The 144,179-nt window shown below is 45.4% G+C and overlaps 1 protein-coding gene across 10 annotated transcripts; it reads right to left on the bottom strand.

Annotated features, from left to right (window-relative positions):
- Positions 1-58,006: 58,006 nt before the first annotated feature.
- On the bottom strand, positions 58,007-139,080 carry LOC138300195 (fibroblast growth factor receptor 2). Of its 10 annotated transcripts, none has more exons than XM_069239218.1 (18): positions 138,597-139,080; positions 124,164-124,411; positions 106,023-106,289; positions 100,278-100,352; positions 97,760-97,929; positions 95,983-96,106; positions 86,853-87,043; positions 83,478-83,622; positions 80,242-80,435; positions 76,148-76,299; positions 73,137-73,258; positions 71,635-71,745; positions 71,023-71,213; positions 66,003-66,125; positions 64,124-64,194; positions 62,475-62,612; positions 59,449-59,554; positions 58,007-58,687 (listed from the first exon to the last, which is right to left on the bottom strand). In XM_069239218.1, exons 2-18 carry the CDS (start codon positions 124,327-124,329, stop codon positions 58,523-58,525), a joined length of 2,511 nt encoding a protein of 836 aa, XP_069095319.1. In that variant the 5' UTR covers positions 124,330-124,411; positions 138,597-139,080; the 3' UTR covers positions 58,007-58,522. The 10 variants fall into 10 exon arrangements, with proteins under 10 accessions (XP_069095319.1, XP_069095318.1, XP_069095316.1 ...); XM_069239217.1 differs by having other exon boundaries at positions 80,236-80,435; positions 138,597-138,735; XM_069239215.1 differs by lacking the exon at positions 83,478-83,622 and adding an exon at positions 85,458-85,608 and having other exon boundaries at positions 58,385-58,687; positions 80,236-80,435; positions 138,597-138,735.
- Positions 139,081-144,179: the final 5,099 nt, after the last annotated feature.

Genomic DNA, 144,179 nt, shown 5'->3' with positions numbered 1-144,179 from the left:
ACCTCAGTCTTCTCCTGAAGGCACAGGCTCTCAGCTTGCCCTGCGGCAATCGTGATGCTGCTTAGAGCAGCATCAGGATTGGGCGCTCCCAGGCAGACTAGGAGCCTGTGGAGGCTCTCTCCAGCCCGGCAACTATGTTGCTGGGCTGGAGAGAGCCCTGTGTGCATGTGTGTTTAGACCAGCCCGAGAGGGCCGGCCAAACACACATGCGCTCTGAGGGGGAGTACTGAGCACTTCCCCTCAGTGCACGTCACCCCTGTGGCCCCGCCCCTTTCCCCAAAAAACGATCATAAACACAGTTTATGATCTTTTTTGGGTAAAGGTTTGCAGGTGCCGCTGCTGATGGAGCTCAGCGCTCCTCCGCACTTATGGAGGAGCCGCCCCTGGTCACTACATCGGTTTCATACCCATTATTTACCTGTTGGCCTTCCATTGTTTTTTTCTGTTAGATGCAGACAGGCCAGTGTGCATTGTGCTATATGTCTGTGATTCCTGTATACAACAAACCGATCCAATAGACTGAAGACGACTGTACATGGTTAACAGAAGAGGATGTCACTGCATCGTCATGTATTCTATAAAGGGCCCATCCAGTGAGTGATGTTACAATAATAGATCTCAAACCCCAAGCAGACATCATCAAACAAAGCAGCGCCCTGGGGAGCCAATTGCCCGTGATTGTTAGAGATGCAAGGCTGAGTAAAGAGAATTACATTTTTTTTCTCCACTGGATTGCCACTTTGATGAGGTGTCTTTTCAGCTCCCTTCTAAAATATAGCAGGTTTGGGGCAGTACAGAATGATGGCAGTTCATGGCCTGCTTATAAGTCTTTGTGTTCACTTCCTGTTGAGAGAGAAATGTTCAAGTGTCTAGTAAATTTCTTCACAATTAGCATGGTTTAATGTGGGAGTTGTATAAGTGGCCCCTATCGCACCAAGGGGCAGATTTATGGAGAGTCATGCTGCACCGAGTGCAGCGCCGCTTTACTTGCACCCCTTAGAACCCCCCTACTGCCACCATGTGTGCGCTGTATTTAAAATACGGTGCACCATGGCGCCATCTTTCATGACACTATTGATGTATTCTGCAGGAGTAGCTCCAAAATATTGGTGCTACTCCTGCAGAGTACATAGGGCCCCATTATAAAGAATGAAAGGCTCCTTTCAACGCCTGCTCTTGAGCAGGCATTAAAAGTGCCATAAAAAATGGTGTAAATCTCATAGATTTCCTTACACCATTTTTCCGGCTCCCCTAACCGGGGAATGCCCCCTTTGCATACATTATGCCTGGTGCAGACATAATGTAGCGCAAAGGGTTACAGAGTGGTGCAATGCATGCATTGGGCCAATCTGTAAATACGGTAAATACGGTAAATACGGTGCGGGGATTTTGGCCTCGTTGGGCCACATTAACGTCAAAATAAATGACGTTAATGTGGCGAAAGGTGGTGCTAGGGGCCTATAAATATGCCCCCGAATGCCCTCTCCTATTTAATATCCTACACTTAATATTGTTGCAAAACAATATTAAAAATTCAATATTGTGATAGGACACTTTGCTTCCCAAAGTCTTCCTAAACCTTCACCCTCTGCCCAGGCTCCCAAGCAGTCGTTTATAGGTCTCACAAAGACCGTGCATGCACTGTCTCTTTGAGACATTTTGTTTACTATTTGTGGGCTTACAAACCACCCGTTGCTTACCATTGGTTGGCTCCATTGTCAGTGTCATTTGGCTGCTTCTATTTGGTCAGCACTTGCCAGCTTGACTTCCTTTCACCTCGTGCACCCTCCCATGGAGCATGGTCCAGATACTTGTGTCCTTCCACTCAGTGCTTAATTTGTAAATAAAAACGTGCCAGTGCTAAAAGTCCTCCTCTTAAGCATGAGGCTGCTGCAATTAAATGTGTGAGCACAGGATACTAAGACATCGTAATCATGAAGTAATCTCGGGCCTCATCAATCCATTTACAGCCACTCCCTGCCCCTTCAGCTCACGCCTGAAGCTTTCTGCTCTCTCCCATTGTGAAGGTTTTTTGTTTTTCTCTTCCTCTGTCTTTCCTATATGTGTCTTTTGCATGCAGTAAATGATTGAGGCAGAAAAAAAAGTGCTGCCCCTCAAAAATAAGTGCCGGTACTCCGCACTGGAAATAAGAAGCACAAATTAAGCACTGCTTCCACCACTTCTCTTGTGGGAGGTACTTTTTTATTTTTCTTTAGAAACTACTTGCAGGTGCATATTTTTTTTTTACACCTGGTCACCTAATTAGTTTTATCTTTCTTTTCCACATTGCCCAGATACTTTGCACTTTCAGCTTTCGTTCTAAAGCCCATACTTAAGAAAAAGTGGTGCATCAGCTTTGATGTACCACTTTTCTTGTGCCACCCCCCACCAGCACCTAATGACACCATGGCTGTGCCATATTTACATTATGGCTCACCATAGTGGTCGTTAGCAAAATAGCGTCAAAATATTTGACGCTATTGTGGCGCTTTGCTACACTAGCATAACATTTTTTATGCTAGTGCAGCAAAGTGCAAGGAGGCCGATAGGTTACTATGGGAGAGTAATGTTAACGCCTGCTCTGAGCAGATGTGAAAAAAGACACCAAAAATGGCGCAGTGAAATTTTTTACATTTCAGAGCGCCATTTTTGTGGGCCTCCTAGCACCGGAACGCCCCCCCCCCCTTGCATACATTATGCCTGGCAAAGGCAATGGCACAGGCATAATGTGGTGCAAGGGGTCACAAAGTGGCGCAATGCATGCACTGTGCCACTTTGTAAATATGGTGTGGCAGAAAAGCCACCTTAGCGCCGCCTTAGCTTAAAAAAAATGATGCCATGGCGGTGCTAAGATGGCGCTAGGGGCTCTTAAATACGCCCCTATATTTTTCCATATCTGTTTTATTGAAGTGTGTGTGTGTGTACTTTTCTTTTTTGTCTTTTAATTGTTTTTATTGTTTTTCCTAGCATTTTTCACTCTTGTGTTACAGCACAAATAACTTTACTGTGCCACTAACAGACTTTCAAACTTTTGGTGTAGCTTGAGAAAGGCTAAGCATTTATTGTTGTCTCAATCACACATGCTCTTAAATTTGTGCGTGCAATAATTGCCTTGAATTCTGTGTTCATTATGTTTCTTTTTCTTACTATTAGACCTCTGTTTATACATGTCGTATAGGGACTCGAATATGGCTTTCTTGTTCCAAAGTCAGCAGGTTATTCGTAATGATAGCAACACAAAAGGATGATGGACGGAGTGCTGACAATGCAAACACTCACCCCCAGTCACAGATCTGGGTTTAATCCATAGTTCTTTCGCTCACCATGCCAACCCAGTTTGGACCTAGCCATATGCAAATCAGTCTTGACCCTGTTCCTCATGGGAACAGTCCAGCCCAAACTGCCAGGCCAGGTCCTCCCTGGACCAGAAACAAGCATCCTGGGACTGGTTTCGGGGTTTCACCCCTCATCAGCCAGGCTAGCTTGATTCCAGTGGCACAGTGAGCAAGGGACCCACGTCTGGGCATTCCCTTCCCACTTGGGGCAACTTTAGCAACACAAAAGGATGATGGACGGAGTGCTGACAATGCAAACACTCACACCCAGTCACAGATCTGGGTTTAATCCATTGTTTTGTTGCTCACCATGCCACCCCAGTTTGGATCCAGCCATATGCAAATTAGTCTTGACCCTGTTCCTCATGGGAACAGTCCAGCCCGAACTGCCAGGCCAGGTCCTCCCTGGACCGGAAACAAGCATCCTGTGACCGGTTTCGGGGGTTTCACCCCTCATCAGCCAGGCTAGCTTGACTGTTTGACAATGTTCAGCATTCCGTCCATCACTTGTTGTTTTTGTATTCGTAATGATACACATAACAAAAGCTTTACTTCTGGTTTGGAAAGTATATACTGCGAGTGCCTGCTTTGCCTTACAGCCACATGCAATCTCTGGATTATGTTAATTTAGGATGTTGCCCCTTTCCTTCCAAATGAGGATTTATTTCATTTAGTTTTTGAACATACTTTTCTTTAAAGTGTTTGAATGAACTTGGAAAAACCTAAGAATGTATTGTCTTAATCACACATGCTCTTAAGTTTGTGCACGCGATGACAGGAGTTGCCTTCATGTTCGTGTTCATGTTTCATTTTTTTTACCATTAATCTCCTTTATAAACATGGCGTACATACTTACATTTAAATGTTATGCAAGAGGTCAAATAAAATTTTAGGCACAAGCAGATTAGGACCCAAGGAATGACCACAAGATCTTCATATCGCAAGACTTCTCCAAATCAACAGTGGAGATTAGGAAAGGATTTCTTGCTCTCAGACCAAGACTTCTGAGACTTCAGTTCTCATTTATTGGCCCAGTTAAATTCAAAGTACTTTTAGAGGGGAAAGTCCACACCTTCAACGATCACAGACACCTTCAGTCTTTCCTTGATGACAAAGATGGATACCTGATGGACACGCAACAACCAGCTTCCATCAAATCGTAATGTTGTTGCCCTTGCTCTTGTTTGCAGCCCTAGGTCTAGTCTTGTTTACACCTCCTGTTCGGCATAGTGAACGCATATGTCAAAGGTTTTCCTACGTAAGCGTGGTCACACACTTTTTTGCAAATAGGACTAGGATACCCACAAGCTGTTTGCCAGTTAAATGTTTATATCTAACAAAATAGTGTTCTGAACCCCATGTCTGGATATGATCCCAAGTTAGTCCTATCCATCCTCTACTTTCCTACCTATGTGATGTGTATTAAATCACTTCCTCTTGGGTACGCAGGTCATTGTGATCCCAACTACGATGTACTATTAGCAACCGGGATCTGACTTTGCTGTTGTCTCCCCCGAACCTAACAAGTTGGGTGATATTTGTGGGGGAGGAAAGGAGCATTGAATTGGGGGTTTCTTTTTCAGTTGGTTGGTCTTCCTTTGTATTCTTTTATTTTACTGGGTATGCTTTGTGTCACACAACACATAAGACACAGGATTGCAGTCAGGTCACAGTTCCTATTGACGTTCACCAATAAAAAATCAATCCCTCACTACCGATGGGCTAAACTTTTTACTCCATATGTAAGACAGCTCCTCACCATGTCTTTATTATTGCCTTATGTCTGCTAACCCTGTGGATGTAAACTTAAAATAGTTTCCTTAAATGTCAAAGGGTTCAATCATCTAGTTAAGAGGAAAAAGATTGGAAATTATCTCTACAAACTTAAAGCCAACATACTTCTCCTACAGGAAATTAAAATCACTGAAAAAGAACTAGCCTAATTTGGAAGAAACTGGGTTAGTAGCACCCTATGTTTCCCCACCGTCAATAAAAAAGATGCCTAATTACTCTAATCATCAAAAACTCTGACCTCTTTGTTGACTCCCACTCAATAGATGAAGATGGGTGATGGATCATCCTAAAGCTTTCTAAAAATAAGAATTACTTCCATGTACTAATTGTATACAGCCCAAACATTGATGACATGAACTTCTGTAACTCACTGACAATCCCACTGAGCAAAATCCCATCTGACAAGCTGATTATCTTAGGCGGTGACTTAAATCTTCCCCTAGACCTTCCCAGTCAAGAACCATAATGCAGCCCTCCAAATCATAATAGCCCTGCACGAAATCTGCTCATGTTTTAACCTACTACACTCATGGAGAACCCAGCATCCAGACACCAGAGATTACACCTTCTTTTCTAGCCTGCACCAATTTTATTCAAGAATAGACTACCTTCTAATATCCAAATCATATGCACACCTAATTGACCAAACAGGCATCCTCCCAAGGTTGATCTCAGACCACTCGGCTGTTACTCTATCCCTCATGGGCACTTTGACCAACCACACTGTAAAATAAAAAAAATGTACGATGACTCGATCAAAGGTATACCACACAAAGAAACCATAACACAAAAAATCCTGAATTATACCAAAGACAATGCGCAAGCAGGGGTCTCTCCAGATATGTTATGGGATGCACTACAGGCCACAGACAGAGGCTCATTAATAGACATCCAATCTAAATTAAAAAAGAGACATAATAAAGACCTTCAGGACCTGGAGAATGAAGTCAAAACATTAGAATCTTTGCAAATATCCAACCCAAGTGACCAAACTTTATCCTGTCTCAACAACAAAAAAATTCGAAGATAATCACATCCGAAGCAAAAAAGCAGGAGTCTGGGTTAATAAATACAAACGTTTAAAGCTCTGTGAGTTGAATAAGGCTGGCAAACTGCTAGTGTCATACTTGAAACATAAACAATGTAATAGGATGAGCTCCACCCTGAAGGATAATCAAAATGTTACTCACATGAAGCCACAAAAGATTGTAGAGATATTTCATAACTTTCATAAATCTCTATATGAAGACGATACACACACTATGAAAGAAAAGTTTTAAAACTATTTAGATAAATTACAACTACCCATTATAAATGACTCTGAGAGAACATCCATAGAGTCACCGATAAAACTAGAAACAATTAATGGGGGTATCATGGCTCTCAAACCACATAAAGTCCCGGGCCCTGATGGCTTTTCAGCCAACTTCTAAAAATCTTTCAAATCCGTCCTCAGTCCCTCACTTCTTAATCTCTTCCACCATTTCTCAAACTATGGTGCCATTGAGGGCACGGCCAGTGAAGCCACTATAGTAGTAACCCTGAAAGAGAGCAAAGACCTAACATATGCTAAAAACTACCAGCTGTTCTCATTAATCAATCTGGACACCAAAATATATGCTAAAATACTCTACAAAGGCTAGAACCCCTTCTTCCACACCTGGTTTCCCATTCCCAGGTGGGCTTCAGGAGGAATCGCCTATCTAATGACAACACACGCTTACTCTGACAGATTATTGCTAAAGCCAAATCATGTAAATCTGACACAGCAGTAACAACTCTGGATGCTGAAAAAGCCTTCAACAGGGTCTCTTAGATGTTTCTTTAGGAAGTCCTCCACAAATTTAAACTAGGCAAAACATTAATCAAGAGGATAATGGTCCTCTACAGTGGTCCTTCAGCTAGGGTTAGAATTGGAGGCCTCCTCTCCACCGCTTCAACTTAGAAAGAGAAACCAGACATGGTTGTCCTGTTTCCCCCACTCTATTCATTCTAGAACTTGAACCCTTGCTATATAACATCCAAAACAACTCAGTGATCTCCGGTGTCACCTTCAACAAGAACCCAATCAAAGTAGCTGCGTATGCCGACAACATCTTACTAATAACAGAGAACGCCAGCCACTCTATCCCACCAATACTACAGACAATAGAGGAATATGCCTCAGTTGCAGGTTATAAATTAAACAAATACAAGTCTGAAGTTATGGGCCTTAATAACCTCTGCATTCCGTCCAATTTCAACTCCACCGGTCTCTCATGGCAGCCTCACTCCATCAAATACCTTGGATTAGAATTTACCCCTGACCTCTTAGAAACCCTCCACTACAACGAAAGGGTGACGCTGAAAAAAATTGAAATTCTACTAGAGGTTTGGAACCCGAAATTCATAACCTGGTGAGTTCATGAAGATGGTGACACTGATAGTGAACTACCTTATAAACATGCTGCCCCTAGTCCTGTCAGAAGATTTCCACAAAAACTAGATAAACTCCCATCAAAGTTTATTTGGCAGAATAAACGACAGAGAATTTCTATAGCAAAACATCATCTCCCCACTAATCTGGGAATGGTAAACCTAGCCAACTTTAAACTGCTTTCCTTGCCAGCCAAGGATCATCATGGTTCTCCTCTTCTAAGGACTATATCCCACAATGGGTAACGTTCAAAAAATAAATTCTAGCCGATATCCACCCCATTGCCCTTTTATCAGTCAAAGTAAACCCCCCCCCCCACCAAATACATCTCCAACAACACCAAAAAGCCCCTTTTGAGCATCGATAGGCAGATGGAAACACCGATCTCTCGATCCAACCTGACATATTTCTGGCACAATCCTAAAATCAAAATTCAGAACAAGACCATTTACTGGGAATCATTGGCTGCTAAGGGCATACACTTTCTTAAACTGTAAGACTCCTCTCAAAATTCCCTAACCTTCAGAGAGCTCCAACAACAGTATAACCTCCTAGATATAGATTTTTATGACTTCCTCAGGCTCAAATCGAGCATAGCCAAAATCAAGTACAGCAATAGAGACAGACCCCTCCCTCCTGAAAAATATTTCTCACTTTAAAAAAAAACGGTCACCAATCCTCTAAGTTCTACTATCTTCTAAAGCCAAACGCAACCTGCTTAACACCCAAGGTATTGAGAAAGTGGGATCCCCAGGAAACAATTTCTCCAAAAGCCTGGAACTCAATATGGAAGTCAGTAGTTTTGTACAAAATCACCCCCTCCTTATCTCAAATAAAATACTGGCTTCTACACAGAGCACTCTGGACTCCATCAAGCAATCCATAGTATGTCCCTTAGACCACCAGAACATGTTGAAATTGTAATGAAGAAATTGGTGACTTTCCACACCTGCTGTTCCAATGCAGATTTGACTCCTATTTTTGGAACTGTATCTTTAACTTCCTCTTCACTCTTTTCGGCTTCCATTTCAAAAAAAGACTTCCAATCACTCGTCACTGGATTTCTCCATCCACAAATCAAATCACACAACAACAGCCTCCTGATAGACATGCTTCTGACTTCAGTTGTAAGTTAGTCTTTAACAATGGGAAGAACACAGCAGCAACCTCATTTAAAACCTGGCTGAACTGGGTACCCTTTCTACGAGGTGCAGATAACATTTCACTTAACAATTCTCCCTGACGCCTACAGATCAGGTCCTTCTGGAGGACACTAGGGCCCATATTTATACTTTTTTAGAACCGCATTTGTGCCGCTGTTTGAGGCAAAAACAGCGCAAACTTACAAAATACAATTGTATTTTGCACGTTTGCTCCGTTTTTGTGTCAAAACTTGACGCAAATGCGGTGCAAAAAAAGTATAAATGTGGGCCTAGATAACTACTATGCCAACGCCAAACCACCATAAGAATGAGTTACCCAACGCTATACCCTGTGGCAGCCATTGGAGATATTCCACTATCTTCCCTCACCGAAATCCAGGCTGTTCTACCATTGTCCTGCCATCTCTATTTTTATGATTTACATAGAGACTTTGAATAGCTTTATTGACCATAGACCCTTTTTCTTTTATACTTTCCTCCTCCTTTTATTACTGCTTCTGTTCTTTTAGGTATTCATTTGTTGTGCTAATCTCATGTACAGAAACCTAAGAATCTTGTACTCCATTTTCATCCAACAGCTTAGATTGTGACATCAGGACATATCCTTGTTTGTATTGTTTTCTTTATTCTAAACATCTTCATTAAAACACTTTAAAATAGAAAAGCACCATACATGATGCAGCAAAACAGCTGACCATTTGCCAAGGTTAACTGCCACCTTAAAGCTCCTGTTTGCTGTATTTAGGTGTTAACCTGGTAGCAAAACTAAACTTTTGCTCAGGCGGTGTTAATGTGTGTTAAAGTGACAAAATCTCAAAATCATAGTACCACAGAATGTGCTGCATAATTTACCTTTTCTTGATGCATAATTTATCAACCCAGCCACATAATTTGGTATTCCGTTGCTGCATGCCATTGGCACTATCTAAGAATGAACGAGCGAAGCATGCTTGGAGCGTGCACAAGTCCTCTCTTTAACTAGAGGGATCAACTTCTTTGATCTTAAATAGCTTATTTTAAATAGTGTATGTGAGGTGAGAGGCTCTTTCACTTGTCAGTGACCTCCTTACATGAACTACACATTTATGAAGAATTTAGGCGAAGAAAAATTTACTTTTCCTATATTAGTAGTTTCCTAATGTCCATTTTCAACCTTGATTTTCAACACTGTTATTTCCAGAATTATGTCTAAATGTACGCTTTCACATCAGATTTGTTTTCACAGTCATTGCTTTCTTTTTATAGCTCTTTAAGCAATAGTCCTTTGATTCAATATCCCTATGTGCCAGTTATTCTCCTAGTTTTATCGTTTTGTATAGTTATTTAGGTTCAAAACTCAGTATTTTCCAAGTGCTGACACTCACTACAATGAAGTAAACAAAAGACTGTGGACTAAAGTGAGTGCTTGTTACGCACTGCATTAGCCACAATGGATATGGGTGAACTGTGTGCTGGTATGCCAGGTAGTGTACTCCCGCCTCCTTCTGTGATTGGCTCCTTGTTGCGTTGGTGAGCTAGTAAGCTCTGGAACGCACCTGCACTCTGGGAGTGGTATAGAAAGTTGAGAAGACCGTGAGCAAACATTGTCAGCACCTCCAAGTTTAACTTGTTACTCTTACTGAAGAAGAACAAATGTCCTGAAACACATCCCTATACTCACAGCACTAGCTGCATCAACAATAATGAAAAATAAAGAAATTCAACTAAAATGAGTGTTAATATGCACTGCATTTACCACAGTGCATCTGAGCGAATTTTGTGCTGGTATGCCAGGAAATGTGTTCCTTCTTTCATTTGTGTTTAGCTTGTTGCTGAGTTATTGTGATGACGAGGTCTGGGATGCACCTCTGCTCTGGGAGTGGTACTAAACCTGAGAAGACTGTGAGCAGCATTGCCGGACCCCTCTCCCCAAACTTAACTGATTACTCTCTACTGAAGAAGGACAACAATTGTAAAACACATGTCTAGAGATACACAGCACTGGCTTCACCAACTATGGTGAATGCTAAAGACTTTGAACAGAATTGAGTGTTATTATGCTATGCATTTACTGCAATGTATCTGGACAAACTCTGTGGTGGTATGCCAGGCAGTGTGCACACTCCCCCGTCTGTGAAAGCGAAATATGGACACCAGGGCTGGAAGACATGGTCATAGGGAAACAGTCAGTCCATGAAACAGGAAGGTGCTATTGGGCATATTTTTGATGCCCCTAAGACTACTTTACGCCACGTTTGTGCCACTTTCTTTATGCAAATGTGGAATTAAGGTGTAATTTCCCACACGCCATATTTATAAAGTGGCACAATGCAAGAATTGCCCCACTTTGTAAACCTTTGCGCTACATTATTCCTGCACCAGGCATGATGTATGCAAGAGGACGTTTCCGCGTAGGGAGGTCTAGAAAAATGGTGCACTGAAATTTGCTAGATTTCACTGTGCCATTTTTAGAGTCAGTATTAATGCCTGCCTAAGGCCGGCGTTAAGATGACGCTCCCATTGAAAACAGTGGGCCTCCCTGTGCTTTTCTGCATTAGCGCCATAATTCATGGCTCGAATCCAGCAAAGCGCCACATTGGCGACATAAATTATGACGCTAATGTGGACACGACCACCATGGTGCGCCATATTATAAGTACAGCACACACATGGTGTCATTAGGGGGACGCAATGGGACGCTAGAAAAGTGGCACATCATGAATGATGCACCACTTTTTCATAGATATGGCCCGTTGAGTGGTACAGTGAGACATGAACAGTTGGACAGAAAAATAAAATGACAGATAACAGAGTTATAGGAGAACCATACATTGGAAATGGCAACACTAGAAGACACACACTGTGTGTTTGTGTGTGCATACAGTCATTATTGTAGGGAGATAAAGACCCTGGGGAGGGAGGCGTATACACTAGAACAGAAAGCCAAGTACACCACAGTAAGAAGACACTGACACGAAGACAGAGAAACACAGGCATAGAAACTGCTGACAAGGAGACAGACATGGACACTGGTAGGGAGATACTGACATACGCAGCTAGTCAGGTACACAGAGCAGGCTGTCAGGGACAAGAAGACACTGTTATACACAAACTATATACTAAGAGAGCAAAACACTGAAATGCACACTTAAATGGGGAGGCAGAAGGGAAGTAGAAGACACTCACACATACATAGTGAAAAGGACACTATAATAGGGAGATACAGGCATTGTGAGAAGGAAATATTCCCACTTCTAATGAAAATGAATATTCTGCCTGACATCACCAAGGCACTACCACTTCCAGCTCTTTCGAGCCTAACCGCACTGTGCAAAATTAAGCAAGGCACGAGTGTATGAGTGCCACGATATGGTGTGTCTATCCCCAGAGCTATGAGGGAATGCCAAAGGAAGATATGGGTGGTATGTGCTAAACAATTACCCAAATAATATAGCATTACATACCCATATGCCAATGCTGGATTGACAAAAATAATTTGCCACCCGGCAATGTGACTGCCACCTGGTTAAAGCCCCACAGTGCAGAAGATATTGTAGAGAGTGGTAGGTCATTTGCCATTACCACACTGGTGTATTGGTTCCCGGTTGTCAGCTTTGGGCCTCTTTCAGTTTACAGAAAGAAATAATCATTAAAAAACTCAAGCTGTGATTCTCCATTTTTAGGTCAAGCGTGCATGCGCTTTGACCTGTTGTAAGTATTGTGGGCTTTTAACCATGCCCTCCTCACACCCATCACTTTCACTTGTTCGTGGGCTTACATTTCAAAACCCCTTGATGTAATTGGTAACTGCTTTACGTTTGTCCCACCTTAGGGTGGTTTTGATACCGCCTTGCAGACTGACCCTGTTACATAGATAATTGCACAATTGCCAATATACTTCTGCGTGGTGAACACATTTTCTCTTTAGTCTCTCCACTTTGTGCTCCATGGCAGCCATGGCCCTCACAGCGCAAACAGCGTAAACTCCATCAGCGGTATTCACACTGTTTCCTAACCAGATTAACTTCTTTTGGCTCTCCCCGTCACGCTCCATCGCTCTCCGACAACACTTATAATTGATAAATGCTTCACCAAAAAAAAACAGAAATCCCAAACGCGGCTCTCCTGGCACAGTGGGAGAGCTGATACTACAATAGTCACTGCACTCGGGAAAAGTCGCCCTATAATACATTCCATCCTTTTTTTAAAACATTTTTGCCTATAACTCAGCCTGTGGTGGACTAGGACAATGGGACTACCACCAAAACGTTCAACGTGATGCACTCTTTTTATTTAGGTCACCTCTGGGTCCCCACACTAGGTTAGTGGGGACCCCAAAATAATAACCTCTCATTCAGGTGCTTTTTAAGCTCTGTTATGGCTGGAATGTTTGTTTTACAGCTTGGACTAGTTAATGTTGTAAGGACCTTAGTATTGCAGTAGATCTGCTAGGCTTGAAAATGTGTAAAGCACTATGCCTTTTAGGGGCTAAATATATGGTTGTACTACATTTATTTGTGCCTTTCTATTTTCATGTAGTTTCTCTAGGAGTTAATTATATGGTTAAATGACCATAAGCCAGATGTATGTCCATTTCATTTTGGGACTCTCTAGTCGCAATTACAGACTCACAAAATGAAATGTACCAATGTGTCTCAGACACACTTAGCGATTCCCAATGGGGTTGCAAATACCTAACTCATCAATATTCCCGAGGTAGGTCGCAATGTGCGACCCCATTGGGAATGGTCACACTCACAGGAATGGTGGCCTGCTGGGCTCAGCAGACCACCATGTCTGTGACTGCTTTCAAATTAAGCAGTTTATATTTTTTTTAAAGGCATTGGAAAACGGGATGCATTTCAAACAAAAAAATGAAAAAAATGTTTTTCATTTTTTCAGAGTAGACAGTGATCCGTGGGGCCACTCCCTGCTCTTAACAAATATTTATGCTTCCGTTCACAAAGGGTAAGGGCTTACTACCAGTGCTTTAAATGGGAAAAAATAAGTGCAGGTACTCACCACATTAAGCCATAGACTGAGGGTGGGGTTTTGGGTGGAGTTTAAGGTGGAGCTAGGGGTGGGGCTAAGAGGAAAGGACTTATTAACAAAATTAAGACTTTCTCAGTACACGATTGTGCATGAGGATACAGAAACATGTCTACTATCTGTATTATTATTTTTGCATGTGCAAAAGGGTACATTTAGCACGGTTTTTAAAATTTCATATGCGTGCAGATTGTTTCTGCACTTATGGCTTCTGAACAACTTTTGAATTTTCACTTATCCACTATAATGGATACTGTTTGCAGTATGAGAAAGAAACCTAGGCAAGAACATACCATGATCCTGTTCTTGTTGACAGAATTTGCCTCTCCTTATCTAGATTGTTACTGTTTATTCAGCTTTGGTGCTGCCTTTAAAGAACCTTTTGTAATTCTCTTGAATTCATTAATAATGTTTATTCACCTAACGTGGTAGTTGTCATTTTAAACGTTACAAAATAATGATGCACATTGATGTAAAGTATTTAAAGAATAAAAAACTAAGGTTGTGGAACTCCATGTGGTGACTAAGAAAATAAGCATTGATGATTTATGTATTTTTTCATTTCTTTACTTACTTATTTATTTATTTATCTGTCCTATTATGTTGCAAGCCAATTGACTTCCTGGCAAAGTTGAAATTGTTCTCACAGTTCCTCCTGTGTGGTTTTATTTGTATTTAAAGGCCCCAAGAGCCTCTTTTGAATATTTAACATGAATAGACGTAACTGTTTCATTTTTCCTACATTTCAAGATGTAACTTTGAAAGAGGACAAATAGTATTTCAATAAATGTTGGTCCAAGCTACTTCTTCAGAAAGTGGTACCCCCTTAAAGGGATGCACTTTGATTCATTTTGAAATCAAAAACTGTAGGTTTCCCATCTCCTTTTCCCTCATTCTTCCTTTTCTTTCTGCTCTCTCATCCTTTCCATCAGTCCCTTCCATCCTCCTTTCTCTAAGTATATTTCTGTGGCTCCCTGTCTGAATCCTTCTGTCTTCTACTTAATAATGCTTGTCTTCACCCCTCATTATTTCTTCTATCACTTTTTCTCATCTGTATCTTTCTATTTCTTTAGTTCCTTCCCTTTTCACCTTCTCCAACCCTTATCTTCATTCCTGTTCCTCCATTTCACCTTATCTCCAGACTGTTTCTCCTCTCCTTTCTATCTTCATCTGCTTTCAAATGGTATAAATGTGCACGTGCAAAACTCGACTGACAATAATATATATCATATACCAGAAAGAGCTATCTGCCAGAGAATTAGTGGCAAACAGAATTAGCCTTGTCACAGAGGTCAAACCCCGGCACATGCATTTCAGGGCACTGGTTTGTAACCCTATTTTCAGGGACACTGGAATTATGGAATTCTGCAGCTCGGGTATTTTCCGCATAGTAATGGAATTGCTGCATTTGTCACATAAACCATTATCTTCTGCGTAATCTGCAGATTATACCCAAAATAATTGTTTCCAATTTAAAGTGTTCAGAAGTTGCTAAAAACATGGTGACAACTGCTCCTGTGCAGTGGAAGGCCCTTCGCAAAGGTTTGCTGATCATCTTTGAGTTTCTTATCGCTGTATCAGGGTAGTAAACTGGTACTAATAAGGTGAAATCCTTTCCCATACAGTGCTACTATATGTAAAAATATCAAATTGTGTAATAATACTATCATAAAATGTGCTGCATTAGCTCTCCTAATTTGCCTTTTCTTGCTGCATAATTTAGTCATTTCCGCCTCATAATTTGGTCCTACATTGCAGCATAATTCCAGTGGCCCGGGTTATAGTGCAAAAAATCCTTCTAAAAAACACTAGGGCTGGACACAGAATGAAATGCACCATGCTGCAGCAGAACCAATTTAAAGCATGACTATGGCTTAATTTGGGCACAAGTGCATCTCATGTATAACGTTTGAAATATCTGAAAATAAAAGAATGGTGCTGGAAGGGAGCTTAATTGATATTTCACAGAGAGTTACTGTTTGATTAAATCGTGCCTTATTAGGTGTTGATAAATTCCATCAATGTGGATTTGGTTATATCAATGTCTCTTGCTCTCCCTGTCTGCACTCTGCACACTTTTTATCTCTTTCTCCTTTCATGCTCTTCTCTCACATATTTCTCTCCCTCTCTTCCGGGGCGCTGAGGAAAACTAAATGCAGCTTCATTATTTGCCCTTGTAAAGTTGCGTCCACACAGAACTGGAATGTATTTTTCACCCTGTCTCTTACCTTCCAAACTCTACTGTGGCACAAACCACTTAGATCTGCTAAAAAACATAACATTGCACACGTTGGATTTAATGTGCTGTTTCACATGGGACAGGCAACAGGCCCTGCATCGCACATGTACAATAGGATTAACTGCACAGGATCAATGGTCCCTGCAGTGTGAATCACTTTACAATGAAAGCTGTCTGAACCGCATGGAGCCCTGACAATGCAAATGAGCTGCTGATGGTTCATCAGAAGCTCGGCTTTGAAAAACACTGATACGTAACTGTGGACTGTCACGCTCACGTTCTCACTGTTCCTCTGAGTACCGGTACTCTCCTTTGTGAAGGAGAAGTTCCAGTACTCAGAGGATGAAAACTGAAAAGTGCCGGTACTTAGTTCCGGTGAGTACCGGCCCATTTAAAGCACTGGTTACCACCAACTTGAATTTGGTGGTAACTGCGAATGTTTCGCAACCGCATTCCCTGTTGCAAAACTTTCCTACATGCCAGTGCGATTGGGTATTAGGAAGGGACACCCTAAACACGATCCTTCCTAATACTGATTCGCAAAAGCAAAATGCGATTTGGTAAACAAATTACCAAGTCACATTTTGCTTTGGTACATAGAAAAAAGCATTTTTCTGGTTGCATCGGCCAACATTGCCAATGGGCCGCTTGCGACCGGAAAAATATTTAGTGCATCTGGCCCTATGTTTCTTTCAAATTATATTTTTATTGTGGTGTCTTCTAGGGGCTGTTCTGAGCATTACAGTCAACATGATGCAATATGTGCTGCACTTGGTCGACCCATAATGCTTTGCAGGGCATTCTTTTATAAAACATTTTTGCTCATAACTCAGCCATTGATGGTTTTGGGACAATGGGACCACCTTCAAAATGTTCACCACAACCTGTTCTTCCTTTCTAGATCCTTGGGGTCCCCACATTAGGTTAGTGGGTTTCCCAAAATAATAACCCTCCCTCCATGCACTGTTTTTTTTTATTTTTATTTTTTTACTTTTCTCATGGCTGAAACTTTTGTTTTATAGTTGAGAGCACATTGTGTTTTAAGGGTTTTGTTTGTAATATCATTGCAGTAGGCCTGCTAGCCTTGAAAAGTTGTGATGTACTACAATTTCTAGGGGCTAAATATATGGTTACACTGTAATACTTTCAGTCATGTTTTTCATGTGGTAATGCTCTCTAGGGGCTAATTATATGGTAACATGATAATGTTTCTTACAAATGCCTTTTTTCATTGTGGCATCATCTAGAAGCTGTTGTGAGCACTACAGTCTAATGCCAAATGTCTGTTTCAGAAAAAAGTTTTTATTGGTTTTATATGATAATTGTATATGTTTTATTAATCTATGCCAACTTACCATCCTTGTTACACTATGACTGTTTAAACACTCTTGATATGTTTGGGTGACCCTTATAGTTTATTTCTCTTGTTACTCCCCCGTGGCTGTCTTGTTTTGGGAATTGTGTTAGCCAGCCAGAAACTCTGATGGTGGGTTGGTGAGAGTGGTATTCTATTGGAATAAGCATGGCAGATTTAAATTAGGATGCTAAATGGCAACATTTTCATTTTTGGCAGCAGATAGAAGAAGAAGGTAAATGGAAGTGCTTTAGTTATATGCACAGCCACTGGAATTATGTGGCAGGAAAATACCTAATTATGAGGCAGGGTTGACCAATTTATGTTGCAAGAAAAGTCCAGTTATGAATTTACGACGCCAATATCTGTAACTCAAGCAAATGTGAGACCCATTGCATTGCAAATGCTTGTTATTCTCTTCTCTGCCGCACACCATGCACACTCTTCCATCTCTACGTCGCTCTTCGCTTATACGTGATTGCCCACTGTGATGAGGCCCAGTTTAAGATTCTGCATGAGTGCGCAGTGTTTTTCCTTCATATTTAAAGAAAACTGTGCCCAAACTAGAAGATGCACTTTTGTTTCAGCTTTCTCCTCCGTGCATTGGCGCGTTGAGTTGGTGGGTAATCACTGCAACTCGCTGTTGGAAGGTCGCAGGCATGTGCGCATGCGCCTCATTCACAGTTACTTTTACTGTCCTGCCTGTCTCTTAGCGGATGTAGTGTTGTGGCCAAAGATGCTGTCTTTGGAGCTTGGGAGCCAGATTCAAGTTTCTGCGTCAGTTCAAGATCTCTGATTTTTGGCAAATCATGAATCTCTCCTTGCCAACAAAAAAAAAACTGATCACAGAAATATTCCCAGAACTAGTAAAGGGCTGTGTACACAGACCAACCACAAGAGCTGTATTGCACAAGCAATGATGTGTCTGGGTTGTACTCAGTGCTGTGGGGTGTATCCGGTGAGGCTCATTGGTCAGAGTGTGTACTATAAGCGTTTTTAGTAAGGTGTAGTGTGGGTAAAATGATGACGCTGGCATTCTGGGCCCTAGTACACACTGGGGTTCAAGGGACCCACCTTCACAGTGTTTCAGGGTTCTTCTACTTGCCCTGTGTGTGCTTGTGTTTAGTGAACACTGAACAGACTCACCCAAAGGGCTACATCAAGTTGTGCTGTTCCTGAAATGAGCTAGTACATTAAAAGCAAAAAGAACGCTGCTTGGAGGGAGAGAATCCTCGGCTGCTATAGTGCCTTGAAGTTTGATTCTTCTTGCCCCGCTTTATCATCGAGTTCTGAAGGTCATGTTTATACTATACAGCAGTGGTTCCCAACCTTTTGAATTCTGTGGACCCCCCTTTATAATTACTGGAACCCGGTGACCCCCACTGGATCATTATTTGAATCCAGGAATCCCCCACTGAGTCACTGCTGGAAGCAGGGGACGCCAGCCTAAACATTGTTGATGATTTGAACTGCAAAACAATACACAAAAAATACAGAAACAAGCATTCATAAAACATATACACAAATAATAACACTTTTAAATTCATTTCCAAACAAATATAAATAAATAAAATACAAATGTTAATTTGGAGCTTTTTTTAAAATTTAATTGAAGCCACACATCGTCCATGCTCTATAGTGTTTGATGCAACTGCACTGCTCCCACGCTTCAATCTCAGGATACTAATTTAATTTTTAATCTCCAAATTCAAATTGCTTGACATTTATAGTATGCTTTAAAATTCTCATTTGTACATTTAGCCACTTAATTAATATACACTTTATTAATCTGTTAATATTATTATTAATCTGTTAATATTATTTAATTTTCTAAGCACGCGGACCACAAGTTGGTCAGCACTGTATACAGGTCTCAGTGCCAATGGTAATCCATTTAGGGTGACGTGGGTGGAACCCAGGGGCGTAACTCCAGGAGGGTGTTACACCCCACTAAAAAATGTAGTATGCAATAAATTGTTGGCTACAAGTGCTTTGGAGTGTCTGTCGAATTTTACCTAGGAATTTTACATGCCCACACTGACGAAAAGCACACACACACACACACACACACACACACACACACTTTCTCGTCTATACTTTGAAGTTCTTGAAAATGTTGACTAATTTGAAAAATATTGTATATTAAGTACCCCTAACAATTTGCACTTCTCTCTTTTCCCTCTCTTTCCCCGTCCTTTAAGCCCCTCACATGTCTAGTTTCTCATATAATGTGCTTTAACAAGCTGTCCCTGTGTGATTATTGGGAAATCTGAATCTCACACCCAAATTCGGCAAACTCTTGACTGTTGAATGGAGGGCCGTTGTCTGCGCCACTTTGTAACCTTTTGCGCCAGGCATAATGTATGCAAAGGGGGCATTCCCATATTAGGTGGGCTGAAAAAATGCAGTGAGGAAATCTAAGAGATTTCCTTCCTTCATTTTTCTCTGCACTTTTAATACCTGCTCAGAGCAGGCGTTAAAAGGGGGCATACCATTGAATACAGTGGGCTCCTATTGGCACTACTCCTATAGAGTACATCAATAGCGTAAAAATTACGCTATTGCCCCCTACCCTGCGCCATGGTATGCCGTAATTTAAATATGGCACACACATCATGGTGATAGGGGGTTGCTTGGGGGCGAAAGGAAAGTGGTGCTGTACTGGGTGCCCCTCTGTCCGGTAGTTCGGCCATTTGCAACTGTGCAGGAGGTTCTTCTCGGCTAACCAGTTGACATTGTGGACAGTACTTTACTGTAGCTTCAACCATCATGTCCATGGAAGGGAACCAGACATGCTCCCGTAGGACTCTTTTGGTGGCTACTATGCCTCGATGTCCCTCATGGGGTAGGTTGACCACGCCTTGACGTAGATTCTTCGGAATTACATTTCTTTTTTATCTGAGCAGTAGACCATCCTCTGCAGTGGACAGTTCATCCTTTATGTGTCAAAATGATGTTAGCTCTTTGAGTCTGTGAGTTGGTTGTTTCTGGATTTTTCTATGTGGCCCCACCAATTTGTTCTTATGCTTTGCGTCATGTCTTGTAGTGTGGCGTCCGCTGCTGTGGCCTCAATGATGGCTTCAAGGGGGAATGCCAGTGGTCTTGCTTGAGCAATGACAAAGTGAAGGTACTCTTCTACTAGTTATGGGCTTGTTGTAGCGGATGCTCCAGGTTTATGTATGATGGTGTATGTGTATTGTTGCAGTAGAATTCTCCATCTCTCGATCCTGAGAGGCATCTTGGCTCTGGGATTTCTGAATATGGTTATCAACGCCTGATGGTCCATGATGAGTGTGAAGTGTTTCCCGTATATGAATATTTGGAAGTGCCCACAGGCCCAGACAATGGCCACACGTTCCTATTCCGGCTGCGAGTATGCTCTCACAGAATCAGTCAGGCCACGGCTGGCATATGCTACCATGTGACTTTGATTGCTATCTTTGTGATCCTGTCCTAAGATGGCACCGAGTCCCACCGGACTGGCATCTACAGTGATCTCGGTCTTCCTACGGGGATTGGAATACGCCAGATTGCTGGTTGACTCAACAGTGTCCTTGATTGTATTGAACGCTTGATCACATCTCGCCGACCTCTGAAATGGTTGACTTTTTTTGGTCAGCTCCCTGAAGGGATAGCTGATGGTAGCGTAGTCTTTGATGTACCATGCATAGTAACTGGCCATTCCCAGAAATGACCGAACATCCCCCACGTCCTGGGGATGAGGAGTGTCGGTGAGAGCCTTGACTTTCTCGGGATCTAGCCTCATCCTGTCACCTGACAATATATGCCCATAAAACTTCAGAGCGGACCTGTGAAATTCACACTTGTCCTTATTGAGAGTCAGGTTGGCCTCCAGAAGAGCCTGACATTCCTGATCCAGGGCTTTGTCATTTTCTTTGACCATGGCTCGAAATATAAGGATGTCATCGCTATATTTTAGGGTGTTGGGAATGTGTCAGATTACTCTCCTGATCACTTCTTGAAATATCTCAGCTGCCGATGAGATCCGAAGCTGAGCCGTTTGTACTGTAATAGCTCTTGATGTGTTGAAAACGTGGTGATGTAACGCAAACTTTCATGCAGTACGAACTGGTGATAGCCCTTTTTTAGATCCATCTTGGAGAATACTTTTGCCTCATTGAGTAGTGTGATCATGTTGCTGATGTGGGCTCCTGGATGTCTTTCTCATTCAATGGCAGTGTTTGGAGCTATCATGTCCACACATATATGCACTTTGCTGCCAGTTCCTTGTTTGGGCACCACCACCACCAGGGACACTCACAGGGTGGGTCCTGCAGTTCTCTCTATGATGTCGGCCCTGAGGAGGTCTCTTAGTTCGTCCTCGACCACCTGTTGAAGGTGAATGGTAACCTTTCTGTGATGCTGAGCCGCTAGTGTTATTTGTTCCTTTATGTGCAGGTGGACTTGGAAGTGAGCCAGCTTTCCTAGTCCCATGAATAGCTTTAAAAACCTATGTACAATGTGTGATTCGTCCTCCACTCAATATAGTATCTCCACCAGCCTCAGTCATTCCGCAGTGGGCAAGCTGAGGAGGAAATCTGCTTCAGACCCTTTGATCACGTGAATCTGTGCTTGTATGATCCTGTCTTTGTAAGTGAGAGGTGTTTGAAACTGTCCTAGACATGGCAAAGGAACTTTGGACATCCACGTGTAGACTTGCACAGTCGCTTTGTGTAGTTTGGGCTTCAGGTTCATCCTGTTGTACTCTGTGACACTGATATAGTTGAAGGATGCACAAATGTGGTAGAGTGTGTTCCCATTCGGAGATTCACCCTTGGCTATTTCTTTAGTCTTTTGTGGTTGGCGACCATGCAAATGTACTACTCGCTGTCTTGTGAGATTGGTGTGAGAGATCGTGACTCACGGGAGTCAGAGCATCTTGATTCATATGTGTCATGCGCGTAACAGCTTGATCTGGATGAGCTGATGAAACAGTCTCATCGGTCACACACAGCTTTCGTATGATGACGAAACATGTGTTCCGGGATTTTCATTGTATGCTCTTCTGTGAGGCCTGGCACACCTTTTTGAAGTGGTTTCCTTTGCCGCAGCAGCAACACTGCTGACCCATCCCTGGGCACGAATCAGTGTGCGGGAATTCTTGGCTGCATTGATATCATTTCAACTGGGACTCCATTTGGCCCCGTTTGTCGGGGCTGTGGCGACGTCCTGTTGGTCAGGGATAATTTGTGGATATGGCATCCTCTGGCGTTCTGGTGACTGGCATTTCTTCTGACGAGTTTGAAGCCTGAATGCCTATTCTCGTTTCTCTAGATTTCCTACTTCTATTTTCTTTGCATGTTCCTATGCTTGATTGTTAACTCTCATCATTTCCTCTATTTCGTCCAACAAGTATTGTTTCTTTAAGAGGCGTCTGTGCAGGGACGTGGATTGGCATCCTTTAATGAACTGCAGGCGAAGAGCGTCTTCAGTTGTGAACGTGTCAAACACACAGTATTGGGCTAAGCATTTTAGTCACAACATGGATTCATCCCTCTCCTGGGATGCTATGTTGAAACTGTAACGTTCATAGTCGATGGTCCTTTTGTAAAGAAATTTCCTGTTAGGTGCCTCGTGGACCCCTTGTTATGATGACACAGTGTCTGTCGGCATTTCCTTGATGATCTGCCCATCCTCTTTCCCAATGAGGTTATGTAGAGCAATGAGCTGTTGCACAGGGTCAGTGATTTGTGACCCTTTCATAAAGTCTTTGAAATCTTCCAGCTAGTCATGCTAGCGGAGGCCCTTTCCCCTCCTGAAGAAAAGGCGAGCGGTTCCGGTGGGCGTAGAAATGAAACCCCCAGTATGGCTGGTCTGAGCATGGCATGAGTAGGAGAGCTAGGCGCCACCATGACCCCATCGTGTTGTGGCTCGTGCGTCTCCTGGAATCGGATGACGTGAACATGGTGTGCACATTAGCGGTTGCGTCAGCCAGTTGCGGAGCAAGGTAGGTCATGTGGGAAGTTGCACGGGTGGCTTGAGACCTGCAGGCAGCGCAGTGATCGCAGTGGCACACTGGCAGTGTCGGGTTGGGCCTGCACGTTTGTATGCCTCTTTAGTGCCCTTCTGTGGGCATTGTATGGCATCTGTACATCCATCCAGAGGGTCTCCTCTGGGTTGCCGCCCTCTAGTTCTTGCAGCCGCCTGACTTCAACATGGCCACCGGGGAAAGCTGTGGTCATGTGGGAAGTTGCACGGGTGGCTTGAGACCTGCAGGCAGCGCAGTGATCGCAGTGGCACACTGGCAGTGTCGGGTTGGGCCTGCACGTTTGTATGCCTCTTTAGTGCCCTTCTGTGGGCATTGTATGGCATCTGTACATCCATCCAGAGGGTCTCCTCTGGGTTGCCGCCCTCTAGTTCTTGCAGCCGCCTGACTTCAACATGGCCACCGGGGAAAGCTGTAGTCTTGTGGGAGTTACTGGGAGATTTGCAGCATATTTGTCCGGGAGATGTGGAGGTCGGTCCTCTTACCTCCTGCTGGGCGATGCTGCCGTGGGCCGGATCCCAGTAAGTAGAGGTAGCTGGGGTGGGCTCCCGATGCCTCTTCCTGGAGCCTGTAGGAAAGCATCTTCAGCACGATCTAAGTGGGCTCCCGATTCTGTGCTATAGTCAGCAGTGTGAACGACAGACTGCGAGCCACGCCGTATGCAGATGTGACCGGGGTGGGCTCCAGAAGTCGCGGACTCCGTGTTAGTTTACCTTCGTAGCCAGCTGTCAAGTCGGCGAGAAACCACCGCACACGAAGGTAGGATAAATATTTCTTTATTCAGTGCTCAGACGCGCGCATGTGACCATCCCCAACCTTCTTGCTTTCCCCAAGTACTTCCCCTTTCTCTTCCTGCGCTTGGCCCTCATTGAACATATCCTGGTCCCCGAGGTCCTAGCGCACTCGTGTCGTCGCTTTCACCGCAACACTACACAAGCTACGCCCCTGGTGAAACCTTGGGTACAGCCCTCTCTGAGATGCAATGTGGCATTGATTCTCCAGGAAACAGACACTTTCAACAATAAAACCACCAGCTAAAAGCAGGCAGATTGAAAATGCACTCTCTCAGCTTTGTACAAGATTTTGCTTCTTCCGTAAATAGCCGGAAAGAGGATAATGTGAGGAAAGACTGCGGGGTCTTGGAGGCAGCGTCCATCGTTTCTACAAACATTATCCCCCCACGTTTTACTCCAACATACCTCAAATTTTGGAACATAAAAAACACCCATTTAGTGCAGCAGTGGATTGACTGAGATTGTGAGGAAAAACTGTGAATCCAAACTGTATTTTTCCTCGTATTCTCCATGTGTGTTCTGCAAAGGGTGTCAGTGTTTTCAGAATCTTCAATCATGATGAATCGTGCCTTCCTCCCATAAAGGCTCTACCAGTGCCTTCCCAGTACAGAAAGTACACCAGATCACTCCTGCCCCACCCTTTTAAATTAATTAAAATCTCTTCCAACACACCCATTCATGTTTGCAGTACAATAGAAAGTGTGTAGTTGGCATAGTAAATGAGACCGATTTTGCCAAAGTAAATACCTCTACTAAATAAAAATACTGGAATTAAAATTGTACACTTCACTGTACACCATATTGTTGAGAGCTCTGTATGAGTGAGGCAGACTTTGCCTCCCTTTTAGATATTGCCTACAGACAGCTTTAACTATATGTGGATTTACTAAGCCACGTACAGCCTCCTTGCCTGGCTCTGCGTGGATTTATTTGTCCTGAGTAACGCAAGGTAGCGCAAATCGCTGCAAACTCTGCACAAACTAATAGAAGAGGCAAACTGGGGTGACATTACCAAAAAGAACTACGACATTCTTAATAAATTGATTGATGAATATGAGGAAGACATAAGCCAATGTCAAAATAGAAAATTTAGAAGAGATTTTACAGATTATCAGCAGGGCAGAGTGTATACGTTTGGGAAGAAATATGATAATATTAAAATTTAGTTTATGATAACTTGACTTGGGTGGACTATTGCATGGGAGATATTAACGATTTATTGTTAGATTTGGACTATTTTTCTGATTTCTGACAGAATGTCAATGTTATTACCTACAGGGGATGGTGCTGCCAGCCTTGAGCACAATATTGTATTCTCCTTTATCTCTTGGGATTATTTCTTGCTTGTCCAATTCACTGTTCTGCTTGTTTATTTTATTCGCTAGCACCATCATTTTGAACTATATTGATTTTAAATTTGCAGCGGTGTTCCATTCGTTTAGTAATTTTTTATACTATTTTATGAGATGGCTTCTCACTAGTCAGACTTTTGGCAATTGTTTTTTTTCCTTTCTTCTTTTTTTTGTTGTCTGCACTTGGGTGATACTCTGTAATTTTCTCTCTTGCCTCTTGACAAGAAGAATGTTTCTTCTCAATTTGTTCTTGTATTCTTACAGCCTTGAGAAAGCCCCAGGTGTATATACCACTAGGGGGCAAAACACGTGTCGGCGTTTGTTCATCTCTTATGCACGTTATAATGACTCTTCATCATCTACGTACATCAAAATAAATTTTCATTGGATGTACCGACCTGGCTGGATATGTTAATTTAAACTGGAACTGTGAAAGTGAAGATATGAACTAATTAATTGATATATGGGTTCACCAATACTCTGTTGCTAAACTTTATATACTGAGGCCAACATAAGGGGTCCACACCTCTTTGATAGCCCATACCCCTCGAAATAGGGCATCTAGAAAGAGGGTGCAGGACCCTCCTTGAAGTATACATGTTACTCTGCATTGTGTAGGCGTTCCATGGATGGAGCGTGGGTGTTCCCATACCTCCACCCATGGTTCTTGGCTTTACTAAGACCAGAAAACCTGGGAATGAGTCAGAAAGGAATGCATCCCAATAGAAGCATAACAAGGAGAAATATCTTTAGAAAGAGAAAAATTCCACTGAGAAGTATTTTTGTGCAGACATTTCTTCCTGTAACTCAGGTACCCTTGCACCATGGCACAAGGGTACTTGTGTTGGCATAAGGCAGCACAGAGGGCGCCAACACCGAGAGAGCAGGAATGCACCATATCTTAGTAAATATGGCACATTTCTGCTCTCTCCCTTTGACGCAGTGCAGCAAGCTGTCTTGTTGCGCCGCATTGAGCCAAACCTTCAGAAATGTGGGCCTTATTCTCAACAATGGAATAGACATATAATAGGATTTTGGTCAGACATTTGCTCATGATTTCATGGCGTTCCTGTCTATTCCAGTTCCCTGATCCTTATTCAATGGCTTTCCTGCCTGTTCTTGTGCGACACCTGGAGCTTTACGTTGTTTCTGTTGGATCACTTACATCCTTCCACTCCTAATGTACGGGGACTACTTTGTATTTGTCTTTCAGCCCTCCATTGGAGTCCCTGATTTTCCTTTTGCCCTCCCCGTCCGTTCACTATCCCTTTGCCTCTATTGTCATCCCTTGCGCTTCCATCCCTCTTGTTCCCACACCTGCCTCATTATTTTATACTTTTTCACATTGCCTTTGTGAGGTGCTTCTGGGCCACTCGTTTACCTGCTCGCCCAATTCAGTGCTTCGTTCCCCTCCCTTTCCTGCCCCACTTAATGTTTGTTATCATTGTTAATATTTGTTTTTTGGAGTACCTGCACACTGCTTCAGAACAATGTCTTTTGGTTCTCAGCCGCACGGTTTTGTGGTTTTTCATTTACCATTTGATAATATGGTCAGCCATTTGCAACAATAAAATGCCAAAATTGCCACTAGTACAACACCAAGTAGATATAGGAGGTTATCTTGCTTTTCAATAATAAAAACATTAATGATGGCTACTAGTGTGTGAGCATACACAGTGATCAATGTTCCCTCTAACTTTATTTCCCCATGTGCAGCACAATACCGTCTGTGTGTGAATATCTCTTGTCCACGTACAAAACTGACTGAGGCGCAGTTTGGGTCACTATGTCAGCGACCTACTCCTCTTTGAGGAGGCTAGGTGTGCGGTTTGGAGAAAGATAAGAGGGGCAACTCAGAACTAATTTTTCCTTCTTTGTGCAAAACTGCAATTTTAAAGTATTGTTAGTTTGTCAAACCAGTATACTTTTTAAACAAATTCTTTGACATATCATAAAAGAGCATTCAGTTCTAATTGGTATGCCTTTTTGATTCACAAACATTGTTGGGGGTCCTCACCTCAAACATACAATTGCGATTTATTTTTTTAATTGTTTCAGCGCTGTTAGTATCTACCATTTGTGGTTTGCAGCATGTCAGCAATCGGCAATCATTACAGCGCGCTGACAATGCACCCAAGCCAGGGGATGCCTTCACTCTTCATTCAGACTCCTCTGAAACTGCAAGTCACTGACAGAGCCACCCTCAGTCTGCATTCACACAGCTCTGCGGGTGCTCCTCATTAGAGGTCCACCCTCTGCCGGTTCTCATACAGCTTTAATGATGCACCTCGTTCATGTCATTCGTGGAGCTACCCTTGATCTCCATTCGCACACACAAGGCCATTCATGTACCTTATTCACAGAAATGCCTCAGACAGTGTTCAGGTGATGCACCTTTCTCATAGAACTGCCATCAGTTGTCTCACTTGTTCCTGCCACTTTGACGCAAGCCAAGGTACATTGGTATATATCCTGTAGTCACAGAGCAGGGCTGCTCTAGTTTCATTGGTGTGTGGACCTTCACACCAGTTCATGATTTTGGGGCTTTGGGTGCCTGTAACCAGAGCAGGCCTGGGGGTAGTTTTACTGTCACCGCTGGATCATCTCTGAAGAGCATTTAAATCACTGCATTCATCATGTGCAAGGCATGCGCACTTAAGCAATTGACATGAAACACAATGATCCCTTGAACTGGCCTGACTGTGACTTGCAAAGTTTATAGAAGGGGGGAACATTCGAGCAGGACTGGCCTGAATTGACTTCCTCTGAAAGGAGATGGGAAACAAGCTAAATTGATCCTCTTCCCTTCTACCGTCAGTCATTCTTCATAATAATACTGTGTATTTTATACAGAGTTACATATCTCACTGGTGGCACCCTAAATAATAGATGTTAACTGTACCTATCTAATATTACTGGATTTACCTTTATGGGGATGTTCCCTTCTTAAAGGCACTCTTCTCGCCTTTATAACCAGCACTGAATGCAGTCAGTACCTTCTTTCTGAGCTTAACACAGTTAGGAAAGGGATGTAGGCGATGTGAAAGGTGTCCAAAGGGTTTGTTTTTATATTATCAATCAATTTTTGTGGATTCCTCCTGAAGAAAGTGAACTAAAAAGAGACTCCAATGTGGACAAATGTGACGTCACCCACAAATTATAGAGCAAAATGTACCTTTTCCCTTCTCCCACATACTGAACCCTCCCTTCTTTCTCTCTCGCTCTGCAACCTCAGTCCGTCCCTACCTTTTGTTGTACTTAGCTTAGACTTCATAGACTGTGTCACTTAACGTCACACTGGCACCGACCTTGAAAGTGCCTGGAGTTTGCAACACCTCTGGTGAACAGGAGCTGAGTAAATTTAGCAGCATTTTGGGAAGAAAGGGCTCTTGCTGCCTGCCAGAAATCTCTAGGTCTTTTATCCTGCTGTCAAACTACACTCCTCTATCTCCCTCCCAAATAAAATGAAAGGATTGCTAAATAGGAGAAAACTGATGTTTCTGCTGTTCTCCCCCTTCCCAAAACAGCAAGAATATTTTTTATTGCGTGGTTACGAGCTTTGGAGTGTGCACAATGATGTCATCAATTGTATCATTTCAGTGTCATTGGTGATATTATAAATGATGATGTAAAACATGTCATGATTGCTGTAATATGTGAGTTCATAAGCAGTGCATTGTGCTCCCCGGCGGGAGTAGTGGTGTAAAATGAGCAGCTACTCCAATCATTTTTTAAAAAGGTATTTTATATTTGGGTGCCCCGGTTCCAGTGAATGTTGGGCGCTGCAGGGTGGAGGCATATGACCCATAACCGGTGCACAGTGGGGCATGAGTTATAGCTACCTCAATTAACTATCATTGGTAAAGTTCAGAGTTATTATTTAGTGCTAAACGTTTTAGCCCAGAAGCAGCGTGCAGCTGACAGAACCTCACAAGAGCAATTGTGAACAAATATAAAATAATGAGGCAAGTGTGGGAACAAGAGGGGTGGAAGAGCACGGGGTGGCCAGAGGGGCAATGGGGTGTTACTATTTAGCTGACATTTTCACATAACTATAACGTTGCTTTATTCTTTGTTTTTGTCAGTGAATTTCTGATTCAACACCGTCAAAACTGAGGGGTCATGTCTTTCAGCAACTGACACAGAGCTCCTGGCATTGCTAATGCTTGCTTGACTTAGCAACACCTTAAGGCCCATATTTATACTTTTTGACGCTAAACTGCGCTAACGCAGTTTAGCGTCCAAAAATTTAGCGCCGTCTAACGCCATTCTGAAGCGCCATGCGGGCGCCGTATTTATGGAATGGCGTTAGCCGGCGCTAGCAGACCGGCGCTGCCTGGTGTGCGTGGAAAAAAACCACGTAGACCAGGCAGCGCCGGCGTAGGGGGAAAATGGCGTTAGGGCGTCTTAAAATGGGGCAAGTCAGGTTGAGGCAAAAAAATCGCCTCAACCCGATTTGCGCCATTTTTTTCGACGCCCAGACGCCATTTAAATGACTCCTGTCTTAGTAAAGACAGGAGTCATGCCCCCTTGCCCAATGGCCATGCCCAGGGGACGTATGTCCCCTGGGCATGGTCATTGGGCATAGTGGCATGTAGGGGGGCACAAATAAGGCCCCCCTATGCCACCAAAAAAAAATAAAAAATATAAAAAATTATACTTACCTGAATGTCCCTGGGGTGGGTCCCTCCATCCTTGGGTGTCCTCCTGGGGTGGGCAGGGGTGGCAGGGGTGTCCCCGGGGGCAGGGGAGGGCACCTGTGGGCTCATTTTGAGCCCACAGGCCCCTTAACCCCTACCCTGACCCAGGCGTTACATAGTGGCGCAAATGCGGGGTTTTTTGACCTGCCAACTCCCGGGCGTGATTTTTGCCCGGGAGTATAAATACGACGCATTTGCGTCGCCGTCATTTTTTTAGACGGGAACGCCTTCCTTGCATCTCATTAACGCAAGGAAGGCGTTCACGCAAAAAAATGACGCTATTTGCCCATACTTTGGCGCTAGACGCGTCTAACGCCAAAGTATAAATATGGCGTTAGTTTTGCGCCGAATATGCGTCGAAAAAAACGACGCTAATTCGGCGCAAACGGAGTATAAATACGGGCCTAAGTTTTAAAAGAAAGAATTCCAAAATGACCCCCACTTGCTGATGCTCATAAGGTCATTCTGCAAATCTTTTCCAGAAAAACCATTCCAAAATGGCCGCTGGGGCATCATCAACTATGTTCCAATTTCTTTACAGTCTGTGAACATCCTTGCATTACTTGTACCAAGGCCGCAGTACAAATAGTGCAGTGCTTCTAGGCGACGTGAATGTGTGGCTGCACTAGACGTGATCAATCCGAGCAGTGGGACCAATCCCCCGGACTGCACTAAGCACAGAGCACAAATGGATGTGTTTGAGCATCTTTTCTCGGACTGCTGTTGCTAGCTAAAGCCTCTCGATCTTCGGAACGTCTCCTTTTTTTGATGTTAGCCCATTTGTGTACCTCCTACACCACTAGGTCACTGACGGTGTTCCAGCACTCTCGCACTACAAAGCTGTTGACAAGTGCTGGAAAGCCGCACTTAGGCACCCCTCCCTTGTGTCTGTTTGTGGGTAGCTCGGGCCCTGCTGATCTCAGTCAGTCAAGCTAGGTTGCCCTGAAGTGAGGCGCAGGGCCTCCGTGAGCTATCCCTTTCTTCTGAGAAATGTCACCCTGGGCTTCTGGGCCCGGCAGATCCTATTCCCAGGAGGTTGCACCGGTTGGGGACAGGGTGCTCATTGTCTGCCGCCTTATGCAATATGTTCTCTTCCAAGTGAGCGCCCTCCTGACAGCGACCTTGAAGGGTTGGGGTGTTGGGCGGGGAGTAGGCGGAGCGGATTCCGGGAGAGGTTGGAGCGCACGTGTGTGCGCCTGGATCCGCAGTGGTGGAGGCAAGGCGCAGGGTTCAGCTAGAGATTGTACTCATTTGTATGAAGGCTCTTTTATTGCACAAATGCCTCCAGCGGGCCTTAGGATGCTAGAAAAGGCTGTGCTGAATTTTCCATCACTCCTACGTCTAGTGTAGTTACAGCATAGCGCCTTGAAGCGTCACATTCGTAGGCGACTGGCTATTTATTGGTTTCGCACTTTTACGACGTGAAAGTGTTAATTAATAGTGAGTGTGCACGGCATATCAGCAGCCTGTATGCAGTGCTGCTCCTTTGCTTGTCTCACGAACAGTAATAATAAGTGACCATTCATAGACGGCACAGCACAAAGTTTTCTCGTGGGACCAAATCAGGAAACAGATTTTTGTCAGCGGTATTCGCATTACTCGAATGGTATACTTACAAGTGAATGTAGAAAACAGGCGACTGTACTCGTATCACCGTTCGCCATCGGCATTTACTGTAGGCTTTCACAAGGATTAGAGACACTGAAGTATTTGTATAGTGTGATTAGTGTAACAAGGCGCACAAATTGTAAACACTGCATGCTTTGTATTATGCACTTAGTATAAACGGTCACAAATAAAAGCATGCACTTTGTGTATGCAAACAGAGAGCCTGCAAGCACTACTCTGCTCGTATAATAATTACAGCGTTGGCCAGAACTCTGATAGGCTGCAAAACCAGTACTGTTTGTATCATGCTTGATGTGCAGGGTTTTGTGGATGGATGCTTTGTAAACGTTGCCGCCCTGTGCACAAACTGCACTTTATGGTGCGGTTACTACAGTAGTACTACCCACGTATTACAAAGTGCTATTCACAAACCCACACATGGAGGTCTCTGCCTCCGCCTCTCATGACTTTTCAGTGTGGAGCCCCCGCAAACATGCACCTATGTGTTAGTAATAAATATGGGGGTACAGTGGAGTGTCTTGAAAATGGGAGTGCCTATTACTAAATACATGGGGTTAGGGAGGATTTAGATGGGGTTAAGGAAGGTCTAGAAGGAGTGTAGGGAGCTACACCCAAAAAAGAGGAAGCCCATTGCTGTTCACAAATCATACTAGTCAAAAACGACCCAGAACATAAGTACGTGTACTCCAGTTCAGACCTAGAGTAAGGCCAGCACCACACATGGTCAACCAATGGTACTGCAACACCCTTCCCTAGAAAACAAGCATTTGCAGTGCAATGGGTCTCACATTTGCTTGAGTTAGAGCTATTAGCATTGTAAATTCCTAACTGGACTTTTCTTGCCATTTAAATTGAAAATGAAAAGTAAAACAGTTGATGTAAGTGTGTCAATTCAAAGCGCCATGGCCACCATGAGTATGAGGCAAAGGAGGGATACAAAAGGAAAAAGAAGTTTGCTCACGGTCAAACACATTGGCAATTGACCAATTATCCATGTAACAGGGCAGCCTGCAAGGTGGTAACAAATCTGCCCCAAGGAGGGACAAACATAAAGCATTTAACAATAATAACAAAGGATTTTTGAAAGGCAAGTCCGGGAACGAGTGGAAATGATGGGCATGTGGTAGATAGACGTGGTTAAAAGCCCGCAATACTTACAACAGGTCGAAGCTATTAAGCGCTCGACCTAAAAATGGAGGCAAAGACTTCAAATAGAACCCCACAGGAACTAATGTCAAAATAAATCAATGTATTTAGGCTCCTTAAAAAAATATATACATTTAATTACATGTTAAAAAAAATGATATATAGAATGAAAACACTATTTCATTTTAAATTATTTTAATAACCCTTTATGATTTAAAAATGAATGTCTGTATTTTTTAAATTAAGTTAATTTAAAATAATTCTATATGTAACATTTAATAATGTTAATACATAGTAAATAATAACAAACATATTACTTTAGGTGTTTTTTGTTAATACATATTTAAAAAGATAATGTTAATTTAATTTAACATTTAATTCAAAATTAATTTAACGCCTAAAGTAGTAAATTTACTAAACAGTGTAAGAGTATACTTACACATGTAGATTTATTTATCTGCAAGTTTACCTTTGTCACTAGCCCCCTGCCTATTATGTCCTGTCACCCTAGTGTAGGTGAGTACACAGATTAACTTTAATCTGCACTATTCGCTTGTAGCTCTCAATTTGCTTGTGTCATGATGAGGGGGACATCCAGCCAGTACTGATAGACACATAAATACATCACTACATGTACTAGGAACATACAAAATGCAAAGTCTGAATGCTAGTACAATATGCAGAGTGTAGATAGACATACTGACATCATATAAACACTACAATTATCATGTGTTGGATATGTGCAGATACATGGATATTCTACAAATAAAGCTTCATTTCTATCTCATGAGTAGGGTAGGAAGGCTCATAGAATTGACCCTTGATGGAGTAAACACAGGTAAAACACTGCAGTTCTGTTGACTTTTTAGAGTATACAGAAACGTAAAATAAAAATACTTTGGGGCATATTTATACTCCGTTTGCACCGAATTTGCGTCGTTTTTTTCGACGCAAATTCGACGCAAAACTAACTCCATATTTATACTTTGGCGTTAGACGCGTCTAGCGCCAAAGTTCATGGAATTAGCATCATTTTTTTGCGTGAACACCTTCCTTGCGTTAATGATATGCAAGGTAGGCGTTCCCGTCTTAAAAAATGACTCCGATGCTATTGCGTCGGATTTATACTCCCGGGCAAAAATGACGCCCGGGAGGGGGCGGGTCTCAAAAACCCGAATTTGCGCCGGATTTTAGCGCCTGGGTCAGGGCAGGCGTTAAGGGACCTGTGGGCTCAGAATGAGCCCAGAGGTGCCCTCCCCTGCCCCCAGGGACACCCCCTGCCACCCTTGCCCACCCCAGGAGGACACCCAAGGGTGGAGGGACCCACCCCAGGGACATTAAGGTAAGTCCAGGTAAGTATTTTCTTTTATTTTTTTTTGTGGCATAGGGGGGCCTGATTTGTGCCCCCCTACATGCCACTATGCCCAACGACCATGCCCAGGGGACAGAAGTCCCCTGGGCATGGCCATTGGGCAAGGGGGCATGACTCCTGTCTTTGCTAAGACAGGAGTCATTGCAATGGGGGATGGGCGTCGTAAAAAAATGGCGCTAATCGGGTTAAGACGATTTTTTTGCCTCAGCCTGACTTGCCCCATTTTTGGACACCCAAACGCCATTTTTCCCTACGCCGGCGCTGCCTGGTGTACGTGGTTTTTTTTCACGCACACCAGGCAGCGCCGGTCGGCTAACGCCGGCTAACGCCATTCAATAAATACGACGCCCGCATGGTGCTTCAGAATGGCGTTAGCCGGCGCTAATTTTTTTGGCGCAAAACTGCGTTAGCGCAGTTTTGCGTCAAAAAGTATAAATATGGGCCTTTACTCTTTATCGCATGTGAATAATGTAATCAGGTGCATCAACAGACTTTTAAAAATCCAGTGTGTAACTCATGTGCACATGGTAGTATGATGAATGCAGCCTGATACAGACTTCATCCAATGTAATTGGAGTAAAGGCATTTCCATAGACAGACACAAAGACTAAAACACTTCACAGTGTGTATGATGTATTTAGTAGAACCAGGTACATACATATTTTAAAGACTGCACTTTTCCTAATATCTGCACCATGTAGGTAAACTCTCAGAGCCCTATTTACATATGTAAATCTACAGGCAGCAACATCCCCACATGTACATTTTTTATCTCGGCCTGGATGGAAATTTCTGCCTGCATGGTATTCTCCATTACCAGTTCAACTAATGTGCCCAGTAGGAGGACTTTTGAGTCTCAACCCCCTTACACTAGTAGCTTTATGATCAGATTTTAGATGTACATCTATAGGTGGAGACCCTAGGGAGAGGCTGAGATTTAGGCCTCTGCTATGGAAAAATTATAAAGGAAAAGTATAGAAGAACAGCATTCACCTTACTTAAATTACAGAAAATTGATAAACATGAACCCTGCAAGCACTTAAATGAAGCCTATGTCCGAGACTCTGACATCCACCCCATGGACTCCATTACTTTAATGACTTCAGAGACCTACTGCAGCCTCCATGATATAGCCTGCACCACTCTAGAGGAAGACGAATTTTAATAAGGAGAAGACAGACCTTGAAGTTACCTTTGTTGTTGATCACTATAAGCAACTACATGCTCTGTCTCCGTATTCTTTCTGTGGAGCAGAGAAAAGAGCCACATGGCAGGAGCTGACAGAGTCTGTAATTGCATTGTGGATGGGTTATGTACTATGGTGGACCTAAAAATAAGTGGCAAGATACAATAAGGGTGAAGGGCAAAGTGCAAAGGCTCTTCCTGGAAGCAGATCAGGATCTGTAGGAAAGTAGCCTCTTTCTAGCATGGTTACCCACACTTGTTGGCCTGTTTGTCAGTGTGTTTGACTGTGTTCACTGGGATCCTGCTAACCAAGACCCCAGTAATTATGCTCTCTCCTTTAAACCTGGTTGTTGGAACCCTTTCCCCCAACATTTGGCACACTGGGGCCCCCATGTAAGCCCCTAATATATGGTACTTAGGTGACCAGTGCGTTGGGGTACCAGGGGATCCCTATGGGCTGCAGCATGTATTATGCCACATATAGGAAGCCAATGCAAAGTGTTCTGCAGGCCTGCCATTGCAGCCTGCGTGAAAGGATACATGCACCTTTTCACCAACAGGTCAAGTCACCTCTATGGCAGGCCTTCCTAGCCCAGAGGGCAGGGTGCAAGTACCTGTGTGTGAGGGCACCCCTGCACTAGCAGAGGTGCCCCCACAAACTCCAGTGCCATTTTCCTGGACTTAGTGAGTGGGGGGACACCATTTTAATGTGTATACTGGACATAGGTCACTACCTATGTCCAGCTACATAATGGTAACTCCAAACCTAGGCATGTTTGGCATCAAACATGTCAGAGTCATGCACCAATACTGTTGCAAGTATTGGAAGAATGATTCCATGCACTCAGGAGGGTCCTTAGAGAACCCCCAGCATTGCTACCACCAGTCGTACAGGGTTTTCCAGACAGCCCAAGCTGCTGCCACCCCTCAGACAGGTGTCTGTCCTCCTGCCGCTTGATCTAATCAAGCCCAGGAAGGTAGAACAAAGGATTTCCTTTGGGAAAGGGAGATAACACCCTCTCCCTTTGGAAATAAGTGTGACTGGCTCCCCTAGTCTCCCCAAGTCACTGGAATGTTTTGAAGGGCACATTTGGTACCCTCTGTGCATAGACCAGTCTACACCAGTTCAGGGATCCCCCAGTCCCTGCTCTGGTGCAAAACTGGACAGTGGAAAGGGGAGTGGCCACTCCCCTGTCCATCACTGCCCCAGGGGTGGTACTCAGAGCTCTTCCAGAGTGTCCCTGGGTTTTGCCAGCTTGTTTCCAAGGTTGGCAGGAAACTCTGGGACCATCTGAGTGGCCAGGCCAGGCAGGTGACATCAGAGCCTCCTCCTGATAAGTGCTTCCCCGGCTAGGTGACCAATCCCCCTTTCAGGGCTATTTAGGGTCTCTCTCTTGGATGGGTCCTCAGATTCAACTTGCAAGATTCCAGCAGGACTCCTCTGCAACCTCCACTTCAACTTCTGGCCTCCGGAACTGCAATGGGAACCTCCAGGACCCAACAAGCTGCCTCCACGAAGAAGAACTCTTCTGCAACATTGTTTCCAGGGCTCCTGCCAATAATTGCAATATTTCCACTGGCTGTGCATCTACTGAGGGTGGCGTGTCTTCAGTCTTCACTAGAAGAAAGAAGGAATCTCCCTTGAAGTGAAGGAGTCACTCCCCTGCATCTGCAGGCACCTGCTGCAACGACGATCGGCTGCGTGGATCTCCTCTCATCCTGAGCTGCGTGGATCCTGCATTACAGGTGGGGTTCCGGAGTAGTCCTCTTGGTCCTCTCTACTAGCTATCCAATGGTGGTGGAGGTAAGCCCTTGCTTTCCCACGCAGGACAGTACCCCCATTCACTGCATCTCGTGCAGCTGCCAAGAGCTATTTGCATCTCCTCCAAGGGATCTTCAGGCGACATGTAGCTCCAGTCTCCAGCACTCTTTCCTGTGATGCACAGGCCTCTGCGTGGTTCTCCTGCAGCGTGGGATCCCTTTCTGTAGTGCTGCGTGAGCTCCTTCTGCAACCTCTGTGTCCCCGTCCTATGGGTGCTGCCTCTGCTCCTGTGGGCCATCTCTGCCGCTGAGGGCCCCCTCTGACTTCCCATCCTGGGTTGAGTCCTCCTGGGCCTTGCTGGTCCGTGGCAGCTCCACTTTCCACTAACCATGAATTTGCCTTTGCAAATTCATGGTTATTGGAAATGGGTGTTTCTGCGCCTACACCCATCTGCAATCTTCACTCCAGCATGGGACATCTTCTGCATCTATCAGGAACTCTTCTCCTGCTCCAGGGCTGCAGTGCTGACCTGTTCTTCCTCACCATTTACCAACTCCTGCAAGTACAGCTGGGTGGGTAGTAGCTCCTACTCCTCCTGGACTCCACTGACACTTTTGGACTTGGTCACCTCTCTCCACAGGTCTTCTTCTCCAGGAATCCACAGCTGGTTTCTTGCGGTCTTGCCTGGGTGTCTTCTTTTCCTTCCTTTTGGGTGGTTTGGGGAAATTCCAGTGATTTACTCTTGCTTTCCTGGTCGCTGGGGGGGGTACTGTGTTACTTACCTCTGTGGTTTTCTAGTACTTCCAGCTCCCCTCTATACATTCCACTTAACCTAGGCGGGAGTCCTGTGTTCGCATTCCATTTTTTTAGTATATGGTTTGGACTCCATTTGCACTATTTTCTAACCTTTTTAATGCGTATTTCTGTTTACTAGTGTATATAATTAGTGTATTACTTACCTCCTATTGGAGGTTTGCCCTTCTAATACTTTGTGGTATTGTGTAACCAAAATTAAAGTACCTTTATTTTTGTACAACTGAGTGTTTTCTTTCATGTGTGTAAGTGGTTTTGCATAAAATTTGCATGTTTCCTAGATAAGCCTTGCCTGCTCATCCAGAGCTACCTCTAGAGAGCCTGGCTTCTAGAAACTGCCTACACTTCACTAAGAGAGGATACCTGGGCCTGCTATAGGGTCTAAGTACCTTGGGTACCCACCACACACCAGGCCAGCGTCCTACAAGATCCCATCTCCATTACAACCTCCTTGACAAAATTATCTTCTCCACCATGCACTCTCACCTGCTGCATGGCCTGCTTGATCCAGGATATCCCAATGTCAGGTCAAATGAGAACCTAAACCCCTCTCTTTTCACTATATAACAACAATACACTCACGTCTCACTCTCCTCCCTCCTCACAGATAGTAACACATCTCACCCACATTCAGCCTTATCACCCTTTTAGAGTGACATTGATTGTAATTATTTTCATGCACTCCAATAACTTTGTTATATTCAGACTCATACCAAGTGCATTGGTAACAGCAACAGAAACAGGAGTATTCTCTAATTTGTCAGTGCGAGAATCAGGACCCACAACTAAATGCATCTCTAACACACTCATGTATGCCACACTGTTATCAATGTCACTAACATATTCTCCAGAATTGTATGACTTTGTTTGTTGTGCCACAGCGCTAACATTAATGTACTTTTTAAAAAATAAATGGTGACACAAAATGTACTCAACACAGACATATATTAGAACATAGTAAGACTGTGATATGTTCAAACATTTATGCCCATCCACAAGCTGCCACCGCCACCTCTTCTGCTCCAGCCAGTGAACCAACATGTGGACTGGCCACTGACAACAAACAGATGACAAAGCCTGATAAGTCTTCAGCAATATCAACTCAAATAGGTATAATCATATTTCTCTCTGCATAAGTGCTAGGATATTTAAAAATATTATTCGGTAACATAATCAGTATGTTCAGCAGCGTGCCTCTGAGGGTTACACTAAGGAGTGGTGCCCTTCACACCTATTTAAAGTTGGGCCATAGCACAAACAGGGACAATGCACCCTAAAAGCAATGAGGGTTGTGGTGTCCATTGTACATTCCACCAATCTAATAACATCAGGGGATGTCTGGCAAGTAGCAATTCAGCCCTCTACCGTCTGCATGTCAGGTAACTCTGTGACCACAATATATGTACTACTATCTAGGCCAATATCTAAATTATTTCCACTCTTATTTCTAAAATGTCTATTTACTGATCAATTTCTCTACCTAAAAATAATCTTTGATCTATGTACATATTTTCAGCCTTGATACCATTGTATCACTTATCATAGTTCTTATTGATCCCACTGTCATAATTCTGAAGTTCATGTTTAATTTTTTCATTAACAGCTGGATCTAGGGAAACCTCTCCAACACCTTCTTTGAAGACACCGGTTCAGCAGCTGACATCTATCATTAAGAAATATAGGATGTGCCATCCAAGTGCTCTGCAAATTTTTACGAGGTTGAGGAGATCTCTTGACTGTAATTCAGCAGTGAGTGCAAGGGCTGAAGACGTGTGAATTGGCTCTGAGGAAATGGGCAAAAGGCCTTGAGTGTTGGGAGGTGTTGTGCTCACTTGACAGGGTGGGCTGGATCCAGGAGCATGATTAACTTTAATGAAGCCCACCCTGTCACAAGCAGATGTAGCTAACACACAGGCCTGCCCTTTTTTGTCCCCCCAGACAGGCAAGCTCCAATTACACTGGGCATCTTTTTGATATTAATGTAAACTCCCACTGAAGTGTCAAAACCTGCTTGACAGGTCTGCCAGGGTTTTACATATTTGCAGATACCAGATGGGGTGCAATTCAAAAGGCAAGGATAGAATGTCAAAAATATTCTTGTATATTCCATGTCTGGTTGCTTTAAAATTCAGCCTTCTTCTACTAGACATTTGTCTCTGAGTTTCTTGGGAGGTACAGGGACTCCCTCAAACTGGATTATGATGTTTGATGTGAGAGGACACTAGGATTATCAAAGTGCACTCCCCACACACACACAACTAGCTCTCAGAGCCCATGTTTAGTGTGGCCATAGACTTTCACCATCTTTAAAAAGACCAACGTAGGTAGAGTTAGCCCTAGGAACCTTTATCTTATTGGTTACATCATGCCTGGGGTCATTCCCATCCATTAACGCATGCTAGGCATCAATGTGGCATTTCCAGGTACCCACTTCAGAACATTTCTGGACCTGTAGAAGAGGAGAAGAGGATTGGACCTGCTGTCTGAAACCTAAGAAGAGCCTATTAGACTGGAACTGATCCCCCTCTTGTACCCAGGACACATGAGTGGACTCAGGGTCCTTTTAAAGCTACAGGAACACAACAAGCTACAATAATTTTCCTGCCACCGCCAAGTTGACCAGTGGCAACTAGATACGGACTCCACCCTCCTGTTGGCCTCAGTCTGCCACCATGTGAGTTTCTAAGGGCCACCAATGAGGCCCTTAAGGGGCTTTACAACTGTACTCCTGTGATGGACTGGAACTTAAAGGACTAAGGTCTTGAGTTAAAATCTTTTCCTCAGGATTTCCATGGATGGTGTAGTCAATCCCGCTTCCATCTCAGTCAACCTCAAACTGCACCGATATCCTTTTCTGGTATAACCATTGACTATCATTGACACTTTGTGAGTTGTGGTACTATTGTTACATAAAAGTTTAAAGTTGAAATCATATCTCTGGTTCTCCTTATTGGAGTTTTGTTCTTTTTATGTCATTTTATTGAATACATTTCACTCTATTGCTCTAATTCCTTTTGGGAATTTAATTGTTTTGCATCTCAACTTGCTGTTATAGGGCTGCATAAAAACTTTACTCTAAGTTACGTCTGTCTGCACTGTGCCATAACTACCAAGGGGTTGAGCTTAGGTTTATTTACTGACTTTAGTGGTTTATACTGACAAGGACTGTGATTATTACCTGAGGCAGGCACTTACCCCTTCAACTAATAACCTAATTTCTTACACACACACATGATGCATTCTGGGAAAACCATAGACCGTGCTCAGACTCCACCCTTTCTTTTTACTTCTCTTGTTGTCTGTCCTCTATTTTACACAAAAAAACTGACAAACTAACTCAGCTGACACTACTTTAACCTTAGCTGTCTCTTACAAGTAAGCCATTGCCTCTAAAGTCATAAACATATCAATATACTTCTGCTGTGCCTTTTCATACAACCAAGGCTCTTTAGAAATATCACTGCAGAAAAACACAGAAGTCCTGATTTACACAACTGTCACACAAAGCGGTGCAGACCCAAAGTTGCTGTGCTACTTTGCATGACAAGGAGAGAGCAGGAAAGCACCATATCTACTAAGAAATAGCATTATCCAGCTCTCTGCTTTGTGTTGGCGACAACTAGGGTGCTGAGTGCCACCACACTCATTTGCGCCACAGTGCAAATGTGTCTGAACAAGTCTAGCATAAGTTTTGTACTAGAAAAATACCCTTCCAGTGCAAAATACTATGAAACTTTAAAACACATGCAAATTGGGAAAGCTTAGAAGAAATAAAAGCATTCTCCTTTTCACACCTGCTTTCAAGTGGTGCTATTGTTTGGTGCAAAACAATGTCCACAATTGTTTGTAGATAGGTTTTTGTGTCAAAAAACATGGGTGACTGCATGGCAGTGCCCATATATCACCCACAAAACACATATTACTGCAATGCAGTGATTTGCTCTGCTTTGTGTTACTTTCAGGCTACTTTCCAGAGTGAAAGTAGATTAAAAAACTTTGTGCAGGTTGAAAAAAATCACTTTGCACATTAAATCGCCAAGTATGGCAATGCATCACCAAAATAACCTCACCAGAAAACCTAGAGCATCAGGAGCTTCTTAGGCATCTTTGAACCCATTAACTTTCTTATTATTACACCACGACACATTACCTGAATTCACTCACTTGATCACAGCTGCGGGCAAAGGTGCTACTGATCTCCTTCACATTGATCTCCTTTATCCTGAACTCCTGTACACTATTACCTCTCTGTGAGGTTTTTGCACTGGAGATAAGGGAGCGATCATGCACCTCTGGTGTAGCTGCAAAGGCTACATGAAAACGATTCTTCTGGGTGGAGACAACCTCTTTTTCCAAACGCCAAATGTTGGTTATGTAGACCTATTCCTAGGTGAATTATCTGAGATTTTAGTTTCACAATGAAATCCCCTCATGGATTTTAAAAGCATCAGTAAATAGTATTTCTTGAGCAGCATGAGCCCAATATTTTTTTAAAATATTTGAGAGTTGATTAAAACCAATTACAATTAATTATTGCTAAACATTGCTAAACTTTAAACGAGATGGGAAGAATCACATTTGGGTTTTGTTGAGAGGGTTGCATTAGCCAGAATGATAACATTACCTAGTGTGTTACTTCTTTTTCAAAATGTACTCTTCCGCAGCAAACTATTTACAAATAGTCCTTTAGATTATCTGCTAGTGAACTAATGTGTTACAGGGAGAAATGGGATGGGATCCAAGAACATTACTATTTATTGCCATGGCTATTGGCGTTGCTGGACCTGTCCGCCACTTTTAATATGTTTCAAAATTAGATTTTGACGGACGTTTGAAGACAGCATTAGGGAAACCTGGTGGATTTCTGGGTTGGTTAGGCTTAGGTCATTTTTGAGACAAAGGTCAACCCTGGTCCATTGAGAGAGCACCAATGCATCACCAGTGAAATGTAATTGGGGTGCTTCCCTAGGCTCCCTGTGGTCACGGTGCTTTTCAAAATACATGTTGAACTGATGCGATCTAACAGGAGTAGGTGAAACCTGGTCTTTTATAGACTATTTATTTTCTGCCCAGGTTGCTAACCTGGATTGCGTTTCCATGTCTGCAGCATCCCTGCCTTTTAAAAGGTTCTTGGCCACTGCTCAAGTTGCAAGTTTTCATTTATGCCCATTTGCCATCTCTCTTCTCATTTGATGTATCTCTGCCTTGTTCATGTTGCCAAATAGATCACTGGGCCTTCTCTTATTACGCAACTGTTTGTGGACAGGCTCAAAACACCCTGCTGCCGCTTTACCTATGTTGCTACTATGTCGCTGCCTAGATATTCCATTTACCACCTCCTCCCCCACCAAACTGGAGCACCAATGCCTGTAACACAGGCCATCTCCTAGATTTCTGCCTCCTTCTGCTACCTCTTTCTCTTTTCTTCCTTCCTCCTCCTGTCCTCCTCTCAGACGCTCAGCACTGCACAGAGTGGCCGGCCACATTGGTGCAGTCAGAACGGGACATCAACTGAAAGCATCGTAGAAGCCATAAAGTATACCACAGGATCTGCAGCGTAAAATACATCAGCCAGCTAATTACAAATATAATTTGCACCCCTGTCTCACCTTTCCTTCTCCGTTGTGCTGCTATGCATTGCACCCCTAAACAAGCACCTCAACGATCACGTATTCATGGCACCAAGACTCTTCATACATAGATTCACAACAAATGAAATTTTACCAGCCATGGACTCCCCCACTGTGTAAAGTTCTTCCCGTCCGAAAATTACACACAGGGACAATGGGCTATGTGGTGCTATATAAATCCCATACTAAAGACCAATAGTTTATGACATTTTTTTCCTCATAAAAGAAAGTTACTTGATATCTGTAGTCAAATGTTGACTTACAGTACGTTTTCATACGGTTGTTTTTTTTTATGTACGATTATATAAAAATGGGAAATAAAAAAGACATAAAATCTGGGCACTGCTCCTTATTTCTTTAGTGACTTCAAGTGCAACGCGTGGTCCTCGCTCTCCTACCAAAGGGAGAGTGTTTCTTTTGGAGCTGAATTTATAAGTATGATTTCATCAGCCATTACATCACTCAATTTTGGCGGGACACCCAACCAGTTTATTACTAAAAACATGCTATCCTCTACTCTCATTTGAAATGAGGGATATTCTATTCCCAAATTAAGTTACTGAAAGTGTTGTGTTAGTTGCCAATTCCCACACAATACTGTACAACACATGCTTAGTGTACCCTTTGCACACGATAAGAGCATGGTTCACAATGGTGACTTTTGCCCCTTTTCCATTTCCTCTTACTGCCTCATGCATCCGATATCAACATTATGCACGTATGGGGTTTATAAAATGCAATAATTTAAATATTTGTACTTTACATGTTTTTTCTAAGAAAATTTCTTGCAGGGCTCTCCTTTCTACAAATATCCTGTATACATTCTTATTTATATAGCGCAGTTTTAGTTGAGAAAGAAGAGTGTTCTTTAGGAGAATATGGCCTGATTGAGCATCATGTATTTAAGACAGGACAACGGGCCTTGTAGGCGTGGCAGGACTGTCCTCTTACTTCAGAATAGGTGTGGAGGAACAAAAGGCAAAGGATCTGGAAATATAATCAACAGTGAATGTGGTACCGCCTTAAAAAGTGAGCTTTCAATTTATTAGGTCCAGCTTTAGTCCAGACCTTTTTGTTTTTACTAAAATTATATGTATATTATGCTTAGTTAGAAAGGTTTTCAGCCAGCCCTCTTCATCTATTGATCTCTTGTGTTATTCACATTTTCCTTCTGCCCACTACAGCATACAGCATGAGGCAAAGGGTCAGCCTATGCCAACCTCTGGTGAACTTCACTGAGAGTGAGGGCATTCTGCTCTTTTACAAGACCCACGTCTGCACGCAAAGTAGTTCCCTTTCTTGTCAGGGACTATTATGGTAATGTGTGCTTTTTACATCAAAAAATTATGTTTGCTTATAGACATTTTTTTTAAATAAATTGATGAGGCTTCGGCATCTCTCCTAACCAGTGTCACGTTTAGGATTTGTCAGGCCCTGGGTAAGATGTATTTTGGGGGCCCTTATAAGGCACAAAAACAGTGCAAATGTCTTATCTAGGACATCAAAAACCCTTAAGATGACACGGGTAAGAGAGACAGAGTCAAAGGTGGATATAGGGAAAGGGGTTTAGATAAAGAAATGGAATAGACGGAGGTCAAAGACTTTGTCCATGCCTTAAAATGTCTCTGCCTCCAACAACAAAAACTTTCACAAAACCACAAAACCTATGACAAAACAAAACAAGCTTTGATACAGATTGGCAGCCCACCCCACATCTATTAGCTTTGCCAGCGGTTGCAGGACTGATGGGGCAATCATTCTGAGTGCTCGGATGATGCTCTACATTCAGAGCACATAAGACATCCTTCATGTTTGCCATGGATATTTTAACTCTCATTATGGAGATGTGTATCATTATAAGTTCAGGAGCACAGACTATACACAATGTTTTTAGGGCTGTTTCAGTTGTTAAAAGTGTAGTTCATTTGGAGTTTGGCAGAGAGGACCTCTGTCCTAAATCAGCAGAGAGCGCACCCATCATGCTCACGAAGACTCCCCAATCTCAATTAGAGGTGGGGGAATCACTAGGGGGCATATTTATGAGCCCCGTGTGCAGCAGAGCATCACTTTTTCTGACGCTCCAGCAGAGCATACTACATAATCATATCTATGAAGCCACGCAAAGCCATAGGTATGGAGTAAGGCAAGGCAGTGCAAGCCACTGCCTTGCCTTACTCTGCACCAGGGAGGCATTCCATGGGCATTGCATTGGGTTTTCCCATGTAACACCCACGGACTTTGATGCTGCCCAGATTTACAAAATCATGTAAACCTAGAGAAGCGCCAAAATCTTATACCTCCGGAGTTGAGGTGTAACGAGGAGAAATATTTATATTTCTTCTCATTTTTCCATCTTGCCATGTGTCCTGCATTCTACAGCACACATAGACACAAGAAAACACATCATAGGATTGTTTTTGTGCAGAAAGGTGCCCCTTCCTGCACAAAAACAATCCTGCATGCAACAGAGGCACCCTTACACCATGGTGCCAGGGGGCCTGAATTGGCAATAAGCTGCCGAAACAGCACCAGCGCAGGGGGAAAGGACAGGAATGCACCATATTGCATAAACACGGTGCATTGCTGCCCTTTCACTTTGGCGTAGGGCAGCACAGCAAGATGACTTGCTGTGCTGCCCTGCGCCAAATCCCCATAAATATGTCCCCTGGTTTCCAATGTCAGATCCTTAGCATGCTCCATAATCAGAAACTCATGACCCAGTGGCCCGTCCACTGTAGGACTGCTCGGTCCATGCATTGGAAGGTCTACCATATTTAGGGTGAGTCTCCCAAAACATCTGTTTCCTGACCAGGGCTATCATGCGAGGCACGGCAGACCTGACAAGGAAAGATGATCAATGAACCCCACACATAGGAAAAACAACCCCTGCTTCCCAGGGCCATTGATTTGTTTGTATTTTCAAATCAAACCGCAGCTTGTGGGGTTTGTCTCTGAAATTCCAAAAAAGTGCCAACCAGCCAAAGCGGTGGCTGGAATTTGGGGGAGAGGGGTCGATGAAAGTGCTCCCTCCATGCTAGTGGAATCACTTTCAGATAAAACGATCGCTGACCTGCCAGAGGGGATCTCTAGATCGGGTGTGATGGTCAGCTTGGCAGGAGGGTGCAGGGCACCGGCGGACTGGCAGGTCACTGGCCAGTCAATAAATGACCTAAATAGGTACATGTTTATAATTCAAACTAAATCCCTCCTACTGCGGATCTGTAGTCACAAGGCAAGCCAAGAGGCACGATTCATCGAGAATACATAGAGCATGCAACTAACAAACGTGGCAGATATTTTTAAGTGACAGGTAGGAAGTAGAAAAATTATGGAAACCGTAAAAATGACAGGCAGAATGGATGAAGTGCTTCATCCTTTCCATGACGACTGCAGTGCTGGCCCAGACAGAGGATGAGTTATGCCCGCCATGCCCATCGCTGTAGCAACCCTGTTTCCAAAGAGAAAACATGGTCTGGCGAGAAGTCCTCACCGAGCGAGCAGAAAGTCAGTCAAGATGCACCCTGGCCAGCAAGGCTTCCGAAGAGCCAGTCGTCTCCCGCTCTCATTTTTGAGGCACTAGCTTTCAAACTAATCTTGTGCCAAAATCCTCATTGCCTTTTATGTGGCTGGCTTTGCACCAGCCCTTCTGACCTCTCAGGTGTACTGACCTGTGTGGAAATCTCACAAATTCCATGCACCCCGAGAAGTGTCAAAGCCTAACCCAGCGCTTCTGGAATTTTAGGCCCATATTTATACTTTTTTAGCCCCGCATTTGCGTCATTTTTTTACGCAAAAGTGGCGCAAACTTACAAAATACAATTGTATTTTGTAAGTTTGCTCCACTTTTGCGTCAAAATGCGGCGCTAAAAAGTATAAATATGGGCCTTAAAGTCTGCACCATGCATGGGCGAGCTTCCGTTAGTGCAGCAGGGGCAGGGGCACCGGAGCACAGAGGCATGAAGGCCCACTGAACTCTGATTATTGCTGTATGTCACAGTTCAAAGAGCGGCCGGAGAGGCTTGTCCTTCCTTGCACTAGGGCCCGTGACACGCTGGCTACATCACTGGCACCTTGTCTAAAAATGTTCCGAATTCCCTACATAGCAGTTCAAAGCTACCACACTTTGTTCCTGTTATTTGTTCCTATTGACAACTTTTTCCCTCAGACATAGGGGGTCATTACAAGCGCCGTGCGGCAGCCAATGCGGCCGCACTCCCGCGGACCCCATTACAACATCCCCACTGGGACGGCGGGCGCAAACCAAGTTTACGCCCGCCGGCCCAGCGGGGATGCGACCGCAACATAGGAGCCGGCTCCGGCGGTGTTGCGGCCATGCGACGGGTGCAGTAGCACCCGTTGCGCTTTTCACTGTCTGCTATGCAGACAGTGAAAAGCTGCACGGGGCCTTGTTTGGGGGCCCCTGCACTGCACATGCCAGTGGCATGGGCAGTGCAGGGGCCCCCAGGTGCCCCAGGACTCCACTTACCGCCAGCCTCTTCCTGGCAGTGCAAACCGCCAGAAACAGGCTGGCGGTAGGGGAGTCATAATCCCGAGGGCAGCGCTGCTTGCAGTGCTGCCCTGGCGGATTATCACCGCCGGGGCTAAAACGGCAGGAAACCGCCGGCCCCGGCGGTGCGACCGAGGCGCTACCGCCGCGGTCGTAATATGGGTCTCCGTACCGCCAGCCTGTTGGCGGTACGGATGCCACATTACCCCAGGCGGTCTCCGACCGCCAGGGTCGTAATGACCCCCATAGTCTTTTCATCGATCACTTGCAGTTGTTCAAAGTTTTTTAGCCGCATAACATGATGCCAGGATCCGACTGAGACAAAATTAGGCTCCAGCACCAAAATAAAAGTGGCCAACATTAACAAAGCCTTTAGTTTTAAAAAAGTGGCAATATTTAAGGGGAATCAACAGTGAAAAGCGGCCCATCTGTCTATAAAACCGGCCCAAAACTGCTAAAGAAAAAACAGCTCAGACACTCATCTGTCAGACCAGCCCTTCAGGCACTGCCTGATTGCCTTGTAGGCTAGTCCGTGCCCTGAACATGGCACATTGACTATACCAATGTCGGTGTATCTTAGATTGCATTTACTGGTGTTGTGTTCTCTAAAAGCACATTTCAAGACTTGTTAGCATCTAATGGACCTACATGCATATTTGGGATTCCTGTCATTTTGTATTGGGAGGTTTGGTTTAGGTGTGTCAATTCCTTTTGGATTTCCTTGAGGTATGTAGCGAATGCACGTGCATTGTGAAAATAAGTTTTCATTTTGCTTTCAAAGACGGGGTGCCATGTTCCTCTTGTCGATTGTTTTTTCACCCACAATCCTATTGTACCTGACTCTGTCTGGACTCCAGGTGGCCTCTCTTATTGGCAGCTTTATCCTGTAGCGTGGACACATCTCTCCCTGAATAGATGATGGTAGCCCACTACTCTCAAGAAATTAGGAAAATAGCACAAACCTTGCATTGAAATTTGGAAAAGATTCACCAGGGCTCTCTAAAACACAGTATGACCATATTGTTGAGGTTAAATTATGACATAAACGTGCCTTGTCTTTCCTGAAGCTCATTATAAACCCTGACAAGAGATTTCTGAGTTTGTAAGGTGTAGGTTATTATTCAAAGAAAGAAAAGACACAAAAATACTCCAACAATATTTCAGAACGGTCGACCCCGCTGTTTAAAAAAATGCAAAACTTTGACATTCGCCTCACTTAGCCGTCGAAGTGTTTTGTTCAAATCCTCTCTAAAATAGATCAGTGCACTTCCAGGTCTCCCAGGAAATTGACCGACATCGCCATGAAACTGACACCTTCGTTGGCAATAACAGCTTCCTCTGGAGATGAATTAATAGTGCGGTTCAGTGACTACCTCATAGTTACCATAATTATGGCGAAACAAGGCCCTAGTCTCGAGAAGCTGCATTCAACTTCCCGAACTCAAAGTTTACTCAATTTGCCTTAAAATGTTCCGATTTCCTGCTCCTGCTCGTGCACAGGACGGATATTTTGGAATATTTCCCCCATGTGGTTTCCATTTCCAGCACTGTAACAGGAGCCTGTGTGGGAGACCCCTCCACCCCGTGCTGTCTGCCCCCACTGCATGCTTTAGGAGAGGACATACTTTCTCCCAAACTGAGTGGTTTTGTGTGATCCTTTGAAGTCATGCAACAGGAAGGGTGGGTTGCCCGGGATAACGTGGGCACTGCTCGCCCATTCACCAGCTTCCAATGCAGACCCTTCAGCAGGATACTTCACCCGGAAACTAAACTCAAGGAGAGGGAGCGCGTGGGGAAGTTCTAGCCAGAGAAGCAATCCTAACTTCCTTTTTTATGTTTACATTTTAATCAAGTATTGGCCATTCCTTAGATGATGCGTGCCTCTTCATGGTACCAATGATTAAGTTTAAATTTAAAGAGAGTGCCCAGTAAAACAATCCCTGTGAGCCAAAGTCGGACGTCACTCAGAAGCTCAACAACCACAGTATTGTTTGTCCCATTTAAGTCTCATCAGCTCGAGACTTCTGTTGACAACTATTCTCCAGAGGGGTCTCCAACATTTTTTGTATACTTATGTTGGTGAAAAACATCCAGTGCTAAAGACATTATTAGAATTTTAATACTGACCACATCAAACAAGTTTACATGTTTGTTTTATACATAAACTTTTCAGTTTTAGTAGGCTGGGCTATACACAGGAGAGCTATTTATGGGTAGCTCAAGAGCTATTAGTAGCTCACAAGCTACTCGTTGGAGGCCTCCAAAACCCTTTCTGTCTCCAGATTGTCCACAACGCAGCAGCCAGTCTGGTTTAAGAATATTTCAGATATGAACATTTTACTCCAGTTCTCTGATCATGTAATTGATTACCTATTCACAGCCGAGGCTACGACTATGTTACACAAAACTATCAGAAATCCCCTGCAAGGTTAGCCTTTAAATGTTCATCGTATGCTCTCACCACCATATGTTTACACACAAAAGAGAACACTTGGTACATATTCCCAAATCCAAATGGGTCTTTTATGGAGACAAAGCCTTCTTAGCCACAGCACCAAGAATTTGGAACTCTATGTTGTTGCATTTCTGTTCCGACTTTTGCATTACCTCCTGCAAGAAACGTACGAGAACCTGTCTTTTTATACAATAGTTATTTTATTTCATTTCTGCTCTAGGCACCTGCAGCTCTTTATTGACCGAAGTTACAGCGCCAAGATGCCCATGTGTGCATGCACTTACAAATACACTTAAGAAAGAAAGGCATTGTTTGTGCTCTCCTTTTAGTAAGAAAAAGGTGCAGGTATACACCATACTTACTAGGGGTGATCTGATGAAGATGGATTGTAAGGCTGCTTTCAATAGAGGTGAAGCATGTAACGAGCTTACAGATTTTCTACTTGTACATGCTGGCTAACAAAATTACGTTTCTACTGCAGTACACTTGGGATCTATGCACAATAAATCATCTGCTTGTCAAGAAAGCATTTCCAAAATGGCTTTGTTATGTTTGTCAACCTTGTTGCCATTCATTTTGTTGAAAGTTTAGGTTGTTTTTTTGGTTATGGGGTAGAGATTTTCACATAATGTTGTGCACATGGAACTACCTTTGTGCACTTGCTTGTGCAGGGAACACCAATTAACTATTCCCTTTGCTCTGCTCAGCATAGACACACCCCTGCTCACCATTTCTTCAGAGTAGGAAAAAGCTGAGTGTTATATTAGTCTTTCATTTTTTTCTACCTTCGACTGGGGAGATCCCTTTCACCGTGTGTCCCTCAAAGGTCAGCATATGCTTGTTTTGTTAGATAGGATACAGGCAACACCCATTTTCCCATGCTCACAAGTGTGAGTCCTAAATCAAGGCATTTGGAGTGTTTTCTCAGATTGCCCTCTCTATTCTGTAGGCCTTCCTACTTAGGTCCTGATAGCTTTTGGCCTGGTCAATTAAGAAATGTGTGGTAACTCCTGTTTCCACACCCGGCACAATTACTAGTGATGAGATATGCACCGCACCCTCACATACATTTCGGAGGCCAAACCTGACCAAATTTCCTGGGCGAAAAATGCATAATAAATAATAGAACTTGTGTTTTTTGGCGCAGTAAGGCCTCAAGCCCACATTATTTGCCCCCATTTTGAGGTCAATATTTGTAATTGGGTGCTATTTATTGCACCAGAAAACCTGTGATCCCTCCAGTGTGGAAACAAAGCAGATGGGATAAATATTGCACCTTTTCGATGCCGACAATTATCAGAGCCAACATTTCTCTATTGCTATCGGTGCTGTATTGCAGTGAGCAGTTTTCTTTATTACTTTAATGCTGTTCATGTTCTTGATCTCATCTCGAAGTCCCGGGTCTCACAACAATGCCATTAGTGAACTAAGAGTCAAGTCAGTTGTCATGTGAAACTTACATATGCCCTACCTTCTTGTAATACATAGAGCAACCTTATAGTGTATTAAAGCACAGAGGGTTTTGTACAGCACACATCCTAAACCTGCGTATTTCGAGGTACTCTCATACGCAAAAATGAAGAAAAAGGAGAAACAGTGAAATAAAAATATTTGGCTAGGAACACATAAATTGATTACACAGTGACACTGGGACTGATTCCAGGTGGTTTTCTGGTATCACACTGTGGAACTCAGCCAGTCAAGGGGTTTCTCTTTCTCTCACCTTTTTTCCCGTCAAAGGTTAATGCTTTATCTTTAATTATTGGTGAATTATGTTTGAGCGTGGGTGGCAAGCAGAAGCCACATGAAAGCGCGATTCGTTTTGGGCTCAATGTTTCAAGAAGATACCGGGAGCCTGGCTAGAGTTTTCAGTGGCTTGTCCACCTCTAATTGAAGCATGAAGATTTACCTCTGGTGTACAGGCCTTAGTTGAAGAACCCTTGAAGTTGGAATCTTTGTTTCCTCATCTCCACCCACTCCTGATGCTTTTGCACATTGCATTTTTAACTATCTTCTGGTCAGTGTCATAAACTTGCATTTTATTGGTTATAGTCTGGAACTTCAAGAACTGATTATCAATTTACCAGAATATCACAAGCAAAATAATGGCAACCAAAATATTGATGATAGAGGAGTGAGATGTCAAGGGAGTGCATGGGAGCAGCGGTGAGGAGGGAGTAAAGCTTCATGAGAGTGCACAGGACCAGTGACGTGCATATAGATAAGTATAAATTTACTATTCCCCACTCAAAATCTATGGACCTATACTTAACTGTTGATATTTTGGTCCTCCATATTTTGGCAATTATTTTCTGCTAAAACAACATTCCCCACTCAGCCTACTTGAATTACATTTAGGGCAAATAAAATAAATAAAACTCCTTTAAGAAAGGTTTTGTTCGTTTTTGTAATTTTATCTCTACGTTCTTGACAGGAATTCTACTTCTCTAATAACTTGAATACATTGTGTGACTTTTTTATTATTTGTCATGTATTCTGATGCATTGGTTTGTTTCTTTGATATTTTTTTCAAGCGCCGTCAACGTGAATTCTGTTAAACTGTGGCATCTTACTAATAAACAAAATGTAAACAGCATTAAAAGCGCTTGACAACTTTGCATATTGCATGTCACAGCATATACATCATGCATTCATTAACAGGACAATTAATATAATTGTACGATGGAAGTCCCTTGCTTCATAATTGTGTTAAATCAAGTTAGCACTTTCTTTCACAATACTTCAATCAATCAAATGATTTTGACCCGTTTGTGGGAGTTATACGTCAATGAGTGATAAATGTTTCTAAATTAGATTTGGCAGAGTTTTCATTCAATTTCACAGACTTGAATAGGTTGTTATGGCCGCTCCTTAAATAAATGCTTTGATTCTGAGAGTGATGAGTTTCAATACTTTGTCACATCATTTTCTTCTGCACAGATTCAACACATATTCATTATAGATTGCACATTGCAATGCATACTCAAATAACTAGTCAGCTCCTGGATTTACACAATTAAGTTCACATTTACTAAAGATTTGTGCTGGCGCTCATCCTACACAATGCTATGCAAAAGGCTTTCAGGGTGATTTAGACTTTGGCAGAGAGAGAACTCAGTCACAATGGTGACAGAGTTCCCTCTCCACCAAACTGAAGGTCTGCCCACCTGACTTACAGTCAGGAGAATGTTAAGTATGTTAGTGACGGAGCCTACTCTACTTTTGTTGCGGACATAGTGCTCTGACAGCCTGACGAAGTAAGAGCCATGGTGGGTTCGGCCATTCGACCCCCGGCCCTATCTAGAGTGGGAAGTTGAGTGGCTAGTTTTCATTACTCTTTACCCTCATGAAGAAGCCTGGCAGCAATGGGCAGCAAAAATGTTTAAATGACCGACCCACCCACCCCCACACCATGAGACAAAACGTCAGTGGTATGGGATCACTCTCAATACAAAATACCACTTTCAGATTTTGTTTACTAAGAAATTAAAACAAATTAAAAGTTTAAAGGGCTGCAGTCGTGTTTGATGGAGACATCTGTCAAATTTTCAACTAGGTGACAGGAACCACCAAGACGGCTTTTCCTGTCAATGAGGTAAATAACGACCTCTAAACTCTAAATCAGGCACTTTGTCTATTTAATAACCATGTAAAGTCTAGCATTCTCAGTGTTAAACTGAGTTGCACTGCATTAGTACCCACTAAAGCTATAGTAAATATGGTCCTTACCTTCAGTGCAGTTTTTAGTCTACTCAAGAGTTTTGTGTGGCAGTGATATTTCTTGCCTGACTTGGCATTATTGTGATGGAAAGAGCTTTGGTTAGTAGTCAGATACAATCCTAGGTACATTTGTGCCACACACCACATATTTAGAGCACAATCCCTCACTGCCCACACATGCCACCTGTGCAGAACCAGTGGGAGAGATAAGCTGGACTTGATGTCAAAAAGTAATAGTCTGAGGCGTGAATATTCTTTCCATAGAAACAATTTTATTGCCAGTACAAAAGTTAACAGATTTTAATACTTTGTTGTTTTCATTTCCAAACAGCTGCCCTGAGCAGGGAGAAAGAGAGATCCACAAGGGAGAAGGAGAGTTACATGGACCCAGGTGAGCTCCCTTCGGAATGCATGAGACCCACTAAGAATGGGAAGGAGTGAAACTCCATAGAAGTGCATGAGATCTGTGTGGGTGAAAGATGGGAAGTGCAAGGAACCAGTGATGAATATGGAACTAAACTTTATGGGAGTGCATGGGAGCAGTGATGATGGGGGGGGGGGGCGGGGAAGGGCGAGACTTCATACAGGACAGTGATGATGGGGATGTGAGACATCATAGGAGTGCATGGGAGCAGTGGGGGGTGAAGCTTTGTGGGCATACACAGGATTAGTGATGAGGGGGAGCGAGGCTTCAGGCGGGACAGTAATGTGGGAGTGGGACGTCATGAAGTCCACAGGACCACTGATAAAGGGGAGTGAGATATCAAGGGAGTGCATGGGAGCAGTGATAATGGGGGGGCCGGGAAGGGTGAGACTTCATACAGGACAGTGATGATGGGGATGTGAGACATCATAGGAGTGCATGGGAGCAGTGGGGGGTGAAGCTTTGTGGGCATACACAGGATTAGTGATGAGGGGGAGCGAGGCTTCAGGCGGGACAGTAATGTGGGAGTGGGGCGTCATGAAGTCCACAAGACCACTGATAAAGGGGAGTGAGATGTCAAGGGAGTGCATGGGAACAGTGATAATGGGGGGGCCGGGAAGGGTGAGACTTCATACAGGACAGTGATGATGGGGATGTGAGACATCATAGGAGTGCATGGGAGCAGTGGGGGGGTGAAGCTTTGTGGGCATACACAGGATTAGTGATGAGGGGGAGCGAGGCTTCAGGCGGGACAGTAATGTGGGAGTGGGGCGTCATGAAGTCCACAAGACCACTGATAAAGGGGAGTGAGATGTCAAGGGAGTGCATGGGAACAGCGGTGAGGGGGGAGTAAAGCTTCATGAGAGTGCACAGGACCCGTGACGATGGGAGGGTGAGATGCCACAGAAGTGCATGCGAACAATGATGAGCGAGGAGTCGGACTTCATGGGGGTGCACAAGACTAGAGATGATGGGCAGGAGATGAGACTCAATTGGAGCGCACAAAACCAATGACCAGGTAGGAGCAAGGCCAGAGATGAGAAAAAAGTACTTTTCAAGTGCATGGGACCAGCAGAGAATGAACACGTGACAGCCAAGGAAGTGAAAGTGCTTCAATGTTCAAAGACTGCATGAACTTTGGGTTGATCTAAGAGGTTCCATTGACGTGTACGTGGTCAGCGACGGGGACAGGTTCAGAGTCACAGGATGTGGGACCTGCTGGCAGGTGTGACTCCGTGGATCAGAAGCCAAACGGCCTATGGGTAGAATTAGGTTTCTTGGGTGTCTTGTGCTTATGAAATTTTAGCAGACTGTGACCGCTGCGCTACCCCCCCCCCCCCTCCAGCTTACCACCCCTGAAACACTTACTACTCACAACATATGCTGGCAAAGATATTCTGGGGTGTCTGGGTGTAACCTGGGTTACTCACAATTAACCATAACTTAGTTTCACAACACTGCAGTCTCAAATGTGTGATAGATTACTTTTTTGGCAGTGATCGGGATAGGCCAGCTCTTCATTACATTTTATTCCAGAGATGTTTCAGCACCATTAGCTGTATAGTTGGGTGAATTTCCTGTAATTGTCACACTGTGTGAACCCCTTACAGGGGATCCCACACCTAGAAACGGAAAGGGCAGTCCCACCCAAGAAGGCGAATTTCCACTACCTGCCAACATTCCTCTTGAATTAAGTTACATTACTTATTTAGGAGTTACAGCTTGATTTGCTTACTAAAAAGTCATACATAGTTCTCTTATCAAACAAGTTATTTTCAACGTTAACAAAAAATGCAACATTTTTAAAACTCACAAATATCTTACCCAAGACGTTGCCAAACAAGTGTTTTTGCAGTTATATAAGTAATGTGTAGTTTCCGCACAAAAAAAGTCAAAAGATGCATAAACTTATTTATAACTTTTAACAAATCAACCCCATGGATTTTAAGTTTGTACGTGACGTTTATGCAAACAATTTCAACTTTTGAAAATCTCCAAAAAACGTTGATAACTTTATAAAAGTCAGTAGGGGTTAGTTAAAAAAAAGTACACATTTGTTTTATAAACGGTCCCCATGATAATATCAATCCTGCAGGAGGGAAGTAATCTATGGACAATCACATTTTCTCGAGCATGGATGGTCAACGTTCCCCATTATCGCTTTTGGGTGGAAAATTCACTCCCCAGGTTAGGGCATACACAAGCCATTCTTCACAGCTTCCACTGGCTTCCTTGATACCAAGAGAGGTGGCTCACATCACCTCCCAACTTCACAAGGAACAAGGCGCAGCCCTTAAAGCAGTCATCAAAGGTAGACCCTATCAGTCTGCGGCCGAACATTCTCATATGGTACAAGACATCATTCACTACATGAAGTACCCTTGTACCATCAGTAAGAGCACTCTGTCAATCAGCGCAAGATGACATTTGTTAGACCACAGAGATGTCACCCCCAGAAGCCTTTAACCTCCAGCCAACACAAGTCTAACAGAATAGGAGAGGTCAGCCGCCACCTACCACTGCAGCACATGGGATCGTTGATCACAATGAATTCAGAGGCCAGTGCCCCCTCCATACTGCACTTATGATACAAGTGCTCCTGGTACCTAACTATTTAAAGCAAGCATGGCTTTCGATGTTGCCAGTTTTGGTAGCTGAGGGTATGTGCAAAGAATCAACCACTGATCATTAACATTGAGTGCCTGAGTTTCCAAGCAAAGTGCCTCTTCCTGTGATGGGGTCAGAGGGCACCTGATGTCGTCTCTGCTGCCCCTCTGATGAAACGACACTTCAGGCTTTATGTGCAACATGGCAGTTTGAACACATTAGTAGGTCTCTCGGAAAGCGAAAAAGTAAGCTAGGTTCGCTGTCACCAGATATGACGAGAATGTCTTTCAAAAAACAGATAAGTCACTGTTAATCGTACCTTACTTAATAAATTAATTCGATACCGTTTTCCCTGAAACTAAAACCTGACATCTTTCCTTTCTTTCCAGAGAGGTCTAGGGAGGAGGGGTAGTTTGGGTGGGCGTGGAAAAATTTGCAAGGTGTTTGAGGAAGAAAGGGACTAAGTATGCCCCTCCCCACCCCATGTGCGCACTTAACACACTGGCTGTACTCCTCAAATGACTGTTAAAAAAGAATCTCCGAGATGCATTTTGAAATATCACTTTCTTTTAAATCAATACAAAAAATAATTCATTGTAAATATATAATATATATTTATACATATCTTGAGTATATTTACATACATCCAGCGCCATACTTTGCCTGTGCTCTGTGAGTGTGTGCTGGCATAGAATATCTCCCAAATCTTACATAATTCACAAGAAAGTCCCAGTTGTATCTGCCTCCGGTGCAGCAGGCCTGGGCAACGCCCCGCTAGCCAGGTCTTGGGGGCAAAGGCTGGAGCAGTCCGTCCGCCCTCTGAAGGGCGTCAGTCACCATCTTTTGGTGACGGTTAAGAGCTTGAAACAGTGGGGTGCAACCCACCAGTGGACTCTGTCCTCATCCCCCATATGTACAATCCAAGAAGCTGGGGGATCCATGGCAGAGGCTCCCACACTCCCTGGCTGTTGGAGGCACCACCAGGAAGTAAGAAGTTCCAAGTTAGTTTTCTTCTGTTTTTATATATTTTTTGGGCAAAAAATATATACGGTTCTTGGTGGGACGGGAAGTCTATGCTGGTTGTGTGGCCTCATGTTTTAATGGTGCCATTTGTGTGTTGGGATTTGGGAAGGCAAGGTTCATAGGACATTGGATCCGGGGAGAAGACAGAGTCGTCCCCAAAAGAGCAGGAACTTCTGGTGTCCGGATAGCTTGGCGAGTACGGCTCCAAGGGGTTGTTGAGGTCCAGGTACTCCTGTTGATGAGAATGAAAGAATGAGAAAAAATGAATGATTATTTCAGTCCCAATAAGACCAGTTGCTGCTTGCGCAGTCTGTGCTACAGCAGTGTGTGATGACTTCATAGAGGCAGGGTGATACAAAACAGGCCTAGTTAGCTTTTAATGATCTACTGAAAACCAACTGAAGAAAGGAAGTTTCCGAAAACACTGAAAAGAAAGCAAGTCAGATTCATGGAATGAAGGCTGCAAGAGAGGTGCCGATATCATAGAAAGTACTTGGGGATGGCCAATATGTGGTGTTCACCACACTTGTTCCAACGAAGCATGATAAGCGTGTCTCAGGGATAGTGTGACCCATCTGTCACACTCTTCACGAGAGGATGGTGTGCATCACAGGGACTTGAATAATTATGTTACTCATTTTAAAGTGATGCTTTGGTTTCACTTGTGTCTCAGCGATGATGCGTGTCACTCACATCCTATAGAAGATATACGTCAGCCAAGTCCACAGCACTGTATGTGTCACTTTTGCATCATTAGCATCTTAATGAATGTGTATGTGTCCCATGCTCTAGCTCAGGTGTGTGTGTGCTATTTTCCAGCCATAGTTTATGTTCATCAGTTACCACGGGTAGTGTGTCACTTTTGCCCCATGTAATGAGAGTGTAACTAGTGTCTCACATATTGTGTGTGCTGCTCTTGTATCATGGATGATGTGTGCCAGTGCTGCCACTCCGGGAGGTGGGTGACTTGTGTCCCAGGGAATGAACTCTCACCTCATTGGTCGTTTGTGTGAGGATTCGGTCTAGATCCTCAACAAGCTGTTTGAAAGTGGGTCTTTGCGAGGGCACAGCACGCCAGCAGTCCGTCATCATTGTGTACCTAGAAGAAAAGAAGAGCATAGAGTGACCCTTGGCTCAGCCTTCATATCTTCTTCCCCACGCCCGAGTGATCTATCACTACAACATGGACACGACTTCTATTTCCACATTGTTATATCGTCGGCCAAAAACCCTCATCTCAACCCTCCTCTTAACCAGCTCATTCCCCTTCCAAACTATCATCTGTCCATCCGCCACTTCCTTTCTGCCTCGTGTTTCACATATAAAATAGATCCCTTTTTTCCTCCCGGTCTACTGTCCCTGCACACCCCATCAATATCTTCAGTTCAGTCCCCTCTCGCTGCCACCTCAGAAGCAGAGCTCTCTTCCTTCCTGAAAGAGACCGCCACCTCTACAGCTCCTATGGACTCAATACCTACCTCTGTGATCACTGGGATATGTCCTCTCTTTCTAACATGGTTATGGCCATGATCTACAATTTTCTTGGTCGTCCTACTCTGAGCAGAGCATACATGCTACAATTCAACCTCTCACTAAAAAGTCTGTCCCTGCTAAGCCTGGTCCCTTCATCCTTCTTGACTCCCTAACTTATCAGCTATCATTGATGCCTGGTTTTAAATCTGTCATTTTTCAATTTCCGATCTGCGTTCTGTCCCACAGTGCATTACAAGATCGTCCATTGTAACCAGCCCCATCTCAAACTCGCCTCTTCATGCACAACCCTATCAGCTGGGCTTGGAACTGCTGGGAAGGTTATTGTCATAAAAACACAACTCTCTGGATGTTACCCTCTCTGCTCCCCTGTGCGAACCCCTCTACTCACTTCTACTCTGTGCCTTGGCCTGGTGAAACCTATCCATCACCTCCTTTACCCTTTGGTGTCCCTAGTGGTTGTTTTAAGTCCTTCTGCTTTTCCGTGTGCACCTCTCCTTGAGCTGCCATTGCCAAGTCTTTTGGATTCCTGACACTTCTTGGCTGATGATTCATAACTGTTTTTTTCCAGCTCTTCATGGTAAATCTTGAGGCATCTGGTACAATCGTAGATGTCTGCTCACTTCATACATCCAAACCCACATACCCCTGAAAACCTGTTCTTATGCTAAAAAATCTGTGACTTTCTGTGATACCCCTCTGCCCATCCACCCAGCACCAGATTTTGTAATGAGTTTTCACCCATTCCTGGTCTTTTACGTTCTCTTTTCTTCCACCTCCACACTCGACACCATCACTTTCACAATATTTTTAAGATTCATCCCCTCTTTCCCTTTCATGCTCCAAGATCTTCTTGTGCTTTGATTACTGCCCCTCTGATCTCACTCGGAGCTCCTGCCAGCTCCATGAGTCACTTCAAATCTAATCTTTAATACGGACTTCTTTTTCTTCTCAAGCTCCTATTCCCTCCAGTATCTTAGTGGCCCTGATTTTGCTTCATTTGCTCCACTTTCCCTATCGACAACAGTATTTCCACTGTATAATATTAAACTGTACTCAAGGCGTGGCTCTACCCTGCCATTCCTGATAACCATTGACTACGCGTTCAAAGTCCTACCAATAGACCCTACAACACCAGACCCCCTCTTCCAGGTCTATTACTTCTGCAATTGTGCCACTGGTATATGGAACCCAGTACCATGTACTCATTCGCATCCTATCAACCTTCTCTGAAATTTTATCACCTTCCAGTCACCTTTCTTGACCAAATTCCTCCTCTGATGTAATTCTTGCTTCTCTCCCCCTCCAATATTACATTTAAATTGTACTTACTCATGATATAAAATGTTTTATGTGAAAGTGATGTATAAATACTAATGAGTGAATACCCCTGACCTCCCACAGCTGTTACCTGCATCGCTGCATACCTATGCAGTGACATGTAAATTATCAAATCAAGGCAACCAATCAACTGCTCCGAGAGCCTGTACCAGCATGCGGCTGTGTATTAGGCTTTCTTCCCACTGAGTCACTGTCATCTGATATCCTCCTTCCTCTCAGGGTAACAGACACCTGAAGGTTCTACTTCAAACCGTATCTGATGGCATTCTTCCCTTTAGCAGCATTGCTCAAATGTGGGCGTTCCTCTCACAAGGCCATGGACAAGATGTACCTTTCATTGTTCTGTGCTACTGGTCTCTATACCCTCAGGGTCGACGACAGCTGACAGCCTTCATTTCCACTCGACCACTGGTACCTGATCTCTGCTCCCAGTCACAGGCATGTGGTCTTCCCTCCAAATCAGGCGCATCTTCTAGTCTTCCAACAGTTTGCTTTACTACTTTAGGTCAGTTTGTTGTCAGGCATCAGGGTAAATCTCTTGGTCAGAGGCACCTCTGGATCAGTGGTAACTTGGAAGCTTCCACCCCCCTCGGTCACTGGCATCGTGTTTCCTTTCCTGTTTGAGACATGGCTTCCTCCTGGTCCATGGCACCTGATGGTCCTCTCCTCCCTAATCTGTCACCTACATTGGAATCGTGACACTGGGTACGTGACCCCCTACCTCCCCCCCCCCCCGGTCTCCCTGGTCAGGGGATCCTAGACTTCCAAAGTTAGAACAGTCTGTTCTGCTGTTAGGTCAGGGGTTCCTGGTCTTGCCCACCTCTTTCTGTTATTGGCGGTCATTTTGCGCAAAGGGCAGTGGAAACTGGCCCTAAATTCACCCAGGTTAGAAATATTTGGGCTTTTTCCTTCTTTCAGGGTCAGTGTGCATCTTGTTCTCCCCCTGAGTTAGTGACACCTGGTCTTGCTGAGTCTGTGGTATCCAGTGTCTCTGAGTCTGTCGCAACTGGTCTCACACTGAGACAGTCAACTGCCACCACCACGTCAGCATCATTGGCACCTGGCCCCTCCCAGAGTCAATTTCAGCTGCTCTCTCCTAAAAAAAACACAACTAGGTCTCCCCAGACACTCTAGCAATCCCTGACTAAACTACACCAGTTGAGCAAGCAAACAGCATGGATCCTTACAGCTCATTGGTGCAGTTGCCAGGTTTGTCCATTCGGTGGCCTTCCTTAAGGAGCTTGAAAAGTTCTTCCACAGGAATTCCTGGGTATGGAGAACCCCCCAGTGTGAAGATCTCCCACATAAGCACGCCAAAAGACCATCTGCAGAGAAAAAGAGAGGAAAGAGACTGGCGTTAGATGAGGGACCTGTTGAGCACAGCGCGACCCTAGAGAACAAGATAAAGCAGGGAAAAGGAACACAACATCACAAAGCCAGTTCTGATTGAGAAATTGCCACACTCCAAAGACTGAAAGGCACAAACCCCTTACCACCAGAGACAAGGACATTTTGGTAGAATGTTTTCAACCATCCATCTAAACTGCCTGTGCTCTTAACACCTCTTCTTGTTCCAGGCCCAACACAGCTGTTCACACCTTGCAACAGTGACTACTCTCACCTCAGCACTGGTCTTTCAGTTAATTTTCTCAAAATATAGAGTTTCTCCCAAATCTTACATAATTCACAAGAAAGTCCCAATCCAGTCAACAAGGCATCCTATGCAACGTCCCATCACTGTTCTTCTGAATATGGAGGCAAAATCCTAAACCCATAAGTGCCTGTGCAGAAGCTACTACCACTTAGTGGCACTTACATAGAGGAAGCATAGTGGGTTGTCTTGGTCCTCAATGAGGCCCATCGAAACCTCATGAGTTTTCTATAACTGCTCTCTGAAGCATTAGCACAGGGCTTACCACACCCAACCAAATCTTCATCTAAGGGCCGTCAGGGATACCAGCACATCTCTGCAAAGAGCGACTGAAAGGAGCAAGGATTGCTATGCATTCCACCTCAAACCTAAACAGATGCCATCCCATTGCTAAAAGACTCCTCTAGTGTGTGAGCTATCATTTCTTCCTTCACCTCACAGCCCCAGCAATAATACATTCAGAGATGCTTTCATAGCTTCCGAAGATTAAACACATGCAAATGCAAATCACACAATGTGCTTCAGGAGCTACCACCAATATCCCTACTCTACAAGGACCAAACCGAGGAGTCTTCAGCCTTGTGAGCCCCATTGCACAGCCACCCCACGCCCAAGAGATACTCAACATAGATTTAAAAAAGCAGCATGACTCCTTTTCTATGCGCAGACACCCCAGGGAACCCCCTCCCCTGTTACCACTGGTACTCTCCAGTGATTCCCAGACTAATGAAGCAATCATCACCTCGTGGATTCGTGACATGTACTGGTTTTGAGCTTGCCAAGAAAACCAACACTGAGAGCAATCACGCACAGACACAGCCCCAGACAATCCCCATTCGTTAAAAATAGGAGCAGACACAGGAGAGCGCGCCCATGGATTAGGTCTGCCCACCAGGAAGAGGGCCACATTCTGTCTGCATAAGACCTTGGGGAAAGGCGGATGCATGGCAGACCGTGGGGACTTCCGCTCGGACACAAGGGTTTTAGCGTTTGGGTCCCACTGACGTGCTTTGAAGTCGGGCAGATTAGTAACGGGGCATTAGGTAGCAGTCTAGCAGAAAATCATGGCCGTCTAAGCGCGGCACCCCCGGTGCGTGTGCGCAGTCCGTGTGGGCACCCTGTCATGTCTGCCCTGGTGCTTTTGTTCTTTCAGTCGGCGATTACAGAGCGTAAGGAGTTGCGTACACGTCACTCTGATGTGTGTAGACTCTGTCAAACAGCGCCTCGGGAGCCATCCACTTCACGGGGAGCCGGCCCTGCGGAGGAAGGGAACAAAGCAGCCCTGTTTACCATAACTTCGACAAGTGCGCCAGGCCTGCGCCCTCACAGAGCAGCTGAAGCGATGGGCTGCCCCATGGAAGCCACACGGAGCCATGGCTGCTCGTCATACCTCGTGCAGAGGGCAGTCGAAACAGGTGAACACAACATGGACAGAACAACACAATGCAGCCGTGTAGCGCGCTAGGGCGTAGCTTCATTCAGCAAGATTGTGAGGGGTGGGGGGAGCGTCAGATTTCCCAGCAAACACACTCGGGTATCTTGATAAAACACATTATATGAGAAGCAGGTAATGAGGGGGCATAAGAGGTGGTAGAAAGAGAGAAGGGCGGATTTTTAGGGGCACTTAAAACACAACATTTTTCAAACTAATCAACATTTGTTAAGACCTTCGAAACAGGGACGAGTGTGTGTGCTTTTGTCAGTGTGGACATGTAAAATCCCATGTGAAAAAAAGCGACCAACTGAAAGCACTTGTTCTCAACTATTTACAAAGGAATAACATTTTTAGGGGCGGGGTGTAACACTCCAAACATGCCTCCTGAAGACAGGCCCCTGATAGCACGACTCAAAGGGCCCACAAGGCATACATCACAAGCTGCTAAAGCAAGGGACAAATGCACCAACCCAATGTGTCTTTTTACCATACATTCAACATGGGCATCAGATGCAACCTTAAAGCGGCCTAGCCAACAGCACTGCATCAGAGATTCAACAGCAACAGCAACAGCACAGCAGTGGTCACCACAAGCTTGTCAAAACAAACGGCCACACCACGGACATGGGAGTAAAAAAATGGCTTCTTAACAACATTTCAACAATTTTTCTCAAGTAACTGAAACAAAGTACTACAGCCAGAAAGATAAAACCTCTCAATAACACTAGTGGGCAGAGGATTGCTGTATTCACATGGCGGCTGAAGGAAGGGCAGCTACTTACAATAACACATTTAGGGCACCAGGCCTAGAGCTCTAAAAAGCGGACAGGAAGAGAAACTGCACCATGAACACAGAAAAAGAATAAATAAATAAAGTTTTACCTAACCCAGCACCAGGAGTCAATAAAGGATGACGACAAGGAAAGCAACAAAATACCAACCACTGGACGCCCTACTTGTAGAAATGGCAGTTACCAGACCACTGCCTTCATAGACATACTGGGGTGCAGAACAACAACAAGATGGCAACAAAGCACAACTCCTTATAGTAGTTAAATAAAGGAGTCAGACCTGCAGCTTTTCAGTGCAGCTGAATCAAGATACAGTAGGAGGTGTGAAACTAAACAATAGTGCTTGGCCAAATCCTTTACAGTGCAACAAAGACAGGTAACACAACACTAGACCTCAGTGGAGTTAAAGACATGCATTGAGACCAGCTAGTGTGGGATACAAGCATATTAGAACACCAGATCATGGAAAGTTATATGTACATCAAGGCAACGACCTTGTCTTGTTTAAAGTTACAGGCAAATCTTGATATCAGAAGTTAATAGAGATGAAATTATGTTGGGCACCAAAAGCACTGCAGTCACCCACAAAGCTGTAGGTCAGTCACATCGGTGCTTTCAGAGGACATGTACGTTATTAAACGAGACTCCACATAAAGTTGCAAACGTGAAACACAAGAAATGCAATAGTTTCCAGTGGAGCTACCAATATCACAGTTCTCTAAATATGCAAGTATGTCATGACCCTGGAGTTTTGAGCAACACTTGCTACAAATCCCTGCATCGCAGATTAACCATAGAACCTAAATCCAACTCACATGTCACTTGAGACTCAACTCACATTGGTTGTTTTTTTGTAGTAGTCGATGTTGTTGATGTCTCTGGCCAAACCGAAATCTGCAATTTTCATGACGTTGGTTTCTGTCACCAAGACATTCCGAGCTGCCAAGTCCCGATGGATGCACTGCAGAGGGAGAGACCAAGGCGGACAGTGAAGAAGGGGTACAGCGAGAAAGGGAACTGTGAAATGTACTCTCAAGATACCATCCAACAATGTCCTTGTAAAACCGGCAGAAAGCAGGCATCTGAGCCAGTGGAAAAGGGTAACACGTACTATACTCACTTGTTGGATTTTTTAGTTTTAGGAACAAAATGCAATAGAATATGACTGAATGTTCCAAGTTAATCATTAGTGAAATCTAAGACTTCTAAAAAGACCAACCATGGTTGCAACAAGGGACAGCAATTATAGCCAGTGGTCGCAGTTGCGACAGCTGGTCTCCTTCATGGCAACTTGCTGTTTGTTGGAAATGGCCCTTTCTTCAGCGTTATCCCCAAACTTTCTGCCTTTCTCCTCCTGCTTTTCAGACCCTCTTTTTGTTGGCTTTAGGACTCTAGGCACTTTACCACTGCTAATCAGTGCTAAAGGTCATGTGCTCTTCCCCTAAAATTTGGTATGATTGTCTTACACCTGTTTGGCATATTTCATTTACTTGTAAGTCCCTTGTAAAGTTGTATACCATATATTCAAGGCCTGTAAATTAAATGCTACAATTGGCCTGCAGAGCTGATTGTGCCACCCACAAAAGTAGCCTTTCAAACTGGTCTCAGGCCTGCCACTGCAGTGCCTGTGTGTGCAGTTTACTGCCACATTGATTTGGCAATTCAAGCTAATTGCCAAGGCCTGCACTCTCCTTTATTACACCTAAGTCACCCCTAAGGCAGTCCCTAGGTAGCCCACATGGTGCTGTGTAAGTAGAAGGTAGGACATGTACCTTTATGTTTTACATGTTTTAGTAGTGACAAACATCCCATTTCGTTTTTCACTACCATGAGAGCTGCTCCTCTCATAGGCTAGCATAAAGAATTCCCTTATATATTTTTAAGTGGTAATCTCTGATGTGAGAGAAATGGCATGGGCATGTTTGGCATGTCTGGAATGGTAGAGAAAAATCCTGCTTACTGCTGTATTTGGATTCTACATTACTGTTTCAGAAATGCCACTTTAGAAAGTGGGCATTTCTCGGATGCTTATAACTCAGTGTGCCTTGCAGCCTGACTCCAATCCATGTCTAGGGCAGAGTGACAGCTACACTTTGTGAATACTTTCTAGACAGCCATAACACAGGAGGGGCTGGGTGTGACAAAAGAGGAGTCTGCATCCACACTGCATACTAATAGTCTTCCTAGGCTGGGGAGAGGTAGGGTCGTTCACACCTTACATGTCAATAGGCTGTGTCCTGCCCTCACACAATGGGCTGATTACCCCCTACTGATGTCTGGAGATACGGCTGGGTTGGAATGGGGTTGTGTTTCACTTGAAAGGGTTCCTTCTAAGTCACCCCATGAACAAATACATTTTTTTAGTATAAGCACAGGGGCTCCGACCCCATGATTTTAGAGCACTTTTGGGAACTGGGACTGAACCTCTGTCAGAAGGACTGCTGGACTGCACAAAGGACACATCTGGACTGCTCTTCTGTTGTTGCACTGCTGTCTGGCATTAAGGACTCACTAGATTACTTTTCTGCTGGTTGACCTGCTGCCAGCTGCTCCCTGATTCTGTTCTTCCAAGGCACTGGGGTGCGGACAGAAGGGACCGCCATTGGAACTACCCACTTGGTTGGGCTGCGAAAAGGACTGTCACCTTGTTACAGGGACCCTGATGTGTTGGTCTGCCTGCTACCCCTGCTATGCCCTCTGCCCAGTGGCCCTAATAGATTGCCTGGAAACCCCTCTGCTGTGGGACCCTACCCGCTGGGGGTCCAACAGCAGTGTGTTAATTGGGGAGCCGTAATTGCCTACTACTCACTATAATTCCCCAGGCCAGCTCAGGGCGAGCACTGCTTCATTGTACTAGGTAGCGTGTGTCGAGCGCTTCTAGCTTCAGGGACAGCGGCTGGTGTTTCCCTCAAGGCAGGCCATCCAGCAAAGGAAATTATGACATGCAGTAGTCCTGAGTAGGGTGTTGTGCCAAGGCACCCTCCCCCTGCCAGCACTGTCGTAGCAGGAAAGAAGCTTTCAGGTGGTTGCTAGGCAATGGGGCAACGCCTTCAGCCCTGTGGGTCTGCATGATAGAGACAGTCACCTCAGATCACAGAGGCCGCTGGCCTCCTCTCTTCTCCTGAGGTATTCCCGTCCAACGAGGTCCAGTATGGAGTGCAGCTGCACCCCTCTTTGGAGCGGAAGAGGTGGGTCCCATCCCCAAGGCCACCACGGTCCCTACAGAGCCTTCCCCTACCAGCTGTACCGGGTTCCATGGGAAGTTGCCCTTCCTTCATTCTGGCCACGGGGGACCCAGGACGGTCTACCTACCTTTGCCCGCGGTTTGTGTCATCCCCCACTCTTCCTCGCGTGGGATCGCTCCCCGAGACAGGCTTTACATACAAGGAATTCCACTTGTGGCAGAGTGCACCATGTAATACCTTGCCCTAATCCATCTAATAGATGTGCAAATACTCTAGCAACACACCCTCCGATATCCACTACACACTCAGTAGTGGACGCCCAGAGGACCTGCTGTAATTGCCCTGCTAGGAGCACAGGTGTCCTTGGGCCCAATAAGTGTATGTAGAGATTTGTGTGTCTACATGGCCATGGCACATTATGCATGCTAACCTTTGGAGATTGATGTATTTTACCCACTACCCATTGCATTTTACGTGTTTTGGGAAGTTATATGGTCATTAATATATCCTCTGGCTCAGAGGTACAATGTGACACATAGGCTCCTGTGTTATGTAACAAACTACTCTATTTCCTGGCATACAAATTCAGTGATGTTAGGGAGTAACTGATGAATCCTGCACTCATGTGGTACAGTCCGCGATGATACTTATATGGGGGGGGGGGTTTCTGATTCCTGCACAGTACAGTATCGATGAATCATGTCACTTTGGGTGATATCTAAATGCAATATAGGAACATATTTGTTTATATAATTCCATGTGACGTCCCTTTTATGGTGTAGTTATTGTGTCACTGGTGTATGTGTGCAGTGCAAACGCTTTACACATGACCTCTGGAGATAAGCCAGACTGCTGTGCCAAGCTACCAGGGGTGAGCGCAGGTTATCTTTGGTGTGTCATTTACTTGCCCTGACTAGAGTGGTGGGTCCTGCCTGGCTTAGGTGCATATCCTTGCCAACCAGAAACCCAATTTCTAACACTACCCCTAGTCCCAGTGTCATGAAAGTAGCAATAAGAACAGAGAAGATCTTGGGCTTCAGAAACCCTGCTTATTTTCAGTAGGTTCTACTTGCCAATCCACTGGCCCCTTAACAGCAACAAGAAGGCTACTAAGTGGCTACACGTGGCGGAAGAGTTCAAGACTGTGAAGTAGAGTATCAAGGGGTGCAGGATGTCACTTCCATGTCCTTAGCATTTTAGTAAACTGACATTCATATTTAAAATTGTGGAGAATTTCATAGTCAAGGAGCAGGAACAAAAGCCCCACTAGCGCCTCTGCTTTTGCTCTGCAGCTAGGATGAACCGAAGCTCCTGTTAATATTGCAAGACATTATTGTGGCACTCAAGCCATTGTGCCCAAAGCTTCAGGCACAAGGACCTACAATTTTCAGCATCCAACCCTCTTTATCTGACTGATAGATCGATTCATCTAGACCTGAGGGAGCAGACTAGGAATGGGATCCATGGGTCTTTATGTCAAGAAACTGGAAGTGACACAGCCAGAGGCCTAGCAAGTGTGTGGATAATCCTAAAGAATTCTGAGCAAATGGCCTCCTCACTGCTTAGATAGTAATATAGAATGATAATTCTTGTGCTGTGGGCCCTGCCTACTAAGTAGGTCACAGTGGATCTGCCCCTGCTGCATTAATGACTGCTGCGCCTCAGGGTGAAGGAATGATCTCTATGCTATTGTACTTGTTTCTTTCCTTAAATATTCTAGACGTCAGGTCCAAGAAGGATGGGTGCCTCCTTCCTCCTCTTAAATGATGGTGGGTGGGGTAGGGTGGTTTCTTGGAGACAGCTGTAGGGGTCTTTTGTGAAGAGGCTTCAGGAGCTGTCCTACAGGTGATGCAGAGTTGTGGGTGGGAGAGTATGATGTCTTTGGTAATTGAATTCTCATCTATTCTCCCTTGAGAATGGCCCAGAGTGTATGCTTCTAGGACCCCTTTACCTCAAAGAAGCATCTTAGAGGTAGTGGTAATTGAGATGTATGTACACCTGCGGTTGTGAGCTACAGAGAGCCTGGTGGACCCCCTGGATGCAGGTCCCCCTGTTTCCAGGTCCATTATTACCTACAATTTGGGGTCTGTCCATAAAACAGGGCCAAGAGCCCCCCACCATGGTGGCAGTCTGGTGGAAGCTGCTCATGTTTTCAGAGTGGAGGTGTTCAGGTTTGTCACTGGCTGTAGTAGGGGTCAATGTTTTACTGCAGATAAAGTATTGTGCAATTCTAATCCCACTTCCCAACACTCTACTTGAGTAGTTGTGTGCAGCATTTTTCATATAATCAGGATTTGTGAAATCAAATATTTACCCTTCAGTAATATTACTGATTATACCACTTATTTAACTGTGTGTACCTTTCCCAACCCCGAGGCAGGCCAGAAGCCTCTTGCGGGTGCAAGGGTGTATACATACTCCTTGAACCTGAAATGTTCAGGAGTACATAAACAGTTTGCACAAGTGGCTCCTTGAGAGTGAGGCTATTTTTCACCGTAGGGACTGCACCTTGGAACAAAAGGATGCGTAGTCTTCTTACCCCATGGCACTCCAGAACATACATACACAGTGACAAATCCATATTGGAAAGGACAGGAGTGGTCAGGCTAACAGCTTGACAAGTTCAATGCTATCATACACACTCATAAAAGGGGAGCATGCCCATCTCCTCACCTTCTGGGATGCTAGGTACTCCATGCCCCTGGCGAGTTGGTACGTGCAAGACACTAGGTCCTTGAAGGTCATCTGCTCTTCAGGAATTCTGTTGATGTCAAACGAGTACTCCATGCCAGGTGGGCGGCGGGTGCGCAGGTACTCACGCAGGTTCCCCTTGGAAGCATATTCGACTATCACATACAGTGGGCCTAAGAAGCAATGAATAAGGTTCTTGTTAACAGTCTCAATGTGGCGAATAAACAGTCAGGAGAAAATGTGCATTTTAGGACAATAGCAGATCACATGCACACGCACACCTAGTTTGGTGCTTGTAGGTAATTGGGCACATTACCATACAATCAGGGCCAATGCACAGACTGTTGCAGGTTCATATGACAGAAGTAGAGGCGCGAGCAGAGAAAAGTAGTTCTTGGAAGAACTGTGACACTGGCAGTAGCTCAAGACATGAATTAATTTGAAGCACACTTTGCCATAGTCCTTGCCGTAATGTCTTTCTACTGTAGCCAGAAGAGTGATTGCACCTGGTAGGCCCGTCCGTGAAATTAACGTTTGCTATGATCCTGGGTTTATGATTTAACAGCTAAACTCCATGGAGCGAGCCTGACTTACCATCTTGGGTGCACGCTCCAAGAAGATTGATGATATTTTTATGTTTTCCGATCATCTTCATCATTTCCATCTCAGACACCAGATCAGAAAGATCCTTCTCAGTTGCATCGTCTGTGGAAGGAAAAGGAGAGGGTCAGTGATGACATTCTGCACAAGAGGGTGTCCTTATCACTCCACGCTGCAAAGAGTGCATTAACAGCGAGCCTACCAGTAGCATGGTGTGTCCCAATCTTAGACCCAAGTCCCTGCTGCCCCATGGTGAGCCTTAACGTTCCTACCCAGTTATAACAACTACTCCTTTTAAAATACTTTTTTGTGGTTTTAATGGGCGAGGTAACCCTTCAGGCTAAATTGTTCTAGAAGATGAAACAAAATCAGGATACGCTTGTGTTTTTTCAAACAAACTCCATAAAAATGGATTGACTATTCAAAAAGAGACAACATACTTACCTAGTCTGTATCAGATCAGCCATAGTGAATAAGATACACACTAATACCAAGAAAAACAGACAGAAGAAGAGAATAACAGAATGACACAAAGAAAGGAAAATAAATGAAGAGGAAAGACTGTCAAAGGAAGAGAGACACAAGAGATGGAGACACTAACAGGGAGAGAAATAGAGAGACACAGGGGCACTGAAAGTGGAAATCCAGCTGGCCACCTTACCTGCATGCCGACATAGGGGGACAGCATCTTTAAGTTGCGCCCCTGCTAGAACAGGATGGGCAGTATGTCCTAGTAGGGCTACCATAGCTCCTCTCCCTCTGCTTATTGCCTCACAGCGTCAGAAATGGGGGGGTGAAGGCCACAGGGTGGTCAGCAAGTAGGGCATGGCCTCTTTTGTGGTCAACATCTGGTGGTGATCCATTTTAGTAGCGTTCAGTATTTGGGCAGTGATCAGATCAGAAATTTTGAGCACGAGGTGAGGTTTCATGGAGATGTGAACATGGGGTTTGCATACTCCAGGCACCTAAGGAGCGTCCATTGATCCCCCAACCACAGCCCCGGTGGGTGGGTCTAGAGGTGCAACATGTGTCTTTCACCCCCACCCCAACGCCACCACCACCGCATCCCTCAGTACAACTGTGCTCTTTTCGCTGCTAAAAGGGGGAGGGGGTTAGGGTTATTAGTGGCAGAGTGCATGTGTGGTGACATAACGTCCTGGGGGTGGTGCCTGGAATGCAGTGACCATCCAAGGGGCATGAGCAGATTTTCGCGCGCCACAAGGATTAGCAGTGGATAAGCGAGGGAGCCATTTTTGGTGCACAAAAAGGGGATGGTGTCAGAAAGAACCTTCATGCAACTTTTCAAATGGCACACAAAAATACAAACTAAGCCATTCTACTGCCATAAACGTCTGTCCCGTCTTCCTATCTGAGCCCTGGAACACATCACTGTCAAGATTGTTAATGTATTCATGTCAACCCCGGAGGTCAGCTATGTGACCTCTGAACCTAGGTCATGACAGGGATCAGCTGGCAGCGACGACCTGCCTCTATACCTTTCAGCATCTTCACCGCCACGGTCACTGCATCTTTGGGCCGGTCCTTGTCGATGCCTACCGCCTCTGCCATCACCACCTGCCCGAAGCAACCTTCGCCCAGGGGCTTCCCCAGCGTGAGCCTGTGGAGAAAAAGTCTGGTCAGCCACTCAGGAGAGAGACGACACAATAGCCTCGACAGAGTCGGAGGGTGTGGAGGACATGGTGAGCAGGTGAGTCACAGCGGACACAGAGGATGTATCAGCACAAGGCACGGCTGCAAGAGACAACCACAGCAGAGCGAGAGCGCCCACAAGCCAAGATGGAGAGACAGGAGGTGCATCAGGTATGGCGGGGAGAAGGTGACATTGACGAAAGAAGACGCATCAGTGCTGACGGACACGGAGGGGCACGTCAGACACTGCAGGGAGAGAAGACACGTCAGTAGCAGAAGGGAGGGAAGCATCACGCCTAATGCAGAAAGAAAACACGCCCCGTTTACCTGTAATGGGTTGGAGGTTGACTCAATTGCATAGCTCTTTATGTGTTGGGCATAATTCAGCCACACTGAGCTCGACTCTGCAAAGTATCTTGCTTACTTTTTTTACAACTAAAAATGTGGAAGTTAACCATAGCCATTTCTCAAATGATGTTGACCTAATGCCTTCACGTATTACTCGTTACTTGTTAAATTATGTTTCTGCAATGGCAAACAGAGGGAGGAAGTCAGGCACTAAAGGGGGCATCGGCCACTAGGAATGGAAGGAGCACATCCTACAGGTGAAGGTTGGCAGTGAGAACACATCAAAGGGAGGGCACATCAGATGTGGCGGGAAACAACAGCAGACATCAGCCACAAGCAGGAGGACGCGTCGGCCATGATGGGGAACCAGGGTGCACATAAGCACCGCAGACGGAGAGGACACGTCATCCATAGTGGGCGCATCATACATAGCCACTGGAAGACAGCACTGCGGTCACATGCTAGCAGCCATAGAAAGAGGGCACATGGGCCATGGAGGCAATATCAGGTAACAGACAGAGAGGGGCATGTCAGCCACCACAGGCAGAAAGCGAGCACACGTCAGTCCCTATGGAGGAAGTAGCCTAGCATAATTGCAAAACAAGGTAAATGGCCCCATTCAGCATTCCCAATCCATCAATGACTTTCTCCGGTCCAGGCCTCAACGTCCCTCAACATATGGGTCCACACTATCTAGATACCTCAACATCAACCATCTCCTCATGCACTGAATAATTGCAAGAGAGATTCTGAGATCTTGTACCAAGGAATGAACCATAGCCTTTTGACCACTGGTAACCATGGCCAAGTAGCAGGAATGCATATGTTATGGAAGGGGACCTCGGAACATTGTGTAATACAGCTGTCCCTTTCCAATGTGTCAACAACAACCAAACTTTAAGAACTTTTAGGTCAAGAAGTGTCAAAAGATACATCTTAAGATAGGACTGCAGTGAATAGGCACATTTTAGGTCAGAAAGAGGGACATTTTCTCAATTACAAATAACACATTTTGAAGATTTTATTTTTCTGTTACACAGTTGCTTGTCAGCAGAACAGCCGTTGACACAAATTCTGCACTTGAATCCCTGGCACATGCTCTCTTATCTCCCAGCACAAAGGTAGAGATGGCACCACACGTGCTGACAGTAGTGGTCCAATACACTTCACTTCAGTTAACTAGTGCTAATGACTGAGCTTTTACCAACAGACATTGCCATGATGATTGAGTCAGCTGTGTTCTGCGCTCAGGCATAGTGAGAAGTTTTGTGATTGAAAGTAGTGCACTGTCATCCAATTACAAAGTGATGAACAGCAGTGTACTGTATTCCCTGTGCCGCGTGAGTATGTCACCACCCTTGATTTGTGACGGGCTCTGGGGCTAGTGTACACGATCCCTGCACACATTTGGTAATGCAAGTTCTGCTTTGAGTCTGGCTCTGTCACTGACATTTAGACCCTCAACTAGTACTTCCAAAAGACAAAGACGTCGAGCCAGGACAAAGACAGCAACTATCACAACATAATCTAAGAAGGAGGCTCAGTAACTACGGCACTTGGGCCATGGACACTCTAGGGTCCCTCCATCCTCTGGTCCCTGGTGCCACTGCACCAAATGAGTAATAAGAGCTCTCGTCCCGGGCACAGTGCTGAAGTGTGTCCATCCTTCTTAGGCCTAAACCTAAGAATTTGCCAATCTTTCATGGGCAGAGACAAAGGCGAGTCCTGTTTTCCCACCCGCCTTGAGCAAAGGATGCCTTTCCTCCAGGGTGTTCTCTTCCTCGATTGACATGTGTCTGAGGTGTGTCTATCTTTACTGGAAAGAAAGCAGGAAAGAACCATAATAGTATATGTTCGTCCTTGGCACAGGCCCATCGTGTGCCACTCCTGCTTTAATATAGGCCACAGATGTCCTGTCTTCCCTTGGCACAGATCTGAAGTGCGACCCTTGAGAGAGACCATAGGTGCACTAGATCTCTCTTTGTGGGCTTGTCATCTGTTCAGCTCCATCGACAGACGTTTACCTTAGAAAATCCCCCACGTACCAACCAGGAGCACCCAGCTGTGGGCCATCAATGCACGTTATTGTATTCAGTCCTCTCTTCCTGGGACCTCCACCTCTGCTCCCCTTCCTCGATCGATGGTTCTCCAAGGTTGGCTTCTCTGGCTTCAATGCTCACCATTCATCAGCTCTGCCCATCGCCCTCCCTGCCCAGACACAGTGTGTCAACGTTTACCCAATCTCACACTTTCTACATTTGCTACATAACAATGTAAGTGAACTGACCCCGACAGCATCCTTTAACGAACCCCTCTATAGACAAGAGCGGAAGAGAACAGACCTACACTAACCACCGTCTGCACCATTCACACCACCTCATCAAGTGGGCATACAGCCCAGTACCTGCATCACTCACTCGATGTTCAGTACCCTCCACCTGAAGCACGTACTTGCAGTATCACTGATTACAGCTGAGTGCCCCTTCTCCGCACGCAGTGCTATACTCACTTGTCCCTTGGATACTCCCACTTGGGGTCCTCTGGCAGCTCGTACTCGGAGACCCCGGCCAGCAGGTGGGTGTCAGTGTTGGACAACAGACGAGTGGTGATCCGGACCAGTGGAGTGTTGGAGTTCATAGAAGAGCTGGAGTCAGCAGACACCTGTTCACCAGGAGGAAAGAGCAGAAGAGGCAGATGTGATCACAGCCCCAAGCTCAGAGCATGACAAGGATTGATCCAGAATGCCAGCCAGGGCCTTGGACCCAAGAAGAAAGGTGTGAAAAAGTCCCATCTCATCTCATCTGGCCTGCCCCCATCTTCAACCTTTATCAAGGACTGCAATCCCTCCCACTGCATATCAAGTTCGCCCAGTCCTATCATTACTTACAAAAAGACCTCAAACTGGCACTACTTTCAGAGCATCATCAGAACAATATTAAACAAATCAGCGATTACGGAATTTGGGGGGGGGCACTAGAATGGGATGTGTAATCAAGGCATCTCAATGCTGGAGAATGCATCAGAGTGTTACAAACATGCCCTCAAAACAAAAAGCCTAAAGTATCGGACTAGAGAGGAACATATCCCTGTGGCCTCAAACCATTGTGCACGCTAGAGTCATCATCCTATAATGGAAGGGGTGAAACCGGTGAGATCATTACACGCTAGAGAAACTTATTTAAGTATGTTACTTTAAAAGACCAAAGCCACCAAAATCATGTGGGCCATGGCTATGTTCTGGGGGAAGAGGGAGTTGTTATTGTGGGAATATGGTGTTTTCAAATACACATATATTACAAACTTTGCTGGCGATACAATGTTCTGCTCCATACGATGATGCTTTTTGTATCATAATGTAAACCGTATAACATGCAAGTTGGAGGTACTGAACAAGCGACTTGAATAAGTGAACCTCCCTCATTGAGGGGCGATACCTACATCCTTACTTGTATTTTGTATGAGAAACTGTGAAAACAAAATCAATAAAGTTTTAGTATATTTGTACAGTGGCGTGCCTGTATTGCACTTGCTCTATTGCACTGGTGACTTCAAGTTTAGAGGTCTGCACTGTCAGACCAAGAGCTACACCATGTACGCAACGAGGGCAAAATTCATTGGCACATGATTAAGATCAACCATGATGAGCTTTTAAGACCCTTGATTGGGCCACTCCAATTAGATGACCCAGCACCTTTTACCTACATGGGATGTATGAGTCAGCACTCCCTCCCAAGAAAAGCTTTCCCCCTTATAGCACCACAGACCCTGGAGGAGTCAGTTGGTGGAACAAATGGGGCTCGAGGAACAAATGGTGATCGAGGAACATATCAAAGCTGCCCACATGTCACAAACTTGCTTATTAGAGGGTAAATTCAAGCTCTACTCAAATGGCAAGGAAATTAAGACTTTGACAGCAAGCCACTCACCAGAGGCACCGTTGGATGTGCACCTTTTTCAATTAAATGGCTCCATTAAAATTGACACTGCATGGGTCAGCTCTACTGACATCCTCTGTGGATTGGTCAATCCATGACCAGAGATTTCAAGTTGTGGGGAGTCATGTGTTGGGGCACAGTAGCAAAATAATATTGTTAAACATCTCCTGACATAAATGTTGTGTACTAAATATAATTTACAAAATATCGCCCCATTGAAGTTAATAATAGAAAATCAACACTCAATGGAATGATATTTTTGTAAATATTTCCAGGGCACAATATAGTTACAAGTTAGACATGTATTACCTACAATAACTTGCAAAGCAATCGTGCATTATTTCCTGATGCTTTCCACCTGTACTCTGGAACGCCTCCTGTCTGGTAGTACAGCACCATGCTTCTTCTGGGATGGCACCCTTCTTTTCAGCTGGTGAGGCTAGGCATATATACTAGGCCCTATGCACAATAAACAAGACTCATCGCTGACTAACCCAATCCGATATCCATATGCCCAGTCACCCTTAAAAGTTGGAAAAATGTCTACTGTCCCAGTTACCCGCTGACTTTCTTAGGTAAATGATGGCACTCCCTTTGTTAATTTCCGTAATGGCCCGCAATGGTACCTTTATTTCCTCCCCTACCTCTCTGATACCAGTTGAGCCAACACTGGTATCCTCTCTCACCCCTTCTCCTTTTAAACTCTGTGCCCGAAACCCCCAAGTATTCTTCTTTCGCCTTGTCAAGCCCAGCCTAGGCCAGATAAGCTAGCATTATTATTCCCCCTTCTCTTCACAGCTCCTACTCTCAGTTCACCTCCATCCCCTTATCTGCTTCAGTGATGACCAGATAAACAAGCATTTACAATGCAACGGGTCTCGCATTTGCTCCTAACCCGACTTTTCACCTATCGGGCAAAAGTGCATTTATGTACTTAACCCGAAAAAGTGAAATCAACTATGTAAAGTGCTCGACTTCTGCCAAGCGAGATCGCGCTCATAAATTAGAGAAAAAGAAGTCCACAAGCCCGATGGAAAACAACGAGCCTCGCATGTTTTCTGTACTTGGTCGCTGCGCTCGAGGAGGGCTAGCCATCGGAAAAGACATGACGTATGTGTGCCTTCGACTAATGAAAGCAAGCAGATTTTATTAGGCAAGCCCACGAACCAATAAAAAACACTGACGTGAAGTTGACAGGGCTCCCAGCCCTTTTCTAAATACTAAAGCGTCTCGCTGCGATACGCATGCGTGAGCACATGCAACGCAGGCTCGACCCTAAAAAGGACTGGTAAACTCTCGCCTCCTCGTCAGCCCAAATCTTGTCACGTCCTCCTTCTGTTTCTGGGAAGGTGAACATGATACCTTCAACATTGTTCAAGTCTGAATCGCCCTAATCACGTAGGAAACAGTGCATGTTTGCGGCAAAACTGGCAGAAGTCGACAGGGCAGTAAGTTTGTGTACTTGAACTAACTACCCCAGAGGGAAAAAAACCTATATATGGTCACTATTTGGCAGTGGTTCTGGAGAGCTAAGAAGAGAATCATACCAAAGTAAGACATATCAGTCCCAAACAAGGGAAGCTGCTCTTAAAAACAGATCACACACTTGTGGTACCACATGTATAACCTATAAAATTCGGCATCATATCATAAGCTACATTAGTGATACACATTGGAAATTAACTCCTCGAAATTGACTTTTTCATATTGAATGGATTAAGCAATTTCCGTTCTGCATTTTTTTTTAAATGAGTACCAGATTTTGTTAGTTTTGCTCGCTGTGGAGTCATTATGATATTCATACTAAGTTAGCTAAAGCATCCACCATGTTTTTCATCATACTTTTAGCAATTGTTCAAATGATGTTAAAATGTCAAGTGTACTTGAGAGGCTGATCTTCTTTGTATACTTTACATTTGTGTTCACAGTGTAGATGTGCTGGTAGGTTAGCTTGGGAGTAGTAAGGTTCTCAAAGCAGAGAAGCCTTAGGAGCCTCTCTTACTCCACTGGTTTCCAGAGGGACGTGGGCTGTACCTGCGGTGCAAGGAGCCCTAGTACAGTAATGACTCCTGTTCCACAGCAGGGTTGTGACATAATGGTTCAATGACTCCATTCATTTGGTCAAAAATGGCTGCTCTACCACAGCAACTGCTTGGACACAGGGATGCACAGGATCTTCGTTGTCTAGTCCAGCCGTAGTTACTGCACCAGGATACAGGAGGCTCTAGAAAATTGCTTGGTCTTACATCACAGCGGGGTGGACAGAATGGTGCACAGGATTCTAGGTCATTTGCACAGTGATGCCTCCTGCACCACAGCAGAGGACGGGACATTATGGTAGAGGGCCCTGTGGGACAATACGGTGAAGCTTCCCGCACCACAGCTGAGCACTGGACATGAGGATAGACAACCTTTGGTACATAATGCAGCGATGATTTTTGCATCACAACAGGACATTTGACAGGTACTCCACACTGTTATAAATCCATGCCCTTCTCCTTTACTCTAACGTCTTCCTAAGTCTATACCCACTGCTACCCACAGACTTTGAGGCCCGGTGCGGCCCGGGTGGGGCGTGCCCTTGGAGAAGTCGGCCTGTACAGGTGAGAATGAAAGGCTGGCTGTTAGTAAGTAAGGGGTTTTGAACCCTCTATCTACTTTCTGTTACCTGTCTGCGCAGTGGGAGGCGCTTGCTCAGCTTGTGCACAGCTGGTTGGCTGCTGAAGTCAGACTTCTTGCCTCTGCCCTTCATATGGCACATCATGATGGTACCAATCATGCAGGCGATCAGGAAGCCTCCCACACAGTAGATGGCAATTTCTGTATACTCCGAGGATGATGAGTCCAGTTGCCGTTCTTCATCTGCAGGGCAGGTATGAGGAATGAAGGTAGAGTCAGGGGTGCATGTCTGGGTGGCGTGTCAGAGAACATGAGGGCCGGACAGAGGTACGGCTGACAGTTATGGGACGCAGGCACACACTAAGCACAGGTCAGTTCATTCACAGGCCAATCATATGCAAGGCAAGCCTGGTCGCTCTGCCAGATGCAACCTAATGCCTTGGGAGTTTCACATCTGACCTGAAGATAGCTTCACGTTGCTTCTCATTCTAACTAGTTTGTGGCGAATTCCCAATGTATCCGAACGCAAGCTCACCATTCATATTCAGGCAATAACAAAATGTATCTCAAATCACATCCCAGGACGCATTCTCATTCTAGCTTTGGGGAGTCTCGCTGCTGTTTTAGGGGTTATTATAGCACTCTCACGGTTTATCTACAGACAATTTAACATATTGTCTCAGGGCAGTAACACATCTTACCTCAAGTAAGTCAACATTTTATCAAAGCATTTCATCTCAGGGTATTCTCCCTTTTTCAGTGGAATCTGAGTTACGTCAAGAGAATCTCACACTGTATCTTCCAACCATGTCATAATGTATCTTGCTGTAATAGCACATCCTATCTCGGAACAATCATGCATCTTTACACATATTTTGTCAAGAAAATCATTGCATCTTATTATCTCAGGGCACTCGTGGATCTCATTTGGATGCAATGGCTCATCTAATCTCAGGCAATCGTGCATATTATCTTCAAGCAATCGCACATCATTTACAGTGACAATCACATGTAATATCTCAGGAAAACTTCACATCTAACCTCGTGGGATCATCACAGTTGAGTTTAGGGCAGTCTCGCAGCTCATCTTCCAGCAGTCTCCCATCTTATCTCTCGACAAACTCACATTTTATTTCAGGCCAAGCTCACTGAGTAATCCTGGATTTTTAAGGTGCAATCTCACACTACAGCTCTGGTATTCTTATCTCTGGGCATTCTCACGTCTTATCTGCACATTATTAAATATCGTATCACATTTCCGTTTCTATTTTAGATGAACATTGGTCTATAAGGTCCCTGTTTATATGAACATCACATCTCACCAGTGACAATCTCACATCTTATCCAATCAGTAAGATTATTCACAGCAAGCACATAATCAACCCCTGTACGCTCCAGTACACACAACGCTTCCAGTTAACATACGAAAGATAAGAAACCTCTACAACAGCAGGAGGAGAGAAGTGTGAGACATGACATAGAGGCAAGAGACAGACACTGACATAGAACATTCACAGAGACAAGACAAAGAAACATGCAATGATAAATCAGAGGGCACAGAGATTTGCAGAGAGGGCAACACCAGAACAACAAAGAGCAACAGCAGCAGAGGATACTTGAGACAATATGTAGGAAATAATTATTACAACACGCAGAGCTGAGATACAGATGCTACCTGAGACAGAGGCCCACACATCTGGAGAAACATGGAACTGAAAAGAAACATGAAGACCTACAGAAATAATATACAAAAACCACGGTGACAAGATGCTGAGGCAAGAAGCACCGATCCACAGAGCAAATACACCAACCAACCAGAGACTCAGACACAATTATGTAGTGACAGGGACTGTACATAGAGATCAACAGATTAGACAGGTGACATTGCTCCCCATGAAGCAACGTCCCCCCCAACAAATACTGAAAATAATGCAGTAGAAGAGACAATGTACTGTTTCATAGATAGGCAGAAAACACCAAGGCCTGGCATGGCATCCATCAAGAGACCAGCATAGAATGCCATGGTCATGTTATAAACGGCTTTCACTCATTGATCATGTCCTAAAATGCACTGAAGACCCATGGCAAGAACCAAAAGAAATGCCACAGACCAGCCGTCAAGCCAACCGGACTTCAGGGAAACCTCAGTGAGTTCAAAGTCATCTTATAGCCTCTTGTGAACCTGGAAGTTCTACCCCAGTAGCAAGGTGTAGTGCATGTCTATGTGAAGAAGAGATGCCAGATATAGAGCATGTATGCCAGAGGCAAACCTCTGGGAATGAGTGGCATGCTTGAACAGTGAAGTGTTCATAGCTGGAAAACAGAATGAACCACCTTCCCTGTTTAATGGTGTGGGTACATGTTTTACTCTTCAAGAGAAGGACTCTACCTCTCGAGTGTGCAGCACACCACACAGATCTCTAGAGCTGCAGTGGGAACTCATACTTTTGCCTTCGCTAATGGTTTGTGCAGTCGTGTACCCATTGCTATACTTTTGACTGCGGTAATAGTTTAGTTCAGTGTTGAGTTCACCCCACACATTTCCAGGTGGATCCGGTTGGCAGTGGTGCTGGCCTGATTTGGCTCTTGTCTTCAGTGTGCTGCTTCTGCATCTCTCCGAAATCATTAAATTGAGATTTTAAGGGTCCAGCTTACAAAGTTCATCAGCAAGGCACATGCTGTGAGGTCAGTGCGGATATGGAATATATGGTCAAAAGAACACACAGAATATGCTGTTTGATGGATGCCGAGATTAGAGAAATAAGAGGTTGCCTTATTAAAAAGGGCCAAACAATGTATACTGAGAGGGGGCACTGACACCGTGCTTAGTTGGATCACAGATGTCATGACTCTAAAGGGCATGTACTGCATGGTAGTGGAGGACCCATATGGTCTCCCAGAGGGCATAGAGTGACTGGTTAATGTGGGCATAGAGTGTTAAGCGAGAAAGCACACTGTACCTTTGCAGCCCTCTGAAAGGGAATGGGTTATTTTGCTAGGGGGCTGCATTGACTGAGTGACCACATGCACCAGCAAGGGCAAAGGTTGTCTTGTGATTGGTCAAACCCGATATTAACATTAAAAGTGAGGTAGAAATCTCATTGACAGAATATTGACTGCTGGCCCTGTAATCGAAAGGACCGGTGGCTACTGGAAGGATGCAGAAGCAACAACAGTTGTAATGAATTGAGCAGAGGAAGAGGAGGGGATTGGGAGTTAAGGGAAGCAATTGGAGGGTGTGAGACGTAGAGGGTACTCGGGCTGAGAGAGACACAACATAAATACCTGGCAGAACGGTCAACCATGCAGAGTAATAGGAGATCCCGATAGAATTACCCGCCAAGCACGTATACTCCCCAGCATCCTCAAAAGAGACATTGCGCACATAGAGGACTTCGATCTCTTTGTCCGTGGTGTTAACACCGGCCGCCTGGAAGGAAAAGGAGCGAGAAAACAGAAAGTAGGCACCATAGTGGCAGAGGTTGTGGACGGAGAACCATGAGCTCCACAAGGAAACGCCAGCTTACATCTAGACTGCTTAAAGGTTGTTTTTATGTAGCTTTTAGGGATGTTACATGTGTATAATGCCAATTCAAATATGTGGATTGCTATGTTTAGTAATGTCTTTTCAATCCACTATGGGGTTGTGCCCCTGAAATTTCATTAAGATGAGATGGGACGGTGTCAGTCATATATTATGTATAGCTTGACTTGATTGACTCTGCTCGAGCTCAACCGACCTTTCAAATGCCCAGCCTCTCAGGGAAGTCAGGTGATGTTGCTAGAGGTATATCAGCTTCTGAATAAGCCAGCGTTAGCACTCAGGTTCTTTGGCGTCCATAAATCCTTCCACCAAAAGACAGATTTCACCCAACAGGTTCCCCACTCACCACCCAAGATCAAGGTAAGGAGAATCTTATCCCCACCACCAGCATGGAACAGACCACTTCAATATACATGCAATCACAAGAGGGAGATCATGGAGAAACACCTCACGCCGTGAGTTCTGTACCGGGCTGCAGGAGAATGTGAAATACAGAAGACGGTGGAGAAATATTCAAAGACGAGACAGAAGATAGAAACTGGGGGGAATCAATAAGTAAAAATAGAGTGAATCAGAGGACAGTATCTAAGGGCTGAGAGGACTGCTACTAGAGGTTCAGGGAAGCATTGTCTAGGTGAGAGGATCATCATCAGTGGGGAAGTGGGTTCCAGTAGAAAGAATTATAATTTGTTTGAATTGTCAATGGAAATATAAAGGTATAAATTAAGCTGCATTTTGTATGTGTATTTGTTATTACTTAAGTAGATTGGGTTATATAACATCAGAAACATGTCATCATAAGTTTAAAATGTTATTTATCCCTTCTAGAAAAAAGGTTTTTGTTAAAAAAAATTATGAAAACACATTTGTGGCTTTATAAAATTTGGATAGTTTGTATGTTAAATGTAAACTAATAAAATGTATAAACAGTAAATATTAAGATTATTAGTTACAATGTACGTGAAATGCAAACTAATTAAATGTATAAACAGTAAATATTAGGATTATTAGTTACAACGTTATAATGGATATTTAAAAGTTTTAAAATACTAGAGTTGTGAATTGTCTGAATACACAATTTTTATATCCTGGAATTGTTAAGCAGAGAATTACCGAATATTTTTTAAAGTTGGTATTTACTAAAATTGATTAGTTTAATAAACTGGCATTATTAATTGAAAATAAGATAATATTGTGTCAAAATAATTTACGATTTGTAATTTAAATTAATACAAAAAATGTTGTTACAAATAGTGGATCTGATTTCTTATGAAATGTGATCACTTGGTGAAGAACCACCCAAAACTAAAACTACCTGATTGTGAAAGCCCTCTTCATGATAACAGTAATTCTAGCTCCCTTTAAGTCTGTCTTCCACTGTCATCAAGGTGACCCATTGCTTTATTAGAGGTCGGTGTATGAAAGAAAATTCCTGAAAACATCTCAATTCTTAAGACGTGGAGAGGAATAGAGAGAGCTTAGACAACAAGGAGTTAAAGAGACAGAAAGAGAGAGAGGTGGGGTGAGGTGGGGTACAGCAGAGGCACGTCCGGCGTAGGCAGTATTTTTCCATGGCTGCTGGCCACCCAGACCAACAGCAATACCATGAGGAAACCAGGATACCCTATTGACACCAGATGAGGCATTAGAACCAAGACGATCTTTCAAACCACCGCAGCCTGCGGTGGGCGTGCCTGTGGACCACCACACAGTGGCATTACCTTTCTCTGATGCAGGCAGTACCGTGAGCCAGGCAGACTGGTTGGCCTCCCCAATATAATTGGAGATTTTGCATGTGTACTGGCCCTCGTCCGCCTCAGTCACGTTATGCAGGGTCAAAACTTCGGCATTGGAGCTATTAATTCCAGAGCGCTAGAAACAGAGCAACACAGGACATGGTCACGGCAGCCTTGTGGCAGCACATGTATCAACGGCCCCGTCACCAGATCACCAGCGCATGCGCAGGACATGCGGTGCCAGCAGGCGCCGCGTACTGGGGAAAAGATGAAGGATAAGTCCAATGCTGCATGAGAGTGACTGCTGCTGCAAAGCGATGGAATACCTGTTCTACAGGAGAACCGCTGCTCTACCGTAGAATATCGCCTTACAGATCATTGTGGGTATCATGATAATAGATAAACGTAGGTCCAAAGCTCCATCCAAATGCCCCCGTTTCAGATAAATATTGTTAGAACTAATTTTGGACCCAGCCATTTCCAATGTCAAAGCCAGCTGGAGCCATATCTTTTACCCACGTCCCTTCTCTCTCGCCCACGTCTACATTTTCCCTTAGCTTCAGCTTTCCAAGGTCTCTGTCAAGTTTTTCTTCTCCTGGTTACTTACAGCTATCTTAGGGATTGCAGTCAGGGTCGAAGAGGCTTTGGATGTTTTTGTGATATTTCGGCAATCATATAATGAATCTATACCCCTTCTTGCGTTTTAGCGTCCCTGTCATTCAAAATTGATTATTAGTCATTTTTTGGATTTGGCTCTAATAAACTTTAACTTTTCAAATTAAAAGTCTCAGTTATTCTTCCTTTGCTGCGTCCAAGTCCCCCCACCCTTATATATATGTATCCTTAATATTCTACAGGATGTGATGCTTTACATTCTGTCTGCTACTAAAAGGAGATCAGAAGTTGTTTTGGGCACTGCTTTCCCACTTTGTGAAAGATTAGTACAGCCAGATTGGCCAAGAGAAATGTCTTGGGGTTGCTGTGCCTCAATTAACTTTAACTGAAGACTGGCTTTAAGCCTCACAATAGGCTCCCATGCAATTACCTGATTTGGATAAACCTTCGTCCACAGGTCACTTTAGTGGTCCTTATCGTAGATAAAAGTGTTAAAATGCTACTGATAAGATTCCTATTTTAAATGAACATTGGTCTATAGGTGACTCATAAGGTCCCCGCTTATATGAACATTGAACTATAGGCTAATCTGGATGCCACTGTTCTAAACAATCATTGGTCAACTGAACAGGGACCTATGTCCAGGATGCCTGAAGTGCTGCATTGGGAGGAAAGTAGTCAAACTGGACTTGCATAGTGTTGTGTTTAAACCTTCTTAGCGTTCAACGTGACTTTCTTTGTATCAGTTCCAACACACGCTCTTACCTTTAGCACTTTGAGGTATGGATTCCCATCAGGTCCAATTTTACTGCCATTCAGCTCAATATGTCTAATCCATTGGATATGAGGCTGTGCGTCACTGTAGACTTTGCAGACAAACTCTGCATCACCCCCAACTTTTGTGGTTGTGTTTGCTGGAAGCCCAGCTTGGAGTATTGGCGGGTGGGGTGACCTCTCTAGAAAGCGGGGGAAAGAGAATCAATACTGGCACTTTTTATATCTCTCAATACAAACCAAACTGTTTCCTTGACAAAAGTTGTTATTAATTACCTGCTTAATAGTACTTATTTCATCAAACATAGAAGAAGGACCGACTAAGTCAGTTCTACCATGATTCCAATTTGTGCTTTACGAGAGACACACGGATCAGTCCAGGTTTTTAGATTATACAAAAACAAAGTCCCATTGCAGCCCAGTTTTCCATTGCTCTGGCATTTCCTTTATCCATCAACTTACGGGAAACAAATGCCCTTAAGTAATTATACACTTAAGGGCCATAAACTGGACAAATATCAAAAAGGCTAATGCTTATTAATGATTTAATTTCTAAAGTATTATCCAATCGAAAGTTATTTCCATCTACATTCATTTTAACTAATTTGCAAGCGTTTTCATTACAAAGGCTAGCTCCGATGTTATGAGCTGTTGTAAACCATTATAGCCAAAAGTGACTTCTGAGGGGGACAAGATGTGAGGCTCAGAGACCTATCACAGCAGTAAATGTGAAAAGTAAGCAGTTGTATTTTCTTGAATTTTACCACCAACAACTCAGTCAGTCATGCGTTAGTGATATATTTTACTTTGCATGGTTGCTGTGGAATGAATCTGCATCTACACTTTCTGTGGCATCACTTCCAGTGACTGAGCGCAGTTTACAACACTGAGAACAAACAGCCCAATAACGAAAAGGATCCAAAAGCGTAAAAAGTGACCCTGATTGAGAAATAAAAACAATGATATTAAAGAACAACCTATTTTCTTTTTCTAAAAAGCCTGTGTGGACCTTTAAACGTCGTCACTCCACTGCAAGCAGAGGAGGTACCCGAGGTGGCTGTTGATTTCACAGTTCTGCTGTTTGAATATCTGGGCAATGAAAATGCATGCTGGGTTTACTGATACAAAAAAAAACATTTTAAAGAAAGTAAAGGAACCAACCTTCTTCAAAAGTGGTCGCTAAAACCCTCTCAGACAGTCATCACTATCAACTACAACTTTTGAATTTTCTTTTAATAAGGAACAGAAATCGAAATAATATACACACTCCTTGTACAAAGGCCGCACTGTGCGATGAAGCAGCCTTGGAAAAATACAACATTCCATGAACTCCACATCCTGCATATAATGGGTGCTTTTTAATAAATAGCATTCAAACTCACAAATTCCTGGTTTTACTACAGGAAAAACGGAAGGAGGCTTGTCTATAGGCCAATTGGAAGACTCCTCACATGAGCGTCTCTCTAAAAGACGCCTAGGGTGGCAGAAGAGTCAGTCACGTGTCACGTCGTTTAGGTCAAGCCCACCTGCTTGCAAGAGGCACCCCAACCAGTGTTTTAAATGGGCCGGTACTGTCCGGTACAGCGTACCGGCACTTTTCTATTTTGATAGGGAAAGTACCTGCACTTCAAGAAAAATGTAATACTTTTAAAAGGAGAGTCCTAGCACTGTTCAGAAATAAGCAGGCACTCTGGTGCAGAGTACCTGCACTTCTATTTTTCCATTTCAAGTACTGACCCCAACTATTTCCTTTTCCCTGTAAGCCTCCACGCCATAGGCTCCTCTGGACTTGTTCAAGCTCAATAGTTCCCAACTGCACTTAAGCTCTCCCTAGACAGGCCGGGCACCATTATATAGACTGGCTCCAGTATATTGAAGCGTTTTCTCTTTTCAAGGTTTAATTAGGTGCCTAGAAGGTAGGTTCTCTCCAATAGCTCCTTGATACACTCTCTGCAGCCCCTGTGCTGCAATCGGCTTTTACTGCACGTGTTCAGTGTCATGAGAGGCCTTTGCTAGACCGGACCCACTTGCACTTCCACTCCGGCCATTATCTTCGCAGCCCGGGTGCCACGACAACTGACGTCATGCCGCCATAATACGTATTCTCTACTCTTGTTCTGTGCCAGCATGCACTTTGCACTCGGGAGGTGCCGGTGCCTTCCTGCTCCTTTGCCACTGGTCCCAGTGCTGCACTTTGCTTTCTGTGCCAGGGTCCTGATGCCACCACTCATTCCCCCTGTGGCGGTGGAGTGCTATGGCACTCTTTGTGTCTGCAGGCGCTTTTCCCAGGTGGCTCTTTTGCTGCAGGTTCGGTGCCAGGAGACTCGTTCTCTACCCAGGCCCAGTGTCACGGTGTGCAGCCACACCACACTTTCTTTCCTTCAGTACCCGGCCACGGCTTGCACTCTCTGCTGACCACGTTACCACTGCATGCTTCTCTGACACAGGGCCTGGTGTCATGGCCCATGTTTTCTCGCACGTATGGTGCCACGCAGTGCTATCTCTCCACCAGCCCCATTCCTTCTCTGATTGGAGTGAAATGAAGCTCTCACATGCAGGTACAACATGCACTTTCTCTCTGTAGACGTGCCACAATGTGTTTTTTTGCAGAGGTTCAGTGCATGAGGGGACTTCTTTGCACAGTGTGTGGTGTCAAGGCACAATGTTTCTGTTCATAGGGTAATTCCAAACATGTATATTGAAGGTACTGGTGCTGGTGCCGAAAGCCATTTTCGGCTTGCACGTCACAGTTTCATGATATGTGTTATGCTGTTTTGCTACCACTAGGAAGACCTGGTTCGAAGAGGTGATTTCTCTGTTTGTGCCACGGGGGCCACATCATACAATCTGTGCACAACCTGCTGCCACAACATGCTGTGTAGTCTGCTGGCCCCATGTCTTTGGCATGATGGCTTTACTAGGTCTGAGCAGGTGATTCTCCGCAAATGGCTCTGTGCCACAGAATGCCTTCTCTGTGCAGTTGCGGGTGCCACAGAACTGTTATACATTCTTCGAGCATGTACAGATGTTGCAACTAGGGTGGCCAACTTTCTATTACATTTTTGCAGGATATTTTTATTGCTTAAAGGCACTTTGCACATGCAGGGACATCAGAAAACATTTTTGGGATCTAGAGGAATTAAAAGGGGTGTAGCATTTTTGGGGGGTTTTATTCTGTAGCTCAGGCCTCCTAATCAGGCCATGTTAAAAGATATAGCTTAGCCATATGTTACGCTTATTGAGTGCAATTACTTTTAAAATGTATCTGAATTTCAAACAATCTACCTCCTCCTGGAGTAACTTTGACTGCTCGCTATAGCTACTTTTGACAGACAACTTTACAACGTGAACAATTCAGTTACTCAAATGAAATGATATAGTCTTGAGCCTTGAAATACCAATTGTAAATATCAATTTTCACCATCAGCACTACCCAGTAAACACCTACTACCACAAAACCAAATAAAAAAAGCTTGTATTGTATAAAAATATCAGGGGGGAGCTTAGAAATATGCTGAGTACAGATAATGAGAGCTATAAGTAAAACCATTGGCTGAATCACTAATAAGGTGGGTCGATCATTGGGGAGGGGATACAGCAGAAGTCACCATGGTAAAGCGGGTGCCTCTTAGCCACGGAACTAGAATACTTGACATCTGATTCTTGGCTTTTCCACTTCACCTACATTTGCAGGAAATAAACTCTGCATTCTAAAGCTGGGCAGGACCCCCAGTACAGCGGCATTTCCCTAGAAAGGGTAGTCTGTTGGCCTTGTCACCAGAATCAGTTCCACCCTAGCTGTGGTCTAGTTGGGCACTGTGGAACCAGGAGCCATGGTGGCCCACAACAGGCTTTCTTGTCCACAGGGCCTTCTGCCGCCATCAGCTTACTTTATGCAGCTCGAGGTGCCACTGTGCGCTTTCAGGTACACCTCAAAATGTTCATCTGCACAAGCGCAGGAGCAGTGACAACCTTCTTTTCACAAGCACGGTAATACATTTTGATTATATCGGCACAAGCAATAATGCTAGAAGATTGATTTCCCTATGCAGGCCACAGTGTCCCAACATGATTTGTCTTTGCGGCGACACACCTGTGCACGTGGTCCGGTGTCATGAAGGGAGCACCCTGCCTAAATCCCGGTGCCACCACGCAGGCCACACGACCAAGGCGGACTCTCTTTTTCTCGCAGACAGGGTGCGCGACGTTGTGCTGTTTTCCCGCAATCTCATCGCCCCAACATGGCGCAGGGGCTCGCAGGGGAGCACAGTGTGCGAGCCGCTCCGACCCGGGAACAATGAGCCCTTTCAGGCACTTGGCAGCCCGAGTCTCTGCAGGGATTCCAGGCCCCGACATAGGCTGGCACAAGCCCTCCAAACAGACAGCCTGTTTAACTAGTGGTTGCAGAAGAACTCCTCGGTGCTGCACTCATTAAATTATTCCATTGCGGTGCCTGTTATTTCTAAACGCTGACATCACTATGCATTCGCTTTTTAAACTTTATTTTTTTTAAACTTTTTTTTTTTTACAGTTAATGTAAACATCTTTCCCAAAATCGTTTTAAAAGTGAGCCAGACACCTAGAAAAGGTGTTTATTTGGCCCCAGCGGATTGCAGAAGCCGCCTTTGAAGTGGGCTGTTTTTCCCCTGCGGTTACTGACCCTACAAAGGTGCCTCTGACGGCCAGAAATTTCCACAGGGCACTGCCATGATCCAGCTGAAGGGCAAGCTGGTTCCCTTTTCACCTGCGCGTTTAAGGGGCGCGCGTCTTGGGTGGAAGGTTCCAGTATTTTCCTACTACCCTTTTAACCACTTACAGGTGCTGCGTGACCGCGGTAGAGCAAACCCGGCACGAAGCCCAGCGAGTGGAGGGTGAAACACAGGTGACCTCCGCTTCAAAACCCAAAGAAGGGACCAGACACTGGATCGGACTGGCCTCTAGGGCAATCAGGCAGAGTCCAATGGGCTGGGCTGGTGGATGAGTGTGTGGATGGTGTTCAGCAGTTTGTGGAACCACATCAGGAGGAGCTCACCTGTGTGGTTGACATGGACACGCAGTGTCTATTTGTGTAGGCCGCAGGGCACCAGGAAGGTAGCTTTAAGATCGTTACCAGCCATTGCGCTGTCTGGGAGACCTGGCCTCGACATTCAAGCACACGTCGAAGGGTGCATCTTTCTAGCACACGATACACTGACGAGGCTTTACCAAAAGCTCTGATTAAACTCTGGTCACCTTTCATACTTGAATTGCCCCTTCTGTCTCCCAGGGAAGAACCTCAGGGGGTACTTGACAAAATGTAGGGCCTGGTGGCTAAGCAGTCCAGCACAGATGAGGGCGTGGTCTGTTTACACATGGAAAGGGATCCTTTTAAGCCCAAATGGATCTCATGGGCCGGTGTCTTAATTGGCATGATTAAAACTATCCACACAGAAGTCAATGCTCTCTGAAGTGAGCCCAGAACCCCAGCCCTGAGCTCTTCGTCTCAGACACAGTCCTCCTGAGAATAGAAGCTACATACAGTCCTATGACTGCGGATGCGCGTGCACCCATACTAAGCCAGCCCCACCTGTGCACAGTGGCATCTCAAGAAGTGACTTTCGGGGGAGTAGGTTTTAGGGGTGGCACATCGTGTCACAGATAAAACTGGCAGGGCCAACTGCAAAAGGCAATTGCAAAGAGCCTGCGTGCATATGTGTGTCTGTATGTCTGGCATGTGTTTGCTTAACATGTTTAAATATGACTTTATATCCGTGTGTATATATCTGTATCTGTATATATGGAGCGCTGTGTATTGCTTCACACACTGCTTTGCAGTGAAATGCAGATAGATGCTGGTGGCACGGTGCAGTGCTGTTTCCTTTCACCTGATCTGGGTCAGGGGTCTTCGGAGGGCATGCTAGCATTTTTTCACACTTAAGTCGTAGGTAGGTGTGCAAACCGTTTGAGAAACGGGGGCCACGGTCGGAGATGTTAGGCGCGCACACACATACGAACCCAGTTTAGCCAGCAGTCACTTTTTGACCCTGGTTTCTAAGCAGGACGTAAAGGAGGCACTACGGATACAGCGTACAACGAAAGTCCCTAGGGCACCAGGGCGATATGATATAAACTGCACAGTAGTCAAGTGAGGCAACCAAACACGATTATGTTAAATGCACATTATGTGCGTCTTGGAAGAAGTAAACGCCTTACTATTTATTTCCCCCTTAAGGGCACTCCAGTTTTAGGGGTCGAGGCAGCGTGTTCATGGCTCAGGGGTACCCGGGCCCGTGCTTCTTCCACGCACGGGAGAAATGCAAGGCCCGTGCTTTTGTTTGCAAAGAACACCGGCTCTCCTTGCAGTGTGCTCTGGACATCTATTTGCACACCCAGTTTCACCTCAGCCGCCGCCCACCGCCTTCTCTTTGCACACACCTCCTCTCTCTCTCCTCTGGTCTCTGCATTCTGCCCTATACCACCCACACCCCCAGACTGCTCTCTCACTGTGCCCATGACCTCGGTCTACTCAGACTCTGGAGGGGGCGCGCGCCCTGCAGGGTGTTCGCGCGCAAGTGCTCATTCGGGCCTCTTAGTTCTCCAGAAGCAACACCCGCCCTGGCTGGGGGACCTGTCTCATCTTGTCCTAGACATTAATAAATCAAATTCACTCCGCCTTATTAATGCCAAGAGTGGCTGGCAGGCACAACCAGAGAGAGTGCAAGCTGGGGTGAGGCGGCAGGGCCCAGACACGCAAGCACCTCACTCACCCAGAAGTGCGCAGGACTGGCCTGTGGAAAAAACGCGCGAGATTTCCATAGGAAAGCCGGTGCCACTGAGGTCACCTCACACGAGGGAGACTCAATTGGTTTCCCGCCCACCCCTGGCAGGCAAAGCCAAGCGCTCAGTGGCACTGGGCGTGGACCAACACACTTCCGTCCTCTGGAGGGCAAAAGCTCAGTGCAGTCTGGGAGGGTGTTGTGTTTGCGAGGGAGGCGCAGCAGGCCGTAGGTGTGTTCCAACTGCACAAATAACACCAGCCCCGCCATGAAGGGGTTTGCTGAGGCGCTGCAAGCAATGGCCACTGACAACCAGCCACGGTTCCTTGTCAATACCGGGGGTGGCTCCTGTCGGGGCAAAGCGGCGTGGCACATTGTCAGTACAAGGGGTGGCTCCTGTCAGGGCAAAGCGGCGTGGCACAAAACAAAGACAACAACATTATAAATAAAAAAAAACTTACCTGACCCACCACATCGCCGCCACTCTTCTGCCTCCACCCACTGCAGGCGCAGGCTTCCAGGCAGATTGTGAGCATCACAGTGCTGGGTTGGAGACAGCTTAGTCCAAATGTGTGTTTGGCCATCCTGAAATGAACGGCCAAACACACATGCGCACTGAGGGGAGTGCACACCACCCCCCTCTGTCCCCGTCACCCTCCCCTGTCATCCCCCATGGCTCCACCCCATGAAAAATAAAAACGATACTAAACATTGTTCATTAGCAATTTTATTTTTCAATTTGCAGCTGCTGGCGATGGACGACGCTCCTCTGCCATAGCGGAGGAGCCGCCGATAGTCAATACATTGCTTATTTCAGTTCTTGCTCACAGACTTTGGGAGGATAAGGTGTTTTTCTGAGCACCACCTTACGCTAGGAATGACTTGCCTAATAGCGTAGCCAGTGTGACATGCGACCTAGTGTATGAAAAGAAATGCCACCCCCGGCTGTTTGACTTAAAGCAACAATCAGGATCCAGAGGGGCCCTCAGACCTCTAGCCCTGGTGCCACTACACTTGGGGCCCTCAGACCTCTAGCCCTGGTGCCACTACACTTGCAGAGCCACTGAAAGCCGAGGTTCACGCAGCCCCCTATAATACATTCTCACAGTGCTTTTTCTAGGCTACCACAGCAACAAAGCAGCAAAAAAATAGACACTTCTCGGGGGCAGAGTGAATGAAAAATAATGATATCAGTGCTACGTTTTTAATTTTTCAGTACATCAATACAGTAAAGAATATGTTTTAGAGTCTGTTTATATATTTTAAAACAGAAAAAAAACAGAAAGTTTATCCTCTTCGGAGTATCTGTCTGTGATTAAAGCTGTGCACATCGGCAGCACGGGAAATGAAGGGAAAGGGATGAGATTTCCTATTGAATCTTAAAAGCTGCAGAGGTACACGTCTATATTACCATGTTAATATTTTCAGATGAAGGTACTGTAGATGGTTACTTCTCGTGCTAAACCCACACACTCCACGTGTGTGTATACCTTGATAAGTTAATTAAATGTGGAAATATACCAATAGGAACTTTTTTTTCACTAGACAAAAAGTTAATTTGCTTATATGCGAATAAAACAAGGACAAATAAATATGGGTAAACACAGATGGAAATGTAAAAAATAAGATCCACAAAAAAAAGCCCCTTGCTATAAGCACCTGGTAAATTCCTGTGCAATAAATGAATATTGTTGGATAGTGAGTTTTTTATCCCAGCACAGAGCGAACATCCTGGCATAGTAGAGCCATAGTAGTAGAAAAGCAGAATATTATCCTACAGTAAAGAGGAAATGTTGGCCCTTTGAGGGATGTTCTGGCACTGTGGGTGGAAATCAGTGCACTACGGCCACCACAGTTGGGCACAGAGGCAGAGACATCCAGGTACAATGCACAGATATTCCAGCACAGTGGCATGGACAGTACTAGGTATGTTCACATACAGCGACAAGGAATGTATGGCCACAGTGACAGGAATATGTTGGCAATGAACCACTGTACACCAACCACGTGACTGACTCAGTCTCAGTCCCACCACCCTGTTGGTGAATTTCCTGATTTCAAGTGTGCCCAGGACACTGAAGATGAGGTTTTAAAACTGCTCCTTGGCACTGTCCACCGTTCCATAAGCCTTTGCGACCACACCACCAGGAGCAAATGGACAGTGACACACATGCGGCAAAGTCACCAGCACTTGTCGCCATCTACTCGCTCGCGGAAGGCGGAACCGGGGATGGAGAAAGGACATAAATACAAGGAGCACAGCTGATGAGGGAACTGCAAATGATTACAGTACCAAAAACAAGTCAGACTGAGCATAAAGCGCTATACAGAAGGATGACATTGTTATGAAAGCAGCGGGTACTCACCAACAACATCCAGGTGGTAGGTGTGGTTGATGGAGCCATACTCGTTCTCCATTATGCAGGTGTAGTTGCCCTTGTCCGAGGGAACCACGCTCTCCATGATCAGGCTCCAGTGTTGACTACGTACCTGGGGAGGGAATAGACTCAGTGAGTGAGGGCCCAGGCTCGCCATACTGGCCGGGGGAAGGGGGTTTGGGGCGCGGGCTATAGAGTGATGACCCAATACGGAAATCTGGCCTGATGGGATAGGACAAGAGGGATACGTGAACATCTAGTGAAGAACACTCTCTGGTTTACATCGTGTGGCCCTCATGCTGAGCATATCTTGGAATTCAGAATTTGATGCAAATGTGTTTCCACCTGTCAAGGTATGCGGTATTACTGCACCAACGTCATCCTAGGACATTCCCCCAGGGAAAACCTAGATGAATTTATCAGTGCATGCGGCCCGGAATCTAGAAATAACCTACAGAAATCAGCGTTGAAACACTAACCAGCAAAGTAGTAACTCAGTTCTTTGGGAAAAAACGTGGAGTGATGCAGTATTTCCACATTTCAGAGTTACCTACCACCACGGTATTAATAATTCTGGGTGCAGAATTACTGCTGCAGTGTTCCGACCTGTGACAGTGTGGGCTTTAATTCTATCAGCATATCATGATCTCAAGGCCTTGATGTCTCACACTGTCAGACAGCTCCACCCTCCTTCAATCGCTCAGCCCTCTATACCTGTTATGTCCACTCCTTACCTCTCATGCCCCCTCCTTACCTCTCAAGCCCCTTCCTAAGTTTTCATGCTTCCTTCCTACCTCATTGTTCCTCCTGACCTCTCACGCTCCCGCCTTCAGTCTTCCACAACCTCCTGTTTTTCTCATGCTTCCTCCTTCAATCTCCATCCCTCTCCTTACTTCTCGTGTCCCCTCCTTACCTCTCCTACTCCACTGTTACCAGCCTCGCTCTCTCCTTTCCTCTCCTGTTCCTTCCTAATCTATCGTGCTTCCTCCTCACCTCTCTTGCTCTCTCCTTCAGCCTCTTGCTCCATCCTTCAGTTCTTTTCTCCTCCTTCCGTGTCATGCAGCCTGCTGCCTTATCCCCCAGCTGACCAGCAGCCCCAGGCCAGTGATCTGCAATGCTCTATGGCGCCCTCTGCCGAGAGCCAGCCTTTTCAGGGAAGTTCATTCCATTCACAAGACTTTCTCCTCCTTCCCTCTCTTGTAGCCTCCTTTCCTACTCTCTTGTTCACCCAATGCTTTCAGAAGGACTTAGGGAACATCAGTGGTCCCCCCAGGACCCACGGTGCAGTGGGGACCCCTGAGGTACCGGTGTCCCCTCAGAATAGTACACTGGCCTCGGAGCTCCTGCGTGAGTCCGGGGTTGGGAGGTGCTTGGGGCCTCATGTACTGTGTAGGGGGATTGCCTCAAATTTGGTTATAGCCCTAGATAGGAAACTGACGTAAGATGACATCACAGCACAAGCGATTGTATTAATTATGTGTATTTGGTAAGCCCTTTATTAGCAATCTGCGCACAAAGACACCCTCCACCTCGGATATGCCTGGATTAGTGCATAGCACTCTACAAGATATGCAGGTCCGAAAACCCACCAGCAGAGCCTGGGTGTGGTAGCTGTGTCCATTTCCACTGTTGTGCACAGCACGTGCTACCTTCGTTGACGTGCAATGCACGTGACCGCTTTCCATATTGCGCACAACACAGAACACAGGGTACAGACTGCACGCATCTTTAAAAACATGGCCACCCTCGCATGGAGTTTCCTCACCTTGAAGCCACCAAGGCGGTGCTCTTGCTTGAACTCCTTGCCGTTCTTCAGCCACCTCATGGAGGGCAGAGGGTTGCCACCGGCTGGACAGCGGAACTTCACAGTGTTGGCAGCGGGCACAGCATGGAGTTTCTTTTCTAATTTTTCTGTGTTTGTCCAGTACGGAGCCCCTGTTGATCCAAGCAAAGAGACTTTCTGTTAGCAAAGACTGAAAACCTCCATATAGAGACCTTGGGTATTTTAATAACGTTTACTGAGAGTGCAAAAAAAGGAAGAACACACAGAACTTTGCCCTGGCGAGCAGCACCTCATGTGGCATCTTGGCCTCCCTGCCAGTGGCACTGCTTCAATCTCAGTCAGCTACATAGGAAACAGAGTACCCAATGTGCCAACAGGTACCTGGATACACAACAGATGGAGCAACAGTGGTTCCAGTGGGCATTTTTAAGTCTGCTTATAAAATTATTATAGAAGCAGCAGTCAGTCTGTTCTAGTTCAGTACATTGCTGCAAGATATGTTGAAAGAGTTTTAGAGGAAGTGTGTCGCCTAAAGAGTGGATAGTAACTGTTATAAAAGTGCAAACCATAAAGGAAAATCAATGCTGCAACATTTAGCACAGTGCTCAGTTCTAGTAGGCAAATAGGAGGTAATTAAACATGAATAAATAATTCAATTGCACACTATTCATAATGATATAAATGCCGGGAAAACAAAGACATTGAGTCACATCCTACATAGCCATAGCCCTAGCTATCTATCCTGATTATTGTATGTGTCGGTGTTTCAACTCAATATGGAACTTTTAGGGTCATCATCAGGACAGAAATGGTTTAAGTAAGCTGCAGAAATGTCTGTGCACTGAATGCAACAGATTAATAGTGAAATAGATGTTGTGTACATTCACTTCACTGGAAGGCTTTTGTTCAGGAGAGGTGTGTACTGCCTCCTAACTGTATATAGTTTAGTATGTGCTTTGCGATAAAGCACCTCCGAAACTCACGCCTCCATTTTCTCCAACCAGCACCACCTCAACCTCTGACCCACAGCACCACCTCAAGCTCAGGCCAGTAACACTACTGCGGCATCGCCTTGACCCCTGGCCAGCAGCACCATGTTGGTCTCAAACTAAAGAACTATTTCAGCAGGCGACCTGCATTACCGCCACAGCTCCTAGCAAGCAGCTTATCAATATCATTATGCGGCACATCTATACTGGTATACTGCACCCCCTACTGATCTAGAACTGAGACTCAGATAAAGTCATGACAATGCACCATAACACTTTGCTACAGCCCCCAGGGCTATTCCACTGCTAATGCCTACACAAATCTTTTGACGCTCCTCTAGCCTGATCCCCCAGCATGCCAACTATTTCACTACTGAGCCTTATCCAGAGCTCTCCCAGTGCAATCCAACTTTCTAACACCAAATGCTGTCCCAGTACTCAGATGCACACAAAACTCTAACAATTCACCTCAATTTGACCTTCAACTTCCCTTGTTATTGTGGTCCGGACGTTCACACACAACTCTGGTCTTGTGCTAGTACCGACATACAGTACCGCCTGCAGCACCACCTACTATCTGCAGAAGCACCACGGCCTGCTGTGAAGAACCTGCACACCTCTGAGATGACAGGAAGAGAGTTGGCCCCTCCTGCACTCGAAGCAATGGCCCTCCTGCACATAGCGCCTCACTAAGTGCAAAGAACATCTCTCCTTGCTTCCCCCCCCACCCACCCTCACAGTAGAAGAACAAGAGCCAGCTCCTTTAAGAAGGGGCTGACAGCCAGCCCCGGCTGCTTCAGCAACAATGGTTTCTTCCTGAAATAAATCTAAATAACATGGAATTTGAAAAAAAGGAAGGCGGTGGAGGCCACAGGAGGGTAAAAATAATTCACTTTCTAAACCTCATTTCCTCCATTAACTGGATCCTCTATAAATAACAATGCCCCTCCTCTCTCCACTCTTACCCCTACACTCTTTAAAATATTTTGTATTTATAGGCAGGCTTGAACTCTTGTAAAAAATCTGAAATCCCTTCTCCTCGGCCCTTTCCAAAAAATAATCGCACAGCTGGGTGCATTCAGTGGAACAGTCTGAACCCCAGATATCAACTCCAGCAAGAAACACCCTTCACACAAAAAACATTATTTCTTCCTAAAAAGACCTAGAGCGCATAAAACAGTACATCCCCAAAATGCATATCCCGCAAACATCTGGCCTCCCTCCCCACAAATAACATAAGAACAGCTCCCCTTCTCCGTAAAACACATACCTCTTAAAAAAAACACCCCCACCTCTGGAGAACCTTCCTAACACAGACCGCTTACAAGAATGGACGGACGTAACCTCCGCTCCCAAATCTGATGTGTATTCCACAAATGTATGGTATACTCAATCTCTAGAAAGGCTCGACCTCAGAGTGAGAAAATGGGTAGCTCTTCGAAGCATGCTCGACACCGGTAATAGGCGCTGTGTAAAAGTAAACATGGCAGGACACTGCTCTAGTAACTTACTCTTGTGGTTGTTGTCGTTTGTGAAATCTTCAGAGCTGTCGTTGTCGTTTTCATCATCCCCTGATGAGTTTCCATCTGTACCAAAAATAGCACGTGTCACCTTAAAAATAAGACTTTGCCAAAAATACTTCATCGTTATTTTATTTTCGGGCCTTTGTAAGTCCCCAGTAGCACTGCGCTGGTTAATAAGGTTGCTGCGGCTCAGAAACCATCAACCCTCGACTGCAGCAACCATGTCAGTATTGAGAGTGGGGCCCTATCACTCCTCTGCCAATGAATCTCACTCTTGATGGGTACCACTGCCATAATCTCCACACTGATGGATCTCCGTGGGATGCCCTTGCCAGACCGCACCAGTTTCAAAGCCAGCTGCATCATCTACAAAGCCATCACAACCGGCACCCCCACCCATCGGCCTGACAAGCTATCACCAGTGGCTCTTGGCGTGTCAGTAGCCAGGACACCACCAGACTGGAGACAAGTGCAAAAAATGTAAAAAGAAAGCAACAGGCCTTCTCCATCCATTCACCCAGGATCTGGAACAACACCCAGCTATCAGTCAGGACTGCCTGAACCCTGCTGCAATTTAGGGAAGAGCTGAAGACATATGTCTGTGAAGGGCACCATGTCATGGTGCAGTCTCAGCACACTGCTCCCTGAAACCAGCGAACCCTACAACCACACGTTGACTGTGTCTTTGCCTTAACCCTATAACGTGCTCTGCCGCCTTTGAGCTAGAATGGAGCTATATAAATACCTTATACATATAATATATCCAACCACCTCTTGTTACTTCTGTACTGGAAGCCAGCCCCATGCACAGCACCACCAATGCGCCTCACTCTTGACCAGTACAATCTCTTGTTACCGCGTTATTAAGACTCTATTCACACACAGCTCTGCTGAAGCACCTCACTCTTGACAGCACTATTGAGGCCCAGGTCACCCACAGCTCTGCTTAAGCACCTGACACCAGACCTGCATTGTTCCCTGCCATTTCTTATACCCTGGGCTATGCAGAGCTCTGTCAGTGCATCTCGCTCAGGACCTACTGATGCCTCTGCTGTTCCACTGGAAATACACTGTATTCAACAATATGCTCGTTTGTTTGTAGCTGTGGGTACCAGGCTCTATTAAACATGTCTATTACCCTTAATACGCCCGGAAAGTCCAATGGTTTGCTCTTAAAAGCCCAGAAAGCCAATGCCACATGTTGTCTGCAACAAAATGCACCATCATGGTCAGATGCAGGTGCTGCCTTCAAACCGCTCATGACGTCAAGATCGCGGCCCTGGACGAGAGCCGACCACAGACACAGAGTCAGGCAGTACTGGCCCGACTTCCCAAGATAATCAAGCCAATCATCATCCTGTTTAGATCACCTCAAACTGCGGACTGACTGGCCTCTCTCCTCTGCCTCTCCTAGAATGGATTCTACTCCAGGCGTCGGCTCCAGATTCATGGCTGCGCACCTTTGTCAATTTTTTCATTACAAAAGCAAGTCCTCCCACTCTGGCGATTCGCGCTCCCCTAGCAACAAATCCCAACTATGCTTGAGCATTCCCTGCTCACACGAGCCTTCATCTGCCTCCACCGTAGGATCTGAAACTGTCACATGAAAATCTGCGCCATGTCTAAATTCTCTTCTTGAGTTACTGCTGAAGCTGAAAGTACTTCCCGATTCGTTTACATCCACACTGATATTTGTTCTCAGGATGGTGGCTGATTAGGATTTCACAGATGGAAATCTTAAACCGGAAAAGCCTAGAAAGGGCAGGTGAGGTAAGTCTGACCCCATTACACATGGCCCTGATCCCCGTCCTTTCCCTTGGGTCCCTGGAATTCCTTGTGGCTCTGAGGTTCACTGGGCAATGCAAATCCACTAGCTACGTCTCAGGATCTACCCGAGTCGATGACGTCACTGGAGGCTCTCTGGTGGTGACTGTCAGTGGATGCCCTCCTCCACACTCCCGCTCTGCCGGGGATGCATCCAACAATCCAGCCCTTGCATCATGCTGGAGCCCGGTGTGGCCGGAATGTCTTACGGACCTGTGGCGTGTGCACCAGGACCTGAAAGGATTATGGACACCGAGGAGACGCAGGATTCGGCCCAGCCGCCGTCCTTATGGCAGCAGCCATGTTTTTCTGACTAGACTGCATGGAAGAATCACCATGCTGTGCGCCCTCACACGAAACCCCGGAAGCCTACCAGGAGGCCATCTTTGGTCAGGAAAGTTGCCCTCACACACCAATAAGGGGACGTTTTAAGTACTATTCTACTGGAACCGTGTTGGAAACTTGTGGTGAAACCTTCAGATGTAAACTGCTGTTATGTGGAATGAAACTTTGTACTTTTGCTTCATCCCTCGTGAACCTAATTATTGTGTCCACTGCTCTGGTGCACAATATAACTGTTCCTATGTAAAAACCTCTAGCGAAACAGTCCTTATGTTACTACCTTGTCTGCTGTTGGAAACTATTCCTAAGTAATGAGTCTGACAACCAACAGGTCTTGTAAAACCGCTAATAGTCCCGATTCCACAGACAGCAGGGTCCAGTGGTGGCAAGAGGAGAACTGCACCCCTATTAGACCTGTTTTTTTAAATGACCAAATCAAGTTTAGAGGGCTCTTTTTTTCTTGCCTGTTCTGGGGTGGGTGGAACTATAGATACAACTATTCCCTTCTCCTTTCCTCCTGGGCACCCCCACTGATTCACTTGCTCCCCTGTCATTCGGCCTTGTCCTCCGCAGAATGCACTGAAGTACAACTGGAGTATTCCATGCTCCAGAAATAACGCAGAAAGTAAATTATCAAATGAAAATCCCACAGGCAGCCCTATCAGTGTGCCTAACTTTGGCCCTCTGTGCTATTCCAGCCCGGACACAAACATACACCTCTGCTGGAGCATCTCAGAGCACTGCCTGCTATTTCAGTACTGATGCCCACTCACAGCTCTGCAAATGCATCTCAGCACCCCCTGCTGGACAGACATAAACACAGCGCCGGCAATACACCCAACCTCTGACCCGCAGCACCCTCTGCTCTTCCTCTACTTGATCCGCTACCCATCCTGCCGGTGCACCTCATCGCTGCTCTGCATGATACACCAACATGTGGACCTCCAAACACAGCACAACCAAAATACCCACCTCATAAGCTGCATCAGCACCCCTCTACTGCAGCACTGCACCAGTGCGCCACCCGGGCAGCTGGAAGCTGCACTCCCTGACAACTCAGTACTTGAAGTGTCAAACAGATTGGTCAATGCACTTCACCCTGGCCCAGAATACCACATCTAACTCCATTACCGTGGCCACACACAGCTCTGCTCGCGCACTCCCACCAGACGCTCCAAACATTTACAGTCAAAACGACGACACAGCTGCCCTACCCCATTCCAGCAGAGACTGTGGTACAACTCGACTAATGCACTCAGTCCTGCACTTACACCCTTATATATGTCCTGTTCTGGTGTCCCAAGAAGCTCTGCCTAGCACCTCAGTCACATATGAAAAGACGAGCGAGGTTTCTGCAGTTTGTCTCGGAGCTGTGCCTAGGAGATGCAAACGAGTAAACAGTCGCAGCACTTATTATGCCAAATTACATGTCTGAGGCTAAGCAGGGGTGTAGCTTCAGTAGGGGTGTTTGGGGTGTGTCATCCCCCCAAAGTAATACTTTCCAGGCTTGGTATTTGGGTCTGGGGGCACTGAGCAGGGTCTGCTATATCTGTGTTGGTTTTTCTTGTTGTCTCATATTTTGGATCAAGAACTTAAATATGTATAGTACCAGGTTTATCAAACACATAGCAAATCTGCATCCATATAAGTATTTCTTCAATAGATGCAAATATACTACTTTTTTGAATTCGAAAAGATTGACAGTAGCAGGCCTGGAAAGCTGCACCAGTCTCTGGCACTCAGGCATACTGTCAATCAAACACCCAAAAGGGAATGGAACTAATGCTTTCAAATAGTGTAACCACTGGCCATCACTAAGGGTGACATTCTGAACCAGAATTTTTCTCTTCCTGTGCTACACTAGACAGAGGGCCTGATTCAGGGTTTGGTTGATAGACTAAAGGCAGACAGAGGACTTACGTCTGCCATCCTGCATTTACTACGGCCACCAAATTTGGAGATGTCCACTGGACCCACAAACATCTCTATACATTGACAGGAACCGCTGTCATGGCAGTTTCTGTTGATATAGGAAAAGCTTAACTGACAGCTCCAACAAATATAACAGCCAGTCATCAAACTTTTCCAAAGTTTTTATATTTCAAATACAATAATGCCCCCGCACCATGGGAGTTTCCTCTCATATTGTAGAGGTGATTTTTCTTTTTTCATTGTCCCTCACAGCTAGGATATACCAGGCAGTGACGGACAGAAAAAAAAAAAGCCACCCGATCATTCACTCTAAATAGAGCCGACAGCCAAATGACTTACCTCCAATGGCTCAAACTCCTATTTTTTAAGTAAGTAGCCCCATTTTCCAATCACTTTCCCTCATCTCTCCCACATTTACTACAAAATGTGTACTTATGTGCTTGGAGGTCTCTGCCACTTTGGCGGTGATCTCCGCATAGGAAAGATAGAAGAGGAGGAGGTGGAAACCTCCGCCCGTAGGTTTGTGAATAGCATTTTGTAGTACGCAAGTAGAACTACTCACCTACTGCAAAATACAGTTTAAGAATAGGCCCCATGGTGTTCTGGAGACATAGGGCCATATGTACGAACACTTTTTCCCATAGACACAGAATGGGTAAAAACCTTTGCTACATCTGGCCCATAAGGTCTTGTTAGGAGGTCTCTGTTATGAGGCCCGATAACTCTGCCCTCATGAAGTATTGATACCAGAAGTAACTTCTGGGTGCTAGGGGCAGAGTTAAAGGGCATTAAATGTGGGATCCCAACAGTCCCCATAAAATGAGAATTACTAGGAGATTCAGATAGGTCCGATTCTGCTGGTAATTTTCCTCTTCTCCCCAGAATTTCACCTGAACGCTGCAGTTGCTAAAAGCAGTCCTAGTTCTTGGGTGGTTAACAACAGGCCCGCGGAGCTAAAGCAGACCTTGTATATACAACAGGACCTATTATCTTTCACTACCGGACTCATTGTAATTACCAGGGAAGGGATTTCTTAATGAGGGATATGGTGTCCTTTTTTTCTTGCATTTGTATAGTGCAATTCTGCCTGCTATGGTCTCGTTGCACATTTAGACATCATTTTTCCTGCAAAATTGAGTTTTTTTTTTTAAACTTGACAATGTGTGGGTGTCCTAGGTCACATCTCCTCAAGATAATTTCTAACTAGTGACTTTCTTTGCCCTTTACCTTTCTGTTTGTCTGTGACTTCCCAGATCCACGTCTGTTTTGTTTGCCATGTCCTGGTATTCCCAAAGTATTCACAAATCCATGTTTCTGCCAGCCAGCCAGTGTTGCTTGGTGTCTCCCTGTTCCCATAGCACTAGCCTTCAGGGAAATAATTCGATTTCCCAACAATCCTACAGTCTTCGACTACCTCAGTGAGAGCAGCTTGTCTAACAGTCAGACCGTGTTAATTACCGCAGGAAAGTTACCAAATGCCCAACTGTCCTGTTAATTTACCCACTGCAGTGACTACTCTGTGTCAAACTCCATCTTAGTTTTTAAGCTAGGGTTAATCCTGTGTCTGCCTAGTCATTTGATCTATGAATTCCGATTGGCCATTGTGGATGCCACCATCTTGTGCCTCTCACTCACCTGTGATGTTCACAATGAAGTAGCGGGTCTCGCTTTGGAGCGGCCTGGTTGCACTGCACGCGTAGAGGCCGGAGTCCCGGGGAGCAGCCTCCCTAATCTGCAGGTAAGGCCCGATCAGCAAGGTGCGATTGTTGCTCACTAGTTGGGCGCCATCCTTAGTCCAAGTGACCATAATGGCGTCGCCTAGCAGGCAGCGCAGCTCAACCGACTCCCCAGGCAGGGCTGAATGAACGTCAGGCTGGGATATCTGATATTTGGTTGGAGGTTCTGCAGGATGAGAAGCAAAGGGAGGAAAGGAAGCATAGGAGGGGTGGGAAGCCAGGAGTCAGACATGTAAGCAGTGAGAGACAGCGATGAGGAAATGAGTGAAGTACCAAGAACGATGATGAGAGAGAGGTAAAGTGACCGTAAGATGAGAAAAGGGAGTGAAGCACCAGGAAAGTTGAAGAGAACGAAGAAACATGACATATTTAGGAATGGATAGAGGTACAGGGAATTATGAACAGAGAGAGGACAAAGGAAGAGAGAGATGAGGAAACGGGGCGAGGTATCAAGACATATGAAGAGAGGAAGGCATAGTGGAACAAACAGAAGAGGAAAGTGAATAATATACCAAGAAAGACGACGCGAGGGATGGTGGCAGAAAGATGTGAGGAAGGGAGAGAGAGGTACAAAGAAAATTGGAGAGAGGGAGGAACAATGAGATATTGAGAAGAGGGAAAGAAATGAGGCACAGAGGAAGATGAGGATTGGTAAAGAGATGCAAATGATACAAAGTGGGAAGAACAAGGAGGTAAAAAAGGGGTACAGAAAGATGAGCAAAGTATGCAAATAGAGACAAGGAGAGGACGATAGAGAAAAGATGAAGCAAATGAGAAGTATGGAAGAAGTAGAACAAAGAAAGGTCAAGTTAGAGGTGAAGAAGAGGGAAAGAACGAGGGGATGCAAGGTACAGAGGGGATGTGACAGGCATATACAGTGAGAAAATAGTTGGAAGAATGAAGTATAGGAGGGAGAGAGAAGAAGAAAGTGAAGAGAGAGAGGAGAGGAGAGATAGTCAGTAAAGTTGCCCTTGTACCACAAAGAGTTAGGTCAGCACACCGAGTAACAAACCCCCAAGCATTGCATTAGTACATGCACTTGTTCAGCAGTCTGCTAAAGAGATATTCACGACCAGGATAGAAGCTCCCAAAGAAATCAAAACTGTTGGGTAACCAGGGGCGGCTCCTCCGCAGTGATGGAGTGGGGTTGCCCCCCTGGCTGAGCCAGCAAATGAAAAATAAAACAATAGCTTGCTATCATTTTATTTTTCATAATTTTTAATCTGCTTGCTCAGCCAGCAGACTGTACAGGTTGGGGCGGGGCCACGGGAGGCGGGTGATGGGAGGGGGTAGGAGGAGAGAGTGCACTGAGGCCCAGCCAAACACACATGCGTAGTTAGGTTTCTTCAACCCCGCTGTATACACACCCGACTGGAGAAACAGCAGAGACCCCAGGCTTGTGACTGAGTGGCAGTGAATGCCACTCAGACCAATCCTGATGCTGCCAACATGCTATGTTTAGCATGTAAGCAGCGCCAGAATTGTTGGGGAGCCTGTGCTGGTGTCACAGCGAATGCTGGCGAGGCAGCAGGAGATGGCGGCGGGAGACAGGTGATGCGAGTTAAGTATTTTTTTTTTAATGATGTATCCCACCTCGTCCCCCGTTGTCTCCCCCCAACCCTCTCCGCCTTGACGTATGCAGCTGCCGCCACTGTGGGTAACACTGGGCACTTGACACAAAAGGCAAATTCTGACAGACTGCTGGTGATAGATACACATTGAACGTGTTGCTATTAGGCCTGTGCTATGTTGCGCCTACAGTAGCATTGCAACTTATTCAAACTTTTCTTTTAATGCAACTGCACCAACTTTGCCAAACTGGTGAAGTTTAAAAAAAAAAAAAACGATGGCTAACAAGTAGCTCTGCTCTGCAGTGGGGACCTTCCCACCGCTGTACTGGTAGCTGCAGCTGCTATTTTCTTTTCATCAATTGTGCCCACTCCATCTTCGTTCCTACTCCCAGAAGTGCCAGGGAATGGCTTCTAAGAGTACGGAAAGGAGATGACAAAGGTGAAAAGCAGCCATGTTGTTTCTTCACTGCACTCAGGTTATTATTGTCTCCTGTTCACGTTGGGGAGGACATCTCGGTGAATAGATGGTCAAAGTTAATCTATGGGAGAGTCAGACAAATTTGGTAAACTTCGTACTTCTTCATCGAGGTTGGAGTAATTAAAAGTTCACCCAAAAGCAATATGAAAAACACACATATTGAAAAGGAGGGGAGGAATCATTGCATCCTTAAGGACAGGAGAGGGATCGACTAGGATGACGCAAAATTAATGTGGGCGAGAGGCAGGGGTGCTCCGCTAGTGGCTTTAGGACTGAGGAGCTGGGCGGTACTGCTCGATACCTGATGATGCGTGCCTTGAAACAATGATTTATTAACCACGTCTCTTCTGCAGTTACGTACTGTGCTCACCCTATTACATCTAGGCACTAGCTGAACTCCAGAATGAGCTGTGGGCCTTATCTTTTGCAGCTGCCCTGTGCTGCCCCTAGCAAGAGGGCCCAGTTCTGTCCACAGCTCAAAGCATGCATCACTGCTGGAATGAAGAATGGTCTTATATAGGAATATCACTTTGAAGAAAATACTATTAAGAATTTGGTTTTATAAAAAAACGACTTTTCAGTTAGCGATGGACTACAGTAGCAAACCCCTCTGAGAAGGAAACACATTTCACCCACCCTAACGCTAAACCAAAACCGAATCCTAATCCTAATTCTTAACCTTTTTTTCGGCCCTAAATTCACCTTTTACCCTAACACTAGTTCTAACCCTGTGTCGGCACCCCTAGCTTAAAGCCCTGTCACTAACCCTGTCCTTACTGAGCAGCCTTAGCCTTTTATTCCTTTGTCACATTCTACCGAAAATATTATTTTTCAGTCACTAAGATTGGTTTTAATGACTTCTCCTCATAGTGGTTTCTTTATGAAGGTAGAGCTGAAAAACATCTTTATAGTGATCAATTAATTCCACCAGGAGGGTATAATTTATAAATCCAGTCTGTGACCCACAGGCACCCTAAATTGAACACTTTAAAAGCAGTGCAAAGCCAAGTCCGGGACTATAAGAATGTCTAAACTTTCAATGTGTTTCCAGAGTGTGGAGCCGCGGTATGAACTGCATCTTGGATGAAGACCGTCAGGATACGCCTAATGCGGCAAGAAGATGTCCACACCAAGCCCACAGAGGGCATAAGACCGTCCCCGGGAGTTGCTCTGTCTCTCCATAGTGTTAGAGAATCCATGTGCTATTTCCGTCTACTACCTGACCTCCCCCTTTGATGGACATCCCTGTTGACTTGCTGAAATGGTTTCTGTTCCATCCAGTGGTTACGTATTGCTTTTTAGCGCACCAGCTGTCCAGCGGAAAAACACATGGGGACATTTTACTGCTTAAATAAAAACACTATCTGACACCATCAGTTACCAAATATCCATCTAATAGGCAACAGGAATAAACCCAGAGTACAATCCTTCACGTAGTGTCCGCACGTAGGTACAATACTTCAAATAATCTCTGCAGAGCCGGGTACCATACTTCAGGTGGGGTCTGCGGGGCCGGGTACAATACTTCAAATAATGTCACTAGAGCCAGGTACAATACTTCAAATGATGTCAGCAGAGCTGGGTACAATAGTTCAAATAATGTCAGCAGAGCTGGGTACAATACTTCAAATAATGTCAGCAGAGCTGGGTACAATAGTTCAAATAGGGTCTGCAGAGCTGGGAAAAGTACTTCAGATTTGGTCTGCGGAGCTGGGAACAGTACTTCAGATAGGGTCTGTGGAGCGGGGAACAGTACTTCAGATAGGGTCTGCGGAGCGGGGAACAGTACTTCAGATACGGTCTGCAGAGCTGGGAACAGTACCTCAGATACGGTCTGCCGAGCGGGGAACAGTACTTCAGATAGGTTCTGCGGAGCAGGGAACAGTACTTCAGATAGGTTCTGTGGAGCGGGGAACAGTACTTCAGATAGGGTCTATGGAGCGGGGAACAGTACTTCAGATAGGGTCTGCGGAGCGGGGAACAGTACTTCAGATAGGGTCTACGGAGCGGGGAACAGTACTTCAGATAGGGTCTGCGGAGCGGGGAACAGTACTTCAGATAAGGTCTGCGGGGACGGGAATAATATATCCAAAGTATCCATTGACTATATTAAGAGCAGGATGCAGCACTCCAGCTGTGACTTCCTTCACGGTACACAAACTACCCGGTGTGGCGCAGAACTGAACACAACACTTCAAACACGGACACACACAATTACCTCAATCCTGTGGATGGGACGTTTATAAATTAAACACAGTATTCCAGGTGTGGCTTTAAATCACAATAGTATGGATAGGCCCTCCAGAGCTGGGCTAAATACTCTTGAAAGGGCACCTGAATTGGAAACAATGCACAAGACGTGGCATCCAGAACTGGCCAAAATGTCTCCCATGCTGTCCTCTAACTGGGTGATATATGATGGGTATGGCTCTCACAAAAGAGTCACAGAACTCATGACGAGAACTCAGGAATAGTACAGAATGCTCCACATATAGTCCCCAGACATGGATACAATGCTCCCAATCTGGTCTATCAAACAGGCAATAACACTCGAGATGTGGCCTTCCTCATTGAATACAATGGTCCAAATGTGGCTTCCACAACTAAACAAAATACTCCATATGTAGTCATTAAACCTGGACTCTTTTCTCCAGATGTGGCCTTCTGGACTGTCCATAATATCCCAGATGTAACCTACAGGACTGAACAAATGCATCGTGTGTTACCTTATAACTGGATAAAATACACTCGATGTGGCAACCAGACCAGGACAGAGTGCACAGATGTGGCCACAGGAACTGAACGCCTTACTCCAGATGCAGCCACCTGAGATGGACACAAATCTCCAGGTGTGACCACCCCTACTGATCGTATTTTTCAGATGTGGCCTCTGGGACTGAACACATTGATCCAGATGAAGCCTCGTTGGTAATATGCACAGAAGAAATAACTTTTTTTTAAAAAAAACTCTATCTGGGCACAGCAACATGCCTCTTGCTATCCACACACTCTTGTCAGATTGTGCAGTTTCTCTTGCTCTTTCCAAATAGTAAACTAAAAGCTCTTAGCAGGGCACCAGGGAAGCACATCTGGCTTTACCCACAAATCTTCCACCCTTTCAGAGGCTATGCCCTGCCTGGAAAAGTCCCATTTTATCAAAACATCAGCACCCTTTAGTTTACCCGACAGCCATCCTACACTAATACCACAAAGGGTGGCATTGTGGTTCTCTAAATTCCCCGTCAGTAGGAATGACTTGAAAATCAAGGGCCAGTCAACCTGCCATCTTAAACTCAGAAGCTTTTCCTAGCCACAGTCAGTGTTTACTTGCACTATTTAGCTCCTTAAGTATTAGTGCGCTCAACATTGCCACAGAGGCCTATTGAGTATTACTGTTAGCATTAATACACAAGTTGCCACGGATCGACTTGTTTTGCCTGATGCGGCTTCTCTACTGATCTTGCCATACTGAGTCCCCTGTCTGTGCCCTGTGTCTGCTTTCACCGAGTCCTCTCAGAATTACTCCATCGGCTCATTGTGCCTGCGTCTATTTTCACTACTGAGCACTTCCAGCATCAGTGTGCTCATCACTGTCCCTGGGCCTTTGTCTCGCTGTGCTCTGTGCTCGTGCCCCTTCACCAGGATGCCAATGTCTCACTGCAGCATAGGTCCATTTTCAGCAAACGGGCCCTTTCAATACTACCTCGTTCACCACTGAAAAGAACTGACTTCTATCACAGAGCCCTGGGCCTTCTTTCAGCACTGAGCTCTTTCAGAGTTAATGTAGCCAACATTACCTATGCACTCTTGTCTCAGTCTCTTGTCCTAGGCCCACTTTCACCAATGAGCCCTCACAGTGTTACAGCTGTTATCACTGACATTGAGTCCCTTCTCTGCGGAGACCCCTGCGATACGTTAACCTGGCCCTGAAAGACACATGTTCCGCTGCCTGTGTCCCTGTCTGGTGCTGTTCAGGTGATAGAGCCCTGCATGCCCCGGCTGCTCTCTTAGAAGGTCCACTTTAACAGGACAGCAGAATTTGCATAAATGAGTCCAACTATCCATCCAACTCTGGACATTTTTCTGTGCATTAGAATAAAAATAGATTATTTTGCTTTTTGAAATTCAATTTATTCTTCATGCCTGACTCCACGAAGGCAGACAGACTCTCTTCTACTATTTTACAGGTATTTATTTGTGTTAATAAAGTGATTTTATACCACATTATCGATCTGCCGGGCAAAGCTGTGCTCTGGGTTTCCTATGGGCATTTAGAAATCAGACAGGAAACCCTCAAGATATTTTAATGCCAATATCTCACAGGCCATTAGTCTAAACCCTAGTGCCTGATTTTACAAACTACTCTTTTATCACTTTTTATCAAAGTCATATTAATTTCTGCATAATTTTCAGATTGATCCTATCAGACATAAAGAACCGGCTTTCCCTTAAGATTTGCAGATTTCCTGCTGGCAAAACACGAGGAACCCAACAGAATTCCTTTGCAACTCACTATGAAATGGTCTTAAGGAAATTATATCTAATATTTGTCATTAAATTTGACCTTGGCCAGCTTATTGGTCCTTATGCTCGCCAGCTTGGAGTGCAAGTCGTAGGCATTATGGGGAGCTCTCTGGGACAGCGGAGAATATCACACCTTCTCTTTGGGTACCTCAGTGGGTGTGATGGACTCTTAGTCACTCCTGGGCTTGGGTCCTTGGCGAAGGGCGATAAGGGCTGGAGCAGGCCCGTCCCTGTGTCAATATGCTGTGTTTGTCAGATATGAAACTGTTGTTGCTGCTCCACAGGGCTGAGAAAACAGTGCAATGCTTTCAATAGTCCCTGATGATAGAACAACCACGCTGGATAAAAAAAACAAGCAGTGGGCTTCTGTGCGCTCCATAGTGTTAGAAGACTTTTCGAGGGAGAACGTTCACCCCATTGTACCGTTCTCAATAAACATCAGTACAGTTAGTGACCAGCTTCAACACAAAAAATATGTGTCTGGATAACCTCATCTGTGCTATCACTACACAAAGACAGTAAAACAAGGACCACTGCTCGCCCTATGTGAACATTACAACAGCTCTAGGGTTAATATTACAGACAAATATGCCTTACCCATCCCTAAATCTGAAGAATGATGAACATCCAACAATGCATGTGGAAAAACCAACTTATACCCACCCTGATTAAAAAACTAAAACAATTCAGAAGAAAGTATAAATCCAGGATATCAGTTGCCAAAGTCAACGTCTTAAAGTCCAAATAAAATCAAAGTATCAGACAAAAACTTCAGCACTGCTAAAAGGCAAACTACTGCTAAATCAAAACCTGATCGAATCAGCAAGGAGTGCTGCTCAGAAACAGCAAACTCCGTCCACAACAAGATCTAAACTACCTGTAATGCAATTGCCTCCATTCTTACTAATTCTGGTCCTATCTCATCTGAACCGGAACCGAAAACAGCCTCGGAAACCTGGGCCTCTCTTAACCTTCTAACTCTGAGTCTCTGTTTTCTTCACCATGCATTCAGATACCCCCTTGAACATTTATTACTAACATAGCCAAAGTAGTCAGTTTCCCTCTCCTCTGAGTCTGGAAATATGTCTTCAACACCTCTGTCGACCGGTGCCTTATTCACACATGGTAACAGATAGGTGTACCAGGACCCATCCTCCAAGACCAGAAAAGCCCAAAAGCTGACCCTCCCTAACAGGAATGAAAGTTAGCACCCCAAGCCTACCTTTCTTTGGTTAGATTACCGAAAGATGTGCAGTGAAACAACTAACCCAACATACAGACGAAAATGGACAACTGACCAATTTTCATTGGCACATCACTGACCGGCTATGATCGAATGTCTAAATGAACAATTCTAGGCTGAGAAGATTAACGAAACCGTTTTACAACTAGTAATCTTTAGATCTCAGAAAAAGCTCAGCACTTGCACAAGCCCTATTCAACCTGCCCCGGGAACCAATAGGAATTTCCTATCAAACCTTTCGTCTTTCATAATATAGACGTAAGGTACCAAGATCCATGCAAAAACCAAGGAGAGTTTATCCACTAACTACATTGAAAAGTGCATATCTAAAATGCAAAACTGGGCATCCTTTCAACAGATGAAGCTCATACACAATAAGGCAGAGCTTCTGGTTACCAGTTGTGACTCAGGCATTAATATTCCAAAACACTGGCAAACTAAACTATTTCAAACTAGCTTGGTTCACAGTGGGAATCACTGAGGATCACATGCGACAACAAACTCAGCTTGGATATACACCTGGCCAAGATGTCAAAATCAATCAAGAGTTTCGCACCTACTGAAAACATGAAACAGGCAGGACGGGCTTTATGGATATCCAGCCTGGGCCACTGAAATTATGCAGCAGCACTGACTTAAATCTGCAGGAAGACATGGTGGCTTATGCCGCACAATGCACCACATTGTGGGAGTCTTAATTTGCATTTTTTTTTATTTTAACATACATAAATACTTTCTGGACCTGTATGTTACCTCATTAGTCCAGCAAGCAGCAATTTTCGCCTGATAGGTGACCGGTTAACCTTTGCGAAGGACTTGACACTGGAGTCTAGCACTTGTTTTTTGCAAACATTAGATGTGGCTGGGATAGACACATTTCTTTTAGGTGCCCAGCACCCTAAATCGATAATACTAACTAAAATGCAAAAGCTGCAGAATGACATAATTCAGTGGCCCTGGTTATACCACAACTGGAATGTCTTAGAACCACAGAGAAAGGCTTCTTTGCAGTGAGGAAATGACTTACTAAAAACCATCAGTAAAGCTACACTGACTTGTGTCATATAAAATAATGAAAACATTACACCAATCATAATTAAACTAAAAAACAACCCATTCCATCTCCTCGGACATCTCCTCTGGACAAATAACTTCCTCCTCCAAACGAACGATGCAACAGGCACACAGTATCATCTCATTCCTACCCAGGTTTTACTCCAAAGATATGGAATAACATCCCTCCCAAAATAAGACGGCTCCCCTTTTTTAGCTCCTTCAAAACAAGACTGAAAAACACCCACCCCTGACCCAGCTCAGTACATCCTGGTCCACTATAACGTGAAACGTGAAACTTTTTATTCAAAATATAACTATATATTGAAATAAATTGTCCTGCGTAACCAGTGACTACCTGCTGACACTTTATGTAAACGTAATCTGTTATATAATAGTTCTGTGATCCTTCATGGATATGTTCAGTTGATATAAATTGCTCTTACATCCATGTGGAAACAGTAAAGTTGTGTGAGGGCGGAGGGCTTCTATTAGGCTGGCTTAGACTCGGTAGAAGGCTAGCGTCGACGTGTGGAACCACTCAGAAGTAGATGGAACTTCGAGCAAGTGATGGCAGTGGATATGTAAAGGCGCCTCCCCACTCCTCACCATGTGGTATTCTAACATACTACGAGTTTTGGGAGCACTTCTTCCTCCTTAGTTGTCAGCACTTACGCACTTTGCTCTTTCTCTCACACTTGTGGACGACCTCAGTCGTGCTGAAGCAGTACGTCGCTTAGGGGGCAGCAGAAGCTTTTTTTTTAGAAAAATATCTTTATTGTATTCTGGCAAAACAAACAACAATATCAAATCCCTCCAACACCGAAGGGATGTTGACAGGTTTTTGTGCAAAAATGTACAGAAACAGCCTGAGATGACCACATTGGATTCCTGTTCGCAGCCATAGCCCTAGAGTCTTTCAAATAGACTCCACTCCCTTGGTTTTCTGAGCTGGGTTCCTGGTAGGCACCCTCCCTATGTAGCTCGAGCCCTCCTCAGGAATTGTACCTATTGCCTTCCCTCAAATCCACCCATGGGCCCAACACCTTGTGGAACTACTGGGGGCACCCCAGAGCCTGATATATCTGTCTCGGTCTCCATGCACCAATCCATTCCTTCCTCCCATTCCCACCTCGTCGGCAGCGCCTTGGCACCCCAGTGTTTGAGGAGGTCTCTACGGGCCACCATCAGGGCCAAGTTACAAAAGAGCTGGCCATACCTGTCCAGAGACTGCTACCCCAAATACCCAGCGCAACCAACTGGGGTGTCAGTCACATCTCATAACCCATCTGTATCTCTGACAGATTCTCACCAATCCACTCCCAGTATGCCTTCATCTTTGGACATTCCTTCAAGGTGTGAAGCAGGGTGCCCCTCATATGCGGGCAGCGCAGGCAAAGGTAGCCAGTTGCTCTGCCAATTTTAAACAAACAAGTTCTCGTAAAATACGGTCTATGCAGTATCTTCAGCAGAATCAGCCCAAATTCTGCCCTAATGGCCACATCACTAGGGTATCTCTACACCGGACTCCAATCATCGTTCTTAACCCTCCCCAAGAGTTTCTCTCAATTCTCCCTCAGGGAGTTCGGCTGGAGGCTATTACTCAATAGGGTAGAATAAATGCAACACACTGTGTGATCTGTCAAAGGGGCCCCAAGCACTCTGTATTCCAATGGGGATTCCTCTTCCTTGTAACCCAGAATGGCCCCACCCTTCCAGAAGCTGTACTCTAAATTTTCATTTACTTCATCCAAGAAGGCCTTAGACAAAAAGTACAGATAAAATAAAATGAAAATGAAATTAATCTAGCACTTGTAGGAGCTGCTCCAGCCTAAGTTAGCTTCTGAGAGACAGATCAGGGCACCTGGAAGTCACTTGACACACCTACAACACAGAACTCAGTGAGACACCTTACATGTCAGGAGGCTACCAAGAGACAAGCCAGATGTCCTTGGTGCCCCTGAAGGCTGAAGTGAAAAATAATGGTCCTTCCCTAGACTTTGTGAGCAAACGCACACCACTTACCTTGCAATGGTGGATAATTCCTTATGGCCTGTGATCCAAGCTCCCAGTGGCTGTGGCTTTAACAGAAATTCTTCGAATGCAGAAAATCAACAGGCAACAATCCAATTTCCATGGTGAGTCCGTGATGTAAAACAAAAGATTCCATTTCCATCACGCTGGACCACTGGGTGCCTCGAGACTGTTCTATAGGTGCTTTGGGAATTGCTTTCTGTGCGTATCATGTCCATTTTGGTGCTTTTGGCACTGCCCCAAAGACAGTACTTTTGTCTCTTTGGTGGTGTGAGAAGTGCTTTAAAAATAGCTGGTGTTCCCTTGAGTTACCCCAAGACTATCTACTGTCCTACTGTGTGTTCCTAGGGTTGCTCTGAAGAATGTTCCATGGGAATTCTCTTTCTGTGCTCTGAGAACTACCCTCTGCCTTTCTCGGTGTCCCTTCAAATGCTGCAGACAGTCTCCGCCACCCTTCTATGTGCCATTTAAACATCTTGCTTGGTGCCCCATAGGGTCCTCTGAGGAATGTTCTGTTTGGTGTCGCCTTGGATGCTCTGATCGCTGTCCTGGCTGCTCGTCTGGGTGCTCCCAGCATTGCACCATATGCTTCTTGAAGTCCCTTCACAGCCCCGGAGTAGGGTGCCCCCATCTTACTTTTCATGGCATCCTGCAGCTCCTCTCACCCTGTCCAGACACCAGTGGTTATGTGTCTGCCCACGCATGAAGCTGCAAGTGAAGGTGGTAGCCGAAAGGCAATTGCCCAATCAGAGCAGAGATGCTGGCACAGGCCCGGGCTAGTCCTTGCATAAAGTTCTTTCTACTCCAGATTTCATCACCTTTCCTTATCAGAGCTCTGGGAGGGGGCCAACCCATGTCGTGGTGTTTGCCTTTCCCAGTCTACATGTTCTCTGGAGCTAATCTAAACTACGAGCTTGTCACATGCTGGTTGCCTGAAGCAATATCCGGGTGTGCCATACCTGTCCCGTCCCCATGCAGCCGCTCCCTACTAGGCAGCACTTGCATGATATAAGGTTAGTGCCAGCTCAGAGATGGCTGGGAAGACCAGCAGAGCACCATCAAGTACAGCTTGCATTGTTTACATCTCTCTGAACTCATCCTCAAATCTCAGCACCAATAAATCTCTGTGCCTTTGACGACCATTCACCCAGCATATGACTGTCTCGCCCTCAGTCTTCCATGCCTTTAAGAGAAACATGGGTACCCGTCCAAAGCATACAGTGACTGGAACTTACTGCCAACCCCTAATACATAAGAGGCACTGGCACGTGACTTTTTCTGACCCCGCGATGCCAGTCATTGAAAGGCACCTGCCAGCTTACTCCTGGTGCTAATCAGGCATGCCCCAAACCACTAGTTCATCTTCACCAGACATGCAACTGATTCTGCTCCTGGCTTTTTCCCTTAGAGAGACTCTAGAGACTCTAGCGACTCCCTATGCTGATCACTGAACTGACTATCATCAGCTCACCCACTCTTCCCAACACACGTGTTACAATGACCACAATTTGTAGCCCATCAGTGTGTGACAGCTTCTTTCTTGGTGGCCAAAGTCTTCATTTGATGTCCATGACTTATTTACAGCCTTTTAGTGATCACTAAATATTCATATATAGTCAAATTGTAATACGAAATAATATGTGATTGCAAACACGTGGCAAACATAACTTATGTTAATGACATAATGGCTGAGATTAAGGTAAACTTGAAAAAACACATAAAGGAGACCAGCTGGGGTTATTTGCACCACCAGAACCACAAACCAACTACGGTTATTCTTCAATGGGAAAAACTTTTGATTTTGGGTGTATCTGGGAGAAGGTGGTGCCCATTACCACCACTGGCCATTTTCAGTGGTTGTTAGAGGATAAGTTGATCTCAAATGGAATGTGACTTAAAATGTGTTTTTTTCCCACTGATTGTATACATACATATATATGCAGTGGAAAAAACACATTTTAAGAGACATTCCAGTTCCAGTTGAGATCTACTTATCCTCTAAGAACGACTGAATATATTTATATATTAAAAACACCGATGTGTGTGTGTGTGTGTGTGTGTGTGCATGCTATATGGAAAATACTACTTATCCTGTAGGCCTGTGTTTGTAGAGTGTAGTGCTGTAGGTTCACATGATTAGCATACATCTGCCATCTAGTGCTGGGCTCAAACTTTTGCAAGCTGTTTTTCTTTGGAGAGGTCTACAAGTCACGAGGTGAGGTGTGTCTCTTCCTCCTAGTGTACATTGTACCCGGCACCAGCTCTATGTTAAGATTGCTTTCTCCACAGTGGGTGAGAGGGCTATCAGATGGCTTGAATTGTTCTCGAAGGAGAAGAAACAAGTGTGGCATTTCAGGCAGCCTTGGTCCTTCCTTCGCCAGTCCATTTGGGGTGGTCTTCAAGGGTTGATACATTCACCTCTACTTTTTAATTTGTTTGTAGACCCTCAGGCTACTGCTATATCAGACAATACCTCTTTTTATTATATGTAGGCCAACGACATTCAGCTACTTTTTCAACTTCACCCCACTTTTAAGGGGCATAATTTCACGGCTAATACTGTTAGATGTGTTAGGCTCTGGCTGAAGACTAACTATTTTATAGTCAATCAAGAAAAGACAGAGATACTTATGACTAAAAACTCTGTTGGAAATGAGATACTGCCCTATGCCGTCTTCTTTTAACCCCGCATCTGCTCCTGTACCCGTTTTCAAATACTGATGGGTGCCAACTATACTTTAACCCCTCAGATGAAGAAGGTACATAGCATCTGTTTGTGGCAGGTAAATATTCTTAGGAAAATCTTGCCTTGTATCTCTCTAGACTATCATAAACAAGTTATTTCGACCTTAGAACAATCACATCTTCATTATAATAATTCCAAGTACCTGGCATTAAACCCCAAGTCTAAAAGAATGCTCGAGAAGATTCAAAGCACTGCAGCCCAGCAGATTGATAAATCTACTTTTAGGGATCACACATTACCTGAACTAAAACATCTGCACTGGGTTCCAGTGAAATACAGGATCCTGTCCAAGTCCATGTTTATCTTTCATAGTATCACACACCACAAATCTCTCCCCATCCTAGCTAGAAAGTTTTACCAACATAGCAGCCCTGGTTTCTTCTCAAGGGTGAAGGAGCATCGTCCTCCCCCCACCAACTGCAAGCTGTGCAAGCAAAAATAAAATGGTAAAGAAAAGATGTCATTGCCATTAAATTTTGACTGGTGCAGCTCGCACCAGCCCAGAAAACTGCTGGGCGTGTTCTCTGCCACCAATTGGCCGCAGAGGACTGGGGCAGTGGCTTGACTGGATGCTCCAAAGTGCGTATTTCACTTTCGCTGGTTGTTTTGCACTGCCCAAAGTGAAATGTGCACTTTGAAGCTCTCCACTCAGCTGTCTTAAGACAGCTGAGAGGAGACCAAGCACAGGCCTCAAGGGCCTGAAGGAGCATCCAGCCAGGCCGTTCCATCCAATCCAGGCGCATCTCTCATGCTGGTTAACAGCATGACAGCAGCATCTGAATTGGTTAGGGCAGCTCTTTCATCATTGGAGAAGAGCTTCGAGAAGGACACACTGCCCATGAGTAAGTGCTGTTTTTTATTTTAAATGTGTAATGCATGTAACTGTGTAATGCATGTAAGTGTAGTGGTTGTGCTTATTTTGTAGTTAATGTTATGGTTTTATTTGGGCTTTTGGGGGGGGGAAGGGTGGTTTACTTTGGGGTTTTGGAGGAAGGGGGTGTTTTATTCATTGTTTGGGGGGGAAATGGTGGGGCACTTTACTCGCCCCACCACTTTCAAAAGGTACAAGCCGCACCTGCAATCTACCCCTTCTTTACATCTTTATTCATCTGGCAAGTTTTTACTTTCCATGCCTCGGATCAGGACAAGTTCCTGTAGCGGATGTGCTTTTTTTCTATACTGCTGCAAAAGAATGGAATAAACTCACACATTAATTAAAGTCTTCACCTATCACTATATCTTTAAAAGAAACTTTTGTAAACCTATTTTTAGACTGGCATATAATGTTTAGTTACTTCGTCTACCATTCACCTCCTTTAGAGCTCCAAGAAGTTTCGGTGTACATAGCACTTTATAAATATTAATTAGAATTAGAAATAGGACTCATAGTAGAATCACTAGGAAAAAAGCAAATAAACTCAGCCTGTTGACCGGCACCAGGGACTGTCAGTGTCCTTTGCCTCCAGTGATGGTGTTGTAGGGTGTTTGTGTTGCCGACCTCCGGTCTCTGTCAGAGCATCCCACCCCCTCACTCTGTCTCTTGTACTGAGTTTGTAAGTTTTTAGCTAGCCCCCCCACTCACCCCATACCCGACATGTACGCAGAAAACAAAACTGCTTTAGAGTCTCCGCATATACACGAGAGGCGCCATACACAAACAGTGCACATCCAACCTTAGCTTGTCGCGCTTGGCAGCAGTTTTTAAACTGCTAAAGTGATTATTACAGAGAAAGGAGAACGCTGTCAGTCCAACGAATAACTCAACGCATGAGACGTGGGAAAGATGGAGACTCCAGTGTAGTAAGAGAAAGTAGATATTTCCCCACTCCACAGGTGGGGAATACTTAAACCAGTTGTTCATTTAATTCGTATTTTTAATGCGGGCAGTTTTAAATAGTACTTCACAGAAGTTCCTCAAACTGCTGTTTTTGACTGAAAATGCCCGAGTTCAGGCAGCAGGGGCCGAACCGGCCCCCGGAGCTGAGTGAACATGACTGAGCTGGTCTGACTGCTCCCAGCTGAAAGAAAACAGGAAAGGACACATTTTTGCAATACCTGACTAAAAACATAGTCTGAATTCTGCCAGTGTCTGGGGATGGAGAAACCTTTGCAATAACAGAGCCGGGCCCCAAAGGCTGTGAGGGAACATGAGCCGCAGTGGATGAAGGAAGGTCACTCATCACTCACTCCGCGCATGTGCTGGGGTCTGGGGAGGGCATATCCAACCCCTTCTAGTCACACCTCCCCTCCTCAGGGACACCCCCTGCATAAACAAGGTCCTTCCTGAGCCAAGAGGTGGGTGACCTGCCTCAGCTCCAGGTGCTTCCTGTCCCGGGGAGGGGGAGATTCCAGCCTGTATGGAGGAGTCACTCACTGCGAAGAGTGACTCACAACAGCCGGTGTGGGGGCCACTCCAGCAGGAGAGCCAGAGGGGCTCGGCTTCGTGTCCATTCGGGCCCGTCTCTGGCAGTCCACCTAACAACCCCTCCTTCCCCGTACTTCCCACCTTCAGCCGGGTCTGCTCAGCTCCCCTTCCCCGTAACCCCCCCCCCCCCCCCCCCCCCCCCCAAACACACCACTCCCTCTCCTCAAATCTGCCCAGCACTCTCCTACGTCCCTGTCAGAGCGCACTGGTCTCTGTTAAACCGAAGCCCTGTCAGACCCTGAGAAAATCAATAAAAGACACGTCGCGTTTTCTAACCCTCTGTGTTCAAACCATAATTATTGCTATTTTTCAACTCACGTTTTCTTCGGCACAGGTTAAAAATGTGTCGGGCCGCTGCAGCTCACAAACCAACCAGGTCTACGCAGGGAGAGCGCGTTCCTTTCGATGTGCCTGATACTTGCAGTACGGACAGTCAGGTGGTCCTCTTTCTGACGCCGTCCTTCCCCACGGAAACATTCTCACTCTAGGCAATCGTGGGTCCAGTCTGGCGACCCCTTGTGGTGCAGCGTAATGCAGCAGCCTACAGTCGCTTTACTTCCCCGCACCTCCACCCTCCCTAGTCTTCTGCAGACTGCATGGACCTGAAATGCCAACTGTCCCCATGCAGAGCAAAGTGCAGTGGTAAGGAGCGCACAAACATACTCCATTGTTCTGTTTACATACTGTGGGGCAGGTGAAATATCTAACAGGCCTCCTCTGTGGCTGGAATGGAGAATGATGCAGGTGCGGATGGTCTGGGAGGGAGCATTGGCAGTGAACTGTAAAACATTCAGTGCATGCTTTCTCCACAGAAGCAGGACGTAGAGGAAGGCTCAGCCAGGGCATCCTGCCACGCGCTCCTGGGCCACTCTTGTTTCAACTCATTAGTCCCTTTTGCTTCTGCAGCGGACAGCACGAGGACAATAGAATCAACCCTTCCTCAAAAGGTCTAGGTTTTGGCTCTGCAGCTGTCAAAACAGACTTACTGCTATAAACATACATAGAGTGGCTTTGGGTCATCCACTTTCAACCACTGGCTTTCGTTGACCTGCTTCTTTCAGACATTGGCTTGAGATTTTGGAAATCGCGCTTTAGTCCAACTCCTTTGAGTGGCCATCTCTCACCTAATGCTATTGGCCGTTTGCACTTCCACTTCCACTCAAGTGCTTGCATTGGACTGAATGAGGGATCGCTTTCTTTGACTGCTCCAGTCTGCTCCTGCTGGTGCCCTCCCTTGGAGCTCACTGTAATGTGCTAACATTGCATGTGTTAGAACATTCAGCCTAGACCCATTGACTTTGCCAATGTTTGTTATTGAGTCCCTTTTAGGCCCACTTTCCTCACAAACTCCGCTGACCTCCAACTGACTTTCTCCTCCAGACGTAGCAGCATCAGCCTCACACCCCAGTCCATCTCATCATGAGCTCAAACGTGGATGAGCCTTCTTGGGCCTAGGGTCTTCTGGGGCCGAGGGCGGGCTGTGGGCTATAGTTCTGCTTTTCATTTGAGCATTGTAGTACTTGTAGTCGTGGCCATAAAGCAGGAAAGGTGAAACGAAGTTTTAAGAAAGTACAGAAAATTACTCACACCTGATACAGACTAGCTGAAATTTCTGTTTAGGAGGAAGGTCCCGCACCCGCCAGTACTGGCCCACAGGGCACACAAGGCATATTTGAGAACACCGGAAAAGAGCACCTAGAAGACAGTGCTACAGTCCGGAGTAACAGATATTAACTAGAAAAAGCATTTACTACAAATTCTTCTAAAGCAGAGCTATCAGTGCTTCGAGACCCTGTACCAACCAAGGGAAACATGACAGGCTAAATCATATGTAAACTGAGCATGACTCGCAAAGTGTACAAGGCCAGTGATGTTTTTGAGACAGAGATGGACAAAGAGAGTACAATGTAGTGTCTCAGTGATTGTGATCTGACTGGCCCAAACATCTGGCACTGAGCTCACTCACCTTCTGGTTCCAGTGTAGTGTCTTCCGCAATGTTGTAGGATGGCCTTGCGAGAGAAAGTGTTGCCGTGGCAACCATGACCAAGCCCATAAGATAACTCCAACTGAACATCCTTTCAGTGCCACGCCCCGGTCCTGACCTGCATCTCCATGTGGACTTTCTTCTCATCTGAAGGCTTCTGCGCCAGCATGAGCTGCAACCAGGGTCTTCACCACCACAAATCGGAGACCCTCTGAAGCGTGCACCACCTCTGTGAGGGGGAGAAAAAGAACAGGAGTCAAAAACCAAGGCAAACAGGAACTGTATGGTGCATGAATACATTTTACCAAATAAACAATATGGAATATCAAACACGTAGCGATATTGACTTTTTGAGACAAAATATGAAGAAATCAAAAATACAAAAAAGCAGAACGGAGACTGTAGTCAACTTCGGACCATGAGCATGAACCATATGGCACCTCAAAATCATCATATGAACTGGATGAACTAGAATTTGAGATTATCTAACTAAGGTAAACATAAATTATATCACGCATTGCACCCGTACAATGTGAAATATGTGGACCATAAAAACCAAAACATGGCCCAGACGAATGGTCAAAACTAGCTCATGAACCATATGGGCACTCAAAACTAAAGCATAAACAATATGGACAGTTAAAAAGACAATAGGAAACATGCAGGCTGTGAATACAAGTACATGAAGGGAGATTGTCAACCACAGATAAAGGTATAGATTATGAACAACATGGTCAAACAAAACCAATTTATGAATCATGCAGATCACCAATACATGAACCAACAGAATGATCAAACCCATAACATGAGCCATGAAAACCATCAAAACCAATGCACTAATAATATGCATCATGAAGATCAGAACATGAACCATGTAAACCTTCAAACCCAAAGCACAAACACTCTGCACCGTGAAGATCAGAACATGGACTATACAATCCATCACAGACGGAAATGGCAGAGTGGAAGAATGGTGAGAATCGTCCAGAGTACATTGGAAAACAAACTTCCTTCTCAGGGTTAACACTCGCAGACAGGACAGAGCGGCCCCTGGTGCTCTGTCAATGTATTATTTTAAGCATGCGTACCCCTTCTCTTTTGATTTGCAAAATATACATTTCTACTTTTTAGGTCAAGCACTAGCGCTTTTTGACCAGTAATAAGTATTCTGTGGGCTTTTAACCATACCCATCTCACGCCCACCACTTTCACTAGTTCCTGGCTTGCCTTTCAACAATCCCTTGAGGTCATTAGTAAATGCTTTACGTTTGTCCCGCCTTGGGGCGGTTTTGTTACCTCCTTGCAGACTGACCCTGTTACATGGATTATTGCATGATCGCCGATATACTTCAGCATAGGTGAACAATTTTTTTCTTTTGTCTCTTCCTTTCGTGCTCCATGTTGGCCATGGTGCTCACAGGCAAACAGCTGAGAACAGCGGGAACTCCATTGGGGGTATTGAAGCTCTGGTCACATTGTTCATACTGTTACTTAATCAGTCATTTCTTTTGGCTCTCCCCTTCATGCTCCATAGCTTTCACAAAAAACACTTGTAATTGATAAATGCTTTACGTAAAAAACACAGAAATACTCAAAGTGGCTCTCCTGACACAGCGGGAAAGCTGATACTACAATATTCACTGAAGTCAGGAAGCTCACCCCATAATGCTTTGCAGGCCATTACTTTTAGAAAACATTTTTGCTCATAACTAAGCCTGTGGTGGTCCTAGGACAATGGGACCACCACCAAAACGTTCAACACAATATGTTTTTTCTGTCTACGCAATCTCTGCCCCCCCCCACACTAGGTTAGTGGGGACCCCAAAATAATAACCCCTTCCATCAGTCAATGACTTTTTAAGCATTCTCACAGTTGTAACTTTTGTTTTACAACTGGGAGCAGTTTGTGTGTTAAAGACCTCGTTTGTAGTTGCATTGCAGGAGGCCTGTTAACTATATTGTTACATGACCATGGGCCATATGTACAAACACATTTTCCCATAGACACAGAATGGGCAAAACTGCTTGCTACATCTGGCCCCATGTTTCTTACAAATGCTATTTTCATTGCAGTGTCCTCTAAGAACTGTTCTCAGCATTAAGTTTATTTCTGATAAAGGTTTTTTATTGGGTTTACATGATAATTGTATATGTTTTATTAATCTCTCCTTATTGCAAGTATGACTATGATTCAGGCTAACTTAACGCCCTTATTACACTATGGCTGTTTCTATAAATGAAATCAATTAACTGTACAGTATTTGATGTGTACACAATCAGCTACTGCTCATGTCAGTAAGCATACTTCTTAGAAGTAATTTATAGGTGCTGATTTTCACTGGTTGGGATATTTGGAGTAAATATTTGTTAAGTAATTGTTTGTTTAAAGTCGTCATCCTAGTCTGTGCAGTGGAATCTCTTTCTCCTATTACACTGTGTCAGAGTCGGCTCATTTATTGTTAGAGTAATGATTTATTTGCACCTTGTTGGGAAGAGTAAATAACTTACTCTCATTTAGTTTCATGAGTGGTATTACACAAGACACGTATGGTAAGAAGACTGGCACATTGTGTGCAGAACAAGACAGAACAAAATGTTGCTGTGCAATCCTTAAGTAACAGGCCTCTTTGGTTACACTAAACAAAATGTTTTTCTTACAGAACTAGACCACAAGTGACAACTGAAAATAATTCTGCTGAAGAAATGAATCCAACCATAGACAGGACTAATTGTCCTAAATCATTTTTGTTTCCGAATTGTTTGAGTCTCCCTAGCACAAATACATTTCTGAATATGACCAGTAAATGATGCCATTTGTTTCGCAGACTGGGCTGTCACAATAATAAAAGTGTCTGAAACACATGGAGTTTCATGTTTAAAAGGTAGGATACAGACAATATAGTCCACCATCAGTACTGCATGTCTCCTTAGCTGTAATGGTGACTCTGCCGTGTATTGGCTCTCAGCACCAGTTCACTCCACTGAGGATGAGTTTGAGCTCCACAAATATCTGTAACTTAACATAGTCTGAAAACAAACTTAAGCTTCTTGTTTTATTAAAATAGCACTACAGAGGACATGCATTCAGGTGGCTCCCTCAAAGCCACTGGCCATCACCGCGCCTTTAGAAAATCGATAGACCCTTTCTTCGGGGACTAGCTTAGCAAAGTGTCTCTGGTGACTGTCTCAGCGCCACAACACTCTTCTGGGTATCGGTTTGCGCTCTGCAAAGCTATGCAACCCCCGATATCCCAGATTTGCCCGGTGAGATCAACTGCTGTTAACAGCAGACGGTGGTAAATTCTTCATCCTCTCGCTCCCAGACGTCTATGCGGCACTTGGCTCCATGAACCAGGAAGGCGTTGACTCGGTGCACATTCTAAACTGCCCCGAAGATGGATGGAGCCAGAACAAGGTTACTGAGATGATCAGCCTTTGAAGGACGAATGTCGGGGGTGGTCCCCTATTATATCAATTGTTATATTCAGATCTACTAGCGCGATTGTCCCGCCCAAACCTGTACCATACCCCCCCAACACACACTGCTTTCTGTGGCATGTCTCCCTCGAAGTTCAAATTAGGGCAAAACATCCGGAGACAGGGTGAAGGAGCTAAGGGAAGAAGAGGGCTAGGCTACCTCCCCAACAGCTGCGGACCAGGACGTTTTCAGGCCTGCATCATCCAAACGTGCTGCATGCAGACGCCGCGTCATACGCGCTGCACTCACTAATGCACATGGTGCATTGTCAGGCGTCTGAGATCAGTAACACTGGGAGACCATGTGATGGCGCTCTTAGGCTTGGCTTTACGGCGCTACCCGAGAGCCAGGTGTGCTACATATAATAATAATACAAGTGATCAGGGGATCCAAGGTGGTCTCTCTACACTGAAGCTTCAGAGGATTGCCAGGGCAGGCTTACCTTGGACAAGCACTGAAGACTGGGCTTCCACTGAGGAGCTCTCAGCTCCCAGCAGTCTCTCAGTGTGACCCTGGCTTCTCTCTTGGTCATTCTATGTTATGTGCATTCAGTCATGTAAAAGGAACAGTGTTATTGGATGGGAGACCCTACTGTCTTAGACTGTCAGATAGCTCTGCTGTCGGAGTGCTGGGTCGGTGAGACACCTTAGCTGCCTTTGACATGCTCTTTGAGGGATAGCTGTGCTCTCCTTTGCCTCAGCCTCAGGGAGCTCTGGTGTATTTTGACACAGACCGAAAGAGAGCTAGTTTGCCAACAGCCCGTAGGCTCTGTCAGCCGAAGGAGAGAGCTGCCATTTGAAGAAAAGGCCACAGAACAAGCACCAAACCAGCGTTTCCTGTTATGTCACTTAACTGATACTCAGATCTAGTCATGGGTGTCCTAGCTAGCAGTTCTGGGAGACACATGGCAAGTCTCCATGACCCTGAGGGCATTTCTTCCCCGTGACCTAATTCTAATCATGCCACACATCTGCCTGAAACAAGCACTGGCAATGCCAATAGCTCTGGTTAGAATATGCTTCAACTGGCACTTTCAGAAGCACCTCACTCACCCTGCACCCACACGGGTGCTGCCTTGGGAATAGGTGTGAGAATCAAGAAAGCATGTCCACCTGCTCCGGTGGGATGGAGCATGCACCCAAGCGATGGGAAGCAATGAGAAGCGAAATGAAGCATGAGGGAGGACACAGGGCTGAAGCCAAGAGCCATGGTACTCAGGACAAGGGTCAACAAGTGCCTGGTGCACCATGCAAAGAATCTTAAACTGGATCTCTAACTTCACTGGTAATCTGTTAAGGAAGTGTAACTGGGATTTAACTGAAGAATGCTTGGGTAACTTGAGTAACAGACATGGCAGCCAAATTTTGCACAATCTGCATGTGACAGATAACAATGTAGGTAAACTATACTAGACTGCATTCATGTTATCCAAACAGGATGCCTGGATCACCAACCTTCTCTCCTCAAATCAGAGACAAGGAAGGATTTTTTTAAGGTTCATAATAAGGGAGCACAATGTACCAGCGATCTTGTTTACATGCGGGCAGAAGGTAAGATCAGTGTTGATGATAAAACCAACATTTTTCATCATCTATAAAATAGGAGGAGGTGGGGTCTAGGAGCCAGTGACTACCAAACAGAGGCCCAGGTCTAAGGATGATGCCCTACAAGCAACACCTCTGTTTTATCTGCCTTTACCTTAAAAAAATGTTTGGTCATCAAACATGTGATGGAAACAAGACCTTCCCAAAGTTTAAGAGCAAAGTCAGAGTCACTAGCACTTAGCTGTATCAAGAACTGAATATCAAAAGCATGGTTCAAAAAACTAAAGCCAAAAGAGTGAATTAAAGCAGCTAAAGGGATGAATGTACATTATAGAAGTCCATGAACTGCACAATACTTCTTAAGATCAATGTCCAGTGTCTTTACTTTTAGAAAGGAAAGGTAGCTCAATTGACCCACAACTAGCTAGTAAATATGAAATCATAAATATACACACTGAAAACGAATCCTCTCTTGCACCACATGAACTAGATAATTATGTCAAATGGTTTTATAGCGTTAAATAAAATATTGCCCAGGCTTCTCCAATGAGTAGCTCGTTAGCTACTTGTAGCTCTCTCTTTGTTCAGCCCAGCCTACTAAATTACAAACTTTTGATTGGCTGAATGTATATATGTATACCAAATCGAATTGTGTGTACTGAAGCAGAAAATGTGTGTATTTTCAGAACTGATCAACTGTTGTTCACATAAAAACGTTGAATTAGCAAATTATATTTATAAACTATATTTATAGCTGATATTTGAATGATAAATCATGTGGAGTTGGGGAGTCTTACTTCTAATACTACCTTGGAGACAGTGGCATTGCAGTTATGGCTGTGTTGTGTTACCCAAGTAAAGGCATTCCAAAGGGACAAAGCTTTTTCATACTTTGTAGCTGAAAACCGTGCCTGATGCACCGAGGTGATCACTGCTGGTGATCTTGCACAAGGCAATCACTAATGTAATCTTGTTTGATGTGGTCACTATTACAACACTAATAATATTAGTAGCTTGGGATGACTTTCAATGAACATGAGTAGCTCTTTTTACAGGAAAGGTTGGAGAGCCCTGGTATAGCCCCCGTCTATGGTGTTGACCTTGAGAAGTTTTTCCTATTGTACTTCACACAGGGTTGTTAATCTGCTCCTTCTCACACTGGTCACTAGTGATGTTGGTACCTATTCTCACACTGGGCAAGATGTTGATGCCTGCCTTTACCTAGAAATGCCATTTTGGTGCTAGATCTCACACAAGGCATGATGGTGCACCTTCTCTCATACGGGGTATGTTGTTGGTGCCCGCTGTCACCAGGGGGCAGTGTTGGTGCTGCTTTCAGCTTGCGCTGATGTTGGTGCCAGCTCTAACCTCAGGAACAAAGATTGTGTTGGGTGTGATATTGGTGCCCGCTACCACACAGGAAGGCAATGTTGTTGCCACCTCACACATAGCGTGTGACATTGTACCTCTCACACAGGTCAAAATCCCGGTGCTCATCTTTGCTCAGGGGCAATGGCAGTGCCCAATTTAGGGGGGCGACCTATTCCAGGGATAGCTGTCTTACTACTCATCCAGGAGGCAGGGGCGTCATCCTGCTTGAATCGGGGCTGGTTGCAAGCTAGCCAAGTGTCTGCCGGTAGATAATGGGTCAGTGAGCGCCAGGAGGGCAGGATTCACATTGCAAGCACTTACTGTGTGTGTGGGGCGGCTCTTGGTGAGGGCTGGCATCGGGGTGCGATGCCAGCTTTGTGCAAATACCAAGAACGGCTCGTATGGGCTAGGGACCGACACCCTCCCTCTGTTGCCCCCTGAATCACACCGACCACAGGTCTGACAACCACCTCCTTGGGTCCGGGACAGACAGCAGCAGAGGTGGAGGCAGTCGGATGGATAAAAGTATAACTCCTTTTTGCTGAAGTTGTGACGCTAGGGGATGAGTTTCTGATTAAAGCAGGCCTGGCTCTTAAAATATTCTCACCCTGTGTGGCCTCCACTATCTTCCTGACGGTTCGCCAGTCATTTATTCGGGACCCCTCCCCCCCCCCACCCCCACCCCCACCCCTCTCAGGGGTACTTGGTATCTCCCTCCCCCTCTATCGGGGTTTTTCATCCCTTAGGCGCCCTTCAGTGGATGTTTTACTCACATATAAACGTCTGACATAACGTTGAAAGAATCTGTTTCCCTCCCCTAACAAAACACTCACTGACAATGCGCTCTTTCGAAGCTGAATTCCAGAGAGGAAAAACAGGGCGACAAACCCAGTTTGGACACCAACGAGATGGGGACGGTCACTCCGGTAAATTGAAGGGTAATGTGCCACCCAACGTACCAAGAGTTTGAAAAGTAGGCCCGAGGCTCCAAGCCGAGCACCCGCTTTCTGCTCCCTGCCTGCTGAGGTGCGGTCTGCGGAGAGACGTTTCATTTTTCCTACAGACAAAACTTTCCATGAACCTGGTGCCCGATTTTCAAAGTCTCGCAAAATATTGTGTGTGGTCCGTGGAAAAAGAAAACGGTTTTTAATATTACATTTGATTATCATGCGCCGCGCGCCCAGGCGTGTGGTGAGGTGGTTTCTGGGATCCGGGACGAGAGCCGGGCCTCAAACCCAGAGACACCGCCGAGAACTCATGGAGACCGCCTGACTGGCCAAAAGGGGGCCTGGCAGGCTAGTGAGATATGTCAGTGCTTCTGAAAAGCAAGATGGCCTGGCGTAAAGTCAGCCACCTGCAACAACAACAAGGCGCTGGAATGCTTGAATTAATCTCAAGCACTGGCTATCGCTTCGGGCAGCATTCCAGTCCATCATTTTTCTGCCCACCATGCCACTCTAGCTTCAAGCATGCCTTGTGCAAATCAGTACCAACCCTGCTTCTCATGGGAACAGTCCGTCCAGAGGAGACCCCTTCCAGAACGGACCACAAGCAACCCCAGCCCAGGTTCTACCTACTTACCCCTCATCAGAGGAGTATAGTTTGAGTCCTCCGGCACAGTGAGCACGGGACCTTCGTCTGTACAGTGCACTCAGCATGAAAACTGCAAGAACAAGGTGATGGATGAAATTCTTGCTCACTCAGTCACTGGCAAGCTAATCCCTAAAAGGACACAAGCGCTGCAGCGGACTGCTGGCTGTTACTTCTGAAAGGAATTTGGGGGGGCAGGCTGAGTCACATGCAACATCGTGCTGATGAGAAGCAAGAGGGGCTGGTACTGGGTAAGTTGCATGTCAGGATCACTGTCAAAGGATGCTCAGACTACGGCAGAGACATGTCAGGCTATGGTCCAGAGCTTTTGAAAAGCATGTAGAACTGGGACAGCGCCAGGAGAGTACATGACTGCTGTGTCAGGACGCAGCAATGCTGGGTAGAGTTAGCGCATCAGGCTTCGTGAAAGGGCACTGTGGACCTCAGGTGGCTTTCTGCCACCCCCACACCTTAGTGGAAGTGTCTGTCATATGTTATACTGGAAGGGTGTACTTCCAGTACAAAGCACTATGTTTAGACATAGTTGAAAACTTTTGTAACTTTGTGTGTGTGCTCTACATTGTAGGATGCATGCAAAGTTTGAAAGATTTTCAGAGAAGAAAACTTCTCTCAAACAATATGTCCGCCTCAAGACGGCGTAAATCTATGATGCATGTCCTGTCTGCTTGCCTAGAAAGGACTTTACATAAAAACCCATGGGTGGCTGAGTGAGAACGCCCATATACCACCCATGGGATGCCCTCTTGATATAAAGGAGCAGTACACGAAGGTGGAAAGTAATCCCCAATTCAAGTCTTTGCACAGGTTTGCATCACTTTTTGTAACACTCCTCCAGCACAGAGCCTTGAAGAATCTTGTCCTATGTCTACAGCAGAGCTGGAAACATTCCTTAACACTGCAGAAAAGCAGGCAAGGCTGGGGCACAGTCTGTCGTGTGTCAGGCCACTAGTCAGTGCTTCTGAAAGGAAGGCACTATATTTCTGGAAGGTTAGTAAGTCTGGGAATCTACCCCAGCCCCACCAGCCTCTGAGAGATCACACCCTGCTAAGGAAGTCTTCCCACCACCTTGTCCCCTCCCCAGCCCCACCAGCCTCTGAGAGATCACACACTGCTAAGGAAGTCTTCCCACCACCTTGTCCCCTCCCCAGCCCCACCAGCCTCTGAGAGATCACACACTGCTAAGGAAGTCTTCCCACCACCTTGTCCCCAGCCCCACCAGCCTCTGGGAGATCACACCCTGCTAAGGAAGTCTTCCCACCACCTTGTCCCCTCCCCAGCCCCACCAGCCTCTGGGAGATCACACCCTGCTAAGGAAGTCTTCCCACCACCTAGTCCCCTCCCCAGCCCCACCAACCTCTGAGAGATCACACACTGCTAAGGAAGTCTTCCCACCACCTTGTCCCCTCCCCAGCCCCACCAGCCTCTGAGAGATCACTCCCTGCTAAGGAAGTCTTCCCACCACCTTGTCCCCTCCCCAGCCCCACCAGCCTCTGAGAGATCACACACTGCTAAGGAAGTCTTCCCACCACCTTGTCCCCTCCCCAGCTCCACCAGCCTCTGAGAGATCACACCCTGCTAAGGAAGTCTTCCTACCACCTTGTCCCCAGCCCCACCAGCCTCTGAGAGATCACTCCCTGCTAAGAAAGTCTTCCCACCACCTTGTCCCCTCCCCAGCCCCACCATCTTCTGAGAGGTCTCAATCTGCTGAGGAAATCTTGCCGCCACCCAGCCTCCTCCCCAGCCCCACCAGCCTTCGAGAGGTCCCAACCTGCTAAGTAAATCTCCCCATCGCTTACCAACTTGCCCCCTCCCCAGTAAAGAGGGCCTCAGCCTGAACCAGGCAGTTTAAAGTATGGAACAATGGGCAATTGTGCAAACATCAGCTGCAGATGTGTAAAATCAGTCCAGACTGGGAGGGGTGTTTATACAGGGCAAACACCACCAAGAGCGCCCCCTCCACTCCGTGCTCTGCCAGGAGCCGATGCCGTCCGTGCACGGAGACAGGGTCGTCGCAGGCACAAAGAGTGGATTGTGAGCCTGTTAACCACAGGGGCGGTCGTGAAGTTTTGAAACACAAACGAGCTGGAGCCCAGAGTTTACAGATCGTGTCACTGCTGTGGTGTCCGCGAATAACAAAACCGAACCGATGCAGCCACGTGACAGTGACACCCCGCAGCCACACTCAGCTTCTGTCCCCGAGACACCCACGGCACCCCGTCCGCAAGGAGCTCTGTCCCTGGGACCCCCCGTCACATAAAGCTCTGTCCCACGGATTCCCCCGTCATATACAGCTCTGTTCCAGGGACTCCCTTGTCACATACAGCTCTGTCCCTGGGACTCCCCCGTCACATACAGCTCTGTCCCTGGGACTCCCCCGTCACATACAGCTCTGTCCCAGGCACTTTTCACGTCACATACAGCTCTGTCCCACGGACTCCCCCGTCACATACAGCTCTGTCCCTGGGACTCCCCCGTCACATACAGCTCTGTCCCAGGCACTTTTCACGTCACATACAGCACTATCCCAGTGACTCCCCCTTGTCACTTGGAGCTCTGTCCCATGGACTCCCCCTTGTCACATACAGCTCTGTCCCAGGGACTCCCCCTTGTCACATACAGCTCTGTCTCAGAGACTCCCCTTTGTCACATACAGCTCTGTCCCAGGGACTCCCCCGTCACATACAGCTCTGTCACAGGGACTCCCCCGTCATATACAGCTCTGTTCCAGGGACTCCGTCACATACAGCTCTGTCCCAGGGACACCCTTGTCACATACAGCTCTGTCCCACGGACTCCCCCGTCACATACAGCTCTGTCCCTGGGACTCCCCCGTCACATACAGCTCTGTCCCAGGCACTTTTCACGTCACATACAGCACTATCCCAGTGACTCCCCCTTGTCACTTGGAGCTCTGTCCCATGGACTCCCCCTTGTCACATACAGCTCTGTCCCAGGGACTCCCCCCGTCACATACAGCTCTGTCACAGGGACTCCCCCGTCATATACAGCTCTGTTCCAGGGACTCCGTCACATACAGCTCTGTCCCAGGGACACCCTTGTCACATACAGCTGTGTCCCACGGACTCCCCCGTCATATACAGCTCTGTTCCAGGGACTCCGTCACATACAGCTCTGCCCCAGGGACTCCCCCTTGTCACATACAGCTCGGTCCCAGGTACTCCCCCGTCACATACAGCTCTGTCCCAGGGACTCCCCCCTCACAAACAGCTCTGTCCCAGGGAATCTACCGTCACATACCACACTGTCCCAGGTACTCCCCCTTGTCACATACATCTCTGTCCCAGGGATTTTCCCTGTAACACGCAGTTTTCCACAGCGACTTCTCCTCTCACATGCATCTGTTCCATGTACTCCCACCTTTCACACGTAGCTCTGTCCCAGAGACTCCCCTGTCACACGTAGCTCTGTCCCAGAGACTCCCCTGTCACACGTAGCTCTGTCCCAGACTCCCCTGTCACATGCAGCTCTGTCCCAGACTCCCCTGTCACATGCAGCTCTGTCCCAGGGACTCCCCTGTCACACGCAGCTCTGTCCCAGAGACTCCCCTGTCACACGCAGCTCTGTCCAAGGGACCCCTCTGCCACACGCAGTTCTGCCCCAGTGACTTCCCTGTCACATGCAGCAGTCAGTGTCACAGGGGACTCTATGCAGCTCCGTGCGAGGGGCCTCAAGTCCCCCCGACCCCCCCCCCCCCCCCCCCCGACCCCATACGAAGCCCTATGCCAAGTACAATCCTTGTAACACATAAAGATGTTTTCCGGGACCCACCTCACTGCCACATAGTGCCGCATGTATCCTGAGCCACGGTACCACACGCAGCCCGCTCTGGCGCCCCCACCTGTCACACGCAACACCTGTCACCTCTCAAGGCTCCCGCTCGCCACATGAAGCCCGTGGCACGCGCGGTGCCCTGCGGCATGGGCAGCTCAGCCACGTGCACTCCCGTGCCAGGAACACCCTTACCCACGCGTAACATGTACCACCTACCAGGGGCTACTTTTGACTCCTGTGCCAAGTGTACTCGACCAAATGTGGGACGCAGCCGTGTGGGAAAGCGTCCTGGACCCACCCTCTCTCGGGTAGGCCTCCCTCTGGTTGGCAGTTTGATAAAGCATTCTTGTAGTATTTTGGAGTAAGCTCGTGACGACTTACCAGAAAGTGAGGTGAAACGGGGTTAATAAAGCGTGCCCTCTAAGCGCCAACCCCTCGACCTGCACCATCTTCCGCACTCCCCCCTCTGCCAAGGCTATCTTGGGTACCATCTCCAAGAGAAGGCTTGAGGTCCAGCAATGAACAGTGCCCCTCAGGCCTCGCCGAGGCAGGAACCACGGGGAACCAGAGCGTGTTTAGTGCTGGGAAGACGAAGCTTCTCTGCGCAGCAACCCCCGCAGCAACAGTGTCCCCGAGAGCCCCTTAAAAAAAGAAACCCATCCATTGAAAAGTCATAGGTAACAGCCCGAAGTAACACCCCCGAGTGCTGATCGCAGCTGTAGTGTGAAGAGATGACCCCCCTGAAGCGGAGGGGACCTCGACAAGTATTCCGCACGCGCAGCTTTATGATCTAAACTGACCCTAATTGATGCATCATAGCTCCTCTTGTCAAAGCTCTTAGTGAAACTGCAGCAAAGACTCATTAAAATGAATCGTGAGTGTAAGACAAGTACGAAGAAAGATTAACTCATTAATACATCTATGAATACGGGCAGAGGTATTTAAATTGGCCCAAAATAACATGATTATTGTAAGTTCTACAAACACAAGGCTCTCGGTGTCCCTCACTGCCCCATCGATCCACATCTGGCACGTGGAAGCATCGGATTCTGTAAAGCGTCGCAAGTTCATCGGTATCCACTTCTTGGTGCTAAATCCGGGGCTACCGCCTCCTAGCGCTACCTGCAACACCAGCCCCATCCCCCCTAACTGCCCACTAACCCATTATTTGTTTAGTCCAAAGAAGGGTGCGTGGGCTAGACACGTTTCTATTTGTACCAAAGTCCCGCAAAGCGTAAACAGGTAGTAAAGACGCCAGTCTGCGCGGCGCTATACTTTGGAATAACGAGTAGACAGAATGCTGGTGTACTGCAGATATTGGGTAAACCGCAAACTCGTTTCAGTTACACGTACAGCACACACTGTGAACTTAGACACATCATAAATCATAAGTCACAACCCTACAACACACAAGGACGTACATTGCAAAGCACTCGGCATCGCTATCAGGCGCAGTGTGGTTGTGTAGCGCACACTTTCGAAATGTGGTAAACTGCTTTTTGTTTTCTTTGAGTCTTGCTTGCAGTACACAATCTTACACTCGAAGCGCACGATCAGCACAGATCCGACACTAGACAATAGTGGCGTCACCAAGAAAGGTGCGTTAGCACACACTTTCCAACTCAAGCAAGTTGTGATTGTTGAGAACGTCACATCAAGCAGAGTTACACTGCGGTTACATACTTCAGCTTGGAATGCAGGCGAGTTGTAGCTGCGCGGCGCCCATGTTCGAACCTAGGTGTAATTGCATTGTAACACTTTCCAACTGTTAGTACATAACGTAGGGTCTCGTTATATCGTGATCGTCAAAAGACACCCAAATTCGGAATCAGGTGAGATGTGATCTGACAACGGTAGCGCCAATAAACCATGATCTTAAAGCGCCTAACGTAAAACCAGGATACGTTTCGGCTGTAAAGCAGATGGGAAAAAAAACAATCGTAGTTTTATAGACCACGACATCAAATTTATATTACTAGTACATAGCGCACAATTTCAATCATTAACGAATAGTGACTGTATAGCGTACAACTTATAAATTCAAGATCGTTTGGCGTGACATAGCTCCCACCGGGGTGAAGCACCTTTGAAGTCACGTTAAAGATGTTTTAAGGCGCACGAGGTTGTTTCATTGGTTTATGTTCATTGGAAATTATAGGTGCATGTTTATTGTAAACTTAATCTAACTTTGACGGTTACAAAATACTTATCCAATATGTTTTCTTTCACGTCAACAAAGCACTGTTTAAAAACCAAAGATAAAGCTATTCGAGGGTTATTTCTAGGACAACATTCGCGAACCTGCGCACAATACGCTTCTCCCGGAGTTGCGCTCAGAGCGCACACTTCACTATTGCAGCGGAGCTGGGCTCCCTTCGCCCCCACCCGCGAGCCAGGCTCCCGTGACCCCCCCGCCCCCCAGCGGGCGCTGGCACATCTTGGAGAGTCCAGCCAACCGGCTGCGGGCACAAGACGTAAGAAACACGAGAAATTCCTCAGCGCGCAGGGGAGCGTAAAGAAAGCGCCGCGGTCCCTCCTCCCAGCCGCAGAACCGGTTCTCGGCCGGAGCTAGGCGCACCGGCGCTCTGCATCTCACTGCCATAACCTGGCACGCTTACCTGGCGTGGAAAGGGGCCGGGGGGGCGCAGACCGGCGCAGGCCCCCACCTCTGGGGCGGCCGAGGTACAGGACGTGCTTCTATCCAGAGCTAGGTGGGGGGCGCGTCCGGCACCCCCCAAAACTGATAGGAAGGGGAAATGCTGGTGATCCAAGAACCTATTCCGCGGGAAACTGTTGGGAATGCGGGATCCTCAGGTAGCCATTGCCAAGTGATGGGGTCCGGGGGTTAGAAGGTCCAAGTCTGGGAAATGCCGGGCTGCAAGTCCCTGGCTCCAAGGCCGTACCTGCCAACAGCTGTCCAGATCCAGTGTTCACGACTCTCTTCAAACTTTGGGACGTCAGGATCCCACAAGAGATGGAAGCTCCACAGCACTCCTAGAAAGTTTCCAAAAGTTCCCAGAGTTGCTGATAAACTTTCCAGCGATGAGGCAGGCGCTCGGGGGACTGTGGGGACCGGCTCTCATCACGGTCTGGGCCAAGTCTGGGACTAGAGGCAGAGCCTCCACTCCCCCAGCCTGAAACCCGAGCAGAGCCGCGCCCACTACCCCGTCGCCCAATCACAATCCAGCCCTCCGAGCCTCTTGTGTCCCAGGACTTGGCACCGGGCCCTCCACCGCATCCATGCAGGGGACAGGCCCTGCTCTCCTTCTCAGGGGGCGCCCCCCTGAGGCTGCAGAAGGAAGCGCCTCGTGAACCAATAGCTGTACCACTTTCAAGCATCCCGGACGCAGGGGCTCTGTAGACAATCATAGCGCACACTCGCAGACAGAGCGGGTGCAAAAACGTGTCATGCAAAGTGGTCAGCATTGCTTAAAAAACACGGTTTTACTTCAGAGGCGAACTGCAATTCACGCCACGACCGAGTAGGACGGGAACGCCACTCGCTGCTTAAAAGGTGTGTGTGTGGGAGAGAGTGCGACGCATATGTTTATCAGGAACATCAGTAGTCTACCACCCTGCGAGATGGACAACGTATTACCCTTGAGTTGGGTAATGTTCTGAGAAAGGCTGATTCAAAGCCTTCACATTCTGGCCATGTGCCTAAGATCACACGTCGAGCCTAGCGTTGCAAGCAGCAAAGCTAGGGCTTGGCTCTTTCATTTGCACACGTAAGCGCTGGACCACATCTTCAGAAGCTGAAGATTACACACACTCCAACAATAAACGGCGTGAATTCTAGCACCAATCTCCAGATTCGAATCAAATCAGTAAGGGTCTCAAGGCGCTGAGGGGGTCTTTGGCAAACAGAGGAACCGAATGGTTAAACAATGTTCCCAGTATCGCAGCAGATTCCTACCAGTCTCCGCACAGAAGCACTCACGCCCAAACACCCCCGTCCCTCATACTTGCAGCATCCACAGGTGACCCACCATGTGTCTGCAGGCCGCTCTGAGGCTGAGAAAGCCGGCTCCATACTAATGGAAAGAAGTCCCATATACATGACACGGACTGTCCATACGGCCAAAAATGGACGCCTTGTCCCTCGAAGCCGCCATATTTAACTGTTAATGCATGCCCTCAAAGAGCCAACTGGTTAATGTCCTCTGTAGAAGTTTCAACAGATCACCTTGTCGTTAGGACCCCAAGCTGAAGAGGAGGACGCGTAATGTGGGGGAGGGCGATTAACAGTGATTAAGGCCCGACAGCACGCGAGCAACGAGCCTATCAATGCCAAAACACCAGTAGCGCCCAAAAGCATCGCCGCCGTCTTAGCCAACCATAGCACTCGGTTCAGGTGCCGAGGGGCTTGCTAGCCAAATCAATGGTCCACATTTCATCAACCTGTAAATAAACAAAGAGTAAGTCAATCGAGCGTGCTGATTATCATTACTAGCCAGCTCGGTGGTACTCATTTCATCATCCGGTAAACATAAAAACTCTGTCTCCTCGGGGTGCTCAGGGGGCACTGCTGCTCGACTCAGCAGTACTCGTTTTAGCAACAGGTAGATACCAAGTACTGCCGAGTCGACCGAGCATGCTAGTGACTGTCGCCAGCCAGCTCAATGGGCCCCATTTCATCCACCCGTAACTAAAGACTCAGCCGATTCAGCATGGGTCGAGCTTTAAGACCCGGCCCAGTGGCACTCATTTCATCCATCCGTAAATAAACATCCCGCCGTTCAGCATGCGGGTGGGCGCTACTAGCCAGAGTAACGGTTGTCTGCAGAGTCCCGGCTTCGATTCGCGATCCTTTGATTCTGGGCAAATCATTCATTCTCCCCGTACCCAAAGCAACGGAATCCGGTTCTCGTGTAAAGCGCTCGAGTGTCCTCGGGCCACATTGGAGCTACATTAAGCGGCAAAAACAGCATCTAAGGAAAGGCTGAGACAAGTTAGTGCGCTGAAGGGAAGTACCACCTTCCTCGCTGCTCCTCATTTCATCAACCGTAAGTGGAGAAAGGCTGAGTTCAGTCCATGCTGGTGGTTGAAACAAACTATCAGTAAACACGTTGATACAAATAACTAGCGATGCCTCACTGCGCTCCACTGCGCTCCACTGCTTTACATTCCACAGAACATACACACTAGTTTACAAGTGTCACAACACAGGCAGTTCCCCACCAGAGAAGCACTGGGTGTGCAGGGCAGTGAAAAACAACCTCGAAGGAGCTGTGGTAAAAAGAAAAAAAGAGAAAAAAAACATCCCAGAGATGCTCCAGTGCAGAGGGCACCTCAGGTTCGACCCCCCCACCGCCCCCCCCCACCCACCCACACACACCCTATCTTCCACAGTGGATACACGAGTCCTGATTTAAACCAGGTAATATAAACACTATATACAAATGTTCTCTGCCAAGTGTTTAATGACAACATTGAAATCGAAGTACTACAAATCATACAATGGAGAAGGTCCCACAACCACAAGAAATAAAGAGGTGGAGCACACAGTAGACGCAGGCATCACCAATGACAAAAGGTTTGAGCTGAATTTTGAGTCCTGGCTAAAATATATATATAAAAAAAGCCTACTGCAGTGATACAAATAAAAACAAAAACTGGTTTCTGTATAAAATGCATCTATAAAATAAAGAATTTAGCATGTGATGACTCAGCGTACTTCACCTTCAGTTATTTCAATAGAAGTACTCTATAGAAGGCAAAATAATTAAACAGCCAATGGCACGAGGTGTGAGGGTAATACCCCTGTGCAGAAAGAGACAAGGCTTACTTTTTGTATATGCTACAGAATTGGTAACAACAGGTCATGCAGATTGGCCTCCCCCTTCAAGACAGAACTAAAATGAAACAGAAGATGCAGAAAAAAGGCTTAATGAAACAGCAATGAGCTCCTCCAACTCACAAGCCAGACTGAACTAAACTCCAACATTGATTACATTTGGCTCTTAGGGTGGGATATTTAAAACACCATCAGTAAGTCCATAATAAAGAAGCTTCTGGAAAACAGATCAGATATCTTGTAGGTTGGGTGCACCACACTATCCTGTGGGCGCAAAACAGTACACCAATTTTTAAGACATCTCAAGATGCAGGAACACTACAACTTCACCTCATATGGTTCTTCCCCTGGAAATAATTGCACAAAAAGGCACCCTCCCCATCATCAATTTAGCAGAGTAGCAAAAACAAGTAACTGTGACCACTCAATAATTGAGTTCTTGATCAGGGAAAAATACAATACTCTCAAAATCAAGCAAAAAAAGACTAAATAAAAAAAAAATAAAAAAAAAAAAACAATTTCAGAGTTATACGGAATAATAAAAAATCAGAAGTAATCCTAAATTCCAAATAAGCAGCAAAATCATAAAAGAGTCGGGTAGCATCCCTATTAGAATGGGAAAATCTTCATTGATCCTCTGGCTCACCCGGAAATACTGGGGTTCTTATACACAATTCTTGCAAAACAAATTAGTTTAACTGCAAAGTCATCATGTTTTGATCATAAGTAACAATTCTTTCACAAATCAGAAATGTGAACTTCATTACTGTAACACATGAGCATTACCCCAATTTAAGAAGGCATCCGGCATCTTCCGTGCTTCTGCCATCCAGAGATGTTCGAACAAAATATGAACTATTTCAATAATATAATTTCACACAGATGAATAGGACCTGTCTACACTGTGGAGCTGCAGCAAAAAGACCTTGAATGTTGTAACACATCAGGAACACTGGAAAAGTCATTGAAATCTTTGCATTCATAACAGTAGGAATGAACCATCGGTCAGCTATGTTCTGTCTGCGGAGCCTGTAATGAGAGAAGACGCACAGAAGGGCAAGATTGGAAAAGGTGAATAAAGGAGTGAATTACTGAAACAACATCTATTTTATCCAAGATGGTGTTTTCACATAAATGTGGCACAAAAAATGATATCAACAAACACACTTCCATACATCATATTAATCTTGCGTACTACATCCATCCTAAAAACTATTTCTATTCATTATTATTTATTGCACAAAAATATACATTTGGAAAAAAACGCTTCCTCAGTTCCCCCCTCTGATTATTTTATAATCACTAAAACCCACCAATAACGTTATTAATCACCAAATCATGCAGTCTGCATCACTTTCTGCTTTTTAATGAGATTCTCCTCTGCTGTCTGTAGCTAGTTGTAGACACAATCCTGAATATTCTCCATCTCTGGCTGTTTGGATCTTATCCTCTTTAGATTACTCATTACTTCTAATTCCACACTTTTTAAACATGCACCCAGAAAAGTTCTGAAAAAGGAACAAGGACAATTGTGCAAATCACTATAATTATTATATGTGTTAAGATTACTCTTAATTTACTCCTACCCAACTTATCTACCCATTCTCCAACCTTACTAAAACCTTTCCCTAACCCACTAAACCCAGAACTTAGAGTTTTTCATAAGCCTTACTCTTCGAAAGATTGAAGTTTGTGGGAAATATCAGTAATATTAATAATATAAGTATTAATAATCATGTGATTATCTGGAATATGTGCAACACCTCCCGGTCTTTATCACCTTACAAACACCACCTTCCTTCACCAGAAGAATATCTAATGCTAAGCAGTTCTGCATAACCATAGCTCTAATAGCCATCATCTCTATAGTTACCAGTTCAAAGTTTCAGCTGTATCTATTGCAAGATTATCCATTAACAAAGACACACATCTAATTTTCACATCATACTTTGCCATGCCTACAGAAAGAAATACAGCACCTAATGTATCCAAAAGTATCTGTCCACTCTTCACTCTTCGCTCTTTTCATGCCAATTTCACCATCAATTTCACTCATATGGTAAACTCTAAGAAACACTAAATCCCATAACAAGATCCAGCCCACTTATGCAGCAAATTTAAATAGACAGTCTTCCCACAAACATAATAGATTCTTCTCAGTATAGGCTTTCCACCCAATATATATTTCCCACTCACTTCATAACTTCTTTCACACATACTTTCACCACATATTCAGCCTTACCACTTTTTAAAGAATTACATTGCACATGCAAAATTAATCTTTTCGTTCTTGCTCCATCCTCAACATAGAATGCAAATTTAACATTCTAAATCCTTCCTAATACTTTGCCTGTTGCAATATAGCCTGTTTGTGTTCCAAATCTCTTACAACCTATACTCCACT

This window comes from Pleurodeles waltl, chromosome 6 (genome assembly GCF_031143425.1).
Source record: "Pleurodeles waltl isolate 20211129_DDA chromosome 6, aPleWal1.hap1.20221129, whole genome shotgun sequence".
NCBI lineage: Eukaryota > Metazoa > Chordata > Amphibia > Caudata > Salamandridae > Pleurodeles > Pleurodeles waltl.
This window is presented reverse-complemented; position numbering and strand designations above follow the sequence as displayed.

Bases quoted from the DNA above. Each gene is read 5' to 3' on its own strand.
- LOC138300195 (XM_069239215.1), bottom strand. From the start codon at position 124,329: ATGAGAAGAAAGTCCACATGGAGATGCAGGTCAGGACCGGGGCGTGGC. The intron at 80,436-85,457 runs GTAATGCCACTG...CCTGCCCTGCAG, and splicing joins ACTGCCTGCATCAGAGAAAG to ATGAAGAACGGCAACTGGAC. The intron at 73,259-76,147 runs GTGAGTATAGCA...TTTTCTCCACAG, and splicing joins TGGGAGTATCCAAGGGACAA to GCTCACGCTGGGGAAGCCCC.